The sequence below is a fragment of the Barbus barbus genome (assembly GCF_936440315.1).
Source record: "Barbus barbus genome assembly, chromosome: 29".
NCBI classification, from domain to species: Eukaryota; Metazoa; Chordata; class Actinopteri; order Cypriniformes; family Cyprinidae; genus Barbus; species Barbus barbus.
The window spans coordinates 19,584,950-19,711,908 of NC_136757.1; the positions used below are offsets into that span (position 1 = coordinate 19,584,950).

The window sequence follows — 126,959 nt, forward strand, 5'->3', positions numbered from 1 at the left end:
CACACGGATGCACACGCGCACACACTTACAGCAGGGTCCAGGGAATGAGGGGCTTTCATATTGCGAAGTGAGGAAGGTGCTAATTCACCCCTTCTATTCCCTGGCTCATCCCATGAAGGCTGTATCACAACTCACACACACCTAGTGTAGCCTTTAACAGTACATGCCATTGCCTCAAGACAGGTGTGTTTACATGTAAGTGTGTGTGCATGTGTGTATAGACGCAGACTGTGAATTATAATGTCACTGAGGTACCACTAATATTCCTCCGATGTACAAAAAAGATGATGGGCTTCCACCAAAAAGTGGACTCCATTTCAAACGGTGGAGAATGCAATTTAGAAAACATCACCCTCTGAACGAAACCAAGGACGCAGATACATGATTGTCAATAAAACTGGATGAAAAGTAGCCATTGCGTTTCTTTTCTGTTGTGTGAACGAAGCATCGACCTTTTCCTTTTCCATGCCGTGTTGCCTTTGCGCATTTAAAAATAAAGAATAAAAAGAGACCGTGCTCACCTCCAAACCTGTGGCGAAATGCTAGCGGAAAAACCCTTTTGTGGGGTTTCTCTTCCCTGTTCATTAAGAAAATAAAGGATACTTATTTTGCATATAGGATGAAGCAGCACCTGTAGCAGAAGGAGGGGGTTGAGGAGAGGCATTCCAGGAGGCAGGGAGTCAGGGTGGGCCTTTTTCAACACGTCCGTAAAGGTACGCCATAGTTCGTGCTGCCCTCCCAGAAAAAACATCCTCCTCTTTTGTCTCCTTTTCTTCCGTTCCAGCTATAGCTGTTCTCTCGCTCTCGTCTCCGTTTCCATTGTCTTTTCAGAAAAAAGGGTATTGAAGCATCTTATACTGTACGTCGTTATGCATATATAAATATGTGTGCACATATATCTATACACACATATTGTGTATATATGTATGTATATATATATATATATATATATATATATATGTATATATATATATGTATATATATATATATATATATATATATATATATATATATATGTGTGTGTGTATATATACAAATACTGCATATATATCTGATTTTCCCTCTTGCATCTCGTTCACAACTTTTTTTTTGTAAATTCCACAAAAAATGTATTTTCCGAATCCATGTCTGTGTCTCCTCAGGTTCGTCTGCGTGTGTGTGTTGATCAGTTCCCCAGATACCAGGACTGCAAGATAGAGAAAGAGAGAGAATCAAAATCACTACGAAATCTGTACAAACACAAGTAACACAATAGGAGGAGCGCTATGGGATATCCAGCTAAATCAGATTAAAATTCATCTGAAGCCGACCACAGTCTAGTCGAGATGAATCCGTTTCATCTAAATTGAATACACAGGGCAATTTATATGGGTTTTCTTAAACTATGGGCACTTTTGACTTTGAGTTTTAGAAAATAAACTTTCTCAAAACACTTTTTGCACTGGTTTTATTTGTCTACAAACAATATCCAACACAGGACAAACATTCATCACAAACATTCATTAATCATTCTGTCATTTTTCTGAAACCACATAAACATTTCCACCACAATGTCATTTCCATCACATCTCAAATTGTGTACTGTTGAATAGCATTTTGTGGTTCAAACTGCATTTCTGAAATAAAAAGGCCAACTACCTTAACTTGCTGACTTATTCCATAGCCAACAGTCATTTCACTTTTCATGGAACCTATGCATATTTTGATGACAACTTTATAATTTGATGAGGAATTAGAAAATTCTGTTCATAAGTTATAGTTACACAACCAAAAAGTTTTACTTTTTAAAATATTTTTATTCATCAAGGATGCATTACATTGAAGTGACAGACTTTTACACTGTTACATTTTATTTATTTTTTTCAAATAAATGCCGTTCCTTTGAATTTTAGGACGGTTTTGCACAAAAATGTAAAGAAGTGCGAGTGTTTTCAACACTGATAATAAGAAATGTTTCTATCAACATATTAGAATGATTTCTGAAGGATCATGTGACCCCTATAGAGCTGCTTAAAATTCAGCTTTGTTATTACAGGAATAAATTACATTTTAAAATACATTAAAAAGGAAAACCATAATGTCACTATATTACTGTTTTTACCGTATTTATCATCAAATAAATGCAGCCTTGGTAGACAGTAGTAATTTTGAACAGTAGTGTTCCAGGCTGTGCAGGAGATGTGAAGTGCAGGGATGGGTTGGTGTCTGTATTCAGAAAGGCATGGAAAGCAAATAACGCTTTCTAATAAAATAACGCGAGCCAAAGGATCATGGTTAGCTGTTACATTACAGTAAGGAGTAAGGAGAGCTGACTGAGGATGATGTAGTGTGCTTATTTTTTGTCTCAGTTTTCATGCAATTATACTAACATTTCATAAAACCTTATTAGTGGGAAAATTGTTAGTGTAGTAAATTGTTAGAAATGACACCTGTGGGAATGGCTAGATATAATACAATTTCACAATAAACATTTATAATATTGACCCATTTGAAACATATAAAGGATGGATACAACTATATAAGATCTAAAATTTGTTCTAGTTTTGATAAAAATCCCACCCTGGAACATTAAAGTGTCAGTAGCAGAAGAAACATCCATATAACCAGATAGTGTGAGTTTAGTTTTTCAAAATGGTGGTGACAGTAGGTGGTATGTGTCCTGTCCATGAGGATCTAAACAATGCGAACGCAACCCACTCTACTATTCAAAACAGAATCTAATGAGTTGGACGTTCCACATTCACTACAACCAGTCTTTCTGAGAATGGGAGGCAAACACTTAGTCGGGGGCCAGAATTGAGGAACCTATTAAAACTAATACAGAGTAAAAAACTACGAGTGCCAGACAGAGAGAGAGAGAGAGAGAGAGAGAGCTCAGCAGGATCCCACCCAAAACCTTTTAAAAGCATAACAGGATTTTGGCTTTCATTCACAGACCACTGAAATCTTTTTAAAATTTGACAAGGTTTAAAAACAGAAAAAAGGAGTTCATGCCATAAGCCCCTGGCTCAATATTTTCCACTAAGGTTTAAGTAATTTCACAGCAGTCCAACAGACGTCTTTAACTACCCCCAAATGTACTGATTTAATCATGCTAAAAAAGGAAAATTTGTTCCCATTCCCTGCTGGAGAGTTTGTGTACATCAGACTGATGGCTTGATTCTTGATCAACACCAAACCACAGACTAATGACTCCTCAAATCCACAATGCAGTGCCCAGATATTAGCACACAGCCTTCAGAATCTACATTGAAATCATTTGACACATTTAGGTATAAAAACAGTGCACACGGCAGCCGTGGCGCCAAAGGGTTTTGGCAGCTCTTGCTCATTGATCAACGCAAAGGGCAGTTTTGCAATCTATGGACCACATGCACGACCAAGTATCTAAACTAACATGCCAAAAGTAATTAAGTAACTAATCATACATTACATCTTTCAGGTTTTTACTTAATGAAATCCGTCTATTTTGACATCTGTTTGCTAGCTCGCTGTGAATGGTGTGATACTGGTATTGAAACTGGAGCTAAGGTTAACCTTACACAACCCATGACACTTCAGCATACTTTAGAAACTACTGCCAGGAAGAGAAATACGTTTATAATGACAGCCGACACTGCTGGGAAATGCAAAGATGCTGCTCTCTGAGTGATTACTACAGTGTATTGGGATGCAGTTTTCCCAAATCATATTTTGTGTTGATTACTGGATCAAAATCCGAGCCCATGAGAGTGGGCAGTGTGGGGATCGTTTCATGCCTTGTGAATTTGACAGCATAATTACAGCCACTCCTTTGTCAAAATGCATTTCACCCGAAACCGAAAGGCTAAATGTTTTCCTTCAATACTCGAGAGGAAAAACTGAATTTATAAATATATTCTGGAGAAACACACAAAGACATATATATATATATATATATATATATATTTTGCAGAGTTCTGGATATCATCTTGGCTTTGCGTTCAAGTGACAACATGCCATTTTACAATACTGAAAATGTCTCTTGAGATAAATCCACAATCCTCTTCCTCTAGAGAGTCAAGTTGAGATTTAATATATTTCCAGTGTATGTTTGTTATGGAAACTCAAAAGTTTCTTTGGTAGGAAAATGTGCTGCAACATATGCCTCTCTTCTTGGTTGTAATATATTCGTAGATATAATCTCCCGTCTCACCTCAAACTGATGGCCTGCTTAGAATTTATACTTAAATGCGATCAAAACAGCTCAAGAAAATGTCACGTGTAGAGTCGTCTCCTGTTTTTTCTTTGATTAATGTGGTGAAGGCCAAGAGAACCGGGCCAGAAAGTGGGGAGTCATTATCAAATTCATCTATACAAATGTTGATACAAGCGAACCAATGCAAAACCACTAGTGAAACTGACTAAAGATGTTAAATTAAGCAGATACTTGCCATTACCACACCGTGCCATGAAAATGACACTATTTGCTTTCTTCATGGAAGTTTTTTAGTGATTGCTGTTGGTGAGCTGAATCAGATCAAACAAATTAAGACTGATTGGTGGAACAATAAACAAATTGGTTACAAGGAGAGAATGAAAATAAGGAACGAAAATGTAAAAATGAAATGAAAAAACTAAGATGTAAAAGCTAGCTAAACTATGAGCATACCATATTGCTACAACTTCTGTTATATTTATAAAACCAAAACATTTTCCATTTTACAGTTTAACAGTTTATAAGCAATATATAAATATTTAGACACTCTAAAATCTGAATAAAGCCAAACTCCAGATATGAAAATTATACAATGTAAACATATGTGAAAATTCTAATACTTGATGAACACAATCATTTATTTGATATACATAATGGCACACAAATGTGATCTTTAATCATTTAAATTGTAAAGACAGCAGGATCAAGGCCAGGTGTTAAACTGATATTCCAAGCTTAAAATCTGGAGTGTAAACATTCCATCTTTGTCTCATTATTCCAGACTGCTCTTTTTTTACCAGCTGCCTGATATTTTCATTTTTCTTTGCACTAGGGCACATCCAAGCTCAAACTCTCTCACTCACTCACTCTGTCCTAAGGACACAGCGACCATTCGAGCCCAGGCTAACAGTGGTTAGGCGTTCACTCCAAACAAAATATTTAGTTCCCTATAAAAGCTACAGGCTTTGTCTTGGTGACAGGTGGTTTAGGTTATGAAAATATAAAGCTGAGACGAGGGCGGGTTCACCGTCCAAGAAAGGGGACATATTAGACCACAAGGGCCTAACAAATGACAGTCTCTCCCTTTAATTGCAATGCTTCAGGAGAGCTTGGAGGTGAGGCTGAAATACAAGCTCCTCTAAAAACAAAGATTGTTAGTAACGTACCCTTTTCATCAGAGAAAAGAAAACAACAGAAGTCCATTAAACTCTGAATTTAATACAAAGCCACAGAATGAGAGTAAAGGGAAGAAAAAAAGAAAGAAAAAAAACTAAAGAAAGAAAGAAAAAGAAAAAGGAAAAAAACAGGTATATTAAAAAATAGGTTTTATGTGACAAAAAATTATTTAACTGGTTGTTGTATATAACAATATTGTTTATTAATAATTATTCTCATAATTATTTAATTTATTTTTAAGGATCAAAACAGGTATGGAAGGAACTTCACATTTTTACTTTAAACCAGTGTTATTTGAGTATTATTTATATACTATTATATTTTCAGTTACTTTACCTTTAATTACATGTAATTTATTTTTAAAACATTAAAAAGTTTAGTTTTAGTGTTTATTCATTTTCCAGTTTATTCATCTAGTAATTGTTGTGCTTCAACTAAACTTATTATTTCATTTAGTAGCCAAGGCAACATTTGACATTTTTTCATCAATTATATATATTTTATTTCAGATTGAAATAAATTAAATGAATAAAAATGTCTTTAGTTTTAGTTGATGATAATAACCCTGTTTTTCACAGTGCAAACAAAAGAACAAAATATTTTGAATTAACAAATTTTGTTTGCTGTTAAATTATAATTAAGTCTTTTTATAGCAAGGTAAAAATGTGCAAGAACTGTAAACTTTCACTTTTTACAGTGAAAGAAAGAAAAAGACAATTGTGTTTTGTCAAACTAGGTCTGGACATTCAATGATTCCAGTGTTAGTCTCAGTCGTACAAGACAGATTAGTCAATTTCATTGGTCACAGTGGTCTCTTCCTTTTCCACTCCCTCAAGCACAGGTTCATCCGACAATTACATCATGTCTGGTTTCCCCTAGCAACCAGACAGCCCTGGATGTGGCCATCACGGAGCAAATGAACGGAACCTCCTCTCCCCCCTCGGTCATTTGACTAATTCTTTCCCCCTCCCTCTCAGCTCATGATACTCTCAAAGGGACACAGACACACATCTAGATGAGAGCCAGAAAAGTTCTGACTTCCCCTAGTGCACAACTCGCATGCAAAACAACAGAAAGAGAAGAACCTTAACTGTTGTGTGCCTGCTGTCTGCTTGTCGTTTGTTAGGCTGAAGGTTTTCAAGAGATGATCTCTAATGCACACTAGTCCTCCAGTACTCATTGATCACTCTTCTTTTTCCCTCTCTCATCGCACTGCTCAGTCAAGTGCATTTACACTTTTTTATGGAGCTGAAAGCACTGCAATGCAGCAGCGCACTCGGACTCCTGAGCCATGCAGTTCAATCACCTTACACAGTTCAGATTTTACCTGAGCACTGATGCATTCCCAAGCCAAATCTCAGCTATTACTTATGGAAGACCTTTCAAGTGTTTATTTATGGGCTCATGTCCTATAGGATTCATGAAGCATCACAAAAAATGTCAAATCCTATTTCGTGCCTTTTAATCAGGTCAGAATTTTGCTAAGCATGCAAAAGTTTCTCATGTGAGAAGCACAAACTGCAGAATTTCTTTTTAAAGCATGAAACAAACAGCAGAATTTATTTTTAAAACATGAAATAAAAGCTAAAATATTTTTTAGAAATATATTACATTATTTTATTTTATCTTCACAAAAAGAAAAATATAAAAATGTTAAACAATTCCTCAGACACTCTATGAATTACCCATATATTGGTTAAGGTGTTGTATCTACATTGGCTGTATATTTAATGTGAAAGACTACATTTCATTTGGCAGCTGAGGGTCCAGTGGTAGATACTGTATCTGCTCATTTCTGATCTATAATTGAACACAGAAGGCTTGGGTCTCTTAGAGGGTCCAGACTAGCGCTGCTGTAGTGTTTCCTCAGGGCACTGGGGTTCAAGGGAAATTTTCAAGTACTGCTTGAAATCAAGATTGAATTTTTAACATTTTCATGGTGGTTAGGTTTCTGAAAGTTATCAAGAAAAAAAGTTTTCAGTAGTTAAAATTCAGTTATTCGGTTTAGTCTATAATAAGCATTACAATTTCATTTGAGGTGTGTGTGTGTGTTTGAGGGGGGGGGGGGGGGGGGGTGATCTGTGAGTTTGTGTGTGAATAAAATCTATATGGAGGTTTGTGTTGAGATACCTGTGCCTGATACAGACTGCCAGTGTCTCGAGAACCAATTCCTACGAAGCGGTTGGCAGGTGGCGTCCCGGGAGCAGAGTATGCTGAAAGAAAAAGAGCAGTTGGGATTGAAATGGGACCATAAAGTTATTCTCAAATTCTTAACATCATGCAAATCTCTGTAAGGTATAAGCAGTGATATCAGTTCCAACATCTGGTTCCTGGTGGATTTAGTGTTTATAACACACCGTTTAATATTACTATATTCAGTAGAGATCTAAAATGCTGTTTAAGGGCGTATGGTGTGCATCTGTTTCACACAGACATTGAATTGATGCTGCAACTGGGTTACAGTTTCTGTTTGTTACTGTCAGACTGTGTAAATAAATATTCTGTGTGGCAGAGGCTCATTCTGTTGTCTGCTTATGTAAATCCAGTCTGTTGTTAGTGAATGTGCGTCTTCATCTCTTAAAGAATGTATTATCAGCAAGCTGATTATTACAGAAGCTGATGTGCTTTCTTATGTTTCATTGGAAATGTTCCTTGTCTTGTTGGTAAATAAGGAACACACAACATAATCTACGCATGCATCTTTATCAAACGGGCCGTTGGATAAGCTGACGTGATTACGGGACATGATTCTAGCTGAATAATCATGCCGAGCATTGATTCTGACAGTGTGAGATAGCGTATCGTGGCGATTGATCATGTGGGATGCTGCAGCACAGCGGATGGTGAACATATTGAGCCGTTCTCTGCATTAATAATTAAATTAGCATGATTAATGGACAGGGCAGCAAGAACTGGCCCATTAAAGCTGATCGACTTGTCATCCAAATGTATCTGTGTTTATACAGTTTACTGATGGAAAGACACTGGTTTTGTTTCTCTCATACTGAAATCAGCGTTTTTTATAACAGACTTTGAAGCTGTTTTAAAATATATATGAATGTGCTGAGTTGCAACGTTGCTTGGCAACTGTAAAAAGCCAATAGTTATGCTAATTAACTACAAGAAACATGAAACATTGTTTATTCTGATTATTGATAAACAAACAATTTACTTAAAAATAAATAAGTAAAAAGGTAAATAAATGCACTACCAAAGAAGTCTCTTATGCTCAACAAAGCATAATTATTTAATAAAAAAAAATGAAAAATGAATTTTCAGCTGAAAGTGAAAGAAAAAGCTAAAACTGCCAAATAAAAAGTCTTCTTAACTTTTGTGTATACATGTGTATGTATATATATATATATATATATATATATATATATATATATATATATATATATATATATATATATATATATATATATATATATATATATATATATATATATATACACACACACACACACACACACACAATACAATGTGTTGTCCATTCAAAAGCAGCCAAGACAATGGTGTGTTGTGTCTTTGTGACTGTGTAATTGGTTTGTGAGCCAGACCACTAACTCTGAGCCAGCCATCTTCATTTGTCGATTTGTTTATAAGGTTTCTTGCTAATTGAATCACTCTAAAAATGTATACTTCACTAAATCCTGGGGTTTAACTATTTCTTTGTGTGTGTGCTGCTGTCTGTTTTTTTGGCTGAAGGTATGGTGCCCTGTCAGAGGTGGGGCAGAGACAGGTTGCAAGCGTCCCACTTACTGGGGGAGGTGGGTGAGCTGGCAGCTGCGTCTGCAGAGGTGGTGCTGGATTTGGACTCTGGGGGCAGCGTCAGACGGGGCAGGCCAGGGGGTGGTGGGGGGGCCAGCATCTGAGAGGAGATGTAGTGACTGGATACCTTCACCTGACCACTGCCATTCAGCTGCAGAGGAAGAGAGGGCAATAGTCAGCCACTGTGGGGAGGGACACCTCACTGCCTCTACACAGCTAACATAATACATGCATCTACTATCTCTGTGTTTGTCTTATTCTCTCTTCAGCTGTTTTTTTCCTTTGACATTAAAATTCTTTAAGATCTCTGCATATTTAGGACTATGATTGACATCATGGAAGATCTTAACAGTTCTTTATTATGTTAATCATTTTTGGTGAATTAATGCAGTGTTCCATTCAGTTTAAAAATTGGAATTTCCAACTTTCTACTTGGAAAAGTGCAATGGCACAAAGATTTCAAAATGTTCAAAACTGACACTGATGAAGATGCATGACACTGAGGGTACAGTTAATTGTAAACATTCATTTCTATTACATTTACGTTATGAATTAATACGCTTATGTCCTAAGAAACTTACATTGCATTCAACGTGTACAAGGTATTCATCAGTTCATGCATTCTCTGGGAGTCAAACCAATGACCTTGGCGTTGCTAACTTAAAAGGGAAACTTAAACACCCATAATGCACCAAGCTCAATCCAATTGTCCATGGGTGCAGGTAACAAGGAGAAAGGATACACATTGTTCATTTACACTATTGACACTGTAACAGTTCAAAGTTGGTAGAAAGTTGCCAAACTTATTCTTTAATAACACTGTAAAATGTAGTCTTTAGCAAATCTCAAAATTAATATAAATTTTTCATTGTAAACATTGTGATGTTGTGATACCTAAATTCACTTGTAGCATTTAAGAGCTGCTGTAGATTTTTTCAATGAAGCTACTTTTCTGAAGTACTTAATTTCTTTAGCCAATCGATTTTTTCAAAAAAGTGGACAAAATGACTTTGTATCTGATGAAACTTTAAAGTCCAGTCACATATCTCCACCTCCTCTTGTCGTAAGCAGTTATGTGGGAGAAACAGAGTAACGTTGTGCACACTGTTCTAGCGAATGGCCCATTATGCATCGTTCTATCGCTCTACCCTGGCCGCAAATCCATAAAACCCTCCATCATACTCTCTTTCACTCTCAGAGGGTTTGGCTCTCGTTCGCATTCTCGCGGGGTAAAACTGCACACTCACTGCCCTGCACAACAATAGCTGGTGAGTGAGTCAGCGGCATTGTGGGTCGGTGCGGCTGTTCTTTGTGACTGCTTGGCTACGGTCAGACTGCAGTAGGGGGAATTTCAATGAGTCTGCAGAATCGACAGGGCACGGCTGCCACAGGGCAAGATTCATAAATGCGTGTCTCTCTCTTCCCCATTTTTGTGCCAACATCAGCAACACCCCTAGACACAGAGATCTCCTCCTCGTTGGCTGTATTTCCTGTTCTCTCACTCTCTCTGCCTGACGTGGAAATGGCACACGACTCTCCTACAGGCACTCCGAGGAGAAGTCATTCACACTTTGTGTTAGTACTTTATGTCAATGTCAGAATGAATCCATCCAGCCAGTGCTAACTCTTCGTCCATGGTCAGAACAAACAGAACGATCCCAGAGCTGCGTTTAGTCAGTGATGTTACTCAGATGACATCCTGGGTCATTATGGATCATTGAGTCATTATGAGATGAAATAATCAAATAAAGAGTTTGAGCTATTTCAAATGTATGACACTACAGCTGTAGTGCAAAATACACCGTAAAAAATTCCACCTACTTCAACTTAAAAACTTCATTTGTTGCCTTAAATTTTTTAAGCATAATCAATTTTGCTATACAAGTTTTTTCAACTTAAACTACATCAAACTGACTTTAAAAAATTAAATCTTAGTAACTTGTGTAAAACTGGAGAGAAATTGGTTAAATTAATTTGATGAGTTAAAGCAATGGAAAAACATATGTTGCCATAACTTATTGATTGTATTTAGGGATGCTGTGGTATTAAAAATTGTTTTTTTTTATAAATTCTACCTGATGAGTCTATATTTATTTCATGTACCAATAACCAATAATTGGCCAAAAACCAATAAACAGCCCCTATTAAAATTCTACACTGTTTTTCTAAATAAATTCAAAATGAAAAACTAAAATAAATAATTTTAAATGCCACAAGAGAATTTAGGCATATTTATAATTTTTGCATTTGGCAAGGTATACATTTTATCAGTTAATTTTATGTTACACTGCATTCAAGATAAACATGTTTTTAAGACTCACTTTAAGAAACAAGCATGCTCAATTACATATCACTAAAAATTCTAATATGTTTAGGCTGTGATTTTGAATGGGTGCTTCCTAAACTCTGCCCACCTTGTAACCACACCCCTCAGAAATTATATACCCAGGGCAACACAGACACTGAGAAACTGTTGTCTGAGTATTTGTGAAGGAAACAGAGCTGATGGACGCTTGTGTTTAGACTGCAGGTTGCTTTAACGGAAAGGGTGAAATCTGACCGCGTCAAGGCTGCTTGCTTCTACAAGACCGTGGTCAGCTCTTTTTGGCTCAGATTACATGGGCTACGATCCATATAGGGCACATGATGGCATGTTTATCTGTCTCTTTTTCTCTCTATTTGTCTCTCTCTCACTTGCACACACACACAAATACATACTGCAGATACAGGAAGCAAGAAGTCGACTTCCTAATTCATCCCTTTTGGTATAATTTAAAGGGGTCGTAACATGGATTTATTATTATTTAATTGTCTCCCTGAGGTCCACTAATGTTTTTTTCTGCCAAAAACAGTTGCTGTTTTACATTTACTTTCTTTCTGGCCAGAAGAATTAAATGATACTTATTTTGCTCTGATGTTAAAGGGATAGTTCACTCAAAATGAAAATTTTGTTATTATTTACTCCCCCAGTTTTGGTTACCATTAACTTCCACTCAAATATATATATAAATATAAATATATATATATATATATAAATATATAAATAAATATATATATATATATATATATATATAAATATTGTATATATATATAGGCTGAGTAATTGTATATATATATATATATATAGGCTGAGTAAATGATGACAGAATTTTTATTTTTGGGTGAACTGTCCCTTTATGCTCCGGAAATGAGCAACAGCGCTTTCATGTGAAATGAGCAATCAACTAAGTCAGGAGATTCAGACTTGCTGTTTTATACCATACAGTTTTTAACTGTCATGGAAAATATGACCCCTTTATATACAAATTCAACTCATTTTCAATTTGGCATACTAAAAAATCCAGTGTTGAATATGAATAAACATGGCAGGCTCAGAGCTGTGCTTGGCTCATGTATGGGACCACATGGGGTCCTACCAGAACTATGGCTGCTGGTTGGTTGAGCTGAACAAGTGAGGCTGATGTTTAAGTAATTTCGGATACGTTTTTATGTACCCTCATCTGTGATTTTTAGAGTGTGAATGAAAGCTGAAGTCTATATAAGGTGTGATAGCATGCTCAATGGGATGATCTTACCGGGCTGGGCTGTTGATTGGACGGGTCACAGGCCAGAGAGACAAGATCCTTGAGCGGGTCTTGAGAGCTGAGGTGTGGGGGGTACCGGATGGCCGTGTGTGGGAAGTAGGTGGAGGCAGTCTGGGGGAGAATGGGAGCGCCAGGGAAGTGCAGAGACGAGGAGGGATGTGGACTCCGAGAGATACCTGAAAGACACAATGATATTCTGCTTTATTCACTGGAATTGTTCACTGACAGCCAATATGGTGCTTTTACTTCTTTTTAGTACTTTTCAGCCCATGGCCATTGCATGAAAAGAGCAGCATGAACTTTATTTAAAATATCTCCTTTTACGTTCAACAGAAGAAAGAATACATTTTTCTGTGAATTATTCATTTCAGCTTCAATACCTGTGGATTCAAATCCAAACTACATTTGGTTTTGTATTTGAAATAACACCAAAGTACACTACTGTTCAAATGTTTGTGGTGAATAAGACTTGTTTTTTAAAGAAATTAATACTTTTATTCAGCAAAGATGCATTAAATTGATCAAAAGTGACAGTAACGAGATTTATGTTACAAACGATTTCTATTTAAAATAAATGCTTCTTTTGCTCTTTCTATTTATCAAAAAACTGAAATAATACTATTAATACTGTTACATTAATATTTTCAACATTGAACCAAACCAGCATATTAGAATGATTTCTGAAGGATCACGTGGCACTCAAGCCTGAATTAATGGCTGCTGAAAAGTTTGCTTTGTCATAACATAAATAATTTATATTTTAAAATGTTTTACAATAGAAGGCATTACTTTTAAATGTTATACAATATTATATAACAATATTACTTTTTTGGCTTGGTGAGCATACTTCCTCACAGCCTTCTTCCAAAAACATTTTTTACCAACCCCAAACAGTTGAACGCTAGTGTACCTGTAAATAAACAAACACAATAACACTCACCCCTTGCATTTTAGTGACACATTTGATAAAGCTATACTGTATAGCCAACGTCTTAATTAAAGAGCTTTTTGTTGTGTTGTCACATCCCTGTCAGATTAACCATCATAATTCTCTACAGAACACTTTGTATGCTGTAACACATTTGGCAAAGCCCAGCAGAGGTAATATCAGCTTGATGTTTCAGTGCAGGCAGCATATGGCTGACACGCTCCACCAATTCATCTGAACAGCCAGGCTATTTGTTAGAGCATAACTCAGCCAGCTGTGAGGCTCTGGAGACGACAGATCACAGTACAACTATAAGAAATGACCTGACAGTACTCTCGTCTCAGCCCATTGAAATTGTGAACACTTTCTCTGTGCATGTTTAATATGTTTTACCAGCCCCTTTCTTACAATCACCTGCATTCAGATCTGCCTCCATCCAATTAACAAACAACGGATAGAACCAAGTCCCTGCCCGGGAATTTTTGTTTTTCAATAATTAGTTTCACGCAAATGTGTCACAATACGGAAGAAAAAATCTGTTGCTACTTACTTTAATGCACGTTCCTGGTCTTAAGAAAAATTCATGTTATTCCCAAGGAAATAATGGTTTTGGCTTTATAATCTTTCATCAAAATGTCATAACTAAAGCCCTGAAAAACACTTTTGTGGCTCTATTCTGGTATGACTTTTAAACTAATCTAAACAATCCCCAATAGCTAAATTAAAGACTCTACATGTTTTCTTGTACACTTCATATTTAAAGTATTAAAATATGATGCAAATCATATCTTTTTTTAACAGGGCCTAATTATAAGTAGGCTGTACATGATATGATGATACTAGCAGAGACAGTTTGGATAACAAAACACAACAGTAGAAACTGTACAGTATATTTGTTCCTCTCAGCTAGCTGTTTGCGGTGTTTGTGTGTGCAGGCCTGTGATGACAGAACAGACAGATATATGCACGTGTGTGTTGTCCCCTCACCGCTGTGCACTGCAATGACAGGTCTGTGGTGCTGTGTGAAGCCGAGACGTGGAGAGCTCTCCTGAGGAGATGGACTATCCATCTCTGTCTTCTTAACTGTAGGGGAGATTCCTGTGTGAAAAAGAGAGAAAAGTAGAGAGAGATGGAGGAGGGGGAGGAGAGCACGCGCTTGGCTTATACGGAATACTGCAAATTCAGCTCCATTGTTCTATACAAGGACAAACTTTTCTGAGTCTAAAGGAAAGCTTAGTCAGCTAATTAATGAGCACTGCGTGGTCACTCTCGATGCTTCTGTCAGGTCACAGCAGATGCTTCTAGTTACCACGACTGACCACAAGGTGGTGCAGTGTAACGAGAGTTTTGACAGTGCTGCAGTGCAATGCAGAAAGTGCAGTCTCTCCTTGCGGCCAGACCAGAGGGATTATGGGAAAATATGTCTGCTCTGTAGCTGATGATCTGCACCGGTTATTTAAGGTTATTTATATTTCTTCCAAACATTAAAAGCCAATGGGGTCCCAACGTTCTTCAAAATTTCTTCTTCTATGTTCCGCCAAAGAAAAAAAGTCAAACAGGTTTGGAATGACGTGTGAGAGTGAGTAAATGATAGGATTTCCATTTTTGAGTGAAATGTACCTTGAGGGACACAAATCAATGAAGGAAACAGTTCTGCTCCCAAATGTCATATTTTTAACCTTCAGATCTTAATCCATAGGTGCACGAGACCAGAGCAATCAGTGGGGGATTGTTAAAGAGAAACTCATTAGGAACGTCTAGACAGGAAGTTAGGTGGGCAGGGTCGGTCCACTGCAGGGGGTTCGGCTGTGGGTACAGTGATGAGATTTGCCCTGGAGGCTGATACGAGACCAGTGCTGCTACTTCATACACAGTGATGGATTTCAGATTCCCGCTGGTTACAGATCAGTGGGGAGGGGTGAAGCAGGTCTCCTGAGATCTTAAGCAACAGTTTTGCCTGGAGGGTTAATGGATATTCACAAGGCTGTGACAAAAGTCAGATGTTATGCAAGGTCTGAAACAGCAACTCAGCACCTTTCTAATCTCACGATAAACTCTGAAGGTTTTAGGCTGATCTGGAGCTACAAACTTGAAATCTTTTGCTCATGAATAAATATTAAACTGTTAAAATTTATGTATTTTTTTTTACATTTACGGCATTTTAACTCGAGCTGCCTTGTCACCTACATCCCACACAAAACAGAATCCTAAATGTCAAAGAACTTTTGTTAGCATGTTGCTAAGCTAATGGCACAATACTTAAACAAAAATTTAAAAATAATGGGTAAAATAATTTAATATGCATCTTTCAACACAGAATCAAATATTATATACACACATATACACACACACACTAACATTTGACACTAACTTTCAGCTTTACCTTCACAGGAATAAACTGCATTTTAAAAGATGTTTAAAAAGAAACAGTGTTTTAAATGGTGACAATATTTCACAATATTACTGTTTTTACTGTATTTTTGATCAAATAACTGCAGAGAGCATAAGATACTTTTTTCAAAACATTACAAAATCTTACTGACCCCAAACTTTTAAACAGTTATGTAATTGTAATCATGTATTGCACGTGATTATAATTAAACAACCGTTCAAAAATTTGAGGTCTGTAAGATTTTATAATGTTTTAAAATAAGTCTCTTGGAATTTTTTTGCTCAGAGCTTGTGACATTATGGGATTACATTCTCCATAAAGGATACAAGCTTTAGAAACCAGCCAGAAACTAGCTAACCTAGGCAAAATAATTCCAATAAACAGCCTTCTTGTTGGGATCCTACAGTATGTTACCTTAAAATGCTCTCTTAATAGACAACTTACTAGCTTTTAGAGCAGAGCCTTCCAATGAACTCTAATTTTACAAATGATTAAAAGCACACTATGCAAGATCACTCAACGTCAAATATATTTCAGCACAAAACAATAAACTAACATCAACACTTCATGTGCATCTACGAACCACACATATCCTTTTATGCTCCCTCAAACTGAACTTTCCCTACACAGATTACTCATTGAAACTTCCCCTTATACAAGAGAGGTGGAATACAGTATGGTTTCTATATCTACTGCTTGCCCTACTTTGTGAAATTAGTAGAGCTGATTCAGCATAAAAATAGCTGTCTAAAATGGTTTTATAAGATTTAGAAGGGTTTTTACAATGGGTCGATGGCTGTCAAAATCCCTTACCTATTCATAGCATCAAAGGCAGTGATTCTTCACACCTATTTCATTCATTAGTTATGCTTTAGCATCAAAAGTGATTCTGATATGCACTGACACACTTGAGCTATTTTTCCAATGTATTTCTGCCATATAACTACATAAATCATAACGCCTCCAAAACAGAACCACAAATTTGCATTATGAGCATAGCAGGAAACCCGCCAACCCAGTTATTCTAGTTGAAAGTTCATGAAAATCCCAAGGAATCAAAAGTATAAAGGAGAAATCATTAAAATGGTAAGAATTCTATTTGCAGAGTAGACAACTGAAGGGTCAAAAGGTCAAACGGTTAAGTCTCTCTCAGTATGAGGATACAGCAAGCACTGAGTTTGCTCCAAGGTACAGTACAGTACAGTGCGCAGTGCTGCTTTCTGCAGACTTTCACAAAAACGAGAGTTCATGAATTAATTAGGATTTGGCACTACGTTAAGGAAATTCAAATCCGAGTCCAGTATAAGCTTGTGATTTTAGACTTCCTCTTCTGCAGTTGAAAACCTGATATGTTTGTCATTCATCTGAATGTGCGTCAAAAATAAGGGCCACGACTATGCTTACGGAGATGAAAAACTGCATGCACAATAGTCGACAAATCGATTAGTTCTACCTCTGTTCATTGTTTTGTATTTATGTCAACTAGATCATGTCAATTCAGTTCCACCTGTACACTACATAGTGACAGCAGGAAGAAGAAGATTCTTCTAAGAATGACATGCATTTATGCATCATTATGTTTGTATGGCAAAAATCCAAATATTTTAGAATATTTTATAACTGAAATACCACACCATGGACCAGTGTTATTATTATTAACAAAAACTAAACCTAAAACTATTAAAACAAAAAAAACTATTAAAAATATTTGATCTATTATCTATAAAAGTTTAAAAGTTAAAGATGAAATAAAATAGAATATAAGTATTAAATGAAAAACAAACTTTAAAAACACATTTAAACATCTTATAAACATGAAAAATAAAGTTCTAAAATTCCTAAAACTGAAATGTAAGCTAAATTAAAATATTTAAAAGGCACCGGCTATTTGCACTCAGTGTAAACAGCAATAGATGCTATTTACACTAAGTGCAAATAGCATGTTTTTTTTAGTGATGGATGCCATTTACACCAAGTGAAAATAGCAGCATTTTGTAACGATATGCTATTTACACTGAGTGCAAATAGCTATAGATTCTATTTACGCTGTTAAAATAGCAAGATTTTCTGCTATTTATACTACTTATTGCAAATAGTGGCAATTATCTGCACCTCAGTATTGTTGTACATTATACTTATATATATTAAACAATACACAATAATAACGTATTGAGCGCAAATTATAGTTAGAATTCAAATTATTAAATGCATGCCACCTTATTGGGACAATAAAGCCCTCCCTACACCTACCCTAAAACCTACCCGATACTCTTATTTACAACTTTTGGATTATTTCCTTCATTTTTATTTAAAATAAACGCCTTTCTGATGCAATATGAGATTTGAAAATGAAGAAAAAACATTCGGCAAAAGGCGGACTCGAACTCGGGTCAAAAAGCACGTGTTTTACCACCTGCAAAACTGAAACTGATGCTGAGTTGGCGTCTTTTTTTGTTGACTAACTCAATCATATGTTAGTGAGCGGAGTTAGTGTAAATAGCCTTTGCCAACAAGACGGGCTATTTGCACTTAGTGTAAATAGACACTCCGATATTTAAAACCACAAAAACTAATACAAATTAAAGCAAAAACAAAATTAAAAAGAACACTGAAAATGTCAAATTTAAAAAATGTACGTTGTAGTAATCTAAATTTACAGGTTTTAATAGATATTACAGTATATTAAAAATAAAATATATAAAAATATGTAAAATTATCATAATAAAAAATGTAATATTAAATATCTCCGAACCAACCTTACTTCATTAAGTTACATAGAACAAAGTAATTTTAAGGGTTAGATAACTTTTTACAGTGTAGTTTGACTAGATTACTACAGTAGTGTAAAAAGGAGTAGCTATTCAAGCCCTCATGCACAAAATAAACTTTATTATGGGTGGTGTGGTGTAGAGGTCAAGGATTGAGGGAACTGGTGCAATCACAGCAGTATAAGCCAACATTGTGCCTTATCCCAGGTTGCTACAGAGGGATTGTCCCTATAATAAGTTCATGGCCCAGTTCTAAAGTTATTGCCAAATAAATTCATGGAATACAGAAAACTTGATAAAATTTGCAACTCTGTATTTCTATGTTAAAATGTTGTCTTGTAAGATCAAACACAAGGCTCACCTCCTTCCATCTCCTCTTGCCAGTTGCGTGAACTGCTGGCAGGGGAGTTGGGAGAGGTGTAGTACTCGCCCCCTGGGCTGGTGTCTATATCGTCCTCCATGGATCCTGACTTGTGTCTCTTACTTCTGTGCGAGTAAAAAAGGAGAAGAAAAAAAATGAATGATGATTAATGATTTAGTTAAACCTTATTTCTCACACAGACAAACAAATACTCTCCCAAACTGTCTGGACGTGCCTTATGGGTGTTCCTTTGGTCCTGCTTTTCCCAGGCACCAGGCTACGATGAGCAGTTTGCCAACATTCACCTTTTGTTTTAGCTTTGCAGTGCGTTTAATGGAAAATAAGCGCATTAATCAGGACTGAGGCTTTGGCTAACCACAAAAGCAGATAAATCAAATAAACTGCCCTCAGCAGACCTGAGTGAGGGGCCATATTCTTTCACACTCACTCATCTTTCCCAGGTGTATGTAAAGATGTAGTTTTGTGATGTTTTTATTCAGCTTTGTGTATCGCCTGGGGTGGTTTTTGCTGTGATGCACACATGACAAATCTTATTGTCACAAAGGTGTACCGGTGTCTTGAGCTCGAAATGCCTCGGGCTCCCTCTGTCTAATTCAGCCAATATAGAAATAGTTAACAGCTAACATTTATCATGGCGAAATGGTGACAGGTGCATTTAAAACTCTCAAAGCCTTGTCTAACCAACCTGAAATCTCACATGCTCCATGCTCCCTGGTTCGGATAAATAGACCAAACATATTTTAGTTTTGAACCAATCAGCAACTGCTGCAGGCTGGTGCATTCATTGCAACACAAAGGACCACCAAACTCAAAAACAACAGCTGGCGTACAAACATCTACAGTGTAGCCGCCGTTGCTTCTGGTCTTGAGGTAATTGGGTTAGATGCCACAACAGCCTTTGTTGGAGCAGAAATAAAAGTTAAATCAAAGTCTGATACATTATGAAATAAAATATGCAAAAATGTACTTAACTAAAAGTAAAATAATTTCTAATCTTTCTTTATGTAAAATTAAGCTTTTTGAGAAATCTGCAAATCTGTACACTGTAGTGGAGCCCAAGCAAGATATATGTATTACTATATATATAGTAATACATTTAAATCTCTTTGTGAAAGTTGCCTTATCTTATTTTAAACAGTCTTGAAGTTGAATGGAAATTCCCACTTAAATACTCATTAAACAAATGGAGTTTATGTAGTGGACAGATATATTTTCAGTTGCAAAAACTACATTAAATACATAATACCTGAATAAAAGTTTTCTATATCTATCTTATAAATATAAACAGTTGCTTATGAAAAGGACTGTCATTTAAAAACAAGGGGTCAAAGGTCATTACTTATGGACATCATCAGAACAATTTGACAACAACTGTGGGCAATAGGGTAAAATCTGGTTTACTCCTTAATTAACATCAGATTGTATCACTGGACTGAATCAGAGGATGCTCATGACTTCATCAAAGCTGGACATGGATGGAGTCCTTATTTTAATTTGAGACAATTTAGCATTGCGATAAACAGATGCGGCTTGATTTCCGCAGCTTTTTTAAATTATTTTTTTAAACCACATACTGTGTACACGCACACGCACACACACACACGTTAGATCTCATCCCCAATCAAAACTAGCTCAAGGACATAGTGCCTTTGACAAAAGGATGTGTGCCTGCTGCAGGCAGATGTGTGGTGGAGACGTGTATACTGACCCGCTAGAGGAGGTGCTGGGAAGGGTTCTCCTCATTCCCACCCCTGAAGGGTTCAAATCATAAGCAAGATGACCCTGCAGCTCTCCGAGAGAGAAGTTCGGCGCCGTGCCCGTCACCACCGGTGCTGCACACACACACATACAAAGGTTATGATGAGCATAAAGCAGTTAAAGCAAACATTTGATGTAGAACTATTTTGTGCATTTATGTATATTTGAGTCGATCATATTTTTTATGTTTCAAGTGTCTTAAGCTCACCAAGGCTGCATGTATGTGTTTGATAAAAAATACAGTAAAACAATGTTCTGAAATTGTTACAATTTAAAATAAATGTTTTCTATTTGAATACATTTTAAAATGTAATTTATTCCTGTGATGGCAAAGCTCAATTTTCAGCATCATTACTCCAGTCTTTAGTGTCACATGATCCTTCAGAAATCATTCTAATATGCTGATTTGGTGCTCAAGAAACATTTCTTATCATTAATAATGTTGAAAACAGTCATGTTGCCTGATATTTTAGTACAACATTTTTTCAGTGTTCTTTGAAGAATCGAAAATTCAAAAGAACAGCATCATTTGAAAATGAAACCTTTTGTAAAGTTATCTCTTTGCGGTCACTTTTTATGAATTTAATGCATCCTAGCTGAATAAAAGTATTGACAATGTATTAACAATATTAAACAATTAACAGTATTAAACATGACTAAAAAAGTACTTTGGTATTGCCACGTTTTTTTTTTTTGGATATGGTCTCACAGCAATGCCATGTTTTTTGAACGTGTCATTCTAATGCCATAATATTCTTTGAAATAGCCTGGGGTATCATATAAACACTGTGGTAAATGAAAATAGTAATCATTCAGTACCATGGCATATATTAAAGTACCATTGTAGAGAATTAGCTTTTGATACCTTCACTGTACCAAGGCAATGCCTCATTACTTCTTGTTTGGGACAGTAAAAACTGTAGCAGACATTCTGATAAATCCCCAAGCAACTTCACACAGAGGAATATTTGGAGTTGAGCGGTGACTCACATGGTTAACATTGGTGATTGTTATCTAGTGTACAGTAAACTATCACAGTAAAGTGATTGTTATCTTGTGTACAGTAAACTGGAGTTTTATAGCACGACTTGTTAAATACTTGCATCATGTGGGTGTAATCTCACACATTCATGTTTAAGCCCACGCGAGGCTTATGAATCTGTGCCACTGCATGTCTGCTCTTACCTGAGCTGACCTCTTTCCTAATATCATTCCATTACTCTCTGTATGTGTGTGTGTGTGTGTGTGTGTTGGAATGCACAGTAATTGCTCGAGCTTAATAGACAGGCTGTATTGTGTGTGTTCAGTTATGTCTGAATGTGTTGTATGTAAATACAAAGTGGGAACAATGGGCTTGTTGTTTCAGCATGACTGACCTACAGTATATGAATACTTGCATCAAATATTGTGTAGGAGTTAAAAAAAAATAAAAACCTGATTTGAGCATGTTGAGCATGTAATGCTGATAAAACTCCATAATGCACATTAAGACATTTAATTAGTCTCCATTCGCAATCTATCAGTTTGTTTGTAACTTGTAAAACACTGTGATTGCACACAGGTGTGAGGAGTGATACACAGCGGTCTCGCTTATTTGACTCGCTTATAAGCCAACTGGGAAGAAGAAAAATTATTTCAGCTAAACACAATCAATTACTTTGGACAGACTGGCGGGATTCCATCCCTTCTAATGAGGAACTGTCAAAGCTGACATAAAACGGCTGTGAAATTGACGCTTGCATCTGCTATGTGGACACATGCTTTGTGGGAGGTGGGAAGGGACAGATGAGATAATAAGACAAGAAAATGATTCACTAAAATGGATCAGACTTCCAGAGATACTTTTAAAGGGACAGTTCACACAAAAAGGAAAATTCTGTCATTATTCACTCACGGCATTCTAAAAAAAATTCTAAAGCTGCATGACACTAAATTATGATAATTCAACCCAGATTTTATTTCTGGGTGAACTGTCTTTTTAAGTATCTTATACAAAATACAAAAGCATCTCACTTCTTGATACTTGCACCAGTTCTGTTACACTGAAGACGCCCGAAGTTACAAAGCTCTCTTGAAACTCTGGAGCATCTGTTAAACAAAAGAAAACATGGAATAAATGATGGAACTTTCCAACACAAGCATATCGCCAGCATCTCACGCACAACGAAATTCAATTTAGTTTTCACTCTGGATAAAAGCATCTACTAAATGAATGAACGTCAAGGTTTTACATAAGCAGAGTCTGTTCTGCCAGTGCACACAGGTTGGAGTGAATTATGGACAACAGGAAGTTTCAGATACAATGTTTTACTGTCTTTTGAATTCCCTTAATTTGAGGATTTGTCTGAAAATATTGATCTATGTGATTAATATAGAATTTTGTAAAGCAAAAAAAAAACATTTTATACAATGTTTCAAAAATTTGGGGACAGCAAGATGTGTTTGAAAGAAGCCTCTTATGCCAAGGCTGCATGTATTTAATCAAAAATACAGTAATATTGTGAAATATTACAATTTAAAATAACTGTTTTGTATTTTAATATTTAAAATGTATTTTCATAACTCCGGTCGTCAGTGTCACATGATCTTTCAGAAATCATTCTAATATGCTGATTATAAAGAAAAACAGCTTTAATTTGAAATGGAAATATTTTGTAATACTTTCCAAGTCATTTTTCAGCAATTCTTGTCTCTTTGCTTAATAAAAGTATTATTTTCTTTCAAATAAAAATCACAACTTAAACTTAAACAGTAATGTATATTATCATAATCACAACAACCACAAATTAATCACTATATAATATTATATATATTGTAACTCAAATAAAATTGACAAACCAATTTTAAACAGTAGTCAATGGATGCAGTAAAGTACCTCAGCCATACCATCAGTCTCATAATAATATTATGAGCATTATGAGCAGGACTGAATGTGTGAACAAAACCACTGTCCTGATCGTTACTATACTAGAGTATAACTAGAATTTCCCCAAAAACTGAGCTAGACTTTTATCTACACTTGATGCATAATAAATTGCTGGCCTTTTAGACTATCTCTGTTGAAACAGGGGAATGTGGGTAGGAGTGTGACATGAACTGGGCAGAGACAGAGAGAGAGATTCAGTGTGTGGGTATGGGTTTGAAGCCATGCATGTAGGTTGACTTGTGTAAACAGGATGTTTGTATAGTGCAGGATAGGACGCTTACAGGACTGCACCGCACTGTACGCTGCAGCACACAGTATATGCATGTGTACTGCAAGTATTCCTGTACATGTGGTTGTGTGAATGTGTGCGTACATGTGCTCTCTTACCCATGGTGGCTGCTCGACTGTCCTCCTGATCTGAACCAATGCCTGTGCGAGGACTACTGCTCTGTTCAGCCTCTGAGAAAGACAAAGAGAGACAGAGAGAGAGAGACATTAGTCCTCAACTCAGCAGTTTATCTTAACAGATATATAAAGACCTGGAAAGGGGCCTGGAGAATAGAGGTCAATATTCTGATTTTGTCCAACAATTCTGACACTATGGTGGATCAAACCTTAAATGTCACATTCATTGATCTTATGTTTTTATGCTTTGCAGTCTGAAACATTTAGTTTGGTGATGCACTGAACGAATTAGTGGGTATATAAATATAAGTGAAATAATTTTTATCTGAAAGTAACATGTTTACCAAGGCCTGTTTACCTCGAGGTAAATGTTGATATGTTGTACCAGGGCTCGCAAAATTTCTAAATCCCTGGTAGCCCTTCGGGCAGGTACTCTTCAGATTTTGGTAGCCCGAAAATTAATTTAACTAGCCCAAATAAAATAAAGACCATAAATGTCAATCAAAAACATTTTCAATACACAAATATCAATGAATATCAAGGAAAGAGTTTTATTTGACTATTTACAAGGTATTTGCAGAATTTTTAAAAATCTATTTAAGGCCATTTGAAAAATTATTTCTTATACATTTAACGTATTTAAAACTGTCTAAGGCCTTAAAAACTCTTCAGTTTAGTTGTATCAAATTTAAGGACCCGTGGGAGCAATGTTCCCTCAATTTGTTTTTCTTGCTGAGCAAAACTTTTCTCTATTTTGCGGACATTTCGGGCACCTGAGCAAAAACATTCTTTATACCAGACCTGCACAGCACGCACACAACAAAGTGTGTAACTTCTAACTTTAATGTGCTATTTATATTTGATTTGACCCTTGATGTAACTAAATGATGTACATTTTAGGTTACCAGAGAAAACTTTTTTACTGTACAATACACTGCAGTTCAAGTTTGGATCAATTTTTTTAAAGAAGTTTCTTATGCTCAGCAAGGCTGTATCTATTTGATAAAAAAAATACTGAATATTATTTCACAAAATAATATTGTGAAATATTATTGCAGTTTAAAATAAATGTTTTCTATTTTAATATACTTTAAAATGTAATTAATTCCTGTGAAGCAAAGTAGTATTTTCAGAGTCACATGATCCTTTTGAAGTCATTCTAATATGCTGATTTTTAATCAATGTTGGAAACAGTTGCACTGATTTTTTATTTTATTTATTTATTTTTATACTGTATTTTTTGGGACCTGTGATACTAAAAAAAAAAAAAAAAAAAAAGTTAAAAAGAACAGGGTTTAGTCAAAATAGAGATTTTGTTACAATATAAACTATTCATACATTTTTTTCTTTCTTTTTTAAAGATACTTTAAACATGTTTAAAGAAAGTTAAATAAACTTTATTCAGCAAGGATGTGTTAAATTGATAAAATTGATAGTAAAGACTTCTATTGTTAGAAAATATTTCTATTTTGAATAAATGCTGTTCTTTTAAACTTTTGATTAATCAAAGAATCAAAGAAAAAAGAAACACAGGTTCCAAATAAATATGAAGCAGCACAACAGTTTCAACACTGATAATAAATCAGCATATTAGAATGATTTCTGAAGGATCATGGGACACTGAAGACTGGAGTAATGATGATTTTAAATAATGGAATAAATGCTATTTTATAGTATAGGTATTAAAATAGGAAACCAATATTAGAAATTGCAATAATATTTCACTATATAACAGTTTTCTCTGTATTTTTGAAATGAATACAGCCTTGATGAGCAAGAGACTCAAAGTCAAAGACTCAAAAACAAGGTCAATTATTTATCAGGTTTATAATATAGCCCTAATATAATATATTATCAAAACAAACTATTTAAACTGATAGAATAGAATAGAATAGAATAGAATACAAACTGAAGCAAAACTTAAGCTGAGATCTGTAATTTAAATATATATAAAAACGTGAACACATGAATTCTTCTATAGCTGTCTAAACATCGTTATGAAGTACAGTTTGTACAATACTCTTGTGTGTGACTGAACATGTTTCAGAGTTTTGTTACCGTTCTTTGCCCATCCTCCGCTATTTCCAGCACTTACTCAAGCCACTCTTCTTTAATACATGAGGAAGTTTTATTTCACGTCATTGCGTATGCGTTGGCTCTCGTGTTGAGCGCACCGCAACCATTGAAGTATTCAGTTTCTACAGCGACTCATTTGGTGCATATCGTTCTCTTTCTATGAAACCTGTAAACCGCATTCACCGCTTCGAACTCTGTCGTGACATCAGCTCTATAGCGGTTTGCCCGAGCATTGCTATTCTTTCCCTTTTACTGCGGCATTCAATCAAATGGTTTCCCAACTAATTTTTGTGTGCGCGAGGCACATTATTTCTTCTGCGCGTGTGCGCGCGCACTCAGCTTAGAGGGAACATTGTGTGGGATCCCTGTATTTAAGGTAGCCCGTCGGGCAGGGCAGTGATACATAGTAGGTAGCCCGACTAGAAAACACAATAGCCCCGGGACGTCGGGCTAGCGATTTTGCGAGCCCTGTGTACGTTACTTTTTTTTTTTTTATGGGAAATAAACTGTAAATCTGAAAATAATAATAAAAAAAAAACTACAACAACCCCGTGTTATTTGAGTACTAATGTCTTGGAAATAGATACATATTCATACATTCATGCTTAAGTATTTTTTTAATAAAGAAAAATATAAATATTAAAAAAAAAAAAAAACATTTTTTTTCCACAAACAAAACAGAATATAGAAAAATAGAGAATAAAAAAAACTAAAAAAAAACTAAATAATATAAAATGTAAACAATTATATTTATAAATTATTATAAATATTTTTCTGTCGCATAAAAATATATGCTAAAATTTTGAGGTCTTTTTACAGGTAATAGAAAATCTTAGCAGGGCAAGTGAAAATCTGAATTACTGGAACAACTACGCCAGCAAAGTATGAATATTAAAAACATACAAATAATAAGCATTTGAATGATTACTCTGACTTTATACATGCTGCAGTTTTATAAATGGCAATCATAAGCAAATTGCAGCAGCGTTAGAACTTGAGTCCAAGAGTCTGAGTTTTACCCAAATATAAACGTATTTTCAATGAACAGAAACCTCTGACATGTTGGCGTGTGGTTGATCATGTCAGCGATAGCTTTGGTAATCCGACATAAGAACATGTTTCTGTATAAACAACAGAGAAAGCGAACACTCTGTATGTTTTATATAAATCACTCATAGGTTACTGATACAGCCATGTGCTCTGATACCCTGACGAGCTGAGGCTCGGCCAAATGGCTCATAAGCCTCGTAAATGAGAAACACACCGTATCAAAGTGCTGCAAAACCATTCAAATATTCTCTTTCTTTTCAACTTGTTTGGCAAGGCCGAGCATAATCTCGTTGAACCGTCTTCTCTGGCAGAGCACAGGGATTGTATTGCCAAAGTGTTAACTCGTTGAAGCAACACAATAATGACAAAACAACCTAATCCAACCATAAAACCTTCCCGTTTGTGTGCGTTCCAGCTCTTTGCCACACAGATGTGAGGGAAAACGCAGATAAACACATAAAATGAATTTGAGTCAAGCAGCAGCAGAGGATTTTCTGAATAGAGAATGAAAGAATAGAGGGGTTACCAAAAGGACTCTGGCAGGCGTTCAAAGAAAAGCCAGTAAAAAAGCTCAAGCTGGATAAATAAATAAGAGAGCTCCCTATCAGCTGGGCCGCACGCCACCTCCAGTTCAAAGCTGAGGAGAGTCCGATTGGCTACACACGTCTGAATGCAACGCTTCATTACGACTCTCACACTCTTTGTGGCCTCCAGGACTCAGAGGCCAACCGCAAACTACTGCTCAAGATGCATGAAAACACACACAAGCAGCGGCAACACAACTGCGACGCCAGAGCAAATTTCTTATATATATCTTTTATAACTAATACAATATAATGTCAAAGAGAATTTAAGTTTGCAACCTGTTTTTCTTCCATAATCTGACGTATTTCCAAGTATAACAGGATATTCAGCTAAACAAAATGTAAGGTAGGTTTTAGGGTTGTACCGATAGTCAATAGTATCATGTATCGACAGTAGTCAGGGATAACGCCTGTGGCTGATGCCTTTGACAATATCGAGACGATTATTATTATAATTAATATTATTTTCATCAGGCTAGTATTATTATCCAATTAATATCAGAGGTTATTTGTTCCACCATATTTCTTTTTACACGTCCCCCCCTCACGATTCTGTTGAGTTTATGAATGCAATGGCTAATCAGAGGCGTTCAGAGGAGTCATCGCTGAAACAGCGGAGTTTTGTTGTTTTTGCTGCGCGCTCGCTGACTGAATTCTCTCATCATAAACAATAAAGTGCAGATGTGCGTGCGAAGTATAAGAGATTTATTCATTATAGAGTGTAGACAGCTTCACTGATTATAACAGGAGTGAGGATGTTGTTTTATAATGTAAATGTTCTTTGCTCATTTTCTGTAGTTGCTGTTTGAAAAACCGAGGAATATCATGACATCCATATGCTACTTGACTAAAAAGATATCATTTGTAGTTAATAGATTACATTAACATTAGGCTGCTTTTAGCCTTACCCTGGAGTTGGTTCACTCTCCGGCTATAAAACTAAATAAAGTAAATAACTAAATAAATTAGCATGATAATATCCTGCGATCTCACAGGCTGACGATAGGACGATATGACTATGGCGCATATCGCCCAACACGAGTAGGTTTGGATCATTAAAAGTGGAGTTGTGAAGTAACAGATTAATGACCCAACAGCCTGAATGGCCTAAGTGATGTAACCAGACAGTCGTTTTTACCTTTGAAATAAAAGCTACCGCTGAATAAATCACAGCAAGACCAGGAATGTGCATTAGGAAAAAAAATATGGTCAATTTGGATTCAATGTTGACTATAACGTCACAACTAATCTTCAATCCGCCCACTTGGATAATGATGCCAGCCTAATTTTCCCCTGCCACAAAATATGAAATGTTTTCTTAAAATATATGTGCAAAGTGCAGCCTAATTATGTTGTTGTAAGTAAAATACACATGGTCTGGGGGGAAAAAAAAGAATTATAAACCTTACAAATCTTCAAAAGTTCAATGACTTTCCAAAGGAAGCAGTTGGACCCGGGCCATAATACTCAATGTTTTGATTATGAAAAATTGGAGAGGCCTTAAACAGTAGGAGACAGATGGATGCTGAGAGGTCTGAAGTCTGTTCCAGAGAAGACGAACAATGCTTAAAAGTGCTGCAAATTAAAAAATAAAAAATAACCCAAGAAAAAACATAAACATGTCTGTCATCGTTGCGATTCTTCGCAGGCCAGGATGATTAGTGCTGCCAGCTACACAGAGGGACACGCTCCGGTTCTCTCTCTCGGATTTTCTCCTCCACGACTGTCTTCAGAGTCCTGTATGCTCCTGCCAAAAGCTGCGGCGGTTTCTAGGCAGGCAGCCCTCAGACCGAATCTCTGGCAAGGAGAATCGGAGGGAAGGAAAAATAAAAGTGTCAGTTTGAGGGAGATATTGGCAACGAGCGCCTCTGACACATCTCAGTGTCCAAAAGGACCCGTGAAGCTGAAAACACCAAAACGTAAAACATAAATAAGAGAGGAATTGCTTCAACCGTGAGCTCCTCATTTCGTTTCCGACATAAGTCCAAGAAGAAAAAGTAGAAATGCAGATGGAAAATGATGCAATACTATGTGCTTGAACGACGGCCATTTTCTTTGTGGTGCATGGAGTAGTGTTTGCCATTTTGTAAGGCGATTTCTCAAAAAGTGACAGTAATGAAAAAACCAAACCTAATCCAATTGTAAAAATATTTTTCACACCAATCTAAGGGAAAACACAGGTAACACTCACAACGTAAATAAAAGAAGAATGGCAGTAGAAATGCAGATGGAAAATATGACGCAATAAAATGTGCTCGTACAACGTCCATTTTCTCTCAAGCTCGCCATTTTGTAAAGCACTCAAACTCTGAAACGCTTTGGTAGCTTTCCTTATTCGGACTACAACCTGTCGTGCGATCTGGATCTGGATGCGTAAGTCTAGTCAATTAGTAACCCGAGAAACATTCACTGACCTATCAAGAGGGCTGCTTCCTTCTCCTTCAACAGAACCATAATTTCTGCTTCGTGTAATATCTTTAGCATGCTGATGATTTAATGGCCCCTCGCTTCAGAACTTTTTGTCCTTGTATGTGTTTTCCATACTAAAACTGTCACTGCAGTAAAAGTGAGGTTGCTTCCAGTGAAAGTTGTTTCTATTTCTTTTCATGCAAGCTACATTTCAAGCCAGGAATCAGTCATCGACACAGCCATCTATGCTTTTTTTTCTTTTTGGCAGACATTTCATGAGCAGAGAGGATGTTTGCCGTTGGCAGCCATTTTAGATCGGTCTTTCTGCTTTCTCTCCCACTCTCTCACACTCACTCTATCCCTCCCTATTTTTCTCAAGCAAGAATAAAGTATAAGTAACCGTACTGAAGAGTGCCAGCCTGCCCATGTGCCAACTCGCTCCGTTCAGGGCAGAAGAGAGAGCGAGAGAGAGAGACAGACAGAGAGACAGAGGCAAATGGCCGCTGCTAAATGGTTGGCAGACTCTGAAGATTTAGAAAGTTGGAGTGGGCAGAGAAGGAAAGTCAGAGAGAAAGTTTGAGCTGTGGAAGTGACCTTACGTGAAAGACATTCCTGTGCACTGCCTCAGCCATTAGAGTGACTAACAGCTAAATAACAACATGAGGTATTATGCAGTTAGTCATGGCAGGAAGAGTGAGCGAACTTTCACTCTTGCAGACCCAGAAGAAAATAAACATAGTTTGCAGCTGAGCTCAGAATGTTCCTCTAGAAATCCTGCACATCGACACAAAGAACCTCAACACTTCCCAAATGCTCAAAACACGTCATCAGCCAGATAATTAGGGTCATCATGGGGTCTGCAAATTATTGTGTGATCTCACACTAACTTTTGTGGAAAAAAAACATGCTGTTAACTTTATATTTTGAAACTTTAAAATGTATGAAGTAAAATTAAAATGTAATAAAAATAGTAATGAAATAGTGTATACTGCCATTCAAAAGAGATTAATACTTTTATTTATCAAGGACACATTTATAATGTTACAATGTAAAAACAAAAATTGTTGTTTTGAACATTCTGAAGTATAAATAGAATGTATCAATGTATCAAAATATAGAAATGTTTCTCAAGCAGCAAATTTCTGAAGGATCATGCAACACTGGAGTAATGGCTGCTGAAAATTCCGCTTTGCCATCACTGAATTAAATTGCATTTTAAAAATATTCTAACTGAAACCTGCTCTTTTAAATGGAAATAATATTTTACAATATTACTGTATTTTTTTATCAAATAAATGTAGCCTTGGTGAGCATAAAAGTCTTGTAGTCTATAAAATATGTATAAATATCTGTACATCAACTACAATTATTTTAATAGCTTGAAATGTAAGCAGCATATCCATTTACATAAAGTTATTATTTGTAGACATAAAAAGCAACTGCTACATCTATTGTGGTTGAAGAGTGAAGACCCTAAATAATATGAAATATTTAAAAACACAATAAAAGGACAGAAAAACAAACAAAGACATACCAAGTATATCAGAGAAATACATACAGGTGCATCTCAATAAATTAGAATGTCGTGGAAAAGTTCATTTATTTCAGTAATTCAACTCAAATTGTGAAACTCGTGTATTAAATAAATTCAATGCACACAGACTGAAGTACAAATCTCAACAAATTAGAATACTTCATAAGACCAATAATAAAAAAACATTTTTAGTGAATTGTTGGCCTTCTGGAAAGTATGTTCATTTACTGTATATGTACTCAATACTTGGTAGGGGCTCCTTCTGCTTTAATTACTGCCTCAATTCGGCGTGGCATGGAGTTGATCAGTTTGTGGCACTGCTCAGGTGTAATGGAAGCCCAGGTTGCTTTGATAGCGGCCTTCAGGTCATCTGCATTGTTGGGTCTGGTGTCTCTCATCTTCCTCTTGACAGTATCCCATAGATTCTCTATGGGGTTCAGGTTAGGCGAGTTTGCTGGCCAATCAATCACAGTAACACCATGGTCATTGAACCAGCTTTTGGTACCTTTGGCAGTGTGGGCAGGTGCCAAGTCCTGCTGGAAAATGAAATCAGCATCTCTATAAAGCTTGTCAGCAGAAGGAAGCATGAAGTGCTCTAAAATTTCCTGGTACATGGCTGTGTTGACTGTGGACTTGAGAAAACACAGTGGACCAACACCAGCAGATGACATGGCAGCCCAAATCATCACTGACTGTGGAAACTTCACACAGGACTTCAAGCAACGTTGTTTATGTGCCTCTCCACTCTTCCTCCAGACTCTGGGACCTTGATTTCCAAATGAAATGCAAAATTTACTTTCATCTGAAAAGAGGACTTTGGACCACTGAGCAACAGTCCAGTTCTTTTTCTCCACGGCCCAGGTAAGACGCTTCTGATGTTGTCTCTGGTTCAGAAGTGGCTTGGTAGCCCTTTTCGTGAAGACGTCTGAGCGTGGTGACTCTTGATGCACTGACTCCAGCTTCAGTCCACTCCTTGTGAAGCTCTCCCAAGTGTTTGAATCAGCTTTGCTTGACAGTATTCTCAAGCTTGCGGTCATCTCTGTTGCTTGTGCACCTTTTCCTACCCAATTTCTTCCTTCCAGTCAACTTTGCATTTAATATGCTTTGATACAGCACTCTGTGAACAGCCACACCTTTCAGTAATGACCCTCTGTGACTTACCCTCTTTGTGGAGGGCGTCAATGTTCGTCTTCTGGATCATTGCCAAGTCAGCAGTCTTCTCCATTATTGTGGTTTCAAAGAACAAGAGATATCTGAAATTTATACTGTAGGGATGGTCATTAATACATTTGAAAGACTCTTGTTTATTTCAATTAATCAGTTTGCAGAAATGTTCAGCTGGCTCCTCTGCAGGTATAATTCTGTCACTTTAATTGAGATCCTTATTGATTGTCAGTCAGATAAATACTGCACTGATTGCAAAATAAATAAAACCATGTGATAGGTATATATTTACAAAGAAACTGACCCCTTAAATAGCTTTAATATTTTTCCTCATTAACATGTAGTGTGGCTAACTACTTTTCCAAAAGGGCAGCTTGACTGTATTTTCACCACATTAAATAAACAACAGCGCATCGCAGTGTTTATATAAGTGTGTTGATTCAGCCTGTAATGTTTCATTTTCAGCAGTATCTGAGCCGATCGAAGGAGACAACCTTTGTCATACCACACCCCAGCGTTCTCCATCACTGAGAGGAAGAGGTGCTATTTCCCTCAGTGCAGAGCCAATGAGACAGATGGATCGAAGGGCATTCAGTCTGCCGAAATACTGAAACAATTATGAGCTGTTCCTTTACACTGCAACTTTGGAATTTAGTATGAAACATAGAGCCGTTCTGCCACAAGCAGCCTTATGAATCTTGTATAAACCACACACCATCCTGGAACACTTTCATTGTGGCACTTGCTAAGGCGAGCAAAATATTGAACTTATTGATGAGAGATGTACTATAACTTTTCTAAGTGATCAAACGGCAAAAGAAATCCTGTGGATTTATAGGATGAAATTGAGCCATATATAGGGATGAAAATATCAGAGACCAGTTCAAGGGCTCTTTCAGCTCTGGGCCGATAAGGAATCATTTAGAAGACCACAGCAATCAGCCCTAGGACCCAAGTAACCAAACAGCAACATGCTAAAAAACACACCGTAGTGTTGGACCACTCAAATTTTCTTAAAACAAACAAAAAAAAAAAAAATTGTGCATTTTATCCATTTAAAAAACAGATAAACAAAATGTAGCCATGCTGCAAATTCTGGGCTCTCAAACTTAAGGAAATCAATGAACGAACCAATGCCAAAAATCTTGTACTGATTAGAAGTGAGTGCTCAGACCAAATAGAGTTTAGATTCACTCCAGGCTTTTGTAAAGCATAACACACCACAACATAACAACAATACAAAACAACGCAACAATGATTTTCAAATTCTCTGCAATAAAGATTAGTTAATCATTATTTTAATGGACAATATTTAAAACTATACTATTTTGCACAGAAAATAGAAATAACACACACACACACACACATTGATAAAGATTACATTTTACAGTGTTATTACAGCAGTAATTCACCACTGGCAAGATTTCCTTTTAATAAAACTTGGCTGTATTTGCAGCAGATTTTTTTTTTAAATAGGTGCTAAATGACAAGACAAAACAGAGGAAAAAAAATCTATGGCGTTTCTTTTTGCCAAAGAGGAAACTTCAATACCCATAATGCACTGGGCTAAACTGAACTGTTTGTGAAAAGAGATACAAAAATGTTTTATGTCGTCTGGCAGACTTTTGCTGACAAATAAACAGGGATCTTTTGGTGTAGGTACCAGGGAGAAAGAATACACACTGTTCATTTACATATACTACTGACATTGTAACACACCAAAGCTGGTTGAAAATCAGCAAAATTCACCTTTAAATCATTTCAAGTGAGCGTTAGATGTAAAAATAGAGGAAATCATCATGCACAACTGCACAATGGCTAATATAAATGGTTAAAAACACTAATGTAGAACTGATATATTGTGCATCCTGAAACAGCACAATGCAGCATAATGTAACAGTGCAATCGATAGATGTGTGTCCTAGACATCATGGCCTGTTATTCTGATCATATCACTGCCATCGTTTAATCGTATCATTCACTGTCACTCTCTTCAGCACTGATGGCCAGTTTCACAGCTCTGATTTCATTGCTGATCTGTTTTCTGCTGAGGAACAAACACAGTGAATGCAAATCTCTATAAAACTCTCTCTCTCTTTTCTGTTCTGTCTGCGTCTCTTTCTGTCTCCGGTGAGTGTGAGAGCTGTCGGGGTAAGAGTTATTGATCCTGACCGTGGCCATCACAGCCAGCCAATAAGTCTTTAACATTTCGAGAAGAACCGAATGAGAATGTCAGACTGAAAAAGAGTGTGTGTGAAAGAGAGAGACTGATAGGGAGGGGTCTCTTGAAGCATTTAGCAGTCTGGCGGACTGCACTGGCCCCCGGGCCTGCATGGATATGAATCCACTGGGAAACTTTTAATGGGTTATCTTAATATTTTAGGAATATCAGTGTTCATCTAAATTCATTACAGACCCTCTAGATGGACGAGTGCCAGGATAAAACAGAAAAGAAACGCAACAGCAGGTTTTGTTTTTCAAGACCGCCAGGTGTCAACAAGTGAAAATTTTTGAATCGGGAGCTGAGAGGAAGTTTTGGAAAAACATGCAGCCATGGTGGCTAAATTTTACATTGTATAAATTGTACATTACTTTTATTTAATCAAATTTTAATCAAATTTAATTTAGGTTTTACCACTGAGACAAGTCGTACCAGATGTTTTCTTTAGAAGCAATCCTCTTTTCTTTTGTATGCCTCTGTTGCAGCGAGGGTCTGCCAATCATTCTTACAATTCAATTTAAATGTTGCAGTTTCTAATCAAGTTATCAGCCAACTGGAGAGTAATTAAATTTTATTTACTCGCCAAAGCCCATTTAAACTCGTGTTTGGTGCTTGGCAAGTGTCAATTCTGGACCCTGAAAGCAGCACTCTGAGAAAGATTGTACAAGAGTGAGAGAGATAAAAAAGAAGAGGAGAAAGGGAACGTCTACTCTTAAATCTTTCTCTGAAGTTGCTGAGGTAAGGAGAAAAGGGTCGATGCTGCAAAGCTGACGTTTAATGAAGGAAGCCTGTGCTTTTATGTGGTCTGACAAACTGGCGCCCTATATAGATAGAGTCAGAGAGAGAGGAAGAGAGACGATGGAAGGAAGAGTACAGCATTTATGAAAATAACGTCTCTTAAAAATACAATTTAATTAATGCTATAAACTGCCTCTATTAAGAGGTAAATTAAGTTACCAGTTTAAATTACTGTTAACATAAATCCTCAACTTTTTGTGAAACATTTTTAAAGCAATTTTAGTTTGTTGGACATATATAACAAAGGTGAATATAAATGTATGACCACTGGCACAAATAATAATAACAACAACAACAATAATTGAAATTGATATTAAGGGGAGACACTGCAGGCAAAAAAAAAACAGTTTTTTCATGCACCTGTCTATTTTGAGATGTTGAGCTGTTTGGTTTTTCATAAAGTATTTTTTCAGACTAGTGAAAGACGAACATCCAAAAGACACTGTTAAGTGTTTCTTTTATAGCACCTTATCTATTTGTGTCAATAGATTTCAATTACAATACATATTTTTAAAGGCCGTTTTCTCAAAATGAGTTTTCTCTCCTACATTGAGCCATATATCCCCACTTCAGTAGCACTTACACACACCACACTTTACATCTTTATTCCTGTCTATATCCTGAAGGTTTTTACAGAGGGATTGGTCATATATAATTTGCTTGATATACAACATTTTATTCCCCCAAAAGTTGTCTGTCTGTTCTAAGTATTTTCTGAATTATGGAGTGACAAAATGAGATACCCAAAATTCCCTCTGTAAAAACTTTTGACTCTAATACGACAATAAAATGAAATAAGAATTTTGAAACCAACTTCATCCAGCATTTAGATTTTTGTTCTAGAAATGTATGCAAACTAACGCATATTTCATTAAATAATGCATCATTTTCATATTTTAACCTAACATTTTAGAAAGCTTGTAATACAAAATTTTTTTGCAATTATCAATGTAATCAATCAACTAGGTAAGTAAGGTGACAACTATTAGTTACTTTTTACCCTATTCACCTGCAGTGTCTCGCCTTAAAACCCAATATTGTAATTAATAATATTATTTTTTTTATTATTAATTATGCATTATTGTTATTACTATTATTATTATTTATGCCAGTGGTCATGCTTCATGTTCACCTTGTTTTGTTGACCTTGTCCAACAAACTGTATATACTGTGGTATATGGTAAATATAATGTGCATCATGAATATTTAACACTACTACTACTACTTCTACTTCTAATGATTGTTCATGTATTAATGTGTCAAAAATAAAACTTAAAATAAAAGCAAAGACTAAAAATATTGGTGTGTTTCAATAAAAAAAAATCTTATTGCTCAACTTAAAATATAAAAAGAAAAAAAATGCAATAAGAATCATACAGGGGAAAAAATCAATATGTTCTCCATGAGAATGGAAAAATAAGCATTCAAAAACTATATTCAGAGAAGACAAACCCTCACAAATATGCAACAGAGGAGGTGGGGACGATGTCCAACAGCTGCAAAATCCAAATGACAGTCTTTAACTTCTCGTCTCAACTACTGGGGGAAGGAGTGGGTGCAGGACGCTCAGAGGGACTCACTAAGGGGAAAATGGTAGGCGGAGGTAATTGGTCCAGCTGACCTTTTCTGCAAGATTGCAGCTTCCTGTGGCAGAGGGGTATTATGAGACTGCCCGAGTCTGACAGTAATAACGCACTGCAGCTATTTGCTCAATCTGAACGTATGGACAAATCACTGCCAGCTGGAGGAAGACAGGCAGGGCTATACAAAAGTCACACTGCAGGTGCAGACACACACACACACACACACACACACACTGCATGTGTTACATCCTCACAATGATACCTCGGAAGCACATCTATCCTGAACTCTGTTAAACTCACCTAAACTGTGAAAGACAAATTTAAGTCTGTTTAATTAAAGAAACCAAAAACAGCTCCTTTTGTCTGTGATCAGAGAACTCCCTCCTTTGAGGAACACTCACAATCCAGTTACAAAACTAAAATTAATTAATTAAAAATTAAGAAAACATGAATGTGACAAACACCCTTAAAAGATACATATCAGAACTAATCAAGTCCATTTAGGATGGACAGCTATTTTCTACATAGGCAATAGGTATGATTACATTTAATTTACTTCAACATGGAAAGACAAAAATCTCAAAAACTTAACCTCAAATGCTCAAATAACATATTTCAAATTAGTAATAAAACCAGACTATTTTTCAGACTGCTCCTGCTGCACATCCTACATTAAACAACAATATCAAACAGTTGATCATCTCTTTGAAATGGAAGGTGGAAATGCCATTCCTAAATTGCACTCACATTTCTGATTTCTCATTACTATTATGCTGTAATATTATTATTATTATTCTGTAAATGCAATGTGCATTATGAATATTTAACACTACTACTACTGTTTTTTATTTTATTACTGTGCCAAAAACGACTAAAAATTATTTCTGAACACTGAATGCTAAATAAAATGTAAACCAGCATCATCATGGTCAACCTGCAATGTAAAAAATAATGTAAAATAATGAAAATTGGGTCTGAACACACAACAGAGCCAATGAGGAACTCTACTGGAAACTAAAAATAAGCATTCAAAAACAATATTCCGTGAGCACAATCACCTCAGTAAGGAAAAATTGCATTTTATCATTTCTGCTATCAAATTATGTACAGGTGTATCGTCGTCTTTTCTTTGTAATGTCTCTTGTGCTGAGCTAAACACTGAAGCTCTAATTATAAGATAAATTCATGGCCACCAGAATGTTCTTTGAGTCTCATCAATCTCCTTCACAGGTACAATAGTGTCATGTTCTGCTTTAAAATAAACTAGTAGTACTAGTTCAATGCCAAACCAGCATTACTTTGACTCATAGGACAATTAAACAACCATTGTTATTGAGACTGTAGTTGAAGAGGGCACTCTGAGGCTTCACTCGCATTGTAAGTAAAGAATTATAAAGCTCCTATTTTTTCTGCTTTTCCGCAAGCCACAATATAAAAAACAGATGTGAACGGCGTATTCCTTTCAAGTTATTTTTGGATGAGTTTCATAGACATATTAAAATATATATTTATATAAAATGGCTTAAACCACCCACCGTAGCCTTTGGATCAGCTATAAAGCGCTCTCTCTGCAATTTGAGCATAGCATGTCATTTGTGAGGACCCATGCAGTGCGTACAAACGCTGGCACGTGAAATTAAGATGTTAAATGATTATATGCACACACGGAATTTATACAAATTATGCGCACATGCAAATACGTGTACATGCAACGCTCACGCACAACAGTCAGTATGCTAAAATTTCCAACATTGCGTGTGTTTGGGAAAACCTTTAGCAGCTACCAGTTCGTGCTTCTGCTATCCACTGTTTCCATGATTATGGGGATGAAATTGAGAAAAGACTTAGTTTGGGTTTCCATCAAAACATTCGCTGACATCTCTAATTGGCCGTCAGAGCTAACCAGAGAGCGGAGGCTACAGTAGGTCATGGCAGACAGGCCGATCTCGGAGGGCACACTTCCCAGCTCTCCCTCCATCCCCATTCCGGGACTGGAAGCAGGGCAGGGCTGTCTGGGTGGGCGCTGGGAGGGTGTTTGGTTTGGAGAGGGCTCCAAGGCCAGAGTCACGCCAGGACCCTCAACACAGAGGCCTCACCCTCTGGGTTACTTCCATCACCCTCCCTGTCTCTTCTCGGCACAGGATTCTTTTCAAATTGCGGTTTCTTAGGGCCCAGCAATGTGGTCGGAGATCCATAATAAATAGGAATTTTCCTCCGCTGAGGTCGGACAGGCTGCAATCCCCTCTGATCTGACACCCGGGTTCCCGCTCTGCTGTTATGGACTTTACCAGAATGGACGAGACATGGAGCCAATCGCAAACAATACAACAGAAACCACAACACTATTGGCTGATAACTTGCTTTTTACCTACATAAACATTTCACAATTCTGGCATCACTGACTTACCCTCTTGTTGTTCTAAACCTGAATGACTTTCATTCTTTTGTCGAACATAAACTAGATATTTGATTTAAATTAACTGTTTTTGTCCATAAAAAGGAGGTCAAGTCCATTGACATTACATGTTTGGAACGACATCAGAGTAAATGATGGTGTGATTTTAAACAAGCAACCTCATCTGTCTTAAAGACCCTGAAGACAGAGGAAATTTGGGAGGTTATTATCATTGTCACATCAAGTTTATACGGGTGTATGCAAAAGGTCGATGTCACCAGTAGGGGGCAGCGTTGCTGGAGCCAGTGTCAAAATGAGACCGTGAAACTGCCTGGAAATTTCCAGTACTAATATTTTCACTTCTACAGGTTGTTTCTGATGTTTGCATATAGTAAACTGCAATGCATTATTTAACAAAAACGAAAAAATGTCTATTCTGTCTTTTTATCCATGCACAAAAAGACCAGTTATTTAACGCTCTATGAGACTAGTTATTTATATACCGTTTAAGCTCATAAACAGCCTCATAAAGCCATCACACAATATTCCCGCTACACTGTGTCAGGAGTTTGTCATGCGTGTGCCACATGTCATGTTTGTTCCTCATGTGAATTGGGGGAACCATAAAATCAGGCCGGGTGTCTGAGTGTGGTAACCACCCCGGGTGGTTTGCATTGTGGTAGAGAAAGCGGTTTGAAACACAGATACACACTGGTCTTGTCTCTTTCTCTCTGTCTCGGGGGTTCTTGGATCCTCCAGTCCTCACGTGGCAGCCTCCGCCGCTACAGTGTGGCTTGGCCGCACGCAACAAGCTCTTCATCCAGCACTGATGAGGGCTTTCCTCATTCAGAAAGCTTGGAAAACCTACACTGACGGCCGCGCAAGCCAAGCCCTGACATCTCACAATTAATCTTCATTGTTTAGTCTATTCAAAGCACAGATTTTAAGTTTAAACCGAAAAGCAATTTTATTTAATTGTGTGAAAAGAAAGGAAAGTACAGCCTTACAGGACTCATGCAAGTGCTGCCCTGTAGGCCTCAAAACAGCTCAGTGGTTTTTCCCCCCCCAAAAAAAAAAAAAAAAAAAAAAAAAAAATATAACAGACTTTTCATGAATCCATCCAAAACTGTTAGAGTACTGTGCCAGGTCCTCAGAAATGTATAGTAACTAGCTACACTAACAACAACAAAAAAATTTGCTATGCCAAACTGAAAAAGCTAGCTAGGAAGTAGCCACATTCATGCTACATTAAATTTAATAAATTACAACTTTCTGATAACACTTTACAATAAGGTCTAATTTGTTTACATTAGTTAATATAAAATGAACTTAAACAGCTTACGCAACAGTCACGTATCTGAAGGATGTCAGTTATATCTTTCCTCCCTTTTCCTCTTCTCACCCTCTCTGGGTCTTGACTAGCATTTCACATCTGTGCAGGTCGTAGGGCGGGTCAATTATCAGCCCAGACAGTGATCTGCTCCAGGACTCTGCTCGCTCTCTGATTACACTGGCTGCGCATTGCAACTGACGTTCTATCTGATTTAGTAGAAACATGCCCCTTCTGATCCCCCTGCTCCGTTTTGTGTATAAACAACCGTATAAACCGTAATCAACGTATAACAGCAATGCACCTCAAAATAAAGGAAAAGTCATGCATGGCATTATAATGTGGAGAGCACTTGACAAACATCCAGACAATGTCTGATGTAACTTCATATATACATCAGAACAAAATATTAAATACACTATAAAATCAAATATATACAGTATGTGGGAAGAATGTGTCTATTATTTGTATATTGAATATGATACTGTCCCATTTAACAGACAGAGAAAAGTATGTAAGACAGGAAGAGCACGCTGCACAGAGATTACAACAGTGACGTAGCGCAGCTGTCCTCACATGCCCTCTCTTCAGTAGAGGCCGCCTCTGCCCCTCCTTTAGCAATCTCACTTTCCCTTGCTCTCCCCTCCCATCGATTTTACCTCACTCCCTTTCTCGGTTTTTATGATATGCTTTCTGCTACAATGCTGCAATGTGGCAAACATTAACATTAACCTCAAGCCATCTGGACTACTCATTATAAAAGAGCAATATCTGCTTTTCACCCCCTCCCTCACTCTTTTACTATTTTTTTTATTTTCCCTCAAAGCCACATTAACCCACTTCAGCAGTTTCCTGAATTTTGTCCAAGTGAACGCTGCAGTTGATGAAAAGAATTATACATCATGAAGTGCTAAGGTGGACAACAGTCTTGTATATTCTGACGAAGTGGCAACATCTTACAAAACGTACACCGTTTTTAACATTTTTAAAATGTTTACACATTCAAACATTTAGCTAACTAATAATCTAGTTAATGATGAGCTCATGGAACCGTGATACGAACAATTAATGAGAATCTCCAGTGTTTGGAAAGCTGTTCAAAACAATGGAGCAAGCAAAGCGGTCAACAACTCAGGGAAAAAAATACTACAAGCTATATTTAATATTCTTTAATATTGTTTTACTAAAGTAATATGAATACATTAAATATTTTCATTTGGACAAATAGCCCCAAACTTTCACCATTGGTTGATCAGGATGTTAAGAATTAGAGCTTGTTAGCTAATTTAGCTAACAAAATGCTTTGACAATGCCACAGAACCACAATGTTTAGGGGAAATCAACCTACAATTGGCTTATTTACACTACCTTTCTCTACCGTTTAAGTCTGTATGATTTTTTTGGTAACGCTTTATTTTAAGGTCCAGTTCTACAATTTTCCAATTCTGTTTCTTGAGCAGCAAATCAGTATTTTAGAATGATTTATGAAGGAACATGTATCACTGAAGTCTGGAGTAATGACTTAAAATTCTGCTTTGACATCCAGGTATAAATTACATTTTAAAATACATCAAAACAGATAACAGTTAGGTCTATTTTCAATTTTAATAATATTACTGCTTTACTGTATTTTTGATCAAATAAATGTAGCCGTGGTGAGATTTTAAAAGAATCTTACCAACCCCAAACTTTTGAAAGGTAGTGTATATCTCTGAATATTAAGCTGTAGGACAGTCTTTTGAACACTGAAGAAATGAAAAGCTTTAAAACCTGTCTACATGAGCACTAGTGCACAATCTGTAGTTTATAGCATACAATAAAGAGAATATAAGTCAGACTCAAACTCTTTAAATGCCACCGTCAAGCCATGATTGGGTCACAGCTAACACCTAAACCAGATTGTGATTTAAAGCAAGCCACAAATGTTCTCTTATTGACTGCGGCTTTAAGTAAATCAAGCCAGTTTTGTCTGTGGAACATTTCAGACAAATTTCCATTTATCAGTGTGGCCTCCATCAATCTTAAAGTAATGTGCAGTGGACACAGACATGAGAGCAGAGCCCCCACAGGGCCGAGGAGCCGTTCCTACAGAGTGCTGCAGGGACCCGGGCTGCTGAGTTATAAATAGCATGGAAAACCCTGATCAATATTAGAGAGACAGACAGAAAGAGTTAGCCAAGAAACTCAATCTCCAGCCTCACACAAGCAAGCGTCTGGCCCTGAGTGCCTGAAGGTAGTCTTGGCTATGGCAAATAGGCTACATATGCTTGCACAAACAATTGCCCACAAATACACACAGAAATTGGATTGTGATCTGCATCGGCCTGTTATCCTCGGTCTAGCAGAGCTTCGTTGTGGCTTCACTTCAGTAAAGTTTCATACACACAAAGGATCAACCTTAAAGACCACATGAAATTGCTTGACAAGTGCAGCTTTCTTTCCCTTTATTGACATTTTCATCAAAACAGGAAGCAGCCAACATATCAAAGGGCTTAGAGGGAGGGAGATTCTCATAATACAGAGGAACTGATCGGACAAAAATGTGTATATGCCCCCTGAGTACAGTATGAGCAATAACGAGTCAAATTTAGGAGTAGACTAGGAAACTACTGTACTTTTTTATTATAATTAATTTGACTTTAGAGTTCTACCAGAATTTTGACTGCTGTAAATTTTCTGATGACAACGCCATTAAACACTATTTTCTAAGAGAATATTGTGAAAATCTTGCCTGAAAATATAAACAGAAACATTATTTTTTTGACTGGAAAACAAAAACAAAGCAGCATGCATGTAAAATGATCAATGTATAATCATATTTATTGTAATCCAAATACTTCTATACAATGTATAATTGCATTTGCATTTCCCAAGATTTTCTTCTTAATGGTTGATTAAGAAATAATTTTTCCCATTTTCGAACAGATAACACGCATTCACTTGTCTGTCCAATGAACTAGTACACAGTGAGGCCACAGTCTCACAACACTTACATTTTTGTGGAAAATCAGCCCACAAATGGTTTACTTAGTGTTGTTTTGGCATGAAATTTAAAATTAAATTGAATGCTTTTGCTTTAAGATAAAGGTTCGATAACACAGGTTCAGACTGTAAATTAAAGACATTTCCCTATGGTTCATAATGATAGAGGACATTCAACATGCAAAATCTGTTCATACAGTCTTCAAATTCCTGCATACAATAAAAAGAATATAACTCCAATTCCTATTCATATAGTCAAGTTTCCTCCGAGCGGTTATCTATCTAGCATGCAGTTTCAGAGTAATTTATGGGGCAGAAATACCCAGAACAGGCTTAGGGGCTGAGCGAAGCTTTGCGGGTGGGGGGGTGGGGGGGGTTTGGGGAGTGTCACGGAGGAGCGCAGCTGTGTAACTCAAACCTCCGAAACAGCTGGTGCCAGCATTTTCTCTCTCCATCTAATCCCCCAGCATGCCATTTTATTCCAAATAAACAGCCGTAGAAAATGTTCCATATTTTCAGGGTGGGCTTAAGCATCCAAGCATAGTTAGGCATAGTTTTTCCTGCCCTCAATCACTTTAATAAGGAATGGGACTGAAACTGAAAGTGAGAGAGAGCGGAAGAGAAAGAGTGGAAAGAGTGACCCTCTCTTTCCAGGCCAATGGTTTTGGGTCTCTTGGCTGATCCCTATAAAATGTGATCTGGATTATATAAAGGAACGTTAAATTGCTCCCACGAATCACTGTGTAAACGGGACCTTCACAGTAGAAACACCCCCCACAATTAAGCAAATTTTACCTCAGGCATGCTATAAAATGCAGGAGAGGTGAAATATGTATTTGTGCCTTTAAATCATGACAATATGTTTCCCGAATTCTTAAATATCACTGACTGTGCCAATGTCAACAAAGAGCTTTTTATATTCTCCCCTAATATAATCTGTCTGTTCTTGCTTAAGACAATTTAAATGCAGCCTGTCAATCAAATCAGCTTTAAAAGTTTCAAGGCACCTTCCCACACACACCTGTTGTTTTCTCTTTTCTACTGTAAGAAATGAAAGAGTACAACAGAGAGACAGATAGAGAAACAGATAGATTTTCATAGCCAAACTTGTTATATAATTATATTTATAGATAGACTGACGGACAGACGGAGGGTCAGAAGAATGGATGGACAGACAGATAAGTAGATAGTTATACAGATAGTTATACAGACAGATAGACAGACAGACAGACAGACAGACAGACAGACAGTTATATAGACAGACAGACAGACAGAAAGACAGACGGATGGATGAATAGATAGACAGACAGATAGAAAGACAGATAGATAGATAGATAGACAGACAGACAGTTATATAGACAGACAGACAGACAGAAAGACAGACGGATGGATGGATGGATGAATAGATAGACAGACAGATAGAAAGACAGATAGATAGACAGACAGACAGTTATATAGACAGACAGACAGATAGATAGACAGACAGACAGTTATATAGACAGACAGACAGACAGACAGACAGAAAGACAGACGGATGGATGGATGGATGAATAGATAGACAGACAGATAGAAAGACAGATAGATAGATAGACAGACAGACAGACATAAATACAAAAATAACAAATTATGATAATTCAATTGCTCTGCTTCTGTTCCAAGTTTATTTTGATGTTGTGATTATCTATGGTCTGCGGGAAGGATTTCCATTAGGATCTTGCGTCTATTTGTGATGGTTCAGCTCAGTGTCCTATACAATACGGTGTGTAAACACGGTTGTTTTGGTCCATGGTGTCGCACACAAAACCTCCATTTACTGGCACAGAATGACTGGGGGTTTCCTTCTCTGCTCGTAAATATAGATGCAATTAAAGCTGACAAAGATGTAGACTGTATAGTGGGGCAGATATAGAGCAGTGTGAATGAACAGCAGGATGAAAGCCCATGCACGCTCGCGAGCGTATGGCACACCAGCCTGTGCGCTTGTAATTGTTCTTCAAATTCAGACAGCTGCTTCTCTCTCTCTTTACGACAGCTGTAGCCAAGCTGAGTGGAGGTTTTAATCAAAACGTAATGAATTAGCCAAGTGTGGCATGGTGAGACAGTTGAGTAAACCTAAACAACCATATAATTTCCTCTTTCATCCTCCGGGACGCATGCCAATCATGCCATCGGTACCGCTGTCATTGTTCAGTGCCACCAGTGATGCTGCCTGCTGATGCCAGGACTGGCAGCGCCCCATGCAGCCCGCGGGCAGCTGTCTATGGGCACTGAGCAGAAGGGAAGGGAGGGGACGGAGCGAGGCAATAACACAAAGAGACTCTATTGAACATAACCGGCTGCACAGTTTAACTAAATTACCACATAACCTGGATGCTTTTGTGGGACGTCGGACGATTCAAAGAAAAGGGAGATTAAGATAATATCAATAATACAATAAATAATGCAGTGAGTACATGTTTACATAATTGCATTCTGTAGATCTACAAACTTCCTGGCGCTAACAATGCTGCAAGTGTGTTGCTAGTGGGCACCTGTTTGCATTAGTCCCTCGCTATGGCCCAGAGCAGATGGACTGCCAACAGCACTTCTGTCCTGTGTATAGAGTGTCTGAAGCCAGGGCACTGGCCTCCTTAAAACAGCCTGTTTGTGTGTTTGTGTGTGTGTATAGAATAACAGCATGCAGATCATCTGCTGAGTAGTGCAGCTCTTATGACGTGACTTGTAAAGGGTTAAACAAGAAAAACAAAAGACTCGTGAGCGAGTGTATTCAATTACAAATGCACAGAGAAACTATTAAACAACACATGCCTCTCTCTCTTTGTATGCATGTTTTTGAAGATGTACTTGCCTCCGGGGCAGCATCAATCTACGTCTTATTTAGGTTCATTTGTAACGCACTCTATCAAGAAGCCTGCTGGATGGGCTCACGCAAATACCCACACTCACACATGCAAATGAGTCAGGACACAGTTCTAAGACCTAAAAGTTATTTTGAACTGTTCCCTAGCGTAACATGATAGACTAGCACACCTAAAGCAGATCTTTCTATATTGTCTGTGTTGTGTGAAGGAGTGTACTGTTCCAAAACCTAGTGACTTGTGTATGAGAGCAGTATTTTAAGTCAACATGGGAGCTGGAAGATTCTGGAAAAGGCTTTACAGCTTTTTTCTGTATCGAATGTGCAGACTGGCAATAGTGAATTATTCTCAAAAATTAATGAATGAATTAATCAATCACCTGAAGCATCATATGACTCCTCACAAAAATAGAAAGTGGAAGATCGAATATAATTCAAACTCATTATTATTCATTAAAAAAGTGGAACATGTGCTAGTGGATGTCAAGTATAAAAATAAAATGTAAACTTATACAGTTTTCTGAGCAACAAATAATATTTATTATATATTCTGACAGTTATTATATATTATAATAAAGAAATTGTTTTAAAATCACATCTAAATGAAGTTGATAGCCTCCTGTAAACTGTGAAATCACTTAGCTGTTTATTTACATTACGTAAATTTTTTTGCCATTAGGTCAATAATGTAGTTAATAAATAAATAGATAAATAAAAAAAAATTGGGGTGGGTAAAAGGGTCAGAAAAAACAAACAAAAACACATATATAAACATGCATGATACACACACACACACACACACACATACATACATACATATATACACATATACACATATATATATATATATATATATATATATATATATATATATATATATATATATATATATATAAATTCAATAATGAAATTGTCAGTAAATAGTTACAAATAATAAAAACAAACTCTTGATTTTTATTTTTTTAAGAGCTATTATAGATTATTAAATGAATACTCTTAATTATAGACTATTACACTTAAAATGTGTGTCAAGTCTTTGTGTGTTGAGTGTCGAGTTTGCATGTTTGAAGGTTTGCTATATTTGGAGTTGCTGCCTATGTAGAGAGTTCCAAATCAGCCCCTTATGAGGCTCCGTGAGCTGCCTATGTAGCTTATACACTATGTTTTGGCACAGAGCTCAAGTGTGTGTAAGTGTTAGTGTGTGACTTTCTCTAGATGGGGTGATTACTGAGATTAATGACTTTACCCACAGCCTTCAATCTCTCCTCCTCTTTCAGCTACACCAATCACCTCCTGACTGACAGCTAAAAGGCAGAGCCACAGGACCCAAGGGCACTTCAGGACCTGTCTACTAGCCCCGCCCCTCTCCACGCAGTTTACCCAGCATGCCCCCTGGAACCACGCCAGCTGCCAGCAGTTCCATCCCACAAACAACTCTCCGTCATTAGAACCCCAAGGATGGCCGTGGCGACCGCAGGCGGTATTAGCGGGAAGGGCAGTTCGGGTTCTAGTATCAGGGTTAGCGTTTAAGCTGCGGGAAGCAGATTGTTTCCAGCACATGTCATTCCTTTAAAACGCGTTCCAAATGCTACAATAAAGAGCTACAATATGGGAGTGTGTTTAAATACCCACACATGACGCTTGGCGTTGAGTTTTAATGGAGAGCACGATCTAAATGAGGCTTTTCAACGTAAATACGACACGCTTGAGTGATAGTAGAAATAACGGACCTTGGCGTGACCGCAATGGCTCAGTAACAATATTTTGCCACGTTTACCGGTATTGTTATGTTTGACTCGAGCTCTCTGTATTTATTGCCTCATTTAAAAATCAATATTGACAATGTATCGCCTGGTAGCCCCAAAACACAATGTATGAAAAAGGGTCTTTTTACAAAAAAACAAAACAAAACCATTAGCTAAGGGGAAAAGAAAAGAGAGATGGATGCATAACTAAGGAGGAAAAAAAAACAAATTAGAAGACAGGATGTGAAAGAAGGTTGCTAGGAATGGCATGGAAGAAAAAACACAAGGATGGAAGTTAACAGGGAGAGAAACCAAAATAACACAACGAGGGCAAAGGAAAATATGATCAAAACCCTCCATGTGACCCGTTTCTCACACAGGGCAACTGAACAAAAAAACGCTACCCATGATCTGACCTCAGGGCTGCTTTGACAAGAGTGGCAGCTCCCTATTGAGAGAGGTTAGGATCTCTCAACAGGCCAATCCTCACATGGGAGCAAGATAGATAGGTGGAGTGAGGAGATGTCAATCAAAAAGCTTTCTGAGAGAACGCCTAAGATCAGACGCACATAGTACAGTCATTCTCCCCTTAAGAGTGTAATAAATTCTACTATAGGAAAGGAGAATGTTATACATTGTGAATATCCAACATGTGTGCAGATGTTGCATTAGAAAATACTGTTTGAGTATATAAAAATCTTGATTTGTCTGGTAAAAATTTAATACTTGGAGTATGTAATATAAAATAAAATAAATAAAAAAATATCAATTTTTGTGAAAACTTTTTATGTTTCACATACAGCAAATTAAAAACTTTAAAAAAAAAACTATGTAAAAGTGTTTACTGCCACTTACTAAAAATGCAGTATGAATGGCTGTGTAATTGGTTCTCAAGTCAATTGGTTCTTAAAGGCCACTTCACACTGCACCAACAGACACCAACAAACAGCAACAGACACATTCGTCGGGTTTTGTCCGATCAGTGTGTTACCCCTGTCAGTGTTGGCATTGGTCGGTACTTGTCTTCACCGACTGAACGTGTTGAATCTGCATTTGTCAGGTCTTGGAACTTCTGAGAAGTGACGTACTATACTCTGTCGGGTGTCAGCATTGGTCTGCGTCTGTCAGTGGCCTCAAGTCCATAACTGATCTGACAACAGCAGTGTAGCAAGAGGCTTTCGGACCGGAGGAAACTTTTCATAGTTACTTTTATCTGTATGGCCAAAAATTACGGAGATTTTAAGAGCAAGTAAGCGCATCGGCGCCTGTCCTGCAGTGAGCGCTACTGTTCAGCTCCACTCTCCACACATACACTTCAATAGCGCACATTTCTCTAGGTTAACATCATATTGAGCGGCCATGTAAAGTTGCTACTACATAAATCTTTCAGATGAAAAGCCATATTTGAGGTCGATGAATGATAGGTGAGCGTTTGGATGTCCTGCCTGAGTGTATTACCACAGACCAGCCGTTAACAATCTGTTCGTCGCGGACTGCGTCATTCACTTACCCAGCCACACCAAAGCAAACAGGAGGACAGCATAAAGAATTTAGTTCAGAATTAAAATATACAGTTTATAGTTTATTTATATAAAAGGTATATTTGTGTATAAAGTTGGGTATCATTTCTATTCCCGGTCACGCCCACTCCCGCTGACATTTTTTCCCGTCCCGTCCCAATCACATGATTCGTAGCGATTTTGTTTCCCATCCCGTGGGATTCCCAAAAAAATGTCAGCCTCTATAAATGATGTCAGAATATTCCTTTTTGATTGAATGATGCCTTAAAGGGATAATTTACCCAAAAATCTAAATTCAGTCAACATTTACTCACCTTCCACTTGTTGCAGATCAGTGAGTTTGTTTCTTCTGTTGAACACAAATGCAGTTATTTTGAAGAATATTACCAAATAGTTGATGGTAGAAATGGACTTCCATAGTATTTTTTCCATACTATGAAATTCAATGGCTACCGTCAACTGTTTGGTTTCCAACATTCTTCTCTATATATTCTTTTGTGCTCAACAGAAGAAAGACTTATACAAGTGAGTAAATTATTAACTTTTTTTGAGCAAACTATCCCTTTATCACCTGAATCAAACAAAGCCTGATCTGTATATATATATATATATATATTACAGTGTGGGAAGATATCAGAGCAGTTTACTGATGTAAGATGGGAGTTTCACTTTGTGAAAGGTATTGTGAAAAACTCAGCATTGCTGCAGAGCGAGGTACAGTAAATTAAAACGACAGTTGCAATACGTCATGCCGACGAACGAGATCACTCTTGCCCCAGCCAACAGTAAGAAGTGCACTCCGCTCAAGCCCTGTGTTGCAAAATGAGCAAAGGATATGGATTAAGATCTCACAGGATGCTTGCCAAGCATTAGAGGGTGAGGAGGCGGAGCCGCATGCTTGAGTAATTGCATTTGAAGTCCGCAAAGGACGTTAATTAAGTTTGACTTCCTTTAACATATAATGTGGTTTGAACCATGAATCAGGCAATATGGACAGCATGGACTGGAAAGGGCAGCTGATTTTACCGATAAGGTAATGCTAATCAGTAAAGCACGAAGAAAAAGGAGAGCCCTTTTAATATCAGGTTTCAAGGATCTGCAATATCCTGTTGTAAACATTGCTGTTGCAAATGATGTCTGAACTTGAAAATATGAACGAGACGTTGTAGAAGCAGCCCTCGTAGAGAACATCTGGTCAAAATTCAGGATCTACTCTCATTATCATACAAAATGACTGATAATGGAAACAGCAGAAGGGATGAGTTGTGGTGAATATCAGGAATGGGAAGACAAGCAAGGTTGAAGGAGGAGTCATGTTCCCATCTGTGCGGTGCAGTGAAGTTTGCCATCAAGAGCCCTGCTTACGTTAATCAGAGGCTGACAGCAGTGTTTCAGAGGACATGTTCAGAATTTCACTGTGTAGTGATTCGCAACTGGTTTTGCTTTAGGATCCAGATTGCGAGTGACCCTACATGGTACCAAAATCGCTTATTGAAAACCTTCTATCAAAAATAAACCTTAAAATTAAAAGATGTCATAAAACACAGAAATTAATTTATTATCATGCTGTGAAATAAATAAATAAATAAATATATATATATGTGTGTATGTGTGTGTGTGTGTGTGTGTGTATGTGTGTATATATATATATATATATATATATATATATATATATATATATATATATATATATATATATATATATATATATATATATATATATATATATCTATATCTATATATCTATCTACACTCACCTAAAGGATTATTAGGAACTCCATACTAATACTGTGTTTGACCCCCTTTCGCCTTCAGAACTGCCTTAATTCTACGTGGCATTGATTCAACAAGGTGCTGAAAGCATTCTTTAGAAATGTTGGCCCATATTGATAGGATAGCATCTTGCAGTTGATGGAGATTTGTGGGATGCACATCCAGGGCACGAAGCTCCCGTTCCACCACATCCCAAAGATGCTCTATTGGGTTGAGATCTGGTGACTGTGGGGGCCATTTTAGTACAGTGAACTCATTGTCATGTTCAAGAAACCAATTTGAAATGATTCGAGCTTTGTGACATGGTGCATTATCCTGCTGGAAGTAGCCATCAGAGGATGGGTACATGGTGGTCATAAAGGGATGGACATGGTCAGAAACAATGCTCAGGTAGGCCGTGGCATTTAAACGATGCCCAATTGGCACTAAGGGGCCTAAAGTGTGCCAAGAAAACATCCCCCACACCATTACACCACCACCACCAGCCTGCACAGTGGTAACAAGGCATGATGGATCCATGTTCTCATTCTGTTTACACCAAATTCTGACTCTACCATCTGAATGTCTCAACAGAAATCGAGACTCATCAGACCAGGCAACATTTTTCCAGTCTTCAACCGTCCAATTTTGGTGAGCTCGTGCAAATTGTAGCCTCTTTTTCCTATTTGTAGTGGAGATGAGTGGTACCCGGTGGGGTCTTCTGCTGTTGTAGCCCATCCGCCTCAAGGTTGTGCGTGTTGTGGCTTCACAAATGCTTTGCTGCATACCTCGGTTGTAACGAGTGGTTATTTCAGTCAAAGTTGCTCTTCTATCAGCTTGAATCAGTCGGCCCATTCTCCTCTGACCTCTAGCATCAACAAGGCATTTTCGCCCACAGGACTGCCGCATACTGGATGTTTTTCCCTTTTCACACCATTCTTTGTAAACCCTAGAAATGGTTGTGCGTGAAAATCCCAGTAACTGAGCAGATTGTGAAATACTCAGACCGGCCCGTCTGGCACCAAAAACCATGCCACGCTCAAAATTGCTTAAATCACCTTTCTTTCCCATTCTGACATGCAGTTTGGAGTTCAGGAGATTGTCTTGACCAGGACCACACCCCTAAATGCATTGAAGCAACTGCCATGTGACTGGTTGATTAGATAATTGCATTAATGAGAAATTGAACAGGTGTTCCTAATAATCCTTTAGGTGAGTGTATATCTATCTATCTATCTATCTATCTATATATATATATATATATATATATATATATATATATATAGATAGATAGATAGATAGATATACACTAAAATATATAAAGTCGTCACGAATCCGGTTCATGGTCTTCCGTACACTCACCATCAGAGGTCGCCCTTCCATCATATTAACTTTTGCACCACACTACTGTTGCTCTTCACCCACGGACTACATTTCCCATCATCAATTGCACTGACGACACACAGCTGTCACCAATCTCACATTGCTCGCGCTGATTACACACGCTTTATAAGCCTTGAACTTCCTCTCTTTGCCGAGTATTGTTTTGCGTTTAACACTCTCCTAGTGTTAGCTGCCTTACCGAGCCGTGTGTGTGTCTGTGTGTGTGTGTGTGTGTGTCTGTCTGTCTAGCTCTGAGTCTGGTTCTGCGTATAATGCTCTCCTAGTGTTAGCTGCCTTACCTGTGTGTGTGTGTGTGTGTCTGTCTGTGTGTGTGTCTGTCTGTGTGTCTGTCTGTGTGTGTGTGTGTGTGTGTGTGTGTGTGTGTGTGTGTCTGTCTGTGTCTGTGTCTGTCTGTGTCTGTGTCTGTCTGTCTAGCTCGGAGTCTGGTTCTGCGTATAATGCTCTCCTAGTGTTAGCTGCCTTACCGAGCCTTCTGTGTGTGTGTGTGTGTCTAGCTCTGAGTCTGGTTCTGCGTATAATACTCTCCTAGTGTTAGCTGCCTTACCGAGCCGTGTGTGTGTCTGTGTCTGTGTGTCTGTCTGTGTGTATGTCTGTGTCTGTGTGTCTGTCTGTGTCTGTGTGTCTGTCTGGGTGTCTGTCTGTCTAGCTCTGAGTCTGGTTCTGCGTATAATGCTCTCCTAGTGTTAGCTGCCTTACCGAGCCTTCTGTGTGTGTGTGTCTAGCTCTGAGTCTGGTTCTGCGTATAATACTCTCCCTAGTGTTAGTTGCCTTACCGAGCCATTCTGTGTTTTGTAAGTCTAAGTTTAGTTTGTTTTGTTTATAGTCTCGTTTTCTGTTTCCCGCCCTTGTATCGTGGATTTACCCTCGTCTCACCATTTCAGACTCTGTTTGTACCTTGTCTGGATTATTGCTCAGGTTATCGGACTACCCCTCTTCTCAAGCCCTCTGGATATTGTTTGTCGATCGAGGACCCACGCATGCCCTAGGATTACTCGTGTCTTGCCCGTGCCATACTCGTTTGCTGGTGATTTGACCCTGCCTGTTATTTGACTGTTTATTAATAAAAGCTTGCAAATGGATCCGCATGGCTCTCGTCTCGTCGGCTCCATTACACACACACACACACACACACACACACACACACACACACATATACACATACACTATTCATTTTATATATGTAATACATGATTTCATATATATTGTTTACAATATGTACAAAATGTTAATTATACATTATGCAAATAAATAATTTCATAATAAAAATAATTTTGTATTCTAACTAATTCTTGTGTGCATAGCAGTAAATCTTAATAAATATAAATATTAAATTAATGTTTGCAATTTATAGTACAACATATGCTGTAAATGAAAAAAATATTTTATAATAATAAATACTGTGTATATGATAACACTTTAGTATAGGGAGCAATTCTCACTATTAACTAGTTGCTTATTAGCATGCCTATTATTAACATATTGGCTGTTTATTTGTATTTATAACACACATATTCTGCATATCCATATTCTACATCCCTAATCCTACTCAATACCTAAATTTAACAATTACCTTACTAACTATTAATAAGCAGCAAATTAGGGGTGTGAGGCAAAAAACATTAATGGGTTGTTAGTAATGAGAACTGGACCTTAAAATAAAGCATGATCGTGTATATGCATGTATGTATGTATGTGTGTGTGTACAGGTCCTTCTCAAAAAATTAGCATATTGTGATAAAGTTAATTATTTTCTGTAATGTACTGATAAACATTAGACTTTCATATATTTTAGATTCATTACAACACAACTGAAGTAGTTCAAGCCTTTTATTGTTTTAATATTGATGATTTTGGCATACAGCTCATGAAAACCCAAAATTCCTATCTCAAAAAATTAGCATATTTCATCCGACCAATAAAAGAATGGCCATTATGTTCAGTTATGCACTCAATACTTGGTCGGGAATCCTTTTGCAGAAATGACTGCTTCAATGCAGCGTGGCATGGAGGCAATCAGCCTGTGGCACTGCTGAGGTGTTATGGAGGCCCAGGATGCTTCGATAGCGGCCTTAAGCTCATCCAGAGTGTTGGGTCTTGCGTCTCTCAACTTTCTCTTCATAATATCCCGCAGATTCTCTATGGGGTTCAGGTCAGGAGAGTTGGCAGGCCAATTGAGCACAGTAATACCATGGTCAGTAAACCATTTACCAGTGGTTTTGGCACTGTGAGCAGGTGCCAGGTCGTGCTGAAAAATGAAATCTTCATCTCCATAAAGCTTTTCAGCAGATGGAAGCATGAAGTGCTCCAAAATCTCCTGATAGCTAGCTGCATTGACCCTGCCCTTGATAAAACACAGTGGACCAACACCAGCAGCTGACATGGCACCCCAAACCATCACTGACTGTGGGTACTTGACACAGGCATTTTGGCATTTCCCTCTCCCCAGTCTTCCTCCAGACTCTGGCACCTTGATTTCCGAATGACATGCAAAATTTGCTTTCATCCGAAAAAAGTACTTTGGACCACTGAGCAACAGTCCAGTGCTGCTTCTCTGTAGCCCAGGTCAGGCGCTTCTGCCGCTGTTTCTGGTTCAAAAGTGGCTTGACCTGGGGAATGCGGCACCTGTAGCCCATTTCCTGCACACGCCTGTACACGGTGGCTCTGGATGTTTCTACTCCAGACTCAGTCCACTGCTTCCGCAGGTCCCCCAAGGTCTGGAATCGATCCTTCTCCACAATCTTCCTCAGGGTCCGGTCACCTCTTCTCGTTGTGCTGCGTTTTCTGCCACACTTTTTCCTTCCCACTGAGGTGCCTTGATACAGCACTCTGGGAACAGCCTATTCGTTCAGAAATTTATTTCTGTGTCTTACCCTCTTGCTTGAGGGTGTCAATGATGGCCTTCTGGACAGCAGTCAGGTCGGCAGTCTTACCCATGATTGCGGTTTTGAGTAATGAACCAGGCTGGGAGTTTTTAAAAGCCTCAGGAATCTTTTGCAGGTGTTTAGAGTTAATTAGTTGATTCAGATGATTAGGTTAATAGCTCGTTTAGAGAACCTTTTCATGATATGCTAATTTTTTGAGAAGGACCTGTACACACACACACACCAAAGAGTATACTATTTAAATGTTACATATTGAATATTTATCTTGCTATCTTTATGATGGATGATTATACAGTTTAATTTTATTATTTGCATTGCAGTGGGCAGTGTCTGGAAGGGGCAATGAAACGGAGTTCAGTAAAAATATTATATATTGCCGAAAAACCAACTATTGCACAAAACCTTGTTTCACCACTAAATGTAGACTAAAGGTGAAAGCTGTAAAAATGCCATTAATCGACTTCTGAAACACATTTATGAGAGAATCAATACCTAATTCAAGTTTGACAAGCAGTCACTGCTTCGCGTTCGACTCTTCACACATTTCACTTCAAATGGAGTTCGCTGAAGTTCACAGTCTGACGCACTCAAGAAAGTCTGGACAAGCGATTTCAAATGGGGCTCCCACTCCAAAACAACCACTTATGCATCATTTGGCCGTCAAAGCACTGGGCAATCTCCCTTTCTAACTGTGGGGATTAAAGGCAGCCTCTTAATTGCTTCCTTTGAGGGCAGAGAGGATTAGATCAGAGGCAATGGAGAGGTGATGAGGACCCCGGCGCCTAAACTGGGCCAAGACTACAGTTCTCCCAAGATTCCCCAGTGTAAATCACTGCGCATGAAGCAATCATTAGCATGAGACCCAAAAAGGACTTCTGGGAAAGGATTTCAAAGACTTATGAGGCATCAATGCTGTCACAGAGCTATTTAAAGAGGCTAAACTTTAAGAGTTATGTGTTGAGTGACAGTTCAGGTTCAGGTGTCAGGAATCAGGTGTTGCACAGTCCATCTACATATTTAAAATATTTTTTACCAACACTTGCACCAAGAAATGTGTCTAGTGGAGCCTAGTTACACAGGCCTACCAATAACAATCTGATTAGGAATATTATTTATTTATTATTATTATTTAGTCATTTAGCAGACGCTTTTATCCAAAGCGACTTACAAATGAGGACATTAGAAGCAATCAAAACCAACAAAAGAGCAACAACATGCAAGTGCTATTACAAGTCTTGGTTAGCCTAACACAGTACACATTTAAAAAAAAAAAAAAAAAAAATTCACAAAAAAAGCTAGCAGTTAGAGAATAAATATGCAATTGATAGAAGGTCAAATCTGTGTGTTTTTTTTTTTTATATAAAAAAAGAGAATAGAATAGAGAGGTGCTAGAGTTAGAGGGACAAATAAAGATGGAAGAGATGAGTTTTAGCCATTTCTTGAAGATGGGTAAGGATTCAGCTGCTCGGATTGAGTTGGGCAAGTCATTCCACCAGATGGGAACAGTTAATGAAAGTCAGTGAAAGTGATTTTGTGCCTCTTTGGGAATATGTATGTAGTATATAAGTTTTCTATAAGTCTAGTAGTTAATGCAAGAAAGCTAAATGGCAAATTAGTAATTAGTACAATTCACTTTGGCTTACGTCAGATGTAAAACCCCACTCATCCTGATCATAGGTGATACAGTGAAGAAATGAGTAGAAATTAATGTTTGTGTTTGCGGTTTGGGGTGGGCAAACAAGCTGTTGTCTCTGCTGCTGCGACGCAAGGCAGACAAGACATTTTAAAGCCACAAGCCACTACACAGACACCATGTGCGCTGAAAGAGATACACAGGAATTAGATGTGACACAACGGCAAAACCAGTCATACACTCAATGAACAACTACATTTTGCTCCAAGACAGACATTTTATAAATCGCCCTAAAATGAAGAGAGTGCATACATATGACGCAAGTGTCAATATCTGACAAACACTGTGAACCGATTTGGATCATTCCTGTATAGCACCTTTTGAACTTTATAAGTCTGAAAAAATGCATGTATTGTAATTTAAGGAAGTATTTTTTTTCCATTTCAGACATACAGAAATGTACTCTGACCAAGCACTGACACTTTGACTGATTTTTACATGAATTACAACTTGATTAGCCTATTTACTAAATAAGGAGAGGCCTAAGGGGATAAACTGTTAATATTTAATATTTTTTAAATAATGATATAATTAAACAATTTCATTAAACAAGATGGAATCTTTTGGAGTAAAACAAAATAATTAATAAATTAAATCACAAAATTCATAAAACCCATTGCTAATACTGACAATTTGTGGCACCAAAAAAAACATTTTTTTAAGAATTTGGCTGGCATTATTGCAAACAACGAACAAGACGGAAAGCTAGCAAAACTGACAAGTTTGACATTAATAATAATTACATTAATAAACATTTGCTTATACGAAAATAGTTAATAAAAAAATGAAATGTAAAAAATACTAAATTACTTGTATTACTATAATTAAACGGCTAAAAAAATCCCTCATGCTTGAATTATTCAACAATAATTAAATTATTTAAATTAACCACTATGTTCACTCTACTAATATGATTTGCACCTTTAGAATGTAAAATTCCATCCCATATATTGAAATATGTATGAGGGGATCATTAAAATGTACTGCACTGAAATGAGGATAGTATGTGATGCCAAGAGAGGATGTCAGTCTCTGACCTGGGAGGTTCTGGCCTGCCCTCTCCTCTCTGTCTTTCATCTGTCACTTCTCTCTTTCAACACTTTGATCTGTTGCTCTCTGTCAAACATCCCTCAGCCTTAAGATCTCATGCCTCCATGGAGCAATACCAAAGCGGCTTCAAAGTCAGATAGCGAGAGAGAGAGAACTATAATACTCGGTTTCTTTCATCACCTTCTCCTAGCTGAGTAACTGTAAAATGTACAGCATAATTCAGACAGCACGGCTAACTATAGCCACTGTGGAACTGTGTGATGCCAAAGTACAGCAGGTATCAAAAATTTAATTTGGAAAATTTCGCTAACTGGTCTAGAAGGCAAAATATTGGTATTCAACAACGTTCGGACAGAGTGACAAAACATATGATCAATTTCATGTGTTCACGTTTTAAATTTGACTTCATCAGCTGTGATTCTTTCTGTAATCTTTCTATAAATCAAATCCAGATGGGATGTATACACAAACATATGGTATAATATAATATAAATTTTAAAAGTGAAATATATTTTGTTTCCTTTTCTTTAAAAAATATTGTTTTTCAATATTTCAATATTGTATACAAATTATTGACTTTGACTTGTTAAATCTGTTGACAGCCATAGTTTTATTCCATCAGAGGCTGCGGCATGCAGAGGCTGTGCAAATCTCCAAAACAGCAACAGCGAATGACTTCCAAAACGTCAGAGACATCAGGGGGAAATCAGAGGAAGCCCCTCAAAGGGTAAATGACACGCCAAATCGCCTGACTCATCAATTAAACTAAAACATGGTAGACAAAGAGGGAATTTTTCAGTCTTTGTCTTGTCACAACACACCACATTAAAGCAGAACGCTGCTGTCACAAAGAAAAGCTTCTTGTAAAGTTAAGACACTTGCGTCAGTGTGTGTAGAAGTGCGCATTTTTCAAGTTTCATTTATCGCAAAGGAGTTTCAGTAACGGCATCTAATCTCCGCTGTCAACGGTAAAGAAAAATGAGAGTGTCACTTCCTGTTCAAGGGGAACGGCTTCTGTTGTCGTCATTTCAGACATCCTTCTGAGTCAAGATGGAAAATGATACCAATTTAATTTCCTATTTGGTGTTCACAAATGCATTAGTTTAGACATATAATGTTAAAGAGGTATGTGAACTTGCAAGTACGATGTCAGACACTGTAATATGCTCTGGTCCGCTTCCTGCTTACCGGGGTGACGAGATTCATATAGCAGACTGTCGTCACTCAATGGCTGGATGTCTAAGTGGTGCCCGCAGAATAGCATAGACTTTATAGACAATTGGACGAGTTTTTGGGGCAGACCTGACCTGTAGAAAAGAGATGGTGTTCATCCTTCCTGGGGTGGTGCTGCTCTTCTCTCTAGAAATATGGCACATAGTCTTAGAGTTCGTACTTGACTAACTGGGGCCCAGGTCAGGAAGCAGACAGACTGGCTAAACCGACCGTCTGCTAGCCGCCTTATGTCACAGAAGTCAGTTAATTCTCAGCACATAGAGACTCCTTCACCCAGATATCACACTATAGAGACGGTGTCTGCTCCCCGAACTAGAAAAGGTCCCTTTCTACAAAAGCACTTTTTGTAAATGATTTGATCAATGATAATCTAGATTTGCTCTGTTTGACAGAAACATGGCTAAAACCAGATGAATACATTACTTTAAACCGAATATATTACTTTACACCGAAAGGTGGGAGGTGTTGCTACAATTTATAACAGTATTCTCAGTATTTCTCAGAGGGCAGGCTTGAAGTATAACACGTTTGAAATTATGGTGCTGCGTATAACGTTATCTAGAGAAACACGCCACCAGGGCACCACACAGACTTTATTAAAGAATTTGATGATTTTCTATCTGAGTTAGTACTGGCTGCAGATAAAGTCTTAATTGTTGGCGATTTTAATATCCATGTCGATAATAAAAAAGATGCATTAGGATCAGCATTCATAGACATTCTGAACTCTATTGGGGTTAGAAAACACGTTTCCGGACCTACTCATTGTCGAAATCATACTCTAGATTTAATACTGTCACATGGAATTGATGTTAGTGGTGTTGAAATTCTGCAGCAAAGCGATGATATCTCAGATAATTATCTAGTCTTGTGTAAACTCCATATAGCTAAAACTGTAAATTCTACACCTTGTTACAAGTATGTTAGAACCATCACTTCCACCACAAAAGACTGCTTTGTAAGTAATCTTCCTGATTTATCTCAATTCCTCCGCATATCCAACAGCGCAGCAATCTTGATGATGTAACAGAAACGATGGACTCTCTCTTTTCTAGCACTTTAGATACAGTTGCTCCTTTACGCTTAAGGAAGATCAAAGAAAACAGTCTGACTCCGTGGTATAATGAGCACACTCGCACCTTAAAGAGAGCAGCCCGGAAAATGGAGCATAGATGGAGGAAAACAAAACTAGAGGTATTTTGTATAGCCTGGGGGGAAAATACCCTATCCTACAGAAAACCATTAAAAACGGCTAGATCTGATTACTTTTCGTCTCTTCTAGAAGAAAACAAACATAACCCCCGGTATTTATTCAATACAGCCACTAAATTACCGAAAAATAAAGCATCAACAGGTGTTGGCATTTCCCAAAAGCACAGCAGTAATGACTTTATGAACTACTTTACTTCCAAGATCGATTCTATCAGAGATAAAATTTGAACCATGCAGCCATCAGCTACAATATTGCATCAGATAGTGCACTATAGATCCCCTGAGGAACAATTTCACTCATTCTCTACTATAGGAGAGGAAGAATTGTATAAATTTGTTAAATCATCTAAACCAACAACATGCATGTTAGAACCTATTCCATCTAAACTACTTTAAGCTGCTTCCAGAAGTCATAGATCCTCTTTTGGCTATTATTAATTCATCACTGTCATTAGGATATGTCCTTTTCCTATTTAGCACCCAAACTCTGGAACAATCTACCTAATACTGTTCGGGAGGCAGACACACTCTGTCAGGTTAAATCTAGATTAAAGACATTTCTTTAACCTGTCTTACACATAACACACTAATACACTTCTATTATTCAAATCCGTTAAAGGATTGTTAGGCTGCATTAATTAAATCAACCGGAACCGGGAACACTCCCCATAACACACCATGTACTCGTTACATCATAAGAATAAAGGCATCTACACTAATATTTGTCTGTTTCTATTCTGTTTCTCAGTCCGTGTCTGGATCAGATGGTGGATCGGTGCCGGGATATGATGTATGTGGCCCTGATCGTCGGCGGAGGCCGGACACCTGGATGAGCCCCGGGGACATATCCCCAGTCACCGTAGCCACCCGATCCAGTCCATATTAAGCCCAGATGGTCACTGCAGTCACCAGATCCAGTCCGTATCCAGATCAGATGGTGGATCAGCATCCAGAGACGACCTCTACAGCCTGAACGTCAGCGGACACCAGAACACCGAGATGAACGCCAGAGACAGATCCTCAGTGAGGACTCCGCCACTTAGACAGCCATCGGGAAAGACCACTGGAACCAGTTGAGCACTTACAATCTGACTTTGCTGCAGTTGGAATTGAACTGCTGGTTTGTTTGGCCAGAGGAGAACTGGCCCCCTGACTGAGCCTGGTTTCTCCCAAGGTTTTTTTCTCCATTTTGTAACCGATGGAGTTTTGGTTCCTTGCCGCTGTCGCCTCTGGCTTGCTTAGTTGGGGACACTTCATTTCCAGCGATATCGTTGACCTGATTGCAAAGACACTATTTAAACTGAACTGAGCTGGATGATGACATCACTGAATTGAATAATGAAATGCCTTTAACTGAAAATCTTTTTTTTAATCTTTTCATTTTATATTGACACACTATTTTCCTTTTTTGATATTGTGCAGTTGCTTTGACACAATTTACATTGTTAAAAGCGCTATATACATAAAGGTGACTTGACTTGACATATATGAGAGTATGCTAAATCAAGGGGATTCCAACCAAACTTCAAAAAGCTTTCAGATCTGTTTGAAAGATGACACTTTGTTGTACCTAGTTTCAGTCGAAAATTTCATTTTCGGTCCCCAAACATTTTTACGGTAGCACCTTGCAATGACTTGCAACATGAGTAAATTTTTCCATTTTTATTAAAAAATTCCAATTAATTAAAGTTTTATACACATAATAAAAAAAGATAGTTTCCATCATGAATACTATTACTATTGCATATGGTATTTTGGCATAAAAAAAGTACACCTTATTCACCGTTCACTGAAATCAAAGAGCTCCAGCATCATTTTGGACCCCATCCCACGGTTTTTATTTTATTTTATTTTTTTATTGGTCAACACGGCAAATTTGTGAAAAACTTGAACCGTTTGCAAAATCTGTGTAAGAAAAACCCTTACGCAAAATTCTGATTGCATGGATTCATACTGAAATGACTGAACTCATCTGTGAAAATTTGCTGAACAGTGGTAAATGTGATCACACCTTAACATTGAATGATAAGGTTTGATTTGTTAATTTATCAAATTTATACTTAAATCATTAGGTATCATGAGCTAACAATGAACAAAAATAACCAACAACAACAAAAAAAATCAATTTATTAATGTTTCGTTTTGTTTTATTTTGGACCCCATTGATTGTCATTATATGTAGGGAAACATTCTTCAAAATATTTTATTTTGTTTGTCTACAAAAGAAATACAAGTCATACAAGTTTGAAATGACGTGTGTGAGCAAATAACTGAGCTTTCAATTCAGGGTGAACTTTCTTTCTTTTTCACATTTAGAGCATATAGCCACACTGCAATAGCAGTGAATAAAGATGCACTTTTAAAATAAAATACCACGTGCAAGAATGCTGCAACAGTTTATCAAACTCCCCCTCGGTGCAAATCCTGTGAGATAGTCATAGTGGTCACTGGCAGCTGTGCTGAGGTTGAGAAATGAAGCTGACACTCTCGTTCACACACAGCCTGGCAGACCAAAGACAGGGTGGGTTACATCTGTGGAGTTGTCTATCTACACTGTAACAGCTGGGGCATCGGCATGTTAGAGGAAAATTTTTTATAGGGCTCGAGGACACCGTCGGTCTGTCACACACAAACCTAGTCGTTCAATTCAATGTCCCGGAATGTTCAAACAGATTCATTACACTTCTTCATCCGCTCCCTCCATCTATTCTCTAATATAAAGACTCAGTAATCCAACACTCTCGGCGAGGCCGACCCCGCTAGAACCTCAAACATTTTCTCTCATTCTCTCACACACATACTCCAATTAGTAGTGGTTTAGCAGAATCTGACCGGCAGACAGGGAGTCGCAAACAGTGAGTATCATGTAAACGCTTTCCTTCCATTAAAGCAAACTAAAATGTGTGCACGCCAGTCACAAACACCCTGACATGTCAAGGACAAGAACATTACTCTTACACTCACATGCAAGTATATGTACATTCATGAATTAATACAGTGGGGGCCTAAAATATGGAATTTAAAATGCTAGAAAGTTCACATAAATATTCACAAAGTGTAAAAGCTTGCTAGATAATAAAAATAATTTTAAAAACCTATTTTTACCATAAATAGAAGACAAAAAATATTATGAATAAAAATGTTATAAGCCTAGTATTTTATTATTAGTATATAGTGTTTTATTATTATTGCTACGTTTCTGGACCTTGATCGTGTATAAGGACCCTTGCTATCTATGGAGGGTCTGAGAGCTCTTAGATTCCATAAAAAATATCTTGTGTTCCGAAGATGAACTAAGGTCTTATGGGTTTGGAACAACATGAGGGTGAGTAATTAATAACAGAATTTTCATTTTTGGGTGAACTAATTGAACTTTATCATAAAATGTTTCCTAAAGATGTCCTAGAATCAAATAAGAGTTTCACACTCAGGGTTATGTGAACACAAATTAGGCCTCCATGGCTCAGATAGTTCAGGTGGCCTCTATTAAATTTCCACTAAACAAAATCGCAAAGAGTTCCAGATGGCAGAACAAGGATGACCTGTAACAGCGGTTTGAGATACAGTAATGCACGAGGGGTTTATCAGGGAGTCACTGTTTATTCAGCGAGGAGCTGTGTCTGGTTATCACCCACACTCTTCAGGAGGTTACATAAGGTCATGAGGAGTAAGTGCACACGCTATAGATCGACTGATGTTAACCATCACATGTAGTTTAATATGGATGCATTGCACAGCTATGCGTATCATAGAAGACACCGTCCTGTCGTATCGCCTGCCGCTAATATTGATTAGATAGAACACAGAGTTACAATATTTTAGTAGACCATTCTCATAGGATACAACCATATGAGGCCCAATTAAGCAACAGACTGATGAAGGGTTGCAAAAGAAAGTCCAAAAATAACATGTAATTCTGCTTGTCCAAGCAAATTACTGAAGATGATTTCTCTGGTTCTCACATTCATTGCAATTTCTAATACTCAGTTTTTTACTCACCAAACACAAATAGTTCTCATATTTCCACTTGGTGAGTGTTAATTTTGGGCTCTGATTGAAAATGTACTACTTGGTGGATGTGCAGTTTTCTGCATGGCCTGTCCCGCTGCGGTCTCAGGGGGTGGTCAGAGTATCTCACGTGGAGCGGAGCAGTGAGCGTGTTGTGAACAGTCAGCACTATCAGCTGTATTCTGCCCGGCTGCCCCACACATTGATCTGACAGATTGATTACCATAGAGCTGCAATGCTTCTGACTTTCATCTGTGACCTCCCTCTGCACGCATCTCTCTCTCTCCATAAAATTCACATGTATATATCAATCTTATGAATTTATACATTCCTTGATTTAAATCGCATGCCGATTTATTTTTTTCTGTGCGTCTTTTGCTCAGCTACGGTGACTCCAATATTCTGTCGTGCCTTTGTCTCTCAACTCTCATTATCATTTCATTCATTTGATGGAACTATAGAAAATACAGAAATATACCATGATAATAAATAATTGCTATATTCAAGTAAAGTTCTTTTACAAGTTTGCAAACCCTTTTCAAAAATGGTAAAAACTTAATGAAGCTATTTTTTTACAATGCTTGGTAGTAACTGATCATATGTAATCTGGATTACACAATCAGATTCCAAAAATTCAATACTTGTAAATAGATTATATTACACTTTAAAGTACTCGTAATCAGACTACAGTTACTTTTTTACTTATTACATTATTAAATATTATTCACAGAATAGCAATACATTATTCATAATTTATTGATTCTGCCTAATTCTTCTTTTTCATTAAACCCGCTGCAGTTCTTTCAAAAACCCCAGTTTGGGAAACCTTGACAATGTAATGCTTCATGCACTTCATGTTGCAATAATAATTCAATAATAATGAATGGAATATATTTTCTTTCTTTTTGTATTTTTATAGCAATATTATCCTATTTAAATCAATGTGATAAATGTGTAAATTCAAAAAAGTAGTCTGAAAATATTACCTAAAATGAGTAATGTAATGGATTACGTTATTATTACTAACTACCATCTTCTGTTCAAATTTTTTTTTTTTTTTTTTTTACAAAATACTTTGCCATTACCATACAAATAAATGTACAACTTTTTCTTTTTTTTTTTAGTTTAAGAATGTATATCTCTAAAAAAATTGCTAGACATCTTACAGATTATGCAGGGGGTATGAGAAAAAGGTATAAAAGCTGTACCTTTTCAAAAGGTAAACCTTTGTCGCTAAAGGGTGCATATTGGTAACTTAAAGGCACATAATTATTACCCTAAGCATACATATTAGTACCTAAAAGGTACAAAAGTTTAACTTTTAAAAAAGGTACCACGCTAGTGACAGATTTTGTACCTTTTTATCTGAGAGTGAAGGATATGTAAACTAATGACTGTATACAACTGTACCAGGAACTGTAAATGGTACTGTGTAAAGAACACCATGGCATTATCAGCATGATTTATGAGTGGTATATTGCTTTTAATATGAGCTACAATGACATCAAATAGGAACTTCATGCATCAGAGCAAGTATTTAGCTTTGCAAAGATAACAGTCTCAAAAGCTGATATGACAGAACTTAGAGGAATCAAAGCTCCATTATGTTACTGAATATCGACATATTCCAACTCCAAGGATTTCTCCCTTCAGACAGAAAGGCTGCATGTCAGACTCTTTTCGGAAGAGTGCTCTCTCATAGGAAACACTGCTCAGAAAGCAGCCAGAGGATTGGGCTAGCACTTATTTACTGTAAATAGCAAGTCTTTCACTGAAACACCTAAAGAAACGGTAAAGTGTGAAAAGAAAGTTCTGTGAGGCTGTGCAATACTTTGATGTTTCTTAATGAGACCCGCAAGCTTCAGCCACAAGCGAGCAGGTCTTGTTTTGTGTCAGGAAATCGCACACGTTTGACTGTCACTCCTAATGTATAACGATATCTTTGCTTTACGTAGCTATCCGAAAATCTGAAAGCACTAGTGGAAATGCTCAACGCTCCGTTTTAAATTTTCAAAACCAACTTTTTCAGGAAAAATATGCAAAAAAATCAGAATGTTTTATCAATTGCTTTGTATATCTTCTGCTTTATTGACAGTAACACAAGAACTCCACAAAATTTGATCATGTTCTTCAGCATGACTATCTGTCCATCTGCACAAAAAATATTTCTTATTCATTTTGTAAATTTTTTTTAAATAGTCTTTTTTTTTTGTCTTGTCTGACCTATGGACTTGACTGTATATTTGACATTAACAGTGTTGTTATAAGTAACTTGCAACAGTAATTATTACTGACATATCTGCAGAGCACAACAAAGTTATTTTCTTAAATAAAACTGTTTTAATCCAGCATGTGCTGCTTTGCTTAATAGGTGCTGTCCCTTTAAGATGATAAGCACGCCGAACACCTCCCCCTGTTGGAGGCCGACAGTGCTGTGAACTTGACCTGAGCTGACCCTCTTTCTCCCACCCCTCCCAAATTTCCGTTGCCAGAGCACTGGAGCACATTCCAGCTCCTCTGTGTTTACTGAACATGTGTGTGTGCGTCCATGTGCACACGTGTGTGTGTTTGCTGCATCTTTCTGCTCGGCTGACTTGCAGCGCATTTTCAAATGGAAACAAATGGAAAGAGAGTCAATGTGTTTTAGCGCCTCCTAAAATGGCGGGACACTGAGGCCCGGAGAACGAGCCTCTGCCACAGACGCCTCCAGTGCCACCAAACCAGCCATGTGCTTCGGTTCAGTCAAATCACCATCCTGTTTGTTTTGACAAGCGTAATATTTATTGTCCCAGCAAAAGCTTCAGAGACTGAGAGTTATAAAAAAAGATCAGAAGAGGACTGGGGCACAAGCCAGGTCATGTGACCCCCGCTGGAAACCGATACGGCCCGAAACGGAGAGCTAGATAAATCGTATATCTCTAATGAAGCTCGTAGCCTAATCTTTCAGAAATGTAATTAATTTGATCATCTTTCAAGGGAGCCGTTTCACCCCGAGAGACTAGCGGTTGAAGCGTTTGCAAAGCGAATAGCCTGTTGAATGAGAGGAGGGGGGCAGTAAGAGTAATGGCCATGGCTTCTCGATCTGGCCTCCATGCAGGACCCCCGCCCCACTCTTCGCTCCATTAGCAAAGATACCGAAACAGAGCTGAAAGTTTCAGCACACACACAGCTGCCGCTGCAGAAACACAGCCAGTCCTGTTCAACTTCATTGAAATGAAGGGAATTTGAACATGCCTTGCAAGTGAAAGATGGCCCTGTGTCTTTAAGGGCAAATGTTGACTGTATGCCTCTTTCACTCTTGCCTTTCTCTCAGCCTCTCCCCCTTTTCCTTTCCTTGAGCTCCTTCTCTTCCTCTCTCTGCAGTGCTGCTGTTAGTAGGAGTAAAGGCGAATGGACGCAGTTCCTTATCGGACTGTTTACAGCAAGGAGTTTGTAGGCTATTAGGCAGGTCAGATGACATGCGGGCTGCCTGTCTGACCCAGACAACTGAGGGTGAAGGTCGTCTGAGGGGGCGGAGAGACAAAAGGGGCTGAAATAAGAAATAACGTAAGGGAGCGAAAAACAGAGAGGAAAAGGCAGGCTGCAGCTGTGGACTAAAATAATTTTCAAATGCTTGGCCAGCATCTACAGCACTTATGCTGATGTGATATTGTTTTTGTACAACAGACGAATAAACATAAAAGTTGGTGAATAAAAGATTAATTAAGCCAAAGTAGTACATTTTGTGTGGAATAGGTCCATTTCCTCGTCCCAGTACAGTGGTGGGAGAAACATTTCACACACACTAATGTGTTTTTGATCAATAAATGCAGACTTGGTGAACACGAGACTTCTTTTAAAACATTTTAAAAATCTTACCGACCACAGACTTTTGAGCAGTAGTTTACTGCAAACACAGGTGGAGTGACACAAACTGTAAAAAGTTCCAGATTGTTTATCAACGCTGCTTGACCAATCAGATTTGAGGACTGAAAAAACTGCTGTTTGCAGAGTTTCCATTTACATGTCTGATTGGTGCATACATTTAAGGTGCACATTAGACTCTTCTGTAGCTATATGAAGAGATGTAGAGTGCAGTACAAAAGAGAATAAACAATTCTTACAACACTGAGATTGGGATTTAACTGAATAAAAGGTTTGGAGCACATAATGTAGTACAGAGAGATGCTATCGCGATATTCACACATACACAGAACACCGAGTCACCCTAACGGCTGCTGTTCTGAACAAACACACACACACATACACTTCTTCATCCTGTCACATTGACCACTCAACTGAACTTTAAGCAATGCACATATAATCCTTAATATACACATAATGCTGTCACCGAGATTGAGTATCTTAAACTTCTACAGAGTCATATCTGAATTACTGTGATCAAGTAAACGGTATAACAAAGTTATATTTACATCTTCTGTAGCATGTTGTTAATGACCACAGAAAATAATGTTGACTCATACTTTGGTTTTTAAAAACGAACGGAAAATGCACTTACAGTAATACTTATGCACCGGAAGCTCAGTGAGAGCTTGTAGTTAAGTTTAAGAGATTCACAGTAAAACCTTTGTTGTTTAAGTTACTAAACTGTCTGAATCATAATTCCAAGGTCTGACTACTTTTCTACATGGATGAACCTAAGGTTACGGTTTATGGCCGCAATGTTAAGTCCTGTGGGTGGAGTTCGCTTTACGGACAATTACATCACATTCTTTCCATGATGCTTACTGGTAACCTCACGCTAGAAAATGTGTTTTAAATGTGTATTCAGGCTTTTTTTTATATTTTTATTTTTTAAATATTAACATCTTGTTGCAACATTTTATTTATATAAAAAAAAGATTGAATATATTTGGTAAAAATCCCATGTTATAAAAGATGAAATGCTACGCAGACTATAAGATAATATTGGCTAATTAGACGGCAATGCTGACCTAAAATGCTAAATGTTTGCCCTCTCACTTCACATCTCAGACCTCAAATACATCAAATATTATTACCCTTTTTAGACATAGTTTTTGAAGTAAAGAGTAAATAAAATACTATACAAAACTTATTGAAACAGCCAGGGGACAGTTGCATAAACTTAGCCACCATGTTAAGACTATGTCTTAAGAACTAGTTTGACCAACTAGCAGTCAGTCTTACAGTCAAGCAGTCTTACTTTTCCAATACAAATAAGACCAATCTACCTTTTCATAATAGTTATGACCAGTTTTGAAGAAAAAAATTAGACGACTAACTTTTTAAGACTAAAGTCTAAACAGTTTATGCAACCGGCCCAAGTTCTTTATTTACACTTGTAAGACCCCCCTTGACCTATTTTGATCTCAAAAAAAGTGAGTTGTCACTGAAAGGAGGAGTTTGCATCTATATAATTAATTAATTTATGTTCTTCAAATACCTGCAAAATGATTATGGTGTCAACTTTTTATCAGAAACTAAAGCATAATGTCAAGTTCACAAATGACGAATGCAGGTTAAATTGTACATCAGCCCGAATGTCTCCCAACAACCTTCATAGCTCCATTTATTCAACAAACATCCAATAAATTGAAACACATCTACCCCGCCTGTCAGAGCAGACCCACTTATTTTAAATGATTCACAGTGTTGGCTCCACTTATGTCTTAAACTCTTTCTTCCTGTCTCTCTGGTTAAAACCAACTACACGTCTGTGATTCTGACAGCACGTCTCTGGTTTGAAAATGCTGACTTGTGCGGTGCCTTACGCTGCATTCTGAGGCCGGCAAGCAAAAGCTGCACACAAAATTTGGCACCCCTGGTATCAACAGCACAGGATGATGAGTCAACAGCTTTCTCAGAAGAATGAGCCAGAGCATCTTTCTGTGATATACGCCACACGCCAAACTGCCTCTCCACAAGCCTAGGCTTCTCTGTACCTTTGCACAACATGACTTCCCAGTACTGCCATTACGGTTCAGCAACAGCGTAGTTCAGAGAATCATCCGCTCCCTGAGTATTGAAAGGGCGAGGATGCATTCACATGTTAGCGGTCGTGCAAACTCACCTCTTTCCTGCACAAAGTAGGCGAGGTAGAGGTCCAGCTCTTTGACGGACACGCTGATGTGATGAGGCTGGACGCAGAGGATGGAATTGGAGCATTGGCCGCCTTTAACAAGCCGCTCCCCATCCGTGCTCTCCAGCGGGATGCCCTTGAACAGAATCACCATCACCAGGTCCAGACGCCAGACTTTATCCGCCTGCCGCAGACAATCAATGCGCCTCATCTTGCCCTTCTGGTCCGGGTTCGAGAGGACACAACATGGAGGCTTTTTCCCCGTGATGGACAGCACAAAGTCCTCCCGACACTCAGGCCGGATGTCTTTGCGGAGCTTGGCGAGGAGACGCGACGCCCACTTCTGTTTGACCTCAGGCTTCTCGCCCAAGAGCTCATCCTTGACGGCGCGCTCTTCGTCCTTGGTCATCCGCTTCTCGTGCTTTTTGAAATACTTGCGCTTACGGGCCTGCAGGTTGAACCAGGTGTAGGCAAAGGCACGCACATGCGGCAGCAGAGCCTCGATGAACGGATGGAATTCATCCTGGGAAAGAAGAGAAAAAGAGACATTATTCATGTGTTTACTCAAAATCTATTTCTGACAACAAAAGCCACGTCTGCAGTTCAATTCGAATACAAAGAGGAAATGAATCATCCTGGCTCTTTTCTCGATTGACGCATTTATTGAAAAGTGTTTTTTCCCATTCGTTGTCATTTACCCAAAGAGAAAACGTAAATTCCAGATTTAATTTTTTCTAAAAAAAAAAAAAAAATTACTCGATGATATTAGACAGATTTCACAGTTAATTGTGTACCGGGTTTTCTATTGCACTCACAATCCTCCATTGTTTCCATCTTTCACCGAAGTCCCATGTGCAGTCATCATTTATCCAATTATGTTTTGTTGACTATTTTCACTTTCAGTGGTAAGTTTTCAACAACAACAACACACACAGATGTACCTCCCAGGCACATTGCAAACCGCAGTCCCTTAACCGTTTAGTGCGGCATTCATTTGGTCTGACTAATTACTTCCATATTTGACCATTTCTAAAAGCCTAAACTAGCACCAGACCGTGCTATAAATGTTACTAAAACCCCAACTGAACATTAAACATGCGCATCCATCAATTATCATTAAAAAGACTCGAAGCTCTGCACACATCGCCATGGCCATTTGTGCGTGCGTGTGCCTAAAACAGTCATAATGAGAGCGCTGCTTTACAGTTCTGCGATAATCATCAGCCAAAAAAATCCCCACATGCGAATGAATGCTCTTATGGCAAAGTAATGAAACTCAGGCTCAAGCTGAATGATGTCAGCTGTGGCATCAATATAGCATGACATCGTTACCAGCGTGTCACTTTTGCTTAGGCATAATGCAACCACAGAGAGAGAGAAATGGCCAAAGGCTGCTTGGCTACAGTAATTCAAATAGAGAGAAATAAGGAAAAAAAGAAAGAGAAAACACAGCGCTCCCCAGTCTGGTTGTGCTGCGAGCAGTGAGCAGGTTTTAAGGGAACATAATGAGACGTGACTTCGGCACGCTGTGGATCTCATGCGATAACCCAATTCTGCAGCTCACGGCAGTGAAAGCTCTTACACTCTCACAGCTGCTCCACAGAAATCATCTCCTGAATCACCAGTAACTTTACTGTCTTCTAACCTAAAACAAGCCACTATAAACTGCTTAACACCTTCCACAAAATACTACCCTCAAGACCTCAACTGATGGGTTGAAAGCCAAAATTGAGCCTTAGGTGAAAAACAATGCAGAATGCAAACAATAAATGCAACTAATCGTACAGTTTTGAAAGAAATGCAAAATACATGGTATTTTGGCCACAAATCCATCTGAAAAACTCTACGCAAGAAATACAAGAAAGTGCAACCCAAACTATTACTACATCATTTACTTTGCCAGTGCACTGGTGTTGAAGAAAAGAGCAGAAATCAACAAAAGGAAAAAAAAATAAAAAATCCCAAACATACTGAATCATATAACAAATTATGTTTGAACAGATTTTGGTTGCTTTAGTGCAATAATTTGATTTTAACATTTTAGAATTAAAGTGCAGATACCATATTTGTGTATGCACTTTTTCTGACATGGGAAACACAAAAACTGACTGACTGCCCTGTCTTTGTGTTGCTTCAGAGCTTTATTGAAAAGATGATAAAACCTCCTCCAAGCGTGTTCTCGCTGAAATGTCCTGAAAAAGAAAACCTGATTTAAAATTTTTGGAACCCAATAGCAACAGTAGAGCATAAAATGTTTTTATTTCCAGCTTAAACATTTGCACCGGGAGAAGCTGAATGCAGACACAGTGCAGTAATTGGGAGGTTGAGAGACTCACTGTACACACTCACATCTGTAATCAGTCGACTCCGACGGAACTGATACGGTTACTGAGTAAACTTTCCAAAGATTTACAGAAAAAAAAAAAAAAAAAAAAACATATGGAAAACTGAGGCTGACAAAAAGCAGAAAACCAAGCTGCACAAACAGACACAAGATATGTCCAAAAAACTGCTAAACCCTCATCAGGTTCAACTGCATGTGTTTAGAAAAACGTTAAGGTCATTTTATTTAGCTATGTTAATGTCCAATATAGCGTGCCCCAAAATAGCTTCCCAAACTAAATTTGGGTTCATTGAACAAATATTCCAGCGGACATTCTGGCTTGAGAACTTAGAAGAGTCTGGACACAATTTTCACCCACTGACAGCACAAATTTCCAGGAAGGAAACACCAGGAGGAAATAGTGATTTCAGGAATAGAGAGGGGGATTAAAGACGGGCCTGTTTCCCTGCAGACGTATGTGGATGTATTTTCTTCTCTTTAGAGCTCATTTTCTTCTTTCCGCGGCCTTGGATAAAGCTCAGAGGCAGGTCAAATGAGAGACACAAAACTGGGCAACTCTGTAATTTCTGCATCACTAGTGGTACCAAAAAGAACTGCAAGTTTTTAAACTGGTTTCCTGAACATGGTCAAAATCATATATCACACTATGAGTTGGTAGAATCATGCATGAGTCATGGATATGGAGAACTCTGCAATGAAATTCAATGCAATGCGATAAAAAATGCAATGCAATGAAATTAAAATGAAAATAAATAAATAAAATGTGCACCAAAACTGCAAAAATTTAAGACGCACACCAAAAGATATGGTTAAGTGTGGGATCAGTACAAAAACATCTTTGTCTTATGTAACAAATAAATTAGACAATTTTTAAAAAATCTGACTGAAAACTAAAATCTTTAAGTTTGAAATATAAATAATTTAAATAATAATTTTCAAATAACAAGCCACAACACACAGCAACCTCAAGTTGTTCCTTGACTTTTTTGGGACACCTAGTAATTTTGTAAATTCAAATGGTCCTGCCCATAAATACATCTACTGCAATATAAACACTAGAACAAAAATTCTCCTGGCTGACACACATTGCAGAATATATACACTGAAAAAAAATGATTTATAGAATTTACAAAAAAAAATTTAAGGTAAGTGGTTGCAATCAATTTATTTTAGCTACATTATAATAAACAAATTTAGTTAACAAATTTTCAACTAAATTTGTTTATTTAAATGTAGCTAAAATAAATTATTTGCAACCACTTACCTTAAAAAAAAAAAATGTAGTAGCATTTTTTCCCCAGTGTACACGGTCATACAGTACCTCCAAGCCCTATACGACAATGAACGGAAAAGGAAAACTTGAACCTGTATCAGCCACATAAGCACCCCAACTCAACGTGTCAGATGGCGCTAGGCCACAACTCCAACTTAGCAATATATATTTTTAAACCCAGTTCATTACTGTTACAGTATTTACAACACCAACATGAATATGATCAGTGGAGAACTGAGAAGCATATTGCACTTCTCTCTTTCCATCTTTCTCTCGCTCTCTCCTGCCTACTCGGCCTTTTTCCATATTAGGCCTGGACGAGCTCCAACGGAATGCTCTGTTTTTACTACAATCAGTCTGAGAAGAGCGCTTTGACTGCATTTTGTGTGCACATTAAGGATGAGAATGTTATTGATAAACATGGCTGATGAACGGCTTCATTATGGCAGATGAACTGAGCATCTTTGATCTGACAGAGGCCGATGGCAGGGTGGCTGTGATAGCACGAGGGAAAATGGTGACCACTGGAGTGTCCTGAAAAAGCCAGGCCTACCAGCTCTCTGTCAGCCGCACACACACACACACACACAGCTGTATTTATGCAGTAATTGAATCATTTTGTTATTGCGGAGCTCAGGGAAATGTGTTTTTATTCCTGTCCGTTGCTCGGATACCATCTTTATTATGTCTTAAACAGAGAATGTGACTTTTTTTTTTTTCATTTGCACAAATCTTTTTCCAAGTAGAGAGAGAGAGAGAGAGAGAGAGAGAGAGAGAGAATGAAGAAGGGAGGGAGTAGTCCAAAAGATGACAAAATAGGGGTGTTGCGGTCACACACACCCACACAAAGTGTTGCTATGGTCACCCCACGTGTCACAAGCATGTGTCACGGGGTTGCGCTTTTCCCAGACAGTCATTTATTGCAAATTACGCGGTCAGGAAAATTGAAGATTGATTCTGATGCTGAAGAATTAGAAGATTTTCCAAGACTCATTAGCAATAAAAATAACTGCCGGCTTTTAAAAGTACTATTTTAGTAAAACCATATGGAGCGATCAATTAAATAACCCCGCTGTTTTCATATTTTGCTATGATTCACCTTTCACCTTGTGTAGATCGCAGTGTGCCAAGGGAAAGAAAATGCCAGTGAGAATTTTTGTAACACTGCAATTTACCCAGAATGCCCTCTGAGCATTAACAGCAGACATCCCTGCACTGTTGTACTGCTGTTACCAAAAGCACTTTTTTTCTCTTTCTACTGACTTGCTGAGAAGTGGATCGGCTAGCATCTGAGTAATGGATTCAACTTCGACATTCTTTCAAAGCCAACGTACCAAAACAGGGAAGAGTAGGCATGCTTCTGTTTGGGACACAATCAGAATCAGAAACTCTGGGTATTGTATAGTCCCTGCTTTCTGTCTATACTTTGCTATACAAGTTTTATACTTTGCTATCAAAGTTTTATTTACAGCAATAAAATATACACTAGACCACTACCAAGCAAATATAGTTTAAAAAATATGGACCTGAATAAAGTGTTAAAATGTATGTGGACACCATTTATTTTAAAGAACAGTTCACAAAAAAGGTAATATTTTTCATCATAAGGTAATAATTTACCCTCATATCATTCAAACCTTCCATGACTTTTTTTCTGAGGAACACATTAGGAGATGTTTAGCAGAATGTCCAAGCTACTCTTCTGATGAAAAACTTTTCGAATAATGGCTGTCAAGTAGGGTTTGGCGAGGTCTACATAAATGGCATCGGACGATGTCTGCAGTGAAACATCGCGATGGATGTTGACATCGGGGGCAGGGGGTGGAGTTAGGGGGTGTGCCCAAAGCGTAAATCTGTATTCAGAATGGCAAGGAAAACAAATAACGATTGCCTGTTACAGTACATAAAATTTCACTTACCACATAAACAGACAGAGTAAGGTGAGATGACTGACGCTGGTCGCACACTGGACGAGAAGATCAGCGTCGCGCCGCTTCGCGCCACATCTTTAAAATTCAAACACATTTTCTATGAGCGTACGCACACCGGCAGTGCCATTCGGCGTCTGTTTAAAGCGCCTAGCAACGATTCAAAACAATGTAAAGACGTGGCGCGACGCGATAAGGCGTTGAGCTTCTCATCCAGTGTGCGACCAGCTTGAGACAATGGCAAATGGTTTGCAGATCCCGAGCACAACTGACAAACATCTGATCTTGTAAAATGTGTGGTAAATACTGCCGCTCCATAGTATAAACAGAGTACGTGTGATTGTGAATCTCAAAAGTGAAAGTGAAACTAAAAAGCCCTGATGCCCACAATTTAGGCTATATACAGTATAATTAACCAATGATATAACTGCGAGAGAAATTAGGCTACTGAAATATATATTTTCCTCCAATCACGTATTTATTCCATTTTGGGATCCCGTAGTAGGCTACGCAACATTTTCTTTCCGAACACGGTACTGGGATGCGGTGGATTGCGGGGGGTATGGGGGGAGGGGGGTGTCATGAAATCACGATGCCGGCTCAACATTGTGATGTCTATCAGCCATCGGCGATGGCCCAACCCTACTGTCAAGCAAGATTTCCATTGAAATTTACTTAAATTTGACTCTGATTGTTGTACTCCAAAGAAAAGGTTTCAAACAACATGACTACATGATTTTTATTTATTTATTGCCATTTTAAATTGCATAAGCAGCATCACACATATGCGTCGTGGTACTCTCGTGAACACACGTCAAAAGCTGACACAGACGAGAAGAAATCATTGAATAAAGTCATTATGTTGTTTTCTTTGCGCAAAAAAAACACTTGTAGCTTAATAAAATTACGGTTGAACTACTGATGTCACAAGGACTATTTTAATGATGTCCTTACTACGTTTCTGGGCCTTGAACATGGTAGTTGTGTCGCCACCTATTCAGGGTCAGAAAGCTCTCAGATTTCATCAAAATATCTTAACTTGTGTTCTGAAGATGAACAAAGGTATTACGACGTTTGGAATGATGCGAGGGTGACTAATTAATGACAGAATTTTCAGTTTTGGGTGAACTATCCCTTTAATAAAGGTCAAATTAGTTGCATGTATAATGTTAAAAAATATAAAATGTTTCACATAAAAATACATGTAGTTTCAATTAGTTTCCCACTACCACTGCTTGACATTTCACGTCCACTGCCCAAATGTATTTTTTTTTAGGACTGACTAGTCCACAGTCAACATAGAGCTGGAAAACAAATTGCTAAAATATAAACAAAGCACCATGTGCTTTAAACAATTCGTAATTTAACCAAGACAACAAGTTACATCTCAATAGTCCTTTGTGTGTCTTCCTTTCTAAACACTATTGGATGCATCTGAGAGCTTATCAAAGGCTGAACACTGCAGTAGGTTATTCCTCTGTGCCCAGCAGGCTGATGGGAGATGAGGTTCTGAATGCTGAGTGGATCAAAGTGGATGTTCTGTGACTCACACTGCATCTTTCTTTTCCTCCCTCACTCTCTTTTCTGCACAAGCGCTGAGTCAGCCCTCAGCCATGCAGCATCATAATGGAGGGAGGGGGATGCTGGGTAACCAGCCTCTCTCAAGAGGAAAGGTAGTGTGGACAATGTGCTGCAGTGTTATTTGGGTTACGCTGTTTGCTCTTTCTATTTAATGTGACTATTTTATTCACAGGCTGTTAATTTAGAGCAATTAATTACAAATGTGATTTAGCAAGATGCTAAAAACAGCAACACATGGTGCAATGGCTAGAGATGCCAGTCTGCATGTGAAAACATAAAAAAAGTGCAAATGAAATTTAAGAACATCCTGTATGAAAGACCAATTAGTCAACATATACTAGTACTATACGCCAATTAGACACAATGTATTAATAAATCAACTTGATATCTAAAAACACTTTCCTTCCACATACAGAAAAAATGTCATCTAAAATCCTGTTGTCAAAAATAATAAAATATAAAATGTAATTAAAATCTTGTCATAGTAATATAATAAAATAAACCCCATCTACCTAAACGCTTCCCTTTAATTGCATTTATGAATAGCTCAACTACTGAAAACAAAAGATCTTTTGATAACATAAAAAGTATTTTTAGGAAATGAAGGTTATTAAATGAAGGAAATTTCATTTAATAAGCACAAACGACAAAGAGGAAGAACAAGAATGTATCTCTTCATACTCTAAAACATACTCTAAAAGATGCATGTGACTTCCTATCATTGAATGAAGTCACAGGGTTCATGTTCCCATGACAGCTAAAGCACCTGTTCCATTAACATTTGAAATGCCATGAACCTCTCATTGATGATACAAGGAGAGGGATTGTTTCCTTTAGGGTTTGAAACAAAGACGGAAAAGGATAATTATGCAAGATTCAATCTATGCAACAATTAGTGCCTCACAAGATCTTCATGTCTTTGTGATTCCCATGTGTTCTGCTAGGACTAAGGGGAGTGCGGGGGGAGGAAGAATGTGAGTCTTCGATCAAAAACATTGTTTAAAACATGGGGAAATGTCATCTCTAATAGTAAAAGTGCCTAGTGATGCGTTTTCTATCCAGTAAGCAACCTGACTAACTTCAAACAACCTCCGTTGCCCTGATTTAAGCAGAGATCGGGGCTCACGAAAGTATAACTGTGCGTGCAAAGAATTCAGTCGTATGGTATTTTCCACTCAGCAGTTGCTTGGTTCATTTGCAGAAGGGGTTGCCAGTTGTGAAAATGTCCCCAAGTTTCCTGGTTTCTAAATGACTGAGGACAAAGAAAATGAACAAAGAAATTAAGCTCTGGGAGGTGTCAGACACCTAGCACCTTACCCACGCATACACAAACTACAAACTGTGCATAACGTCAGCTATTTTCTCTGAAATTAGAGAGAAATCTCTGTAGTTTTCCTTTTTTGACCTCATTTATAATACATGAGCAGAATGAATTTCTATGTAGGCTAAATCATTCATAAAACCATTCTTATGTAAATTGTTCCAGTTGATTTATGTAAGAAAGATTTTACAAATTATTTACACAGTTCAGCTTGTGTTGCATGTATGAGGCCAAATGTAGTTTCCACCTCTTTTTCTCCAATTCAGTTAAAATAAAATCAAAACTGACCCTGTGTACCTTCTTAGTGCACATTTTAATCACATGAACAATTCATCTGTGCATGTTATAAAAAAATAAATCTAAATGTAATCACTAGATAATGTTGACCAATAGACTAATAGCTGATTAAAGACTACTCCATTCTGGAATGTAACATCCAATCCCTTCCCTTTGGACAAAGTCGAGTTCTGCTCTACATTTCTTCTCATTGAATATCAGTTTCACTCAGAAATGCATGTCACATTACAAAATGGGTTGCAAATGACAAATAACAAAACACAGGCAGATTGTTTGTTCTAACTCTACTTTTATGCTTTATTTTCTTTGAATACATGCGTTTCAAGTTTTTACTGGAAGATAAATAATTCCCATTTCACAATCCACTGCTTAGCAAAGAAGCATGTGGCTAGTCTTTCCTTGTTGAAATATTACATAAAACGTCATTTGCAATGCTTTTAGGTTTTGTAATGTAACATAAGCCTATTTCCAAGTGAAACAGAACATTTAGTGGAATACAGTATAAACTAGGATGTGACTTAATCTTATCCATCCGATTTGACAGGATCATGAAAAGTGGCCTATGATAATATTAGCTAACATTTTTCACCACTCACGCAGCCTTGATTATGCCATCTGTAAAAGTCATTTCTGAGTCAGAGAAAAATGATTATGAATATTATAAAAACAAATGTTTTTTTCTTCAGAATAACACCAAGTGATTATGCACAACAAAACGTACGTTTTGATCGATGACTTGGTCATCAATCACTATTGTTGAAACGTTGATGTTAAACATCCCCTTCAAACAAATATGCCAGCAGTTATTAATAATCCACTTTGTCTTCCTGTCCACTGCAGTTTGGTGAAAACAGTTCATTCCCTCGCTCCACCCATTCACACTTTTAGAGGAAGGGACAGCTGCAGCTTCATCGTCTTAGCATACATGCTGACCGCAGAACCGCAAATACAAACAGCCCAGTGACTCCAAGTCCAAACAGTCCCTAACAAACACACAGTCTGTTCTTACGCTGTTTGATCATTAGGGACTGCTAGAAAAGGCTGGGGCATAACCGTGCTCCTGGGAAACAGCTGTGCCTTCACAGAATTGATTTGTGCAGTGAATCACAAAGCCACACAAAGCTCTTGTCTGAGTGTCAATCAATGCAACTTCCACTCCACCACTTTCACTCTGTGTCGTTCTCTTTTTTTTCTGATCAGTTTTCCAGCCTAGTATTATTTTGAACTGCTGTCAATGTGACATTTTTAACAAATCATTTTACTTTGGCAAACAGGATGTTCAATCAGTAAATATAGTAATGTAGGGCAAGCCTTGGGGTTTTATTCAAGGAATTTTTGAGGAAACAATTTCAACCTCAATACCATCTCAATGTATCACAATGGCTTCAAAACTACTGTTATTTGGGTCATTCCGTATCAAATCAACCAAATTTTAAAAACTTCCCTGGCTCAAGTATTTGATTTTGTTAAAAAGAAAATTCTGAAGCAAGACATAAATGAAAGCCAAAATATTAAATGTCACAAACGCATATTTACTGAGTAATCCCCTGTTCAAAATGATCACTTTCACCTGAGATTCAAAGCCAAAATTCAGGAGGGTAAAAAAAATGTATAGAAAAAAAATCATTATGTTATTTTTACAAAGAGATTTTTAGGTCTGCTAGTAAAACCTGTTGACTTTAGCAATCTTTGTTGCATTATATGGCACTGGTGACCGTTCAAAAATGGGAGAAAGCACTTTTTTTTTTTTCACTTCAACATCTGCATGTTCTGTAACTCAAGAATTATAAAATAAGTAATTTTACCCCTCATAATTTGGCTCAAAATCTAAGGTAAAAACTGTCATTTTGACACACTTCTACAGAACATTTTGGCTTTCTTCATTTATGTATTTCTTTAATCAGAAAAAAAATGTAACTAAAAAAATAAAACATTTGAGCAAGGGACCTCTGGTTTAGTTGACATAGAATGACTTATTTGCTATTATGGGTGCAATCATTATTATATTACCATTTACCAATATTAAACCCAACAATATCATAAAACAACTGTATCATAAAACAATGCTCAAAATACATGAAAATATTACTAAATACTTAAATTGTTTACATTAGATTTGTTTAAATATGGTTTTGCAATTCAGTTTAATGCCAAATGTAATTACATTACCATTTACAAATGCTAAATTACATTTTCAAACACAGAACAAGTTAAACATTTATGTTTTTAATTCATTTTAAATAAAAGGATGAATGTGTACAATATTTAAATATTACTCTATAAAATACAAATGGAAATGAAATGGAAATATAAAAAAAAACAGACTGCGGTAACAGCTACAGTATATTGAACCAACAATATCATTGTTGACCGTCAGTCGAAAGGGACAGTTTTTTTTAGTTACTACATTTTTAAGAAATATTACAAAAGTCGCATGCACTGATTAAGTGTGGACAATTTAAAAAAATAAAAAATAAATAAAAACGTATTACATAACATAACTGTATTTCACACTGATTTTAAGGTCTGGGGGTTAATCATACATGTTTTACAGCATAGCTCTCCGGGAGTCCCATTAGCCTAGTGCCTCAAGACAGTTTGAGCAGCGATTCCAGCATCAAGAGTTTTCCAGACTCATAGGCTAAATTAGAGCAGCAAGCTGTCTGGAAAATGCAATGCACCCACTCCACTTGAGCTATGACCTTTGCATGCCAGAACAATAGGCATCTATTATAGAGGATTAGAGAGGATCGCTGGGTCACCCAAAATACAAACCCAATCTTTGCATGAATCTGAATGTCTCTCGCTCTCTTTCTCTCTCCCTCAGCAGACGGGCCCCAGCTGACCACTGAGACAAGCTTAAGCTTGGCTCATGCCTTCAATAGCCAGTTTACAAAGGTCATGACCCCAGGATTCTGACATATGAAAACATCAACCTGAATTTGCTTGACAAATCTACTACCAACATCCAACATGCATCTGGTGTTTTAGATTAAACTGTTCAGTGTTCTGGGATTAGCTTATTTTAAGAATGTAATGTGCCCACTGATAGTGCCTTTTTTACATTTGCTGTCTGTGTCGATTCACTAGTGGCTGATTCACTAAAGGATTTATGTTAATCAGGTAACGCCGCCAAAATCTGAAGCATCACTGCGATCCAGATACCTGAATCAGCTCTTTAAAATGCCATAAGTATGCTTCTCTACACCAACCATCTGGAAACGTTCCCAGTTATAACGTTCCTCTCCCTCAATTGATCATCATATTTTTTATCATTTACCTACATTAAATTTACATATATATTTTTGGTTGACACTTTTTATCCAAAGTGTAAAGGTATATATTTTACTGTTTGTATGTTCTCTGGGAATCAAACTCAAGGCCTTGGCATTGTAAGCAGCAAATCTGAATTGAGCAAACAGGATGCAGAACTGGAATTTGAATTTAAACAAGCAGAATCAAATTGAACTGACATTCATATATATATATATATATATATATATATATATATATATATTCATATGTGTGTGTGTGTGTATTGGCAAGAATCTGGCGATACGATACGTATCACGATACAGGGGTTGCGATACTGTAAGCAAGGCGATATATTGGGATATTTCTTATTTTAGGAATAGGATATATATTTTTTAGGAATGCTGTCATTAAGAACACACCACCACATGCAAACCTTAGCAAAAAATAAACAAATAAAAATAGTTTAACCAGAACACACTGCAGAACACACTGGGATCTGCATTTGCAATAATCAGTCCCTGTAACATTCAACATTATTGAACCACTGTTTGTGCAGTACGAGTAAAGGGGGAAATATTCTAGTGCTTGCATGATTCTTTAGTTAAATGTATGTATAAAATGTATTTTATAAAAATAAAAATATATATTTATGGACTCTACTTTAAAGTTTCACAGTTAAAGTTTACAATTGTGACATACAATGTCATAACATTTGATCTGAACAAAAAATGACATCTGCTTAATATCAATGAAAAATAAAGTGCTTGCAGGATTCCTAAAGAAAACAAAACAATTGTAAAACAATCAAATAAATACAGATGTTAAACATTCTCAGAACTTTTCAACTTGGATTTCACAGGTTTTTCAGTTTGTATTTATGTTCCGCGTGGAATCGCCGAGACCGCGACGCGAGCATTGCCCCAACTGCACAAAATGCCCCCAAATTACGAGAAGGCAGCAGCTGCACGGCGACTCTACCGCCCGCCGCGCCCCGCGCAAAGGCTTTTCAAGAGCGGCAGAACAGAGGTTGCGCTCGTGCCCTGGTCCCGGGACGGACATTACCACAAAAGCCCAAATGGTGCCACACTTCAACTTTGTACACCGAAACGAGAGCTGGAACAATTATTTCATCCTCCATTACTGGCAGCGAACTATATTAACGCTAACATTAGTGGAGTGCCCTAACGCTAGTATTTCCTGTCACCGTTTAAGTTCAGAGACTAGCGGTCGGGATATGAACTCAAAACGAAACAACTGCCGTGAATCTTGTATGATTTATTTATTTATTTATTTATTTTTTAAATATCGATATTCCGTTTTGGAGAATCGATACAGTATCGCCAAACAAAATATCGCGATATGTATCAATCGTGTATCAATATTTTCTTACACCCATAATGTGTATGTGTGTGTTTTGACAAACTTTGAACAATGGCTTGGTCTGAAATGTAAGTAAATACTGAAGTGTAAAATCTTCAAGTTTCAACATTTTATAGACTTACAGACAGATAAACAGTTAGATCTGTTTGAAATTTCACCTAAGAATGTGTCTTTAATTAAATTTGTATTAAATATATGGTTCTTTATACTTATTACTCTATAGGCTATACTTTATTTAGAATAAAGTATAGCCTATAGAGTGAAGTGTAAAAAAACTAATTTCCCAGAATTCATAAAAATCCACCTTTTTATGAGGTACCTTTTTTCACTGCCATTATTCACATACCCCACTACACAGCACAAATGATGGACTCAGAAAGAGCAGGTGTGTTTACTGGCCGCTGTTTTAATTTATTTGCGTCTAATGCATAATGATTTTGTATGGCTGTATTCCATGCTTTTTCGGCGCCATAGAAATGTGATGGAATTTGTTTGCCTAAACACTGCGGTCGCATTCTCGCCGTTTCTGGACGAGGGTAAGGAACAGAGACTGGTGGCAGAGAGTTGTGTTTTCCCCAGAAACGCGATGCTTTCTTCCCCTCCATCATTTCTAATCTGCGTATTATTACAGGTGCGCGTCTTGTCATTCATGTACATCACGAGCGCATGCGCACTTTGGTCAGAGCGGCAATACTGCGATTAAGGTGTTTACATGCCTGTATATTTCGATTAAAATCGACGTACGCCACCTATTTTAATAAGATTATGCTTGCTGCGATTATGAACTTAAATCGCATTATTTAAATCGAAGTATTGCGTTTACATGAGGTAAAGTTTAAATTGCAATATTGCCAAAATCTCATTATAATCGCATTAATAGGGTGCATTTAAATGCACTCATTGACACAGTTAACTCCGGTAACCTCAGATTATTACCCCCTTGCCCTCACACGCACGCTTACACACAGTGCACTTAGGCCTCTATATATCTACAAACAGCCAAGCCACACCTCTCAGTTCAAGTGCATTACTACTGAACTGGACGCACACCAGGTAAACCAACTGTTATTAGTTAAGCACAACCAATCACAGAGCTTTAGTCTGAAGCGCTTATACGTTTTCAATCAGGTTGATAGCAGTGATCTTGTAAAGCCGAGACATGGCGATCAGTGACAGCCATGCAACCGTAATCCCACAGTTTAAATACAAAGAAGAATGAGTCTATTTGGAGACTATAATCCAGCTGTTTTGCTCATTTGATCATCACAGACATTCATTTAAATACAGAAAGCTTTCGTCAATTCTGTAATGCTGACAATGATGGACAGTGGGTGTGCTTAAAAAACAGGGATGCACAATGTATCTGTACCATACATCTTATGAGAAGATGCGAATTTTCAACAGTCATTTGCAAAGTCATTACAATGGAAAAGAAATCTACTCTTTCTCTATTGATATTACAGCAGACTCCAACTGCCTGAATAAATTATGTTCAACTGATTGCTTTCATAATGTTAAAGGAATCTGTTTTACATCTGAGTTTTTATTCTACAAGACGTCATGTGGATTCAAGAAGAATGAAAAATAGCACAGTATTTTAATTCAGTGAAAAAGATGTTGAGGGCAAGATGATTTTATTATTTTCCATACTAATATTGCTACTCAAGGGGAGTTATTATGAAAAAGACTGGACAAATGTACAGCATGAACAATGCAAACTCAAATAAGATCAAATATTCACCTTTCAAATAAGAGCCAGATCTATAGGCAAACATGCTGATTTTACATTTTCCAACCATAAAACAACATAACATAATAATAAAAAAAAAGCTCAGCATATACAAACATATTAATTATGGATGAGTGTAAGACAACCAAATATGATCACATGTAGATTAGAGAAACTCAAACGCTTCAGAGCAGGACCATGTGCAGCAATACAAAGGCCTTTTTAAATGTAAATGAAAGATTTGAAAGTAAAAAAAACAAAAAAGAATATGTTTGTTTGCTAATTTACCCATCAACCATTTGCTATGCATCAAGTTTTTGCTTTAATCTAAAATAAGTCAAGTAAAGTTGTGTGTGTTTGGATAGTTTTAACTGGATTTAAAATAAATTATCCACAAATAATGGAAAAGCAGGGCACTTACAATAGTGACACGTGGTTCCCAGAGGGGACACATGTGGTATTCTTTTGACGTTTTCCAAAAGTTTAAATAAACATTGAGAAGGGTACATCGTGGCAAAATCTATGTGCCTGTCCTCATTACCAAATAAACATACAAAACATCAGTAAAACACTTTTGCAGTCTCCACAGTTTTTTAATTATGCTAATGCGTAATTAAATCAATTATTTAACAACAATGGCACTTCGCAGTGCCACACATCCTTCCATTTGTGCAGGCAAGTATAATATCTCTTACATTTTTAGCACTTTGAGTACATTTTACTGAATAAATCATTGTTATGGGGCATTCTGTAACGAAGAGAGGCGGAATATTGTTCAGCTGCACAAATGTGACACACCCCAAAGGTCACTAACAATAGAAAAAGCCACTAAAGTAAAGGGAAACAGGTGATTTGACTACTAAATCAGAGTAGTTAATTAGGAAATGACGACAGAGGTGAGGTAGGCTGTGATGAGGCCTTCAGTCGGTCTGCAGGGTCTTGGACGCTGCCTGACCAAAACAGAGCAGGACTCGATGTCTGTCTCTATGTTGGTTTAATTACATTAGCCCTGTAATTGAATTTAGCTGAGGCTTCAGCTCGCTCTCTGACAGCACGGTTCTAATCCTGGAGAATCCTGGGAAAACGAACTGGGTCTTCCCTCACTCTCTGAATCTAGAAATCTTTTGGTCTCAGTGTGCCTTGGGAGCAGATCAGATCTGAAAATCCCAAATCAAATTAAATCAACTTCCAAGCATTATGAATAATTTAACGGCTCAAAAATGGGCAGTTACTGATCATTTAAATTATTTAAGAGTGAGAACTGAATTTCAGGCTAACTTTAATTCAGCCTAGTTGGCTCTTCCGGCAGGGGTGAATGGGTTAAACGTTTGTGTTTTTACTCCATGTCCTTACAAAGAAAACCCGTTTGATAATCTGACTTGATTTGTCTGATAGACAACAGGCACAAACAGGCTTTCAGTCAGACTCTAAAACCATTCATTGTTCTTGTATCGTCTACCTCTTCCAATTAATCCAGATTCCTGTATGCCAGCTAATATCCATCTTTGTTATCGCTTTGCCTTCTTGCAGAAGAGCTTAAAGCATCACTGAAAATAGCTGCTCTCACTCTCAAAGAAATATGACAGTTTCAACTCTCTCCAGTTTGCATAAGAAGTGCCATTAGCAAATACAGCAGTTACACCAAATAAAAAATGCCTTTTGAAAAGGCTCTATTCAGTGCCATTAAAATGTGGCCATTAGTCACAATACAGTCCAATCTTTTTTTTCCACTTTAAAAGCTCCACAAATGGACAAAATTTTGGGTAATTTGCTTGAAAAAGGCAGTGTGACCTGGTTATGCCATTACATCACTGCGGACAACTTCATGGTAGTTGAACACAACATTCAGATTACATTTTACAAAGTATGTTTACAAACGGCTATTTTGGGGAAATTATTATTAAGCAATTTGGTGATTTGGAAAATAATAAAGATTAACGTAATTTTTCCAAAGACAAAAATACACCAATAGGAAAAGTTGTCAAAAGTACATTTTCACTTTTTCATTTGTTTCAGTTTAACATTCCACACAAAACGCACAGAACCAAGTCAATATTTCACCTTACGTTCGACGTGATATTTGACAGAAACCAGTACTATGCAGATGAATTCTGAAAGAGGTGAGGTGTCCTCAGAGCTACTGATTTTGAGACTCATCAGTTGTTTCTCAAGAGCAAGGCGAGAATAATTTCTGAGACGAGCGGAAACTCTTTGACCTGGGCTCTGAGAGTGCATGAACTCTTGAAGTCAGTGTTCCCCCCGCAACAAAGAGTGAGAGAAAGCCAAAACCTGCCTGACCCTTTTCTGACCTTGTACCAAAAAAAAAAAAAAGGTGGGATGATGGTAAAGTGCTCTCTCCCCTACTCTCTGTACGCCTCTCTCGCTCACGCTTGCTTTCTTTCTCCCTTGCTCTCCTCACGGTTTCATTCAATTACATAACCAGCTAGCCTGCTAATCTCCATAATCCGAGTCATGCCACAACAGGGCCCAGTACAGAACTCAAGAACAAAGCCTGCACTAAAAACGCTCTCATCTTCCTCTATGTGAGGCGAGTAGTGGTGAACAATGCTTTTTTGGAAGCTGTATTAAATGTAATTTCCTCACTCAGACAAGGCAAAAGTGGCGGTCTTCTTTCAGATGATACATGTCTAAAAAGAGGCCCTTTCTAATTTCTCATTAAACTAGTCAGAAGGTTTTACAGCTTAAAGACCCAATAACACAATCATTTATGATGCTCTTTAAAATAAGAATGTCTTTCCAAATTTGATTTGAAACCTATTAGCAAATCATGTTCATGGCTGTGACATAACTAATTAAAATGTTTAATAAAATGTTTGTTAATAATGTATTTAATAAAATAATGTTTATTTAAATAATTACGTTTAATACAAGAATGATTAATTACATTTAAGCTACATGCCAAAACTTCCTGTTTCATTAGGAAACTTTGTCAACACACTAAAGATAATTGCAATCTCGAAATGCATGAAAAGATGAAACTAATAACAAACAAAGGTATGATGAATCATTCACTTTTTAATAAGTTTTTCATTCATAAATTCTTTCCCCAACCACGGTCATGCCAAGAACACTCAAATACGCTATATTCTTCAGAAGCAGAAGAAAATTCCTGTCAAAACAACAAAAACTAAACCAAGCACTACTGTAAATACTGTTGGCTCTGTAACAATTTGTTTACAGACCTCTTTTATAAGTCACTATGGATTAAAGTGGCTGCTAAATACATAAATGTAAATTTAATGTAAATTTCACACACGCATCTCTTTAAGAATTTCAGCTACAGCAGTCTAGAAAAGGAACTGCACATAAACCATTATTAAAAGCAAATGAATAATAAAAAGAATTAAGCTTTTTCACTGAACTGGTGTGTTGCTCAGAGTACGAGTTGCGTAGAAAAGTGACAGCTCCACTTTTGCCATGTAGCAAGCCAGAGTCATATTCGGTCATAGCCAAGTGTTGACGTGTCCTCTTGCTTTCCCAGCACTGCTCTGTTTGGCTAAGATCCTAATTCATAGAGATATTTGTCTAGGCCTGTAGTGTACACACACACACACACCCACATATATATATATATATATATATCTCTGAGGCCTATAGCTAGTCTTCACTTTTAGCTTTGACACCTTTGATTCTTGTTTATCTGTGATATGTGTGAGGCAGGAATGAAACGCATGTACAGAGACACCTCCAACCTGAGAAAAAGAGGCCAAAGAGCATGTGAGGATGGACTTCAACATCTGCCATGTGACAAAGCAGTACATCCGTTCAGCTCTATGTTCTCTATCTCTCACAGAGGCGGCAAGATTAACTAACAATGATCAAAACGATAACAGTCAAAGTGGTAACAATAAAGAATTATCAGATTTGACTGAAAAAAAAAAAAAAAAAAAAAAACATATCACCAATCAATATGCTTGTGTGTCTGTGCTCATAAATACTGGTACAACCACTGAATATTAACATATATTCAATAAAGTTTTTGGGGAGAAATAATATTTAAATTTCAAGTCAAATGTCATTTCTAAGCCATTAGCAGAAAGAAAGAAAAAAAATCAGCAGAACAGCAAAAATCATGAAATTGTTCAAACTGCACACCAATGGATAAGCAAATGTTGCTTTTTTGGAGAAAATCTTTGTTGCTAAAGGAAAAAATATATTTATTTTTATATTTTATATATGAATCATTTGAAAACATATCATTGAAAAAATTTAAAAGCACAAAAAGCTATACCATCAAGCCCTAATTGCCGGTCAGAACTTGCCAATCCTCATGCACACCGCTAACACAAAAGCTTTCTTTCTCTTTTGTCCTTCCTCGAAATGATCCCATGCAGCTACATTCTTTTCTCCAACGCAGCCCTCAGATTGTGATGAAGTGTTGCTCTGGTGGGTTTTAAAGCAGCTCCTGCCCTTTATCAAAATAACAAATTGATGTCACTGCATCCCAAAGTGCAAGAGCAGGAAATAATTTACCTATGATTTGACTTTAATATTTCTTTGTTGGAAAAGCACAAGGATTTTAACTCATATCTGGGCTGCGTGCCTAGAACATGATTTTGAGTCCAGAGAGAGTGATAGAGAGACAGAGTTTCCAGTCTTGCCAATGCCACAAAGTCCAGTGGGCTATTCTTACAGCTTTCCCCATCTATCCGTCTCTTTTTGTCTTGTTTCTGGACACCAGGAGCTTTTCTCAGTGATGACAGCTATTTAAGAGTTTATACGGCGTAATTCACTGCACACAGGTCCAAAAATGCTGAAAACAGATTCTCGTGTTTTGTCACCCAGACTCAAAGGGAAACGTTATCTCATAAAATCAGAAATGAAGAGATTTAGGAGCTTTCAGCGCTGAGATAAGGCAATGGTGGTTTAACACTATAGGGTAATTGAGAGTGCAATAATGCCACAAGTTTCTATTTCAAGTTCCTGCAAAACAAAATTAAATTCATTGCCACAGGTCATTATTCAATAGCATGTCAGCGAAACAATGAACAATGCATCAGAACCGGAGAGTCACGTGACGTGCTCATGAATCTAGTCGCACTCGAGTAGAGCTCTGTACGTTTGGACTCTTTTGCTGATTTTTTCGTTTTGTTTTAAGTTTAATTCATTGGTGGTGCTTTACCTGATGGCATGCAGTCGTAAACAGCAGGAGTTGTCTCCATCGGCTTCTCCGATTAAGAGGAAATCCAAGCCACCGACCGCGAGTGACATGATGGACAAGATGGCGAACACTTTGAGGACATTCTAAGAACAGAGTTGACGGCGATGCGGAACGAATTCGCTTCTCACGTGTCAGTTGTTCAGTCGCTATGCTCTAAACTGGATCTTCCTACAGGGGAGATGAGAGAACAAAAGAAAGTTGTCGCAGATCACTAAAGGCACGTTGCCGCATTCGAGCAACAGGTTGTGGACTTACAGGATCACAACAGGCACAGCAATCTGCGTCTGGTTGGATTGTCTGAAGGTTCCGAAAAGGATGACCGTATGGGCTTTTTGAAAAGATCGCTACCAATTTGGCTCCCGTCTCTGGCGGGCAAAGAGATTGAAGTGGAGCAAGCGCATCGTGTGTACACAAAGCTCTCCTCAGATCGTGTTAAACCATGGGTTTTCATCTTTAAACTGCTGCGGTACATGGACAGGGAGCTCATTCTGCGGGCCGCCAGACTTCATGCCCTAGTGAAAACATCCAACGGAGCAACGCCGTCTTTCTATCCAGATTTTTCTCCGGTCACCGCAAAAAGAAGTGCATTTGTGCCAATTAGGAAGGAGATGAGAGACGCTGGCATCCAGAATTTTCTCCTTTATCCTGCAACGCTGAAGGTCATTCTCAATCGAGGTGAACCTAAAAGGCTACACTCCCCAGAAGCAAGAGATTTTCTCAGATCCCATTCATCCACCAACTCTCAGGGAACTCCAGCTGGACATTTGCTGTCAAATCGGAGAAGAGATGCTCTAAATGGTTAGGTGACTTTCACTGTTCACTTTAATGTTCACTTCTTAATTCATAGTTCATTGAGCATACAGTATCGCTTACTGATTATGATATATTATTTGTTTTAGTTGTTTTTATCTCTTTTTTTTCTTCTTTTTTTTATAGAAATACTACCTAGTCAATATGTGACTATGGGGCCAAATGTTGGTGCTACAGTAATGTGCAGGATTTTGTCGACGCCACTGACCATATTAAGGGGTGCTGGCAGATCAAGGTTTGTTCTTGGTTTGATCTGCCATAGTTCATGGGATTTTTTTTATGGTAACGGGGAGGGTGGGGGGTGGTTTAATGGTAGACTCAACTGGCTTTATTTTCAAACTTGTATTTTGTCTTATGCAGTAATTCTGTTTGATACCTATGACTGACCTTAATATTCTGAGTTGTAATATTAATGGGCTAAATGGCCCTCACAAACGTACAGTTTTTCTGGATTTTTTGCGAAGAAGAAAGATTGATATAGTGTTAGTTCAAGAATCCCATTTGAAAGAGGAGCATATACGCAGGTGTAATAATAAGTTTTATGAAGTGGTATCTCACTCATCTTCGGATACTTAAACCAAGGGTGTCCTAATATTGGTGCGGAGGACTTTAAATATTACTATTTTAGAGAAAGGTTCTGATACAAATGGTAGAACAACACGTATAAAAACAATAATGGAGAATAGGAATATTGTATTTCTCTCAGTTTATACATCTTGTACTCCTGACCCTACTTTTTTCTCTGTTTTGTCAACCTATCTCTTGAAGTTTTCAGATTTCGAAATTGTATTGGGTGCAGGTACAAATTCTGTAATGTCGCATATCCTAGATAGATCTGAACCAAAGGAATCACACTCTCAAGCTGTTCTGACAAACTTCGGCAATGTGTAACACCTCATCCTCATTGGTGGACAGTTGGCGTTTATTAAACCCATCTGCTAAGTCTTTCACTTTCTTTGCTACTCATAAATCCTATTCGCGAATCAACTATATTTTCATTCCTACTTCATCTTCAGCTGTTCGTGATGCCGATATCTGTTCCTTATCTCTGTCAGATCATAATGGAAATTTGTGCAGAATATCTTTGATCCTTCGGCCATCTCGTGCCACTAGATGGCGATTTAACTCTAAATTGTTACAGGATGAAAACATTTGCAGTCAATTCAGAAATAAATTTGCGGAGTTTATTGAAATTAACCAAGGTTCAGTGGATGATCCTCGAACACTTTGGAATGCAGTTAAAGGATTTATGAGGAATAACTCAATTTCATATGCCTCTTTCCTTCAGAAAAACCGACACAAAAAGATAGTTGAACTGGAATCACAGCTCCAGAATCTGACTAGAGATAATCAGCGTTGTTTCTCAGACAATACACTCTGTAAAATCATGGTGGTTAGGTCCGAACTCAGTTCATTACTGAGATCCAGGACAGAATTCCTGATTCAAAGATCCAGGCAGAATTACTATTTTCAAGGGAGTAGACCAAGCCACCTTTTAGCCCTAAGATTACACAACAATGAAAAGTTTGCTAATGTTTCAGCTGTGAAATCCCAATCTGGGCTCATTATGACAGACCCAAAAGACATTAATATCGCCTTTCACTCTTTTTACTCTAACCTCTATACTTCTTCCGCTGATGGTGACCCTGACTCTTTTGCATCTTTTCTGTCCAACCTTGATTTACCTAGGCTGTCAGATTCAGATTCGGAATACCTGGCTGAACTGATCTCTCTTCAGGAGCTGGAGTCAGCAATTCGATCTATGAACAAGGGGAAATCCCTTTTGTGGGATTTAGGCCACCTCATGTTAGATATGATACATTTTTCAGTTACTCAAGGCTCATTTCACCCATCTATTAATATAGCTGTTATTTCTCTCTTGTTAAAAAAAGATAAAGAGCCGACTTCCTATTCTAGTTACCGGCCGCTTTCTTTGATAGGGACTGATGTTAAATTATATGCTAAAGTACTATCTCGTCATCTAGAGAAATTCATGAATAGGCTAGTTCATCATGACCAAACAGGATTCATTAAATCTCGCTCAGCTTCGGATAACTTGTGCAGGTTATATCATATTATTAATTCAAATAATAGTTTGTCCTCTCCTTGCACAGTATTATCTCTAGATATGATGAAAGCTTTTGACCAGCTGGAATGGAACTATTTATGGGCGGTTCTACAGCATCTGGGTCTAGGATCGAGTTTCATAAATATGACAAAAGTTCTGTATGCCAATCCAGCAGCTACTGTTCTCACAGGTGCTGTTCACTCTAACCTATTCTTTATACATCGAGGTACTCGTCAGGGTTGCCCGCCGTCTCCTCTGTTATTTGCCTTATCCTTGGAACCCTTAGCTCAACCGGTCCGACAATCTGAAACTATTTCTCCCATAAATATACGGAATACTCATCATCATATTTCTTTGTTTGCTGATGATATCTTATTGTTTTTCAAGAAGCCGTCACATTCTATTCCTCATGTGCTGAATTTATTTGACCATTTTGGATCTCTCTCAGGGTTTAAAATTAATTGGAGCAAGTCATGTTTACTTTCCCTCAATTCTAAAATTTATTCCATGTCCCTTTTTATATCTATTCCATTGGTTCAAAACTTTAAGTACTTGGGAATAGATGTTTTTCCTGCAGGAAACTGACTCAAAAAACTATAATGGTATTCTAGCCAAAGTATCCTCAGATTTGGAAATTTGGTCTCGTCTTCCTACTTCTTTTCAGGCCCGTATATCGGTGATTAAAATAATGTTCTCCCATGTATCAATTTCTTTTCTTCCATGATTCCTCTCACTCCACCGGTTGGCTACTGGAACAAACTAGATGCATGTGTTTCACAGTATATATGGGATGGGAAACGTCCTTGTATTAAACTGACTACCTTACAACGATGTAGATTACATGGAGGTCTTTGTTTCCCTAGTTTTAGACCGTATGCTCAAGCCTTTTCCGTCCGCCCTTTAGCAGTTTGGTTTGATCCTGACGCTTCTGTGTCTTGGAGAGCAAGAGGAATCTATTGTTTATCCGTATAAATTGATGCATCTTGTTTTTTTGGGAGTTCCGCTTAGGCAGTGTAAATCTCGGTTTGGTCCCATTGTAACCCACCTCCTCTCCACATGGAGCGATGTTGAAAGACGTTCACAACTAGCTACAAAATGGCATAGGCATTCGCCTATTTTCCACAATAATAACCTTTTGTCAGGCAGTACTCCATTTTATTGTCCGCAATGGACTCATAGTAAAGCAAACACTCTGGGAGACATCTATGATGATAGTGGTTTAAAATCCTTCCAGAATCTTAAAACTCAATATAATCTGCCAGGCACCTCCTTTTTTATGTATTTGTGTATTAGATCGGCCCTACAGGCATATGGGGTGCCTTGGAACTCTCAACTGTTGTTCACCCTTTGCTCAAACTAATCCTTCCTTCTGAGGAATCTCCCTCCTCTGCTTCAGTCATCTATCTCTTTCTTCTTGAGCATTCATACAAACCTTTATCTATTACAAGTTACAACTGTTTGGGCTAAGGAGCTTAATGAAGATGTGCATGTTTTATTTTCCAAGTGTAATCTCTGTTCCCAAGGAGTTTTAGGCATGTATTTGTATTTTTTTTGGGAGTGCCCCTCTCTCTCACCTTTTTGGACTCAGCTCTCACTGGACCTATCATATTTGTTAGGTACTGAGATATGTTTGACTCCGCGCCATTTTTTCATGAATGACTTTTGGGACTTCACCTTGTCCGTCCAACAAAGATCTTTACTGTTAGCTGCTCTCACAGCAGCAAAAAAATAGCTGGTCAACCGTTGGAATCCTCCTCCCACAATGGACAGACGAAGCTGGACTGTGTATTTGTTGGACATTATCTCGATGGAACTCTCTACTTCTCGTAAACATGGATCTAATGTGAAAACTGTTAATTCATGGCATTCAGCTTTTAATGTAGTGTCTTTTCTAAAATATTTGTAAAAATTATTTTATTGTTATTTGTTTATCTATTAATATGAATTAATACATTTTTATTATTATTATTTATTTTATTTTTTTATTTTTAAGTCTACCAGGGGGTGAGATGGGTTGGGGTGGGTTCTAAATTTGTACAGCTGCTTTTTGTTTTGTACTACTAATCCACAGAATAAAATTCAATAAACAGTTGTTAACAACAAAGTAATTACAATTCATCAGAACCCCAGCGGCATACCTTACAGGTTCTGTTTGCACGGCTTTCTGATTATATCAGTATCTAGATCGTCTTTTTTCCCCGAAGAAGGTGTTTTAACCTGCAGCTCGGAGTGAGTAGGCGGACGCATGAATCAGAGCTGTCAATAAAGAGACTCGTGCAGTGATAAACATTCTCATTATTGTCTTGGCTGAGAACTTGAAAGCCCATCAGGGAGGATACATCAACTCCCTGTAAAATAACACAACAGATTCTGTCATCTCCCACCCCCTCAACCCACCACACACACATATTAATTAACGATAGCTATATGCTCAATCTGTGAAGATAGCATTCTTCTATCAGAATTAAATCTTTCTGATTTTAGACATCTCAGAATTGGGAAAGAACGTGATCTAAAAGCTCAGCTCTACTCCAGGCCACAGGGATCTTGGTCTTTGCATTCAATGCACACAAAAAAAACAAGTCGCTTATCTTGCAGTATTGGAGAGTCTCCATTACACCACATTCACTTCCTCCAGCTCCGGTCCAGACACACATACTTATATGGGGTGAAAGCTTGCTCAACGACCCTTTCAAACCATTTGCAACACAGAAGATCCTCTTGATGGATAAGGTTCATGAGGAATGCATCCAGTGACATGCGTCTTTGTGCTTCAGTTTAACATTCGGGTAAAGTTGTGGAACAGGAGTCGCAGAGGAATTATATTCAGTAATATTTACTCCCATTTCTCAAGACTTACAATACAAATTGGGTAAGTGTGGGAAAATGAAAGAAAAACATTTATTTAAGGGCACTTAAGTTAATGATGCTCAATAAGTCTGTTCCCGACCATTTAAGCATTTGTCTGGATACATGTCTGCAAATACTTCTGCACCAGAAAATGCAAACAAGATATGCATTTGTCCTATAACATCCCAATGCGGTGTCATGTCACCTTTAAGGAATCTGAACCAAAGGTACAGAGCTCTCAGTGACATTCAATCAAAAACAGAACGTCTATCCATTCACAATTTCTTTGCCTGCATCGTCACAAATGAGGGAATCGTATCGCGCAGTGTTCCAACAGCGGCTCTGGAGAGCAATGGAGAGATGTAAATCAGGCACAGCGAGCTGCCTGCAGAACTGGTGCAAGCAAGCAAGGAAGAGACGGCCATAAAAAAAATCCCCCGCATCTGTTCAGACTCAAATACAGAATACGTTAATGCATCAAAAAATGCAATAATGCAATAATTGCATTTAATTGTACTTCGTGCACAACAGAATTATTGATGAACTACATAGCAGAGCTATTTTGGATTGCTATCTATCTTTCAAAATATATATATATATATATACAATTTGAAAATATCTGTTCCTTGGATCAGAGAAAACTACTCTGCAGAATATATGACTTTAATCTACAATACAAAAACAACACAACGTCGTATTCCTTACATTCGGATAGTAATAGGCATAACCAAAGAATGTAATCAAGTGTCAGGCTTGTCACAAAAATCAAATCTGACTAACAAATGTATGACTGCAAAAGCACCGCCACAGTAGTGGAGAAGCAGAGGTAGATTTAGAGATCTTTTAAATAAACAGCCGCTGCACCCTGCCACGCCAGCACTGCTCTTCTTGATCGCCTTCCAGTTGGAAACATTTCTTAAAGCCTTCCCAGCAGAGCCGACTCTGCCAAGAGCAGAGGTTCTTCTGAAAATGACCTACTACTGTGACTCCAAACCCTGGGGCAGAAGACGAAAACTCTCTCCCTGCTGGAGAGAAAGCAGCGGCTCTGCCAGCATCTAAGCCCGTACATACAGAAAATAAATAAAATATAGATTTAAACAAATGCAAAGGTCAAAATAAAAAGTGTTTTCTTGTCAGGTAAGAGCATTATGCCTCTAACTCTAACTATGAATTATACAATCTCTTCCAACACAGAGGTACTTGCGGCTCAGAATAAAACGTATTTTGTCTTTGTACAGTTGATTATTCTATTCCAGAGATTTGAGCTGTTTTTTGTAATGCTCATTTAAAAAACGAGACTCCAGAGGGTGATTCAGGCACTCGTTGGACCACATCTCATCTAGAAAACAACAAAAATAAACTTCTTTTCTGCTGTAATACACTGGCATGAATGAGAGAGTGAAGCTGCGGGCTCAGGTGGAATTCAAACACATCTTCATAAAAGTAAATATTTAGGGTTGCTCACCATTCTCCACGCAGAGGAACCTGGGTGTGATATGAAACGCAGCCAACCTTCCACAGACATCTCCAGCCCTGGCCACATGAAGTACTCTACTCATGCCAAGAGCTCAGGCCTTTATAACGGAGGCTACTCTTTTTGCCCGACTCCCCTCCTCTCCTCTCCCCTCCCCTAAAAATCTCCTCGATGTCCTCTAATGAATATCAGCCACTAGGATCAACACATGAAAGCTAACGCTCCACTTAAGATTCTGACCCTTTTTTCCAAAACGCTCCCTGACACAAATAAGCAGCTGAATGTTTGAAAAAGTTGCGATAAATGCAGGCCGGATAGCAAGCGGGGAAGAGCGGGTGATCAAAACAGCTTAATTAATCTGTTAAACAGGCACACTGGGAGCTGCCGCGCTGGGACGCGGCCATGTCTGTGCCACTCAGGGCTGTCAGACGAAAGTGGGGCATGCATTTCTGAGCTGAGCGAAAGGGCAAACACACTCTCCTGACAAAAAAAAAAAAACCCTCGGGTGGGCACGCGCACTCACGCGGACCGAGAGAGGACCAGTGGATTTACAACGTGGGGGTGTTCTGGGCCGTTTGAGAGCCCAAGTAGCAGCACTTCAAACACAAAGTGCCCAACCATGGAGAGGGGTGGAGAACATTTCAGTGCTCATTACATCAGGACCTAGTTAGACTGGCTTACCATGCACATGTAACTAGTAAAGATGAGCAAAACTTACATACGGATATGAATTGTGAAAATAAATAGCAGACTATGCATGCATTCATTTAGAGAACAAAACATTTATATATCCACATCGTTTCAAGCTCAATTGAGAGAAAAGAATCTCAATTCTGGAATATTTTGCACGGAAATATGAAAACTAAAATGCTCTCATAAAAAAAAAAATAAAAGCCAATGCAGAGCAGGTCTCATTATCAGCACAATTTCAGATGTATTTGTATTTTGTCAGTCAGCGCAGTCGAGTGAGTGAGTGTCTCAGAAAGGCTCGGCGCTTGGATCGGCCGTCCTCTCCTTTCCCGGGGGGACTAATTGCGGCTCTAACGGAATGAATCGATGAGGAATGGGGGCAGGACAGCATGTTGCCAGCTCAGGGGAATAGAGCCTCTCAGATCTCCCACTGATACTACTCTACACTGCTGGCAAATATGCTTTAAACTGGGCCTGTCCAAAATAAATAAATTTGATTCGTGAATATCTGAATATATATATAGAAAGTGCAATACTGTGCACAATGTTTAAGCACACATTATGTATAGAATCTAAGTAAAACAAACTAAAAAATAAAAAACCAAACGTCAAAAGGTGCATGTCAAAAAAAAGTAGTATTTTTTCCACCAGCTCTAAAGTTTGAGGCGGTTGCTGCTCACTGCAGTCAGAATTGTTATAATGACAGCATACAGAACAGGCTCTGAGCTTAAAAACTGTTTTGTGAAGCGCCTGAGTGCCGAAGCTCTGAGCGAAAGGCCCCTCCGGCTGCCAGCGGGACTGCGGTGGAGTCTGGCACACGCCTCATCTGTCCCTCTCGCTCTCTCTCTCTCAGCCCAACACACTCACTCAGACTACGGCCAGAACCTCTGTGCATGCTGCGTGCTCTCCCTCGAACGCTGCAGGCTGCTACATTACATTATCCTATCAGCAACAACAGTGAGCCCAAAGAGGCAGTCGACATGCCGAGTGGTTACAGAGAAAACCAAAGGCCTCCACACTGCTGGCTCACAGTACGGCTTACACAACACAGATCTGTAAAGCAGCGGAGATTATTCCATTTCTAAATATTTAATCGCAACCTTTAGATCAGACGTGACTTATAAATGTTCAGGTGGAGCACACTATTGTTTAATAAGTTTTAAGATTTTACATTTTTCGGCTAAGCATGATAGTTTACCTTTATAATTCCCTAAAACTACATTTGGTAAAGTTACACAACTCCAAAAGTGGACTATGGTTACTTCATGTTTATGCAGTATTTAATGAGTTTACTAATCAAAAGACTGAAACAAGCATCTGTTATAAAGAACCAAAAAACACAGTGAACACTGAAACATAGCCCCATCTAATTTATTTAATAATAAATTCAAGCGCTGGAGGGTGAGGTGTGTATTTGTACCGTTGCCTGTTAGAACACATTCACCAAGAGCTGAAAAGTACAATACATATTTGTGGGACTTAAAAGCCCAAATCCCAAAGGTTTTCCAGACTGTTATTCAAATAAAGTTTTATATGAACAACGAACTCAATTATACCACAAGATAAACTGCCAGCAAAAAGTTTGACCTTTACAAAAATAGCTGTTATTTACATATTTTCTGTGTCAAATTGACAGGTATAATGGATTGTCATTATGTCTGTCAGTAAGTATGGGCGTTTTTCCGAATCAAACATATGGAACAACTTTCTTACCGAGCAGAGAACAAAAACTTTTTCTGCTCACAAAATCTTCTTTATTATCTACAATTGTTAACTTGCAACAATTTTTAAGTTGTAGTTTTATATTTTAATTATTATTATATTATTATTTAAGTTTCTAAGATAAAAAGTGGACAACGATTAATCAGGGGAGTGGCCTTACAAAAACTCTGTGAAATTTAAAACAAACCAAAGCAAAATTATTTATTTCTGAAGTAACTTTCTCATCAAAGCCAAGGTCAAAGCAATCATCAGCCATCTAAAATCCTAGTGACTCCTGTCAATATATAGCAAGGCAATTTGAGACAGTAAAGTGACCTTAAAAACCCTCTGTGCCTGCCTCAAATCAGACTGCTGACAAAAATACTTTTAAAATACTAATCACATTTACTTAAATCCTAGGCACCATCACAGGGCATAAAAAACTAATTCAGCTATCACAAGCAAAATGGGATTCAAATTAATTGGGATAAATTACAGGCAAAAGACAGATGTCTGGCAAGTCAATGTTATTCTTTCCAGAATGCTTATCTCTTTCAAGTGACTGGCTGTCTAAAATTGAACAAACTAAAAAAAATAATAATAATAAAAATATATATATTTTTATTTTTTTTCAGTAACCATCTTTTTGCTATATCCTATCAAGTGAAACCTTAAAAAGCACACAAGAGCTGAAACCACAGTAACAGGTTTGTATAGATATCATCCTAAATCTCTCTTAATTTACTGTAATGTTATATATTTTGTAACCAATTAAAAGTTTTAACAATCTTGACACAGAATATAAACATTACTAATGCACTCTCTCTTATGGCGCTATGCTGAACTAGTCCTGGTATGTACACATAGGCTAAACTTATACATTTTTAATCCACTCCAGATAAAAATAATAATAATAAAAGTTGTACTTTATCTTAACTTGACCATGTAACCTTCTTCTCTAGTTTATGATTAAAACCGAAACAGATGACTATGCACTCAAATGTCTACTGCACACAAACTCCATCTTAAATACAACGACTCAAATAACCTCGTCAGGTTCATTTTCGACTTTGTTTACATTATAAAAAGGACAATAATAGAAATATATAACAATGCAATAATCTAATATACACTTGAGGATACGGCTTGGTGCTGTATGAATGGATGTTAAATAGGCAAAGAGTTCTCAGCCCGCCCTTTATGAACTGAAATCTCGTCGCGAATCAGGAGCAATTCGTTCAGAAAGACACAACTAAGCACTTTACCTGAGTTAGACAGAGAGGAGAATACATCATGTTGAAAGGGGAGCGCGTGACTTGAAATGTGGCAAAACACCGACAAGTTAGTGGATCATTTCTCACAGTTAATCATGGTAAGCCTCATCATGATTAACACTTCCACCGCCGCCACTTCTGACTTCCACTTCGAGTCCGTTAAATCAAGAGACGCCCGGCAAAAGAGAACGCGCAAACTCTGTACGCGTTTGAAACCAAAAGTTGCAGGCAGGAAAACGCGTGGGGTGCTGCAATCTGTTCCATTTAGGAAATGGTAGGAGAAAGAATCAAAGAAACAGAAAATGAAAAAGAGGGAGGAATGAAATGACGTTATGAAAATAGCCCATCCCAAAGAAAGTACTTGAAGGAGCTAGAGAGGCTAACTCTGGTTTCCAATGTCGAGGCATCCGTTAAGTCCGTGAAATTAACAAAAAAAGTTATTTGCCTCGGTTTCAGAAGCTCATACAGTGCGAAACGACTTTCTCCCCTGTTCGCCAGTGCGCACGCACCGCTCTTCCCTCTCGCGCTGCTACAGTTCGGACGCAGAGACGTTCTGCGCGCTTCACCCGCGCGCGTATTCCAAACAATTTTACTGCAACGCACTGCTTAGCGATTAGAGCCAGGCTCGCGCGGACATTGCGTCACAGAGAGCGCACATGCATGCGTCCATTCATGACAAAGGCTTATCGCTTCATGTAAGTTGAGTGGATGAAAAAATGTAAATAAAATCAGCCCGCGTAAAATACTATAGCCAGTGCCTGATAAGGCGTGTGCACCTTTACAACTACATATAGATGTTTCAAGTAAACGAGGGAATTACTTCTCTGTCAGTCACTTAAATTACTCAAACGCGTCTATTTATGAGTAACCAAGGCATGAGAAGTTCAATGCATGGTAGTGCGCGCATTCTACTGTTTTACTGAGGCTATTTTCTCTTCTATTGCATATTTTGCCGACCAGGAGCTTTTATAAAGTCACTGCAAGAAAATAACGCGCCTCGGTAACCATAATCACTAACTGTCGGCTGATGGTCAGTGGTAACTTCCCAAAAACTATTCTTGTGGATTTATTTTATTTTTTTTACCTAACCCCTTGTAGAAATCAAGTTTCACTCTGTTGGAGTGATCAAACGGAGATCAAATAAACTAGGCGTTAATTGACTTAAATTAAAGTGTAAAACCAGGCTGGCTATTAAAACGAACAGTGTAAACAACACCTGTTATTTCTCTTGAATATGCACTGAAGGTACTATGGTGTGAACTACGGCCAGGGAGAGAGCTGCCTATCACTGCTGAAACACCGACGTCTCAAAATGTCATAATTTTGCCAATAATTAAGGAAACAGACATATCCACAATTACAAATATTTATCCTTATTTTTTTCTGAAACTACTACATATTATTTAAAAAAAGACAGATTTAAATAAGTTGTAGCTACAATACACGAGCATACAGGTACTTGTTTTACGAATTTAATGTAAAGAGATGGAAAGAATTCCTTAAAGTAGCCTACATAAACTCAAAATATCTTAGCCTACAGGATTATCATAATTGGTTGTTAATATAAGCGCAAATTGTCTGGCAACAGCAGTAAGATAGTTATTAAGCCCGTTGTTGAATGTCTTCACTTAAAAGGGCAAACGATCCGTTTCTTACTGTTAGAGAAAAAAAGTAATGTTGCAGTAACATAATCGGCTACTTTGTCAGATGTCATATCATGGTATTTTAATACATGATATAATGCTGAAATCCATGTAGCATCGTATTTACATAGGCAAATCTACTCAAAATTAAATACAAGAATGCTCAAGAAAACATGCAAGTTATAGTACATAGTAGCCTACAGCCAACCCGTCTCGTGATGCCTGTTTACTTTGTTTTATTTACAGATTAAGTTTGCTACTGTCACGCGAACGTGACAAGTAACTACAGTTTGTAGCACTTTTTGAAACGATGCCGAGCTCCCGGTTGTGACTACGGCACACGATCTGAGCCTTCTGCCGGGGAGGGAGCGCCTCTGTCGGTGTAGATGTCAAATTAATGCCGGCGAGCCTGCGGCCATTTTCTGCTGAGCAAACACTACTGCTGGGCATCTGCTTCTACTGGCTTTAAACTTCAACTTGGCCTTCAGAGTCCCGTGGTTAAAACACGCACACGCCTTTTTTTCTTCGTCTGTCACAGAACTAATAACTTTCATTACGGGAGAAAAGCCAAATCGCTTGGTAGCTATCTTAATCATTGCGCGTCTCAATAGCGAGAATAACACGCCAGCATTTGTAAGCCTTTCCCACAAAACCGTACGTTTGGCCGAAAACCAGCGAGAAAAGGAGTAACCGGCTGGTAAGAGAGAGGAAGCGGAGGGAAACCGAAACACGGCGCCTGTGTGTTGATGATGATCTCATTTGACTTTAAAACTGCACAACTCGTGATCTCCCTCGTCTTTTGTAGCAAAGACACAATAATCAAGAAACTGATTTGTTAACGTACCATTTTGAAGCGAAACTGCCAACCTCCCCCCAAAAAAGTTACAGCTTAGAGCCTTTTGTAGTTCTGCAGTTCAACGCTTGGTCATCTCGTCGGCTGCTTTTATAACTCCGTATCCATTTATCGTCGCAAAGAAGTAATCCGTGCTCTTCGGATGGGAGGAATAAACCCGGACACTGACCAAATACAAAACGTCCCACGCGAAGTCTTCGAGCCTCGTCCAATCCGAAATCCTCGTTACCAGGTACAGAAGGACAAAATAAAGATTTTACAGTAATGCACGGCTTGCTGCAGAGAGTGCACTGGCTGTTGTTTTGGTCGTGTATCTTTAATTTACAGTGCTGAATCGTCGGTCTCATAGCTTTGCAGCATTGCACATGCAGCGCGCATAGATGTCCTTGTGTACAGAGAGGAATCAATGCCTCGTCTGTTCTTTTGTTTCTTACAACACGAATAGCAACACAGACGGTGTTCTGAGCTCCATACACACATCTTACAGTCCTCGCGGAGAAGGAATTGATGAAATACGGGGGTGGCGTGAGTGTGTGTGTGTGCACTGGAGCCTCTCGTTTAGAAGAATTGCACTTGATGGCGTAGTTTATACAGTATATAGCCTATGTATACTTTATATATGGGTCAGTGACGGAACACTCATTTTTGTCCGAATCAATAAAGTTACTAAGAAATATACTAAAATTCAATTAATACAAAATGGATTGAATGCATGCATCCATGTAGGCTATATATGACGACCATGTCTTTCATTTTTGTTCAGGTTAAATTAAGTATTCCTAAAAATACTAATTGAGATACATGACTCAAAAAGACATAAAATGAAAAATCTTGAAAATTAAAAAAAAAAATGCATTCAATTGTATTCAGTGTTCAAGTAAAGTATTTTAGTATGCTATGTTTGACTTGATGGTTAGCCCACTTTATTTTTTCAAGAAATTGGTGTAAAAATGTATGAAATCAACATGACAACTTAGTACACTTGTCTTAAACTACATTTTCAAAATATTTTTTTTATGACCCCAGAGATGTTTATTTGTCATTGGCCCATATGATTCAAGGCTAAGAACGTTAAACCGGCTATGACAGAACAAACATTACATGTGCCAATAACTTCAAAACCTGATTGGAGAGTCGTGCCAAACCTGTTTCCAAGATAAACAATATATGAATAAAATCTGTGTGCATGCATGAAGCGCGTCTGTTTTGTGTGGATATCACATTGGGCATTAGCGTCTAACTTTACAATGAGAAAAAAATATATTATTTAAAAATGATTTAACTTTGAATAAGTTAAAGTGAACAAATGTCATTACAGCCTTTGACATGAGATCGTGTTGCCAGGATCACTTGAATTTGCGTTTAATCTATTTTAAGTCATTAGTGCTCACTCAATTGGAGTGTCCTTACGCGACACCTTCTACTCTCATTTTAAAGGGTCACAGGAAGCCTTGGGCATTTCAGAACAGGACTAAACTGACAGTCGAGTAGGCCCATAGGAAAACGAGTTGTATTTTATGGGCTAGGTAACTTACGATTTATGCATGTCTGTAAAAATCAGATTCTTTAGAAATGCGTAACAAGGAATAACGTTTCAGAATGGCTAATTTACAGAAATTGTAGCCTACTTTTGCTGGCACAGAGGTTTATTGAACTTAGGGGTTTACCCCTCAGTGGTTTTTCATAAACGTACACAAAGTGCGGCCTAGGCCTACATGTGCAGTGCTCAGAGTAAACTTTATTGAATAGAGTTTTTTTTTAAAGTTGTCTTGCTTTTCTTCCTCAAAAAACTGCAACAGCTCCCTGAACTCTACAGACAAATATTTAACCTTTCGAGTTCCTCATCAGTCACTATTTGGTTAGAGCCTAGATTTATAATAGCTTATAGTCTCAGTAGACTGGCGGTCGGTAACTCTTAAATTTAGGCGAATTGTTAAACATTGTAGTTTAAGACTTGCTTATTCTTTCCATCACATGTCTATTTGCTGTCAATTGGCAGCATTCTTGGAGAAATATCTTAAGTGGAAATGTAATAAAATAGTTATAAAATATTGTTTTTAAAATAAAAATCGCATGGGTCAGTATAGTAGGCTAAATATCAATGATTAGCATATGTTTATCCCATTTAGAAGAACGAATATAAAGATTTTAATTAAAAAATAAACTATAGCCTATAAATGTTATAGCCTATAAAAAATTAGTTTGTTATATTTTTTTAAATGTTTAGGGCTATTATTTGCCCTTATTAATTTGCCCATTCCTGAAGGAAAATTTAAAACCATGAAGAATGAAGCTAAATTATATAAATTTCCTACAGCTGCGCAAACTTTAAATCTCACAGATAAGTTGAGGTATGATTTATTTTTATATATATATGTATATATATATATATATATACACATACACACACACACACACACATCTGTATAAATATGAGATTACATAAAATTATCTTCAAGAAGTTAAGAAAAGTTTGGAATAGTATGGTAGGCTGTTGGCATAATTATTTTTCCTAAATAAATAAAATACACTTTATTCCCTAATTTAAATGCCTAATAACTTTTCATCCGTGTGGTAAAACTCTATAAATAAAACTCTAGAATTCTATAAATAAATATAGATGCTACTTATGTGCTAAGGTAAACTCTGCTGAATGTTTTTTTTTTTTTGCATGTTAAATGTTATTTAAAAAAAACCTAAATAAGTTTTTGCCGTTTCCAACAAGACTTCTCCAAAATCCACATGTCTTTGTGTATTGTTTGGCACCTTCAAATGTAGTCGCGTTTTTTTGGATCCTTCACAGAAAAAAAATGGATTTAAAATTGTACCTTTTGGGGTACAAGAGCTTGTTGCTGGAGCAGTACCCTTAAAAGGACATATTTGTACCCCTAATAGGTACATATTAGTACCTTATGTACATTACTAATATGTACCTATTAGGGGTAATGTCCTTTTAAGGGTACTGCTCCAGCAACAAGCTGTTGTACCCCAAAAGGTACAATTTTAAACCCCTATTTTTCTGTGTGTTTGGACTTGGGTCGCTTCATTTTCCATGCAAACGGTTTTTTTGTTTCTCCCTCAAAATAGCTTCCGAGTCAAAAAAACACAGACTTCTGCTCCACACTCTAAAAACAAGTAGATTTTGTGCTAAATATTTTCACTATATTTATAGGCCTTAAAATGAAGTTTTGGCGTATTTTAAATATGCCATTTGAAAAACATTTCGGTGCTGATCTTCCGGTAATTGCATACATTACAATTTAGTCTTATTTTATGCATGCATGAAATGATGACAGAATTGCAATATATTATTATGACCAAGAGCACATAAAACTGAAGTTCTAACTTTATACAGCATGATCAGAAAACACACAAGGCATAAGTACAGGCTTTCACAGAGACAAACACACATCCCACGCATGAACTAAAGTTTCAACAACTGGCTGACATATACACAAATTTACTATTCATGTATATATTTTTCACTGTCAAACCTGAAAGCACCTGAAAGACAAAGAACAGGCATTTAATCCATAGAATAGTGGAACTGTGAATAAAAGAGCAGCACTGGCCACAGCAGGGCAAATACAATATACCCGCTCACAGAAAAACTGCAGGTTTGACTGCATGATATGCAAAATCATCTCTTCAGAGTGAATCATGTTTTAGGAAACAATAGCCTAAGTGACTGTGTAATTGCAATAATTTAGTTTACAGCAAAATTATGCAAAGCAATTCTATTCAAAAATGCAATTTTGTTATTTTAAATTAAGTTTAACTGGATAAAAGTGCACTTATATATGCCTGATGTCCATGTAATTTTTATTGAGATAAATTGCAGATTAACATGTAGACAATGAAAACTAATGTCTCTAGAAATTGTCATTTGCATTCTCCTCTAGTTGAGTGATCATATCTAAAAATAACTAGTCTAGAAATAATATAAAAATAACATGAACTAAAAATATACCCATGTATAACGTGAACAAGTGGTGTGTTGTTTTACTGGACACGTAAAATCTCTGACCTGGACACTTGGACTAAGTAAAAGAGCTATATTAAACAGTTCATTAGAGAAAGAATGAGTTATAAAACTTCCCCTTCTCTTCCCTCTTTTTCTGTTTGTATCAGGAGAAATCAGAAAGTAAACATTCAGAAATTCCACAGCTAAACGAACTGCACAGGTTTATTTTGTTGATACGTGAGAGCTGATAGATCATATGTCATCTAAACCCATCTCATGAAATGTTTGGGGGAAACGTGTTTGGTCTGTTTTTAGCCTCTTAACTCACCCAAGCACGTAAGTACATAATCTCTGGAAAAAAACCAGCCTGCGGGTTAGTAATCGTTCTGATTTATAAAAGTGGGCATCCTCAAGAGGGCAGACCAAAAACGACTGTGATACTGCTGTAGAAAACATTCCAAAGCTCATGCAGAGGTTTACCAAAAGTTATATCATCCCATTCTTATTAATGTGATTAATTCAGATTCTATATGGAGTGATTTATGATATCTAAAACTATGTAAGTCTTATATAATTTATCTGAGATATACCAAATCAATGTATAGGCTATATGTATTGCACCTTTTTAATATGAAAGGAAACATTAACTGTTTGAGTATATGGATTTGGCTATATTGTAGAGCTGGAACAGTCGGATCAGGCAATATTACAGATAAGGTATCTAGTGTACAAAGACTGTACAGTGAGTACTGGGCATCAATTGCTGCACCTATCAAGTGCTCTTAGCATACTACAGTGTCACATTCCTACTAGTGGTGAGATGGAAATACTGCAGTATATCACGAATAAAGTGTGGATATGTTGAAGCCTGCCTAAAGATGCATCTTAACAACAATACTTTCAATTTATCAAGGTAATACCAGTCTAAATTACCATCTAATGGCTGGTTAATCTCCCATTTAACTGCTGTTTAAGTGCAAGTGCCTTGCAGATTTAGCATGTCAAATATATTTTTATTCTCTTCCCCCCTCAAATTGCATCATTGTAGTTGCAGTAAAGACTCTTAGCACATGTTGACTTTGCCTTTTTGTGGCTGTTTCCATGTCATGAAATCACATGTGGGTGTAATGCATAATTGGCTGGCTCCACAGAGACACATATATACTGCCCAAGGCAAATCCCAGTCTCCAATACAACTTCACTTTTCCAAACTACTGCAATATGAGAGGGGGAGGGGGAAACGTCTGGAAACTCTCTCTTAAGACAGATCCAAGGCATGCAGTCCAATGCCAAGACTTTGCTCCTTCTTCTCAAGAGGACCAACTTTTCTTTCACTGCTCATGCCATCTGAATGCTAAGTGCAAATTGTGCATAATTTTCCAATTTTGGATCATTTGTGGCACATTACAGTCACCTTCAGGGTAAGCCAAGCAATTCCATCAAAATCAAGTCAGCCTTCCTCTAAATGGTACGCTTTAGGGGGCAAATGAGGAAAACAAAAAGATTGAAATGTCTTATAAGTATGCATTTATTTTTTTATATTCATTTAAACAATTTTCAAATGTTTCGGTCTAGTTAGCACACTAAATAACAGCAACACTACATTAAGCTTCTCGAGCACTGTAAGTTAGGATCCGTATCTGACAGTGCATAAACAAGATATAAGTATCATCGTTATTTACAAGTCATCGTTATTTGCAAAAATTCTGTCGTTAATTACTCAAACCCGTAAAACCTTTGTTCATCTTAGTTTCTTCTTACCGCCATAGACAGCAACACAACTGAAATGTTTAAGGCCCAGAAAGGTAGTTAGGACATCATGTGACATCAGTGGTTCAACCATAATTTTAATACTTTTTGTGCAGAAAGAAAACAAAAATAATGACTTTATTCAATAGTTTCTCCTCTTCAATTCTACGCATGTTCAAAACCATAGCAAAAAATCTCGGATTTCATCAAAAATATCTTAACTTGTGTTCCGAAGATGAACGTAGGTCTTAGGGGTTTGGAGCAACAACGTGAGTAATTAATGGCAGAATTTTCATTTTTGGGTGAACTATTCCTTTAAAGCTGATGGCAAAACCCTCATTGATAGAGCAAACACATGGATCCATAATACAGTAGATGCCACCATGATGACATGATTCGTGGTTCATTGAGCAGCCATGAACAAGGCGGTCTAATTCTGCCTCGCTCAGCATCAAATATCCACCATTTGCATAATGTTAGAAATTAATCTCCAAATCCTCTCCGGGACCTCACTAATGGCTATTAGAAAATGATTACACCGCAGTAATTTGCCAGTGATTATGCTGTGATAAGCTAATGACCCAGCACCCTGCAGCACAGTCCAAGAACTCTAATTACATGCAGATTAGTTAGCACATGTCAAGACCTCAGGACAAGTGCACATATTCTATCCTGAAGCAGCTACCTCTAATGACATTTTCATTAATTGAATGATATATATCACATTTAGAAGGGATTAGCTGCTGATGATAGTTGAGTCATGAAAATGGCTTGGCCTATGAGTCAGAGTAAAATCGACAATTATATGAATTAAAATCCACCTTTCAAGTTTTCTTTTTCAATGCAAAGGGCCCTGTACTGTATAAAGTAACAAAGCAGGAATCTTCTGCTACATACAGTATAAAACTGAGTGTTGCATTTTAAGCCTGGCCTATAAAAGCATGTGTATAGTATATTTATGTATTTACATGCTTTGTTAAGATGCTTCAAATGCAAAGCCATTAAAATGATCATTATTGGTGTGCAAAGTCATTTACTTGCACATTATATTTTCATTCATTTTTAATAAGAGCCTACATTTTAATAATGCATTGTATTGTGGGATGCTAAAATTAAACATTTAGCATTTTAGCTTTGTTTGAAGTTATCTCAAAGGGATAGTTCACTTAAAATAATAAAAGTCATAATTTACTCAACCTATATGACAAACCTGTATGACATTCCTGAAGAACGTTTCAAATGTTTTTGTCATTGTGGTCCAATGAATATATATAATATGTTTTCTGTAAAAAAAATAAAAAGTCAAGACAGGTTTGGAGCAACATGAGGCTATGGAAATTATGACCATTTTCATTTGGGGTGAACTATCCCTTTAATATTGTTTTAAGCATTTTTTTTTTTTTCACAAAAATAATGTGAATAAAAATAAGGCTTTAATCCAGAAATTCTATTCCTGATTGGTTGTCTAACTTAAAATCCGTGGCACCTACTCAATTCTAATAAAATGTAAATTGTTATTATGACCTTACAGCTTTACGTCACATTCAAAAGGCTATTCAACTGTGGTTAAGGTTCAATCATTGCAACAAAAAAAAAAAGGAAAAAAAGAGGCGGCAATATGAGATGTTTGACCCTTTACAGATGTTTGTCTGTGGTGTTGTGCTTTATCCCCACTATATGAATCATTTTCATGTACTTTGTATTTCAGTTTTGGACGCACCTCAAAGCTTAATTCCATTTTCCAACACAGATAAACGATGTTAGATGCAGCATGTTTACAGAACAAGAAGATGATGCATGAGGTTTGACTTTAAGCTGCGGTGTTTAGGATTGGGACACTGTCCAGTTACTGGGTGCCTTGGACAGAATAGACTGGTTGGATTTGTTATGAATAAAACAAAAGAATAATGTATGACACGCCGAAATGAAAAATTATGCAAAGCACCTGTAGTGAAATCAAAGAGTATTAAAGCAACAAATATTTGCAAAAAGTGAAGCCCAGGTTAAAAAAAAACAAAAAAATAACAACAACATTTTTTCCCCCTTTAACCTATTAATTATTTAACTTAAGACTATTTATTAAAGTAAATCTGCTATTATGCATCAGATTTCCCTATTTTCTGGACAATTATCTTAAATACGTAGTCGACATAACTACACCAGATGAATGAAAAAGCAAAGTGTTGTCTCCCTCTTGTGGTGACATGTAATATTTCAACCTAAACAGAATTTTAGATTTACCTTTTGACAAAACAATGAGAAATATAATTTCGTTTTTGTATTACGATAAATGTGTTAAAGATGCCATGATGTTACAAATGAGTCGATCAGATAAATATGTTGTATTTAGGAACCCTACAGTACAGCTGTAACCACCATAAACACTGAGCTCCAACAGTCAAGTCACCTTTATTTATATAGAGCTTTTAACAATACAAATTGTGTCAGAGCAACTGCACAATATCCAAATAGGAAAATAGTGTGTCAATGTAAAATGACAAGATTAAACATACAGTATAAGCCCTAGTTTTCATATTAATATACTGTAGTAGTATCAGCAATGCATGTTGAATCAAGTAGGTTGTGTTGGTACTGCTGGGTACTAAAGCAAAGCACTGAATGGCATGACTAAACGAGTAGACACAACATCGCATGCAGCTGTCTGAAGATCCTCTCTCACAGATGGTGTCAGGATTATACTGGACAACTGGTAGGCAAAATAAAATATTTTCCCTTTTTAAGGTGGTGGATTATCCGGGGCCAACAGATTGCCTTTTCAGTGCCTCAGCTTTCTAGTTCATTAAGGGACGAGCACTAAAGCTTCAACATCCACTTGGCATGAATGGAAATGTTTAATTGTGAGGCATTAAGACTTCATTTAGTTGGCCTACAATTAGAGTTAGAGTTCTGCACATAAGTTTACATGCCTCTTGCAGAATATGTATTAAATTAAGGGACATAGTTAAAGTGATTGAATTGGAAGGCCCAGAAACATTTTGTCTTCTGGGAAACGTAAATATCTTATGTTGCTTCTGAAAGGCAGTATTAAATGGAAAAATATGACATTCAAATTTACACCCCCTGGTTCTGAATGCATTGTGTTTCCTTCTTGAGCATCAGTGAATGTTTTCACCTTTTGCAGTAGTTGTGGGAGTTTCTCAGTTGTCCTCAGTGTCAAAGATGGATCTCAAAATGCATATTTGAACCATTTTTGGAAATGGTTCAAATATGCATTTGCTAGAAAACCAAAGAATGTGCCGGACCTAGAAAATGTTTCTGAAGTGGGGAGTTTAACTGCTCAGGACAAACAAGGGACTATCACAAAACTTTTAAAATCAATGATCATCCAGGTAAAAACAGTATTAAGATTCAAGGGAATTGTACACCTATGAACTGGTCCTTTTGTGTGAATTCAGTTATTATTTTGTCTCGGTTGGACTATATGTAAACATCTGTTAAATAAAATGGCTTATTCAGGACAGTACTAAATTAAAAATGTAGTTTTTCATCCCTCCAAGTTTCTTAAAATTATTAACAATTTGCCTATTCTGCAAGGGGCATGCAAATTTATGAGTAGAACTGCGTCAAAATTAACTGTATTAATGGGATAGTCCAAAAACTAAAATTCTGTTTTCATTTTCTCACCCTCATTTTTATTCTAAACCTATACGACTTGTATACACATTAATATAAGCATATTCAAATCATACAAATTTGATTTAAGAGCTACGGTGGTGGGGAAGATTGTCCATGAATAATGACTTAAATTTGAATGTTTTTCACACAAAGCTTGCAATATAGTAGAACTCATATGGACTATAGTTTTGTCATTTTTAGAGTTTGGCAGCCCCTATGATTTATATTGTTTAAAACAAAGCAGCATGGTTATAATGAATATTACTGTGTGTAACAGAAGAAAGTCAGTCATATGGGTTTGGATGGAACAAGATGAGGCTGAGAAACTGTCAAATTTAATTTCGGGTGAACCATTTCTTTAATTGTAATAAAAAAGGCAGTACATTTATTCCCATTGTTAGATGCAACGTAACCTTTCGTACCGGCAGTCAAGAATAGTAAATGCATCATTGTATTTCCATGTATATTGATGTAGTATCATGATAATACCATGGTATGCTATTAATTACTTTGTGGAGTACCAAAAAATGGTTTATGAATATGGTGTTCATTCAGCACTATGGTATATAATGAAGTACCATGGTATTAGCATCTGATAGGATCATTTTACCACTCTATAGCCATACTAAAGCTGCTAACAGCAATATAGTTGAATTTACACCTGTGTACACAAAGTCACAGATCACATGATCCCAAATCCGGTAAATGGCTAAAGAAACGGGTAAATGCCGGGGGATACACCCTCCCACCTCAGGCCGGGCCAGCTCAGCCGGTACTGACTGGCTACATCTGTGAGGGCTGTTAGTGCGTCTCCTCAATGACCATTCTCTCTAATTTTAGCTTCTCTGCTCTCTCTACTGCTGGGAATGATTCATGTCAGTTTCCAGACGTCTGAAGTCACGGGCTGGAACCACAACCCCCGTGCTGTCCCACTCTCATGCTGTAGAAAATCACTACGGGGAAAGATTCATGGGCTCTGGTACGAATTTTGCCATCCTCTCTGTTTTGAGTTACCATCAAACTCTGCCATTTAATGGGGTTTGGCGGTACAACCCGAGGCGTGCTTCCTGTTAAGTCTAAAGTGTTACGCATGCTGGCATTCACAATTCGTGCCATGCTGATGTAAGCCTCACCATGTGTGTCACCACACCGTCACAGCGGCAGACGTCAAGCATGACAATAAAAAAGGTTCTGCTTAATTTGAAATTATACAGCCTTGAATAAAATCTGATAATTGATATTTTAATGGTGTGTTTGTAAAAATTGTATCTTTTCTACAGCTCCACAGGTGCGCAACAAAGCGAGCCAGTAATTAACAAAAATCAATTGATTTTTGCTATTCTTAAAAGGGATAGTTCACCCAAAAAAGAAAAATATTGCATCATTTACTCACCCTCAAGTTATTCCAAACCTATATGCATTTCTTCATCTGTTGAACACAAAAGATAATATTTTGAAAAATGTTTGTTCGTAGAATAAAAGTCAATGGGGTCCAATGTTATTTTGGAGAAGAAGAAAAATAAACAGGCAATTTTAACAAATATATTATTTTGTGTTACACAGACAAAAGACAGACAGGTTTAAAACAAAACGGTAAGTAAATGATGGGAGAATATTTGGGTGAATATTTAAGCTCAGAGACCAACATGGTATAAAGTGCCCTTTCCAAAAAATAAATAAACTGAGACTGTTCTAATTGAGAATAACATGAGCTGTAAAACCCAAAAATTAATACCCATTTACCCTGAGCTTTAGCTGAAGTGTAATTCTGCAAAAGTCTAACTAAGTTGTAACCATGTTTGTATTTAATTCAAAAACCCCATTAGCCAAACCTAATCTCCTTCCTACTTAAGGAAATCCCAAATTCTGAGGATATGTTCCTTTGATTAAGTTTTTTCCCCCCTCCACTTCCTCTTATTTCATCAGCAGGAAAGCAATCTAGATTTGACTGAATCCAAACTAGAACAATCTTTGGTTTCTGAGCTACTGTACAGTGAATAAAATAATTGTTCTGAGCTGCAAATTGCCACACACACACACACACCTGATCATTTATGAAACCCACAGGTTTACATGTTGCACATAAATCTACAAAAAAGATTTCATATAAATATATCTATCAATACATATAAATATATCACTCCATTTCTCTTAAAGGCCTCCAGCACTGAAGTTACTATGAAAAGAGAGCCTATAGAGGAGCTAAGCCAGCATAAACTCCTCCACCCACACGTAAAATGACCAAAAAAAAAAAAAAAAGATGAATTGCAATCACTTTGAAAACATTTTTGCTTTTCTCTGTTGTAAGTTGATTTTCATTTTCCGCTTGTCAGATGTGATTTCAAAAGTTTGTGGCTACAACAGCACAACATGTGTAACCCACCCACATGTCCTGAGCTGGGCACTTGGAGTTAAAAAGGATCATCAAAGTTGCGTGTGCATTAAACAGTCTACATTCAGATGCATTACACCTGATAAAGTCTTATCAAGCAACCTAATAATGCACTGAAGATGTATTTTAATATAGGAGAAAATAAAGAGTTTGCAAGAATGTACAGTATACAAGCCATACAATACGAAGTTCTAAAGAACAGCAGATATTTTAGGAAAATTTTATTATGAACCACCTTTTCCAGAGAACGTTTTGGGGGACGTATGCAACAGAAAGAGTGCCACTTACAAGAAGGATCAAAGCATGAAGAGAAGGAGAGATTGAGTGAGTGAATGAGTGAGAACACGTGTGAAACACCGGCTCTGAGAGTAAGGTCATTTCTCAAACTGGGCTTGACAAACAATCAAAGACCTTCATTTGTGATTAGTTATTAGTAAAGGCTCATAGCAAATGTTAATTGCCAAGTTAATTTAAACAAAAGTGTGGGTGGCTAACCCAGTAAAGAGAGAAAACGAGGGAGGACAGAGAGGGAAAAAAGCAAGCAAGCGAGAGAAGGATAAAGGGTGGGCAATCACTTTTGTTATAACAGAGACAAAACAGGGAACAGAATCAATCCATTATCGATGAATAAATAAGCAAAACTGAAGACTTGAACACTGAGCAAACAAAGAGAATTCCAACAGAAACTGGCTGAGAGAAGAAAAGAGCTCTCCAGCTCATGGTAAGATAAGCTAAAACACAAAGCATGTGGACGGAATAGAGTTTAAACAATTTCAAGTGCTAATAATAATGTGAGGAAAACCAAATCAGACCATGTAGAACAGAAGCAGTCTCAGACTGTACATATTTTAAAATTATATTCAAAGCATTGTGCTGCAAAACAGCTTGATTTAATGCCACATGTCATTTTGGAAACATTAAAACAAAGCACTATGGACAGTTATATCAGCTATGTATTAAGTCAAAGCTAAGTGCATCAAATTCAAGAAAAAATATTCGATAATATTCGATATATTAAATATAAAATGACTCTGTCTTCCACAATAAAGAGAGAGAAGTTAAAGAATGTAATAAAGGAGTGAATTTGTGATGGAAATGTTTTTTTTTTTGTTTTTAAGAATTTTTATTTATATTATATTTATTGAAATATTGAATTGTATATATTAAAAATTTATAAAAAATAAGATACTTAATTTTAATTTATTTATAAAATTGCCACTAAAAATGAAAGTCAGTAAATTTGTTACAATGTCAAAGAATATCAGTAAAACAATAACAAATGACATGTAATTTCATAAAACATGCTAAAGCAAAATAAAAATCCCCAGAAACCATGTCTATGCTTCATCCCAACAACAGCGCTCAGCTATATTAACAAAGTCATCTGAGGTCACCTGCTCACCACACTACAAATAACACGTCAAACCCCTCAAACAATTACTCCGCAGCCAATTACGTCATGACGGCTATTCAAAAAATATATAAATATGCAAAAGCCGCAACAGGTTGTACATGATAAAGCACAAAGTTTGAAGTTTCTTTAAAGTAGGTTAAATAACGCCACTCACCATCCACCAGGTCTTAGCTGTCATATCATAACACAGCTGCCATTTCACAGCGTTCTCTGCCGTGTTACCACTCGTGTGTGTGATGCTGGGGAGCTCCATAAAGAGAGACGGATACAGGAAGCGAGAGAGAGATGTGGATGTTTTCAAACCGGTCCCAAACTCAGCCAAACAGGAGAAACAAGAGGAACAGAAGTGCAAATCCTCCTCAGCTGCCTCTTTCTTGCTCTCATCTTTACCTCCCTGTGTGGCACAGAGAGAGAGAGAGTGTGAGGGTGAGACCTAAAGGATTAAGATTTTGACAACAGTTCCCACTCAAGAGTCCACACTCTCTGAGCAGACCATCTGAGAGACACCCAGACCACACCACCATCACCACCACAGGCTGTTAGACAGAACGGTTAATGCCAGCTGTGTTAACAGTCACACATACCCGCATAAGTGCACTCACACAAAACCACACTACTTTGGTTTTATAAAGCACATGTATGAAGAAACTGGGAGTTGATGCCAAAAATCCTATGAGAATAGAACAGAACATACATAGTGTGCAGCGTTCAAACATGCTATTTTCTTACAAGCACAGCAGGGTGCTCACACACCCACTTCAACAACAAAAAGTCAATCCTACGTCAAGACCTGACCACGATGATGTCATCCAACATCACTTTTTTTTTCTTTTGACTTTGTTAAATCACAAGTTTCCTATCTGAACGGCTGCATATTGAGGGGTTGAAGAAGCCCTAGTGAATCTCCGTCTTTAAGACCACCAGAGTAGAAACTGATTCCGTCTTCTTCATCACTTTGGATTCACACAGAGCTGAACAGAAAACATTAGTTGATGGGAGAAGAAATTTAATTTTTTGTTCTGAAAGAATGTGGAAATTAAATATGTTTTTTGCTCCCCCCACCACCTCCATCAACCACATGGCAATGAGAAGTCCAGCCCTTGCTTGGCCGCAGGAGTGCTGAGTGAGTGTGGGGGATACGTGGGCAGTATTTGTTTGGTTTACTTGCTTTTTCCTTTCCTTTTTTTATTTTGGAATTTTTTGTTTTTATCATGCATCAAAGGACTAAGTGTCAAAAGTCTCCTCACAGCTCCCCACACAGATCCAAAACACTGTTGAGATTAAAAATATGAATTTGAGTGAATTTAGTTTAATGACAGTACGTGCTGACTACAAAAAATATTATGCTATAAGTGAAAATGCAGTGCAGGAATTAATTCAATTCAAATTAAGAGATGTTTAGAAGTCGAGACAAAATAAAACAAATTTGAGCCACATAATTAAAAATGAAATACATTTGCAAGTGAACATTAAAAAATAAATAAATAAAGATTGTCTACACAGGGCGAATCAAAGCAAACGTTGCAAAAACATTACCTGTTATTGTTGGAAGCAGAGCCGTTGTTTTTCACGGAAGTAGCTCAAACGTGTAGTAGTCCATGTCAGAAATAGAATTGGACATCCGTTTGTTGTCGGCGCTCTGGACGATACCGAAGTATTCATCCACCATCATCATAAGAACTTATACGTCATAAGACATCCATCTGTAACTTAAAGGTAGTAAGCTACTAGTGTCGTCTAGCGGAACTACACATATAAAGCACGTTTTCATATAACCTTTGCAAAAGCCATTTTAGCGTGTCACGCTTCCTCCAACTCAAACACAGCTCTTATGAGTCTATACGGAAATACATTTAACTTGTTTACAAGCTTACTACCTGTTGAGAAGAAACTCCGGAAGTTTGTCGTATGGATTGAAACTAAAACATTTCCTTAAATTCTGCCATCTGCCAGTGTTTACCCTTGTTTTACCCCGTTGTCTGTCTCTGTATATTTTGGCAAGTCGTCGTGTTTTGCTTGAACTGAATTTGTATGTGAATTTCTTTGTCCACACCCACTAAACACTCCTGGCTCAGCGTTGCAGTAGCCACGCCCCAAACTCTCGCTATTGGCTGCACGGAGGTATGCAAATGAATTGGTTGACAAGCAAGTGGGTCCTGAGCTTTCCAGAGAAGATATAGGGTGTTTTCACACCTGTAAATTGACAGGGATTAAAATTATTACAATGTTGCTTTTTATTCTTAGTGAGGTTCGCTTTCACATGGCAAAGTTTCTAAACAGACCAAAATTGTTAATACAAGTCACGTGCGAGTAAACTGTCCTCTCATTGGTCAAAGTTCCACGGAGCTGGAATGACAATAGGTGCGTTCGACTTCATGCAGCACTTAGCAGACCGATCGGCGGCTGACTTGAAGCAGTGCATGCCGGTTAGAAATTTAGTCCGACTTGAACCGGCGCCGACCACACGTCACTGTCACGTGTGGCATCAAAGTACCGCGATAGCGTTTCGAGAGCAGCCGGTTGACTCAGCCGGCGCAATTTCTCCAGAGCGACTGCGGGAGCGCTGATGACGACACAGCTGTTTCACGATTGGCCAAATTCACCACATGACAACAACGACGTGTATTTCGGGTTTATTCTGACAACTTCAGTCCCACTAATGCTCATATACGGACTTAATTAAATTAACTTTTCATGTCATCTTCATCTCGTAAGTCATGTTTATTAAAAGATTACAATTATTTTTACTGCAATCACTTTTTTGTTAATTCGTATAGCATAGGTTTATTTTGGACCTTTTTCATACAGACCCTTTACAGTATTAAGCTGCATAACCTATTTAGATAATAATTTTGTTATGGAATAAATCAAATGTCAATCTTACAGACTTTTAATATAATGTGGTCATCATGGATTCTGATTGATACTAATTGTCTAGTTGCTGGGTTCATCCATCTTCACTTGCATGTGATTACTGCCAACAACTCTGGCTGGATGTCAACTTAATACAACATTCAGATCACTTTCATAAGCTGGTATAAATCATAATAGAAAGGCAAATAAATTGGGCTTATCCGTAGGCCTGTTCATGGTGTTCACGTATGAATGTCTTACTAAAATGTGCTTACCTAACTGGAGAAATAGTAAAATAAGTAAACAAATATGTAACATCCTAATTCTTTTATCTGTAATGAAAACCACATTTAGTACATACAATTATTATATTCATAGATTGTTTTTATTAAGTTGCAGTAGCAAAAACACACGTAATGAATCATACTGCACAAGTCAAATTTTCAATATGTTCTGTTTATTTACTTAAAACTTGTTTCTGTCGTGATGACACCCTTTCAAAATATTACATACATCTTAAAGGTTTATTAAAACAATATTTATTACATTGAACCTTTACTCACTTTCTTTGCTCATTGTGCTCAATTTCATACAACAATAACGGCATTTCTATAGCTTCCAGTTCGTCTGCAATAAAGCAAGCAAACGCCACGTGATCTGCCATGACTGAGGTAGATGCAGCAAACTACGAGAGCCCCGAAGTGTCCGACTTGACGACTCCGTTTTCAACTCCGCCCCTGACTGCAAGCGGCTACTCTCGTTGACCACCGTCTGTAGCCGTGCTTCAAATCGAACGCACCTAATGATTCATTTGCAAACAGAGGCAAACAAACTCACACATACATACACACAGGATGGAACGACAACAGCTTTGAGGGCTTATTGTTTTTTTTTTGTTTTTTTTGTAGCTGTCAATATATTTATTGTTTTATCATTTTGATCAGGAGTCCAGGATTCGTTGGCAAAACATTGTTAAAATGCACCTATATGAAGAACATTAAGACAGCATTATAAAATGAAAAGACGCGCTTTGATTTTGAATGGCGAAGACCTGCACACCCACTGCTTTTCACGGAACTAACGTATTTACCCATTATACAGTGTGACTTAGCCTGGTTCGTTGGTCCGTTGGATCGGATTGCTTTCTCACTACAACCGAACCGCTCCAGAGTTCGTTTTCAATCGAGCTGATTGTTTTGGCGCGAATCCGAGCATGATTGCCGTGTTCACATATGCCCAAACGAACCGAGCTAAGGGGGGAAACGTGCCAGGTTCCGAAACAACGGGCCAGGTGTGAAAACACCTAAAGACTGCTTTCATTTTTTATTGCTATCATGTGGAGACTTTTAACCAGTATAACAAAAAATGTTCCTGGAAAAATTGCTTACCTTTAAATGTACAATGTTTCCGATGTCTTCTGCTTCCAGTTTTCTAGTGGTACGAAATATATATTGCGAACTGGTATTTCTTATCATATTATTTTCAGAGCTGGGTAGTAAGTGATTACATGTAATCTGGATTACGTAATCAGATTAAAAAAATTAGGTACTAATAATTAGATAAATTACATTGTAAAATACTCGTAATCAGATTACAGTTACTTTTTTATTGATTACTTGATTACATACAGTGCCCTCCAATAGTATTGGAACAGTAAAGACAAAATTGCTCTGTTGGCTGTGAAGTCAAGACATTTACAAATATGATTAAAAGATGAATATGAGACAAAACTACAGAATGTCACATTTTATTATTGGGTGATTCAACACATAGATGTTTTACCAGCTAAGAAGATCAGCACTTTTAGAGTTTCATCCCCCTATCTGATGTGAGCATAAGTATTGGAACGGTTCTTATCAAGTTGTTGTCAGTCACCGTCACGGGTCATTAAGTGATCAGCTGTGTCCTGTTGCATTAATTCTTCAGATATTAAAAGCAGGGAATGTGTCGTATCAGTTATATCCATTACTTCTGCATTCTGAATCTTGCATTCGATGATGACACACACAAACCAGGATGAAGACGAGGGATCTGACTTTGAGAGAAAAGCAAGCAATTTGGATGCTAAAAGAAAAGAGGAAGTCAGTTAGAGCTCTAGCAAAAAACAAAGGGCATGGAGAAATCAAGAGTTTGGAAACCACCAGCGTCACCAGCAACCAACAACGACCTGATCGGCTGTGAAAACAACAGTAGTTGATGACAGACAAATCATAAAAGCTGTGAAAATGAACCCTAAAAGACGTGTCTGTAAAATCACCAAAAACGTCCAGAAAGCTGGAGTGATACTCTGACAATCTACTGTCCTCAGGAGACTCTGACACAGAATTACAGATGATACACAGCAAGATGCAAACCTCTGACCAGCACCAAAAATAGAAAGGCAAGATTAAAGTTTGCAAAAAAGCACAAAGGTGAGCCAGAAGAGTTTTGGAACTGTGTTTATGGACCGATGAGACAAAGATGAACCTTTATCTAAGTGATGGGAAAGCAAAAATGTGGAGAAAAAAAGGGAACTGCAAAAGATCCCAAGCATACAGCCTCATCTGTAAAAATAATTCAAGGGATCTGTTACCACTACATAATTTAATACATTGTTGTAAATTAAAAATTCTAAATTGTTAATTTGATTAAACCTTGTTTAAAGTTGCCAGCATTATTTTAATGAGTTGTCATGACAGAATAATGTCGATAATTATCAACTTAATAATGTATGTAATTTAAGCATAAATATATGTGTTGATTAATTTAATTTAAGCATAAATATATGTGTTGATTAATTTAAAACAATATCTACGTTGTAGCAACCCAATGAAATTGTCTTGATAACTTAATTTTTCCACACCAGTTGAGTTCAGGATTTCAAATCTCCTCACCCACTTAACCAGCAAGAAGCAAGTTCAGACATGTTTTAGGCTGACAAGTATGACATTTCAAGGTGAGTAATCTGAGTTTTATTTAATTTACAAATCAATTCTCTCCATTTAACTAGAGGTTTTGCTACACCTGGTAATACAGTTGATGTTTCATTGAAAAATATGCTCAGCCAGAGAGGGAATTTCATTTGTGCTGTAAATGGGAAAATAATTTAATGCACAGACACATTTTTAAAAATCTGTCGTCATTCACACAGATAGCATTCAAGTTTTATTGTAGGCAGTTTGCTGTTTGACCAACATTAACAGACTTTTGATCTCTGTAAAAAAGATAGTAGAGGCAGTTTTTTTTTTTAATTGCTTATTTTATACAGTGTGTTTTTGTGTTAGTACAACCTGCAGAAAGAGATATTCTGGATTTTGGTCACTGTTGTTATGCAACCTAAAATTAGTATTTTATTTTTCCTGCACTTAAAGGCATACAGTAAATTACTGTTAAATTATCATTCAGTGAATCTGCTGGCATCACCCAGAATTACGAATATCTACTGGTTGCTGAGATTTGCATAAACAGTTAATGCAAATGTACTATTCTAGGCTGATCAGTATTTTGTTAAGTTGGCCCATATCTAAAAATGGGTTTGGGGTGTAAAATGTGTAAATTTGAAACCAAAACACACATTTGATGTTACATATGAAATGTTCTTCCATTCCTGTTTTATACAGATAAATGAAGAATTCAAGAGAATAACCATTGTAAGTCCTGAAGCCACCTTTATGGCCAAACTTGACAAGTGTACCCCAAAACTGATGGACCTGGCCTTATCAAAGGGAGGAGCTAAAGGAGAAAGAATCAGAAAGATCATGCTTCTCGAGGTATTGTAAATTATTTAGACCATCACACTAGAATAATTTAGATTTGTGTTTAAAATGTCAAGTTGTTGTCAGTCATCTGTTCAGATTAAAGTATATTTATTTACTGTTGGCACTTTCTCTTGATTCTTTTTTCATTTTTATTAAATAGCACAATACAATTGAAGTACGGAGAGAAGTAGCTATCCGCTGTCTTGTTGTCCATCAAGAAGAGGACCTTTTCAATGAGTTTGCTGTGAGTATTACAACATCTTGAAAATAAAATTAAATCTTCCATTGGCACAGTGTAAACACAGGGCAACAACGTGCTCCTGCACTACTCTCTTTCAGTTCAGTTTTTAGGTATATTACACTGGCCACACACTGGCTCTACCCAGGTCAGTGATATCATAACAATGGGCTATTTAGTTTAATAAAGAGATGTATGGAAAAAGACTTGGAAAAATGTGCATGGCTGTTGCTTTTCACTTAACCATTTGAATTATTTCATGAAACTTACTATTATTTTTATGATAAAATAAATTTTGATCGTTACTTATTGATGCAACCTATTTTGGCCATTTGAGTAGCTGAGTGGCATGGTCATTAAAATAAAATACAAAATAAAAAAGTTAAAATAGAGTTAAAGTTCAAATAAAACAAAGTTTCCAGTGATTAACTGAATTAAGTAAGATTAACTTTAAAAATCAGCAATAATCATCCAATTCATTAGCTCTAACATGCTAATCTATATTTTCTCTTGCTTTACAAGAACACACAAGAGTTTGAGGCAGACATTGAAAGGCAAGTGATGACAATTGCCATCATCGGTGATCAACCTACTTCAGGATTTGACCACAAGACGGCAACCATTGTGGATGAGGGCATCACAATCCTGAATGGAATGGATATCTCAAGGTGCTATGCTCTGAATCTGAGTTACCCCAAGGAACTTAAATATACCTGTGAAGTGTTTCAGAAGCTGTTTCTTGAACTTGATGGACTGAAACCCAGTGCAAAAGTAATGCGTCTCAAGAACAGTATTCTCTGAAATCTCTACTTGTTTCAGAGGAAATTGTGTTCACTTTATGTGTTTTTTTTTTGTAATTTGAAGTCCACTGTAGAGGCTGATCTTTGTGTTATATTTCATACTGCTTGAAAACCTGAGGTTAATATATGAATGTCAGTAGCATTTATATACGCTTTATATACGGGTTTATTGTTAAGAAATAGTTTTAAAATTTAAAGTTTTACAGAATGTTTGACACTGTGGTTTTACATATGTAAATGCCTATAACTTTAATAATTATAAATTAGCCTTTATAATTTATTCATTGTGATGGCATAACTGAGTATGCATACAAATGTTTTATGCAAATCTGTAGGGCCAGTTTGTTTATAATTTGTGGGGCAGCACACATTTTTGTGTGCAAAGTGCAAAATTTTGAAACTGTAGTTCAAAATAAATAAAATGTTAACTGACTAACTAAATTGTTGTTGAAAGAATACATTTCTTGCAAGCAACTAAATGAATGAATAAAAACATGAAAACAAAAAAAAAATCTAAACAATTAAAGCAACTTAATTTTTTATAGGTTGTGAACTTGAAAACTTGCATTTATAATTATGGTAATTAAGTACATAACACTGAATTTATTTTTAAATTTATGTAAAAAAAATAGTTGGAACAACTTAATGTTTTCAAGTAAAAATTTAGTTTATGCTACTTATAAATACCTCTGTCTAAAGAGTAAAAGGTAATTTGTCTAACTCAATATAGTTTG

At 37.4% G+C, this 126,959-nt stretch overlaps 2 protein-coding genes across 4 annotated transcripts; one reads left to right on the forward strand and one right to left on the reverse strand.

The window, feature by feature from the left end:
• Positions 1 to 1,058: 1,058 nt before the first annotated feature.
• On the reverse strand, positions 1,059 to 105,934 carry LOC306849710 (nuclear factor 1 C-type-like). Of its 3 annotated transcripts, none has more exons than XM_079384959.1 (11): positions 105,434 to 105,934; positions 71,781 to 72,312; positions 24,250 to 24,321; positions 22,950 to 23,024; positions 20,887 to 21,010; positions 19,158 to 19,282; positions 14,624 to 14,734; positions 12,700 to 12,884; positions 9,116 to 9,275; positions 7,484 to 7,566; positions 1,059 to 1,186 (listed from the first exon to the last, which is right to left on the reverse strand). In XM_079384959.1, exons 1-11 carry the CDS (start codon positions 105,434 to 105,436, stop codon positions 1,166 to 1,168), a joined length of 1,491 nt encoding a protein of 496 aa, XP_079241085.1. In that variant the 5' UTR covers positions 105,437 to 105,934; the 3' UTR covers positions 1,059 to 1,165. The 3 variants fall into 3 exon arrangements, with proteins under 3 accessions (XP_079241085.1, XP_079241084.1, XP_079241083.1); XM_079384958.1 differs by lacking the exon at positions 105,434 to 105,934 and adding an exon at positions 102,938 to 103,482; XM_079384957.1 differs by lacking the exon at positions 1,059 to 1,186 and adding an exon at positions 6,795 to 7,304.
• A 19,166-nt stretch (positions 105,935 to 125,100) lies between these two features.
• On the forward strand, positions 125,101 to 126,226 carry LOC306849106 (uncharacterized protein; the record flags this gene model as incomplete). Its single annotated transcript, XM_079383955.1, has 3 exons — positions 125,101 to 125,199; positions 125,348 to 125,431; positions 125,948 to 126,226. 3 exons carry the CDS (start codon positions 125,101 to 125,103, stop codon positions 126,224 to 126,226), a joined length of 462 nt encoding a protein of 153 aa, XP_079240081.1.
• Positions 126,227 to 126,959: the final 733 nt, after the last annotated feature.

Excerpts from the sequence above, each read along its gene's own strand:
- LOC306849710 (XM_079384957.1), bottom strand. Across the intron at positions 7,567-9,115 it reads CAGCTCACCCACCTCCCCCA|CATACTCTGCTCCCGGGACG; the intron begins GTAAGTGGGACG and ends TTTTTCTTTCAG. Across the intron at positions 7,305-7,483 it reads GCAGTCTGTATCAGGCACAG|AAACCTAACCACCATGAAAA; the intron begins GTATCTCAACAC and ends GATAACTTTCAG.